Source organism: Zingiber officinale, chromosome 7A (genome assembly GCF_018446385.1).
Source record: "Zingiber officinale cultivar Zhangliang chromosome 7A, Zo_v1.1, whole genome shotgun sequence".
NCBI lineage: Eukaryota > Viridiplantae > Streptophyta > Magnoliopsida > Zingiberales > Zingiberaceae > Zingiber > Zingiber officinale.
Window position 1 is genome coordinate 2,103,525 of NC_055998.1, and position 143,873 is coordinate 2,247,397.

General features: G+C 39.5%; 10 protein-coding genes and 1 pseudogene across 15 annotated transcripts; 6 read left to right on the forward strand and 5 right to left on the reverse strand.

Annotated features, from left to right (window-relative positions):
- Nucleotides 1–51,587: 51,587 nt before the first annotated feature.
- On the forward strand, nt 51,588–54,198 carry LOC121999843 (bifunctional purine biosynthesis protein PurH-like). The gene is made up of 7 exons (XM_042554478.1): nt 51,588–51,703; nt 52,111–52,323; nt 52,407–52,485; nt 53,240–53,336; nt 53,440–53,491; nt 53,648–53,754; nt 53,833–54,198. The coding sequence occupies exons 2-7, from the start codon at nt 52,116–52,118 to the stop codon at nt 54,001–54,003; spliced, it is 714 nt and encodes a 237-aa protein (XP_042410412.1). The 5' UTR covers nt 51,588–51,703; nt 52,111–52,115; the 3' UTR covers nt 54,004–54,198.
- Nucleotides 54,199–62,848: 8,650 nt separating this feature from the next.
- LOC122000723 lies at nt 62,849–64,407 on the forward strand. Its single transcript, XM_042555159.1, has 2 exons — nt 62,849–63,610; nt 63,945–64,407. Exons 1-2 carry the CDS (start codon nt 63,031–63,033, stop codon nt 64,022–64,024), a joined length of 660 nt encoding a protein of 219 aa, XP_042411093.1. The 5' UTR covers nt 62,849–63,030; the 3' UTR covers nt 64,025–64,407.
- A 291-nt stretch (nt 64,408–64,698) lies between these two features.
- LOC122000722 (biotin synthase, mitochondrial-like) lies at nt 64,699–71,618 on the reverse strand. The gene is made up of 6 exons (XM_042555158.1): nt 71,306–71,618; nt 70,709–70,888; nt 69,268–69,374; nt 65,957–66,162; nt 65,650–65,789; nt 64,699–65,395 (listed from the first exon to the last, which is right to left on the reverse strand). The coding sequence occupies exons 1-6, from the start codon at nt 71,501–71,503 to the stop codon at nt 65,090–65,092; spliced, it is 1,137 nt and encodes a 378-aa protein (XP_042411092.1). The 5' UTR covers nt 71,504–71,618; the 3' UTR covers nt 64,699–65,089.
- Nucleotides 71,619–71,847: 229 nt separating this feature from the next.
- Nucleotides 71,848–78,478, forward strand: LOC122000725 (2,3-dimethylmalate lyase-like). 2 transcript variants are annotated; one of them, XM_042555160.1, is made up of 8 exons: nt 71,848–72,265; nt 73,268–73,479; nt 73,849–74,130; nt 75,475–75,597; nt 77,186–77,336; nt 77,403–77,647; nt 77,986–78,022; nt 78,108–78,478. In XM_042555160.1, the coding sequence occupies exons 1-8, from the start codon at nt 71,902–71,904 to the stop codon at nt 78,233–78,235; spliced, it is 1,542 nt and encodes a 513-aa protein (XP_042411094.1). In that variant the 5' UTR covers nt 71,848–71,901; the 3' UTR covers nt 78,236–78,478. The 2 variants fall into 2 exon arrangements, with proteins under 2 accessions (XP_042411094.1, XP_042411095.1); XM_042555161.1 differs by having other exon boundaries at nt 71,849–72,265; nt 77,409–77,647.
- Nucleotides 78,479–79,101: 623 nt separating this feature from the next.
- On the forward strand, nt 79,102–81,921 carry LOC122000726 (probable adenylate kinase 7, mitochondrial). Its single transcript, XM_042555162.1, has 4 exons — nt 79,102–79,532; nt 80,059–80,199; nt 80,605–80,856; nt 81,488–81,921. The coding sequence occupies exons 1-4, from the start codon at nt 79,188–79,190 to the stop codon at nt 81,638–81,640; spliced, it is 891 nt and encodes a 296-aa protein (XP_042411096.1). The 5' UTR covers nt 79,102–79,187; the 3' UTR covers nt 81,641–81,921.
- A 1,373-nt stretch (nt 81,922–83,294) lies between these two features.
- LOC122001963 (protein ELF4-LIKE 3-like) lies at nt 83,295–83,609 on the forward strand. The gene has a single exon (XM_042556957.1). It carries the CDS (start codon nt 83,295–83,297, stop codon nt 83,607–83,609), a length of 315 nt encoding a protein of 104 aa, XP_042412891.1.
- A 439-nt stretch (nt 83,610–84,048) lies between these two features.
- On the reverse strand, nt 84,049–87,125 carry LOC122000727 (annotated as a pseudogene).
- Nucleotides 87,126–89,669: 2,544 nt separating this feature from the next.
- Nucleotides 89,670–92,038, forward strand: LOC122000728 (polygalacturonase QRT3-like). The gene is made up of 3 exons (XM_042555163.1): nt 89,670–89,924; nt 90,062–90,292; nt 90,356–92,038. Exons 1-3 carry the CDS (start codon nt 89,688–89,690, stop codon nt 91,379–91,381), a joined length of 1,494 nt encoding a protein of 497 aa, XP_042411097.1. The 5' UTR covers nt 89,670–89,687; the 3' UTR covers nt 91,382–92,038.
- A 1,039-nt stretch (nt 92,039–93,077) lies between these two features.
- Nucleotides 93,078–102,155, reverse strand: LOC122000729 (choline-phosphate cytidylyltransferase 2-like). Its single transcript, XM_042555164.1, has 8 exons — nt 101,856–102,155; nt 101,491–101,604; nt 100,587–100,682; nt 95,174–95,216; nt 94,931–95,086; nt 94,680–94,760; nt 93,493–93,582; nt 93,078–93,395 (listed from the first exon to the last, which is right to left on the reverse strand). Exons 1-8 carry the CDS (start codon nt 102,080–102,082, stop codon nt 93,306–93,308), a joined length of 897 nt encoding a protein of 298 aa, XP_042411098.1. The 5' UTR covers nt 102,083–102,155; the 3' UTR covers nt 93,078–93,305.
- A 796-nt stretch (nt 102,156–102,951) lies between these two features.
- LOC122000730 (translation initiation factor eIF-2B subunit gamma-like) lies at nt 102,952–110,398 on the reverse strand. Of its 5 annotated transcripts, XM_042555166.1 has the most exons (13): nt 110,212–110,398; nt 110,047–110,142; nt 109,675–109,752; nt 108,559–108,639; nt 108,204–108,482; nt 106,062–106,111; nt 105,888–105,975; nt 105,557–105,811; nt 105,370–105,462; nt 104,192–104,296; nt 103,930–104,046; nt 103,295–103,422; nt 102,952–103,200 (listed from the first exon to the last, which is right to left on the reverse strand). In XM_042555166.1, the coding sequence occupies exons 1-12, from the start codon at nt 110,284–110,286 to the stop codon at nt 103,357–103,359; spliced, it is 1,383 nt and encodes a 460-aa protein (XP_042411100.1). In that variant the 5' UTR covers nt 110,287–110,398; the 3' UTR covers nt 102,952–103,200; nt 103,295–103,356. The 5 variants fall into 5 exon arrangements, with proteins under 5 accessions (XP_042411100.1, XP_042411099.1, XP_042411101.1 ...); XM_042555165.1 differs by having other exon boundaries at nt 103,295–104,046; XM_042555167.1 differs by lacking the exon at nt 102,952–103,200 and having other exon boundaries at nt 104,179–104,296.
- Nucleotides 110,399–112,060: 1,662 nt separating this feature from the next.
- LOC122001964 (VQ motif-containing protein 22-like) lies at nt 112,061–112,588 on the reverse strand. Its single transcript, XM_042556958.1, has one exon. It carries the CDS (start codon nt 112,586–112,588, stop codon nt 112,061–112,063), a length of 528 nt encoding a protein of 175 aa, XP_042412892.1.
- Nucleotides 112,589–143,873: the final 31,285 nt, after the last annotated feature.

Sequence of the window (143,873 nt, forward strand, 5' to 3'; positions counted from 1 at the left end):
GTCACAGACAGAGTACTGACAGATCCCGCCCACTCGGTCACTCATCAGAGAAGTGACGGCAGAGTGCACGGTTGTCATAGCCCTACCCACTCTGGTCTCGCCATTTGTGTGTGAGAGGATCGACCGCAGGGGTGACCAGGACGCATCATTAGCATCATATGCATTGATGCATTTATATTCTTATGATTGTGTTTGCTGCATTTGGCTGCTGCATTTTGGTTGGATGCATACTTTTGACCTGCATACAGGATTATTGACACTTTCAGTTTGACGACCCTTTTGTCTGGATAGGAGTTCCTGGTGAGTACAGCTTCCTCAGTTACCTTTCAGTTTTGCATATTCCCTATATATGATTAGGAAGCTGTATTCCATGTTTGTTGCTGTTAGATATATCTTACTACTCATGTCCATTGGTATTCGCTGAGTTGTTGAACTCACCCCCATTGACACTATCTTTTTCAGGTACCAGGTTATTTATGGGGTCGCTTGGAGCATCCTGTCCCGGTCCCCACGTCACATCGGAAGACTTATCGGTTTCACGTATGTTTTGTTTGTTTTATGTATCGGTTTGTTTAGCTACTCTGGTTTTATTTTTGGAGTGTTGACGTTGTTATGTGGTATTTTGTATTTATGTTATTGGTTGTGTAAGTCTAGCCGGCTAGCAGTTTTGTGTTTTGGTTTTGGTACAGCCGAGTGGGCTGCTTTATTTTTAACTGCGTGGTTGTGTCAGCCAGAGGCTGAATTTGATATTAACTGCGTGGTGTTTGTTTCCTTTTATTGTTATTATTCCAGCCGCATGTGGCTGAGGTATATAGTGCTTGTAGAAAAGTTTCAGATTGTCCGCCGTACAGGGGAGATGCTGCCGAAATTTCTTCGGACGGAGACTCTCCGGGCGTGACAATTTAGTGGTATCAGAGCAGGTATACGATACTTGCTATGTGTTTTGGATTTTTGAGGTTTATCTGATACCAATTTATTTGGTATCAGAGATCGGCTTACGAGTTTTATTTCTCGTGTTTCGGATTTCATGTTTTAGTCTTCTCGATGTGACTTTTTGGATTTTGGGACTTGACAGAAGCAGGACATCTCCAAGCTATAGGAGGTATGTTTGTATATGTTATCCTACCTTTTTGATTAGTTTATGCCCTGTTCATTATTACAGTCTATGACATGGATTAGCACTCTTTACTAGTACCTGTCTAGTTGAGATAGTAGATGTTTTATGTATTAGGTAAAACCCTGATGATGATCGACCTTGATAGAGATTAAGGGTTACAGTTTCTGGTGATTTATCATATCATACATCAGTAGTTTTTAGCTTATGTTATTACTAGTTGGTTAGCAGATTGAGGCACATACCAGCCTCTGCTTTTTTAGCTATGTAGTGGATAGTATTTACCTATTTATGTTGACCTAGCCAGTAGTATATCATGTTATCTTAGTTAATTTCATCAGTAAATATTGATTTACTCTTGTTAGATCAGTCAGTAGGAGTCTAATTTACACTTATTGATTTGGGTAGTCGTATATTGATATACCTTAGTTGCTTGTGGAGAATTAAGGTATTCTTGATTAGTTAGAAGATGATTGATTTAGTTTTGTTGGTTTGATCAGTAGAGGATAATCATACTCTATTTTTTTTTTTAGAGGTCCGAATCTTTTGATTTTTCGTGCTTAGTTGGATTTTATGAGCACATTGGAGTACATGACTGTTACTAACGTGGGAAAAGACTGAATTAGCCATATGTCGTTGTTGGTTTGGTCAGTCTTTAGATGATTGATTTATCCTATTCCGTGGGTACTTTAAATTTAGACTGTAAGTACCTTGTAGGATAACTTAGAAGGTGGCATAGGGTTTATGTGGTAGATTGGATTAAATATGCTGATTTTGCATATCTATGAAGTGTGTATATGATTGATATGAGTTGAAGAAGTTCTATGATGGATAGTTCATTTGTGGATAGTGAGATATTCCCATCTAGATATGGTTATTGTAGATTTCTTGTGGATTATAGCTATTTAGTTAGCTGTACGTGCATGATTGACATATTGGAGGTATCTTATCGATTAAAATCGGTGTTGTGGTATGTACATATTGGAAGTATTATGTTGATCATACTCAAGGTGTATGTATATATGGGGTGAGTATTATTGGAGGTATATTGTCGATTATACCTACGTTGATTTAAGCACACGTGTTCGGTATGTATTGTTGGTGATATCACGATGGTTTATACCTTTGTTATGAGTATGTTTGGTGTAAACAAAATGGAGGATTATGTCGATCATACATTTGTTGTGTGTGCACGTGTGCCGGGTGTATGGTGGGTAGCATCATGATGATTCTACCTATGTTAAATGTAGAATATTAAATGTCTACATTATGATATTGGTTGTTTTACCCTGTCAACTAATTCTCCCATTAGTGGGTGACCGACCCACTAGAAGAATGATAGAGTTGACTATGGATTTGATATTGCTTACTGGGTGGTTATACCCTAGGATACCCACAGTGATCTGTGGTAGAGAGATCTTGTGCAGTCTCTAGCTAGTTAGTTAGGTGCTATGGGCACTTATGTATTGCCCACATGTTATGGATCGTTTGTGGTAGAGCGTAGTTTCCACCTATTCTGGATTCCCACATATTTAGGGATTGTTTTGTAGTGGAGCGTTGCTCCTACATATTGCGGATTGTTTGTAGCGGAGCATTGCTCCCATATTTATTGTGGATACATGTTTTGGATTATTTGTGGTGGAGCGTTGCTCCCACATATGGAGGATTTCTTGTGGTAGAGCGTTGCTCCCACATATGTGGTATTTCGTGTGATAGAGCATTGCTCTCACACTGGAGGAGCTATTCTTTGGTGATTATATATCGTTGGTGATTAGATCTGTTTATTGTTGTGGATCTTATGGTTAGGAATGTCTGTGATACGAACATTATGTGTCTTGGTTTTACCATTCGTGCTTGCGGTGCCCTAGATGTTATCATGGACTCGATGATATGGGTATTCCTAGGATGTTTAGATTGGTTTCCATTGTCTTTGTTGACGATGTGGTGATCTATTTTGGATCCGAGGTGAGTCACGTGCACCACCTTTGCATAGATCTAGAGATGATTCGACGAGAATATCTATATGTGATTATCAGTAGTGCTGATTTGGATTGTCTTATGTGATGATGTTTGGGACACACGGTCACCAGTAGGAGTGTACCGTGGTTCCACAGGAGATAGAGGTTGTTACCGTTGGGAGCAGCTGAAATCAGTGCAGGAGATCCGCAGTCCTTGGGACTGGCAGGATATTACAGACCTTTCGTCGAGGGTTTCTTTCGCATAGTTATGCTACTTACACGCCTGACCAGGAAAGGCGTGAAGTTCACTTGGACTGAGGATTGCAAGACCAGCTTCTAGGAGCTGAAGCGGAGACCAGTGTCGGCTCCGATTTTTGGTTGTACCTTCTGGAGAGGACGAATTTGTGCTCTATACCGACGCATCTCTACTGGGTTTGGACGCTGTTTTGATGCAGCACGATAGAGTAGTCTCCTATGCTTCTCGTCGGTTGAAGAAGCATGAGAAGAACTACCCTGTACATGATCTGGAGCTAGTCGCCATTATTTTTGTCATGAAGATTTAGCGACATTAATTATATGACGTTACATTTGAGATTCTCACTAACCCTAAGAGTCTCAAATATCTGTTTTACTTAGAAGGAACCTAATCTCCGACAAAGGAGATGGATGGAGTTCCTGAAGGATTTTGATTGTACCATTAGCTATCATTTGGGGAAAAGCTAATGTGGTTGTCGTTGTACTTAGACGGAAGTCTAAAGGGACTTTAACTTGCCACCGAGTTGTGGTCACAGACTTGATTCAAGGTTTCTCCGATTTGGGCCTTTAGGGGTAAGGACAGATAAAGCAGGGTATTCTAGTTACCATGGTTGCTCAATCGTTGATCAGGACAAGGATACGAGAGCCCTAGGCTGCTGATCAGTATTTGCAGTTTATTTGCAGCCAGATAGCTTCCGGGTAGCAGACCGAGTTCACACGAGACGAGGAGGGTGTTATACACTTCCGAGGCAGATTATGCGTATTTCAGTCTCATCCGGTCTTATAGAAGTTGCTTCCGGAGGCTCATCGCTCATGATTTGCTGTCCACCCTGGCGGTACCCGTATGTACCCAGAATTTGAGGTGTTTCTATTGGTGGAACGACATGAAGGGAGACATCGCGGATTTTGTAACTAGATGTCTTGTCTGTCAACAAGTGAAGGCCGAGCACCAGAGACCTGTCGGTTTATTTCAGCGGATTCCTATTCCCGAGTGGAAATGGGAACATATTACCATAGACTTTGTGGTGAGTCTATCTAGGACACGACGAGGCCATGACGCGATTTGGGTAATCGGTGATCGATTAACCAAATCCACGCATTTCTTAGCGATCCGGAAGACTGATTCTCTGGATCGATTGACAGATCTGTATTGCCAGGAGATCATCAGATTTCATGGTGTCCCTTGACTATTATTGCGGATAGAGACCCCCGATTCACGTCTCGTTTTTGACAGAGTCTGCAGTAGACCTTGGGCACGCAGCTCTGTTTCAATACAGTTTTCCATCTTCAGACAGATGGATAGTCACAGCGGACCATTCAGACTCTAGAGGACTTGCTAAAGTCTTGTGTATTGGATTTTCGGAGGCAGTTGGGAGGACCATTTGCCATTGGTAAAGTTCGCCTACAACAACGGTTTGCATTCGACTATCCAAATGCCACCGTTGAAGTGTTGTATGGTAGGCCTTGTCGGACACCCACCCTCTGGATGAGGTTGGGAAGGCCTAGTTGTTTGGACCTCATAGAGCCTAGCATGAGGCAGAGTTGGTCCGTACTATTAGACAAAGGATGTCAGAGGTATAAGACTGCCAAAAGAGTTAGGTAGACCAGAGTCGGAGACTCTAAGAGTTCTTTATTTGCGACCATGTATTTCTGCGAGTTTCACCCACGAAAGGGGTGAAGAGATTGGCCTCAGAGGTAAGTTAACTCTGCGATACATTGGACCTTTCCAGATCTTGGAAAGGGTTGGAGTGGTAGCTTACCGGTTGGCACTACCACCGTCCCTGGCAGGAGTCCACGATGTATTCCACGTATCTATGCTGAGGAGATACGTACCTGACCCGACGCATGTGCTGAAAGATATCTCAGTTCCAGTTCAGCCTGACGTTACTTATGAGGAGGTTCCGGTACAGATTCTAGACCGGGAAGAGCGTCAGTTGCGGAACAAGACTATCCGACTGGTTAAAGTCGGATGACAGTATCGTTTGGACGAGGAGGTTACTGGGGAGCTCGAGGATACTATCCGAGCTTGATACCCCATTTTTCATTAGAGATATGTGGTTTAATTTACCGTTCAGCATTTATACGCTTTACCTGTTGTTAGTAGTTGTTGATGGTAGATACCGAAATTTGGGGACCAAATTTTTATTAGAGGGGGAGAATGTAAAATACCGAAAATAGGCGAATATTAATAAGGGAATTTTCCGGGATTTTTGGAGATTTTTCGGGAATTTTTCGAAGCTCGTACGGACGAGTTAACGGGGATAAAAATGGAGTCCGGGAAAGCCTGTTTAGGCTACCCTGTTTTAATGAGGAAAAGTTTTATTTTCTTTTCCTTTTTCTTTTCTTTTTCTTTTTCTTTATTTTCTCTCCTCACCCGCCCGATTCTTTCCCCAAACCTGCGCCCCTTTTCCTCACTGATCTATGCCCTACGGCGCCGCCGTCGCCCAACCGGCGCTGCAAACCCACTGCCACCCTCTCCTCTGCCAACGCCGACGACGCCACTGCCGCTGCCCTCTCCGGCCACTCTTTCCGTGTGCCCTAGAGCCACCGTTGGCCGAGTCGCCCATTGCCGATCTCTCTCCCCTGCGCCCGATCCGCCGACATCCGAGCCCTAGCCCTGGCCGATCCCTCTTCCTCCTCCCTCACGACACCTCTGCCCTAGATCGGCGCCGCACGGAGCAGCCCCGACCCCTCTCCCCTCCAGCGACGCCAACCTCTTCGCTGTGCCCTAGCACCTGCAGCCGACTTCACCGTGCCCTAGCACTGTCGACGGATTCTTGATCACCTCCGACCAGTGGGGAGGAAGAAGGTTACGAGTTGGTGAGGAAGTGGTGATCTTTGGTGATTTTGGGATTCGACAGTCCATTTCTGCCACCCGGGTCCAGCAGCCACGAACTTGGCAGAGGATCAGTGATCTTCACCTTTGATTTTCTTTCCTGTTGTGTTTCTTTGCTGTGTATGTTCTTCCTCCTGGTTGTGGATCAAGGGTACGAGATTTGGAGAGGAAGAGTCAAGAAGTCTTTGCCGAGAGGTTGTTATTCTTGTCCAGCGACACCTGGTTTCCAACAGCAACCCTTCCATCCAGCACAGCTGTGATTTGAGGTAAGGATTATATGTATTTAAATATTGGTTGTAGATCATGTTCGAATTGGAGGATTTGGTTAGATGATCATGTGAATTTAGGTAAGGAACATGATTATGGTACATATTGATTTAGGTAGGAATTGGTACATACTGTTGGTTGCTACTCGGAAAACCTATAGGTTCCACTGTACAAAATTTTTGTACAAAGGTCTGAACCTTTTCCTAGCTACCATGTGTTCTTTTAAATTAAATTTTGGATCGCCTGCGGAACTTTACACGTTTGATCCAAAACTTAATCTATTTGTTCTTTTAGGTTTTGACTTGGATCTCCTGCGGAACTTAACACGTTTGACCCAAGTCTCCTTAAGTTATTAATTCCATTAAATATTAATTTCCATAAAAGGTTCTCAGTACTGACGTGGCGAGGCACATGGCCTTCTTGGATATGGGAGCAACCACCACCGACTAGACAAAACCTTTAATAGAAAGCTAATATTTAATTTCCTAAAATAACTTTAGGTTAACCAAAGAGAACAATCAAATCACAAGGAAAAGAAAGAAACAAAAGAACACAACTTCGAAAAACCATATTCGAAACACTAGAACGTAAGCCTCTTGTATTTAGTATTATTTCCAAAAATAACTAGTATGATGCGGAAAGAAAAATTACTAGTTATACCTTTTAGAAAAACCTCTTGATCACCACCAATACTCCAAGGGATCTTCAAGATGAGGCTTCCTCCTCTTCTTCTTCTCCTTCCTAGGTCCGGCCACCAACAAGAGCTCCAAGAGATGTATGGTTCGGCCACCAAAAGAGAAGAAAGGAGAAAGGCTAGGGCCGGCCACAAGAAGAAGAAAAGAGGGAGAGAAAAATAGAATAGATTCGTTAGCCATGAAGCCTCCTCTACCCCCTCTTTTATAATCCTTGATCTTGGCAAATAAGGAAATTTTAATAAAAACTTCCTTAATTCTTTTGCCATTGAAAAGGAAAATTTATTTAATTAAAAATAATTTCCTTTCTCAATTTTATAATGGCCGGCCACAAGAAAAAAACTCCAAGCAAATAAAATTTTAAACACCAATTAAAACTTCCTTATTTGCTTCCGGAATTTTATAAAAATTTCTCAATAATTTTTATCCCTTCATGATTGGTTTATAAAAAGGAAATTTAACAAATTAAAATTTTTCTTTTAAACATGTGGATAAAAAGAAAGTTATCTCTAAAAATTAAAATCTCTTTTAATCTACAAATAAGGAAAGATATCAAATCTTTTCTTAATCTCTTGTAGAAACTTATAAAAGAGAATATTTAATTTTTTAAACTTTCTTTTAAATCATGAACATGTTTAAAAAGGAAAGTTTTCTTAAAATTTAAAATCCTCCTTTAATCAACAAATAAGGAAAGATTTCAAATTTTAAACTCTCTTTTAAACATATAGATGATTTACAAATAAGGAAAGTTTTTACCAAAAATTAAAACCATCCTTTTAAACTACAAATAAGGAAAGAGATTAATCTCTTCTCTTAATCTTTTGTAGAAAGCTATAAAAGGAAATTTTTAATTTTTAAACTCTCTTTTAAAAACATGATATCCACATAAGAAATAATTTTAATAAAAATCCTTTTTAATATTCTAGTGGCCGGCCACCTAAGCTTGGGACCCAAGCTTTGGCCGGCCACCAACTTGACTCATCCACTTGGTCTTGGCCGGCCCTAGCTTGGGTTCCAAGCTAGCTTGGCCGGCCCCATTGGATGGGTAAGAAGGTGGGTATGCGGTGGGTATAAATCTCTGTATACTAGAGGCTACGATAGGGACCGAGAGGAGGAATTGGTTTTGGTCTCCCGATAAAATTAAGCATCCCGTGTTCGCCCCGAACACACAACTTAATTTTATCAATAATAATTCATTCCACTAGAGAACTATTATTGAACTACCGCACCAATCCCAAATTACATTTTGGGCTCCTTCTTATTATGAGTGTGTTAGTCTCCCTGTGTTTAAGATAACAAATGTCCACTAATTAAGTAAGTTACTGACAACTCACTTAATTAATATCTAGCTCCAAGAGTAGTATCACTCAACTTCATCGTCATGTCGGACTAAGTCCACCTGCAGGGTTTAACATAACAATCCTTATGAGCTCCTCTTGGGGACATTCTCAACCTAGATTACTAGGACACAGTTTCCTTCTATAATCAACAACACACACTATAAGTGATATCATTTCCCAATTTATCGGGCTTATTGATTCATCGAACTAAATCTCACCCATTGATAAATTAAAGAAATAAATATCAAATATATGTGCTTGTTATTATATTAGGATTAAGAGCACACACTTCCATAATAACTGAGATCTTTGTTCCTTTATAAAGTCAGTATAAAAAGAACGACCTCAAATGGTCCTACTCAATACACTCTAAGTGTACTAGTGTAATTATATAGTTAAGATATACTAATACCTAATTACACTACGACCTTCCAATGGTTTGTTCCTTTCCATCTTGGTCATGAGCTACTGTTTATAATTTATAAGGAACCAATAACATGATCTTCTGTGTGTGACACCACACACCATGTTATCTACAATATAAATTAATTGAGCAACTACATTTATCATAAATGTAGACTTTTGACCAATGTGATTCTTATTTCTAGATAAATATTTATACCAAAAGCTAGGCTTTTAGTATACACTCTAACACATACATAATTGCTTATGTGTTGGAATTGGTGAGGTGTGGTGAATTGTGAAGGGGATGTGGATCTATTGGATTGATTCACTATGATTTAATCCTAATAGGTTTAGGATTTGGTCATTTTGATTTAATGATATAATTAATTGTAAAATGTGTTGTTACAGGACTGTGATTCGAGACGGGCGTCTCGACATCGGATTGGTTCGATTCAATCTATATCGGAGGCGGGTACCTCTTGACTTATCTTTTATGATATTGTCATTGGATATGCATAGTATTTTATAACTACAAGCAATGAACATGTTTGCCTTTGGTATGTCACTGTTTGATATCCATAGCATGTTAGGTTTATTGCCTATGACGTATCCGTGCTTATATCATTTGATTTATTGCCATGGGTACTGTATTACCATGAGTATCTTAGTTTCTAGAATAAGTGACATACCATGTTTTACTGAGGTTAGGACTGGGTTCTGGACTTTTGGTTTCAGTCATGTGTATCGGGACTGTCTGATACTTAGGTTTTATGTCATGATTGACTTGTGTACCTCTATTTGTATATCATATATGATTCGTGTACCTAGACCTTGATTCTTGATATCTGCATATTGTTGGTACATATGTTATGGAGGGAGATATGTTTAGGATCTAGGTTGCTATACCATAGAGGACCTGTATGCCCTAGATCCGTGGATTGACCTACTGATACTGTGGTACCCATATTATGTATATATGGATATGGTTATGTTGATCAGTTTTTGTTATGCATAGTGACATGCATATGATTGCATGCTGTGCGATTGTCGGCTCCACTATGGTTGAGCCCATCGCCAGTTACATGTACTGCACACACCCCCACTCATGGTTTAGTGGTATATCAGGCAGGTTGCTGTTTGGCTCCGTTGGTCACATGACCCGTGGTAGCCGGCGATCGCCTGCTTGGCTCCACGGCATTTAGTGTAGCAACAGTAGCCGCAGACGGTGGACTCGTTTGGCTCGTTGGTCGGTGACTCAGTGGTAGCAGAGATACCTCCCGTCATCGTGTACCGGAGTTGAGAGCATTGAGCCCCCATTTATGATTTGGGGTCACGGGACAGACTCCGACAGCATCCCGTCCACTCGGTCACTCATCAGGAGCAGTGACGACAGAGTGCACGGTTGTCATAGCCCTACCCACTCGGTCTCGTCATTTGTGTGTGAGAGGACTGACTGGCATCAGGGGTGACCAAGACGCATCATTAGCATCATATGCATTGATGCATTTATATTCTTATGATTGTGTTTGCTGCATTTGGTTGCTGCATTTTGGTTGGATGCATACTTTTGACCTGCATACAGGATTATTGACACTTTCGGTTTGACGACCCTTTTGTCTGGATAGGAGTTCCTGGTGAGTACAGCTTCCTCAGTTACCTTTCAGTTTTGCATATTCCCTATATATGATTAGGAAGCTGTATTCCATGTTTGTTGCTGTTAGATATATCTTACTACTCATGTCCATTGGTATTCGCTGAGTTGTTGAACTCACCCCCGTTGACACTATCTTTTTCAGGTACCAGGTTATTTATGGTGTCGCTTGGAGCATCCTGTCTGCTGGTCCCCACGTCACATCAGAAGACTTATCGGTTTCACGTATGTTTTGTTTGTTTTATGTATCAGTTTATTTAGCTCTGTACTCTGGTTTTATTTTTGGAGTGTTGACGTTGTTATGTGGTATTTTGTATTTATGTTATAGGTTGTGTAAGTCTAGCCGGCTAGCAGTTTTGTGTTTTGGTTTTGGTACAGCCGAGTGGGCTGCTTTATTTTTAACTGCGTGGTTGTGAATTTGATATTAACTGCGTGGTGTTTGTTTTCTTTTATTGTTATTATTCCAGCCGCATGTGGCTGAGGTATATAGTGCTTGTAGAAAAGTTTCAGATTGTCCGCCGTACAGGGGAGATGCTGCCGAAATTTCTTCGGACAGAGACTCCTCCGGGGCGTGACACATCCGCTCGGGAGATGAGTCCGCTCGGGGAGCTTTCCCCTTTCTGTCGTCTCGCCTAGGCATTTCGTCGGAAGAAGATCCTCTATCTCTTCGAGTCGGTACGGCTTCAGGGGTGCGAAATAAGGCCCGATGGAATGCGACGGTGGCTGGAGGTGCTTCCGCTCGGCCACCCGACGCAGATGTTGCTTGTTGCTCCGGCCGTTCGGCCGTTGCTTTCTGTTTTTGCTCCACAAGTTTGGCGGCCCTTATCTCGACCAGAGCTTCGAGTTCTTCCGTCGAAAGCGCCACCGTGTGTTGTCGTCCAGCCTCATCCATTGTTTCCAGTCGGATGCAGGAGCGTTCCCACAGACGGCGCCAAATTGATCCTGTCCGAATCGCTGAACCAACGGACGCTGGGCACGTAGCGCTCCCCTACTGCTGCTGTGGATCTCCGACTAAATGCACGACGCTCCGACGATCCTGCACAGAAGTCGGGCCGGGGAGGTTCCCGGCGACGACCCTCCGACGCTCAAGTCAGGCAAAGCTCACAGCAAGAAAATTGGCTCCAAGAATTATAGAATGCGTAAAAAAAACCCCTCCGGCGAAGGTCTGCGAGCTCTTATATAGAGCTGGGAAGGAGTGTGTGCACACTGATCGAGGCACACACGTGTCCTCAGCCCATACCCCGGTATGGGCTTGTCAGTGAGCTTACCTGACCCATACTGCTACAGTACCAGCATATCCCTGATGGGACAACGGAACCTCCTGACATAAGATTCGGAGTATGGCCTGAACATGTTCGCTGTCAGAGAGACGTCCCTTGTCTTTCTCCCTTGCTCCCGACATGGAGTCCGAGCGGCTGTATACGGTGATTTACTTGGGGGATTCTTAATAGCGTGTTCTGTGGAGACCAGTAGCAGTATGTTTCCTTGTCTTTGGCCGAGTGTGCCGTCCGCTCGACCCTGCAATCTGTCCACTGAGCGCCGGAACCCTGACTTCCGTCAGGGCGCCTTTGACACCCGGCCCGACACCGGCTGGCCGGCCGGTCAGACCTACCCTTCTCCGGCCGGACACCGCCCCTTTGACTTCCACGTGGCGTTGACTCCACCGGATGGGGGTCCCCTGTTCTTACAACCGGATCAATTATGAAATTAATTGACTAACATTTTAAAAGAATTTAAATGATTTTTCAAGGATAATTTTAAAATGATTTTGAAATGATTTTTCAAAGACTTGAAATAATTTTTTAAAGATTTTGAAATATTTTTTTAAACGATTTTGAAATACTTTTGAAAAGATTTTGAAATAATTTTTTTAAAAAGATTTTGAAATATATTTTTTTAAAGATTTTGAAATTAATTTTTAAAAGATGTTGAAATAATTTTTAAAAGATTTTTAAAATATTTTGAACTAATTTTTAAAAGATTTTCAAATAATTTTTTTAAAAGATTTCGAAAATAATTTTTTAAAAGATTTTGGAAATAATTTTTAAAAGATTTTGAAAATAATTTTGAAAAGATTTTGAAATAATTTTTAAAAGATTTTTAAATAATTTTTAAAAGATTTTTAAATAAATTTTAAAAAGATTTTGAAATAATTTTTAAAAGATTTTGAAATAATTTTTTAAAGATTTTTAAAATAATTTTTAAAAGATTTTCAAATAATTTTTAAAAGATTTTTAAAATAATTTTTAAAAGATTTTGAAATAATTTTTTAAAAGATTTTGAAAATAATTTTTTAAAAGAGTTTGAAAATAATTTTTAAAATATTTTTAAAATAATTTTTAAAAGATTTTTAAATAATTTTTAAAAGATTTTTAAATAATTTTTAAAAGAATTTTAAATAATGTTTAAAAGATTTTGAAAATAATTTTTAAAAGATTTTTAAAATAATTTTTAAAATATTTTGAAAATAATTTTTAAAAGATTTTAAAATAATTTTCAAAATATTTTTAAAATAATTTTTAAAAGATTTTGAAATAATTTTTAAAAGATTTTGAAAATAATTTTTAAAAGATTTTTTACATAATTTTTAAAAGATTTTGAAATAATTTTTAAAAGATTTTGAAAATAATTTTTAAAAGATTTTGAAAATAATTTTTAAAAGATTTTGAAAATAATTTTGAAAGTTTTTTAAATAATTTTTAAAATATTTTGAAAATAATTTTTGAAAAGATTTTTGAATAATTTTTGAAAATATTTTTAAAAATAATTTTTAAAAGATTTTGAAATAATTTTGAAAAGATTTTGAAATAATTTTTAAACGATTTTTAAATAATTTTTAAAGATTTTGAAAATAATTCTTAAAATATTTTTAAATAATTTTTTAAAGATTTTGAAAATAATTTTTGAAAAGATTTTCAAATAATTTTTGAAAAGATTTTCAAATAATTTTTGAAAAGATTTTTAAAAATAATTTTTAAAAGATTTTGAAATAATTTTGAAAAGATTTTGAAATAATTTTTAAAAGATTTTTAAATAATTTATAAAGATTTTGAAAATAATTTTTAAAAGATTTTTCAATAATTTTTAAAAGATTTTGAAAATAATTTTTTAAAAGATTTTAAAATAATTTTTAAAAGATTTTGAAAATAATTTTTAAAATATTTTTAAATAATTTTTGAAAGATTTTGAAATAATTTTTAAAAGATTTTTGAAAATAATTTTTAAAAGATTTTGAAATAATTTTTTTTAAAAGATTTTGAAATAATTTTTCAAAAGATTTTGAAATAATTTTTAAAAGATTTTGAAATAATTTTTTTTTAAAGATTTTGAAATAAGTTTTTAAAAGATTTTGAAATACTTTTGATAAGATTTTGAAATAATTTTTAAAAGATTTTGAAATAATTTTTAAAATATTTTTAAATAATTTTTAAAAGGTTTTTAAATAATATTTAAAAAGATTTTGAAATAATTTTTAAAAGATTTTGAAAATAATTTTTAAAAGATTTTTAAAATAATTTTTAAAAGATTTTTAAATAATTTTTAAAAAGATTTTGAAATAATTTTTAAAAGATTTTGAAATAATTTTTAAAGATTTTTAAAAGTAATATTTGAAAATATGTTTTAAATCAATTTTAATTTCTTGGTCATCTCACCCGATCTAAATTTTCAATCAGGGAACCCTATAATTGTTGTGAGATGACTTATGGTTGAATTTTAGGATAAGATTTAACTTTGTGTTAGATTCAAGTTTAGCTTTGGGTTCAAAAAGTAAGCAATCTTTGGATAAACTTCTGGGCTATGGTGAGTCACAAGGAACTCATTAAAGTAACCATACCTTCGAGGTTTTCCAAATAGTCTTACCCATTAAGCTTAATACTAAACTTTGGTTTAACTCGTTAGGATCCATTTAAGGGTAGCTTTGGTCTGTTCCACTTGGCCAAATGCACCAGGTCGAAGCCATATCTTCCTAGACATGCGATGCCCAAGCTTCCCTAACGTACTATCATCCAAAAACTTCACCAGTACCGTGGGTCAAGTTAAACCTAGTCCGTTTTAATCTAGCCTTAATTACCCTGCCGGGTAGTCTACTCTTGTTTTACCCATTTCGGGTAGATTAAGTTCAGTTACCCTGTCGGGTAGTTCAGTTGGGGGTGCCAGCTATTCTGGATGCTCTATCTATCTTTTGAGTTCGAATATTTTAATTTCAAATTTTTTAATTGATTTTGAATTTTGATTTAAATATTAATTTGAATTATGTTCTTAATATTGTTTTTTTATTAGCTCCCCCTGGATCATAGCCTCGATATGGTCTATCAAGGTAATAGACTTGATCCTTGGGGACCCAATAGTGACCAATTCCAACTTGATTAACCAAGTTGGATTTTGGCACCCATGCTTGGACAATTTTTCTATTATTTCTATTAACTAGTGATAAATATGATTTGTATTTTATTTTAGTTTTAAATCCAAGTCCAGTCTTGTTGTAAACGGCTCGCTGTTTTCCAAGAATCAAATCCAGATTCTTAGAGCCCAAGGTGAACCGTTCCAACGTGTCCTTGAGTTCTTTAATTTGAGCTTTCAAATTGGAATTTTCTTCCTCAAGTTGTTGGACTTGAGTTGAACTTCCAATTTGAACTGACTCAGTTAAAGAGCTCGAGTTAGTCGCTTCCTTAAGGGTTGTTACCTCCTTTTGGAGCGACTTAACCCGGACGTTGGATTTAGCCAACTTTTTTACTAAGTAAGGTAATAATTCATGCAAGTTATCTGATTGAAATTCTGCGAGTAGTGAACTTACAGTGGATTTTGGTCCTTCGGAAACGAATGTGGATTCGTGGCTTCGATCAAACTCAGTCTCGGATTCGCTCTCAGTTTCTGACTCATACTTGGACTCAGTTTCTGCCACGGTTGCTAGTACTGGTAGAGCGAGGAAGCTCGTCGGTTCTTCTACGTCGGACCCGGATTCATCTGAAGACTCGGACCATATCTTTTCCTCTGTCTTACTTGTACCTGCAACCATCGTAATACCTTCCTCGGCCGAAGTAGTATTATTCTGCTCATCTAATTCAAATAAATCATTTATTAAATTATGCTTACTTACTTGAGCGTCGGAAGTGCCCTCGTGTAGTTCCATCAACTTTTGCCACAACTCTTTTGCACTTGTGAAGGGGCCGATGCGGTTCAGTTCTTCATTGGTTAGGCCACATTATAGCATGCAGGTTGCTTTGGCATCGGCTTCAACTTTTTTCATTGTGCTAGAATCCCAGTTGATGCATGAGATAAGTTCTCCAGTGTCGTCACGTGGAAGTTCGAGTCCGGTCTGGATGATGATCCACATCTCGACTTGCGTCTTGAGGTGGTATTCCATCCGGTTCTTCCAATATCCAAAGTCCTCGCCAGAAAAGAGCGGCGGTCGGACGGTGCAGAATCCTTCTTGGAATGTCATTTTAAAAGAACCTTGCACACAAAAAATAGCAAAAAAATGTACCAGGACTTGATCCTGGATTAGCAGTGCGGTATGGAAGGATAGAAATAGAAGTTCACGAATTTAAAAAAAAAATAATAAAATATTTTTAAAAAAAATATTTCAAATTTCTGAAATTGTGATATTTCGCTAATGCTGACTTATGGTGAAAAGATGAGAATGAGTTTTTCGAAAATAATTTTGGAAGGAAAAAACGAAAGGCGTAAGGTTTTATTTTTAACCTATACAGACGAAAAAGTCACAAAAGAAATGCTCGAATGGTGGTTTCACCAATTCAGAGCGACCCCGCTCTGATACCAATTGTTGGATCGAGAAGCGCTAGATGGGGTGAATAGCGCTCGCGGCTAATTCGTTCGATTATCGGAATCATAAAACTATCGGAGTTAAAACACGCAGCGGAATAAAGAACGAACACACACAGAAAGACACGAGAGATTTTACTTCGTTCGGAGCCTAAGGCAACTCCTACTCGAAGGCCCGCGATCCTTGATCGCTTTCCGTGGGCAACAACTATAAGCTCGTAAAATGTACAATAAGATATTACAATAGAAAGAACTAAAACAAATTATACCGACAACAATAAAGTAGCAGAATCTGGAGCTCCGGGTTGTCGAGGACTTGTAACAGCACTTCTGGGCGTTTCTAGAGCAGCTTGTAGCGTAAGTATTTCTTGGAGTTCGTTGTTGAGAGCTGCTGGTCGAAACCCCTTATAAAGGGTGTTCAAGGTGCCTTCTACTGTTCACCAAGGCGCCTTGAATGAGCCGAGTCAGCCGCGGAGATAAAGGCTGAACTGGTCGAACCTTATCAGGTTCAAGGCGCCTTCCACTGTTCACCAAGGCGCCTTCATCAAGCTGTCCAAGGCGCCTTGGCTTCCTTCAAGGCACCTCCAAGCTTGCTTCACAGCCAGCTCAGGTTTTGCACTCGAGGCGCCTCCAAGCTCCATGGAGGCACCTCGGTACTGTTCATCCGAGGCCAATTTTGCACTTTGGTCCCTGCAAGATATGTTAATCCCAAAAATACCCTGCAGCACAAAGTTAGCATAAAACAACAATATGAATATGATAAATATGAAGTTTGACAGTCATCGGACTGTCCGAGTCTGACTTCGGGTTTCCGTCCGGAAACCCTAGGTCGACCCGACGCCTACTGTTCCCTCTACGGGGAGCGTGTCCTCACCTACTCCACTCAGGAGATTTACCTGTTGCCAGTGCGATCCTCCAGATCGACTGGACTTTTGCTCAGCACTCGACGCTTCCGGACTTTCTGCTAGACATCCGCTTCCCGGCTAGTCCAGTCTTTCACCTGGTTCGCGACACCAAGACTTTCCACCTAGGGTTACCACCCCCTAGGACTTTTGCCTGAAGCCATCGACCTGCCAAGACTTTCCGCATAGGGTTACCACCCCCTATGACCTAGGGTTACCACCCCCTAGGGTTTTCACCTTGCCTAACCGCAGTTAGGACTTTTCCCCGCCTAGGGTTACCACCCCCTAGGACCTAGGTTTACCACCCCCTAGGGTTTTCACCTACCTAACCGCAGTTAGGACTTTCCTGAAACACTTAGTCAAGCACGTTAGATCACAAACAGCTTAACTTTGAATCCTTTGCCATTATCAAAACTCAGGTTCGATCGTCGGATGCTTCCCGCACCAACACTTAACTTCATCAATAATAATTCATACCACTAAAGAATTATTATTGAACTACCGCACCAATCCCAAATTACATTTTTGGGCTCCTTCTTATTATGAGTGTGTTAGTCTCCCTGTGTTTAAGATGTCGAATGTCCACTAATTAAGTATGTTACTGACAACTCATTTAATTAATATCTTAGTCCAAGAGTAATATCACTCAACCGTATTGTCATGTCGGACTAAGTCCACCTGCAAGGTTTAACATGACAATCTTTATGAGCTCCTCTTGGAGACATTATCAACCTAGATTACTATGACACAGTTTCTTTCTATAATCAACAAGTCACACTATAAGTAACATCATTTCCAACTTATCGGGCATTTTGATTTATCGAGCTAAATCTCACCCTTTGATAAGTCAAATAAATAAATATTAAATATATGTGCTTGTTATTATATTAGGATTAAGAGCACACACTTCCATAATAACTAAGGTCTAGTTCTTTTATTAAATCAGTATAAAAAGAACTTACCTTAAATGGTCCTGCTCAATACACTTAGAGTGTACTAGTGTAATCTATTAGTCAAGATAAACCAATACCTAATTACACTATGACTATTCCAATGGTTTGTTCCTTTCCGTCTTAGTCGTGAGCTACTATTTATAATTTATAAAGAACCGATAACACGATCTTCTGTATGTAACACCACACACTATGTTATCTACAATATAAATTAATTGAACATCTACATTTGGTATATATAAATGTAGACACTTGACCAATATGATTCTTATAAATGTTTATACAAAAGATAGGCTTTTAGTATACACTCCAACAAGTCTGAGGCGCCTCAAGCAGTGAGGCGCCTCAGACTTGCTTTGAGGCGCCTTCAGCCTGGTTAAATTTGACCGTTCGTAACGGATATAGTTCTATCCGCTACACCGAGTTGGAGGCGCCTTGAACCTTGTTGGAGGCGCCTTGGACCCTCGGGATAGAATTTCCAAAGGCTATTTAAAGGCCCCTAGAGCTAGGAATTAAACATCAACTCAGTATTCAACTCTATAAGTAATTCCTAGCAATAGTTCTGAGCTGTTAGAGTGTAAAAGGCTTCTCCGCCTTCAATAAAGGAGATCTTTTCTAGTGCGTTTTTCATCGCCCTGGATTAACAACCTCCTTAGTTGTAACCAGGTTAACTACTGAGTCTCTTTTCGTTTCTGTTGTTTTAATTGTTATTATTTTTACTATTACATTTTGAGTTGAAATTCGAGGAGGGTATAATTTTTATTTTTTCAAGCAATTCACCCCCCTCTTACCGGCCTCCGCTGCACCAACACTTTTTCCTTATATTTGTCGGCTTTTTACCAAAATGAGTGGCTACGTTTCTTTATTTACCAATGTTAGGGTCGAAATATGTTTGGGGGGGTGAAGGGGTGAATAGCTCGTCGTAGCTTGCTTCTTGATGATAATGTGAAGCGGAATGAACAAGAAATAAAAATACAACGCTAACATAAGGATTTACTTGGTATCCATCTTGAGAAGAGGTGACTAATCCAAGAATCCACATGTGACACACACTCCACTAGTAAAACACTCCTTCTCGGTCGCAGCCTGAGGCGGAGAAGCCTTGTACAAACTCACACAACAAACAAGAAGAAAAGAGGAAGCAAATACAAGTAAATCTTATAAAATTTTATACAATGAACCCTAGCTAGCTTCTCTTTCTTGTTTATAATGTCTCTTGACCTTGGAAGTGCAATAACACTTTGTTCCAAGAAGCTTCAAGAACTGGCCGTGAGTGGTGGAGAAGTGCAAGAAATCATACGCCAAAGGATATAACCTGTGCAACGGTCGGATCCCAAACGATTGTGTAACGACCCGGCCCTCTTGGCCCATTTGGCGGCCCATTTGGCGACCCTCGGGTCGTCGACCGTCGACCGTATCACAAGAGACTGGCGTTACTCACTAGGACTTTCATCCCAGGATTCGAACTCTAAACCTCCGGGTTTAAGTATTAGAGTTTATGAATCTGGCAACCAAGTGAGTTGGTTACCGTGATTCATAAACTCTAATACTTAAACCCGGAGGTTTAGAGTTCGAATCCTGGAGGCAAATAAGCCAGGTGGAAAGTCCTAGTGAGTAACGACAGGTCGTCGGTCGATGATATGAGAGGTCGCCAAATGGGCCGACGACATAGGTCGACGGCCGACCACCCGAGGGTCGCCAAATGGGCCGCCAATGGGCCAAGAGGGCCGGTCGTTACAATAAAAGGCGCCTTTTTATTGTAACGACCCGGCCGACCTCATCATCGACGAGTTACATCAGACTTTCCACCCCTGGCAGTGGATTTTTGCCTCCCCCGGGATTCGAACTCTAGACCTCCAGGCTTAAGTATTAGAGTTTATGAATCCTGGTAACCAAGTGAGATCATCTCACTTGGTTACCAGGATTCATAAACTCTAATACTTAAGCCTGGAGGTCTAGAGTTCGAATCACGGGGGAGGCAAAAGTCCACTGCCAGAGGTGGAAAGTCCTAGTGAGTAACGGCACGGCCAAAGGGTCGTCGGTCGATGACATGAGAGGTCGCCAAATGGGCCGACGACATAAGGGCCGCCAGTTGGGCCGCCACAAGGGCCGCCCAGAGGCCAAAGGGTCGGGTCGTTACAGATTGAATGACTCTCAATCGATTGGGGAGGCTTTGAATCGATCGGTTGATCAATTTAGAGTGCCTGTGTGCTCTCTGGAAATCACCTGAATCGATTTCCCGATCGATTCAAAACTCTCGCGCGATTTTCCAGCCTCCCAATCGATCTCCCAATCGATCGACTGATCGATTGGGAGGGCTTTTGTGCGAACGACGACTCTTCCTAATAGATCCACTGATCGATTGGGAAGTGTTTTTATCACGGCACCCATCCAATCGATCAACCGATCGATTGGACTATGGTTCAATCAATCGGTTGATCGATTGAGCCACTTTGATTTGCCTTAATCAAGTCCAAAGACTCTAAAACCCAATATCCGGTTAACCATGACCTGTTAGGACATCATGCCTAGCATCCGGTCACCCTCAACCTACTAGGACTTCCTCACCAAGTGTACGATCAATCCCTTTGACCCACTTAGACTTTTTCTTCTCGTGCCAAGTGTCCGGTCAACCTTGACCCACTTGGACTTACCAACACTAGGTGTCCGATTAGCCTTGACCCACCTGGATTTTCCTATGCCTGGCTTCACTCACCGGGACTTTCACTTCTACCTAGCTTTACTCACTAGGTCTTTCACCTAGCTTCACTCACCAGGATTTCCCAACTGCCTGGCTTCACTTACCAGGTCTTTCACATGGCTTCACTCACCAGGATTTCTCTTCTGCCTAACTTCACTCACTAGGTCTTTCACCTGGCTTCACTTACTAGGACTTTCAACTGCCTAACCTCCAGTTAGGACTTTCCCAGTCAAGTATCTAGTTAACCCTTTGACCAACTTGATTTTTTTTCACATCTACCTGGTCAACCTTAACCAGAGAGGAATTGTATCAACAACCTCCCCATACGGATGATTTCACCTGCAATCTCCATGTATTGTCAGACATTGAAACTCGAACATCAAGACTCAAGCTTGAGCCAACTCAAGAGTGCAGTCAACCTAGTCAACCTGACCCAGGGGATATTGCACCAACAATCTCCCCCTTTTATGTTTGACAATACCTCTAAGTTAGGCTAATCCCGTAGCCTCGACTTTCTTCATGCCAATTATATGAATGAGGGTTTTCTTCATTCTCCCCATTTTCTAGAGGGCAAAATCCCTCTTTAGGTAATGAAGGTCTAACTTAAACCACACATTCTCCTCCTATTGGCACACATCAAAAACTTTCCCCCTGAAGAATTACCCAACATTGTTCACAACTTCACTTGTTGTGTACAACACAATAATGAAGGTCTCATACCTTTCATTTATCTTTAATGCTCACTCTTGAGCATTAACCAATTTAACAATAAAGGTCTCATACCCTTCATTATCTTTTAATGCTCACCTTGAGCACAAGCAACTGAACAATGAAGATATTCACTCCCCATTATGTTTAAAATGCTCAACCTTGAGCATTTACACTAAGGAAGGTTGACCACCTTCTAAGGTGTATGAAAAATAAATTTTCATGTCCTTAAAGAGTAACTCCCCCTAAAGACATGCTCGTAACTTCTGTCATTGCACCAATAATGACTTGGAATCCCTAAATCTTTAGGAGACCTAAATTTTGAAGTTTTGAGGTTTAAAAATTCAAAATTGAAGTCAAACCTCAACGTAAACTTCTACTTAGTCTCCTTTAACCAATCCATCCATATTTTCATTATGAAAACTCCCCCTAAATGTATATAAAGATGTTTCAAGGGATTAGGAATGGTTACATGGACTAAAAATGATTTAAAATGCTGAAATTAAGCTTTCCCAGCCAAAATCAGCATTCCCAATTGATTGAAGTTGGGTCTCAATCAATTGAAATCATTTCAATCGATCCATGGATCGATTCAGGCTGTTTGAATTGATAGGAGAATCGATCCAACAAGCTTCTGCTAGCGATAACAACCTTCTCAATCGATCACCCAATCGATTGAGGCACTCCAATCGATCGGGTGATCGATTGAAGTCCTGTTTTTATGAAATTTTATTTCAGTGAATTTCAGAAACTCCCAAAAATTCTACAAAATTCTAAAAATTATGAAAATTATTGTAGACATTATGTAGGGTATATACTATCATAGAAAAATATTTTCTATGAAAATACTTTCTATTTTCAAAGATTGATACAAACTTGAAAACTTATAAAAACTTCAATGTTTTCTTTTAGTTTTTGTTTAACTTTTCAATGATTATTACTATCAAAAGATAGCCTTCATCAAGGTTTTCCAAAGTATATTTAAAATCATTTTTAAAGCCAATATCCAACCATGTTCTTTGGACTCAATGCACATGACTTGTACATTAGTTTTCTCAATGATTGGAAAACACATAACTATGTGCTTTTGATGAACTTAAACTCAAAAAAATGCATCAAGTCAACATCTTGAGTCTCATTCATTATCCTAACATCTCAATTGTATCTAATGTATATTAAAATACATACAAGTCACCTTATAGTTCTTGTGAGATGTAAAATTTAGTTTTACCCTAAACTAGGGATCATGCATGTCTATCTAGGCATTTTGAATTATAAACATCCACCTAGGATGTTACTTGTTAGTAAATGTTATTATCCTTAATTGCAAGGAATTAAAAATAATACATGATGTGTTATGGTATACATCAAAATAAATGATTTTCAAAAGAATATTTTCTATAACTACATGATGTATGTATGAGATGACATGGTATTTTTATATTTTTCATAATAAAGCATGAATACAAAATATGATGTCATGACGTATGATGGACAAACAAGATATGGTAATTTGGCTTAAAAGAAATACCTTGACTAGCTATCTAAGTATCCTTAAATCTTAGCTAATTTAAAATTAAATCCTAGCTTACCCTCACTTTCTCAAGAAAATGTCAAAACCCAACTTGGCATTTCTTTAACCCATGATTAAATTGTGCCAATATAAAAATTAAGCATAACTTCTCAAATTTTTGGCATATTTTACTTGTCCAAAGAGTAAACAATTAAGTTAAGGCCTAGATTTACCTTTAATTCCCTAAGAACATACCAAGATCCCAACTTGGTGGTTCTTATATTTTTTCCCAATTGTGCCAATTAACATTGCATCAAATTGCTCACTTTATGCCACACTTTTCTCTTCCAAGAGTAAATTATTAATCCTTTTCATTTTCAAAGGTTCATCTTTAGTGGAGAGCTAGCCTCATAAGGCAGTTTCTTCGGCCGACTGGCTCTTCCGCTCGGCGACCAAGAAGCCTTCAGTCTTCTTGAGTTTCTTGGTGATAGCCTGGGCGTCCTGGTTCTTTAGGTCCAAGTTTTCAATGGCTCGGAGCTTCCTCGCATTGGCTGACTCAATCTTCTTGTCGAAGGTACTGACCAGCTTGTTCAGCCGAGCTAACAGAGTGGCCTGCTCTACACTTTCTCCCCATTTGGCCTCGAGCATATCAGTGCTCTTGGCCAGATCAACGCGTAGCTTGGCCACCTTGAGCAGCTCAGTGGGAGATTGGCCGCTCGAAGCCTTCAACTTTTTCGCCTCCTCCTCCAAAAATGCGAGCCTCTAGCACATGGTCAGGTTCTCTACCTAATACTGCAAATGATCGAAAAATGTAAGCGTTGATCAGAGGTAATGTATGAAAGTATAATAAAGAAAACACTTACGCCAGTTGACATCTGGATGTGGCTGTTCGCGAGCACACCCGGAGGCGTCATCGCCGCACGGGCTCGGGCGTCCTCCCAGATCTTGGCGAGCGGCCCTTGGATGATAATCTGGTGCTTGAGGGATCGAGACTCGGCGCTCGACTCTCTATATTCTTCAGTTGGCAGATGGAAGATTGTCGTTATATGTTGTTGGCCGCTCGGGGCCGATTGTGCCGAGGTCGCCCGACTGGATGGGCGAGATGCGGATGCCGGACTTCTGAACCTTCGAGGGCTTCGAAGGTGGTGGCATAAAGGCCACTGGCGGTGTGGCAACGGTCCCCTTGCGGTAGCTCAACTAGCGAGGGTGTCCGATCAGACGATGAAGCCGCCACCATTTCGGGTATAGGATTAGGGGTCGAAGTCTCGACCCACTCGGCATACCTCACCGCCGAGGAAGCGGAGCGTGAGGACTCCGCTTGGCGCCTCTTGCACCTTGAAAGTGGCTCTCTTGAGGAGGTCGAACCCTCAGCCTGAGTGACAGGGAGCCACTCGGATGGAGGGAGTGATCCACCAGCCGCTCCAACTCTAGGCGTTCGGCTAGCCGCCCCTCCGCTTATCAAGACAGGAGCCGCTTCGCTCTCATCTTGTGGATCTTCCTGAGAGCCGACCGGCGGAAGGCCGCGGCTCTCCAGCTCCTTGGCAGCCGCCGCATTGATAGTGGCATCCGCGAGCTTCTCCTTGCTGAACAAACGTGTGCGTAGCATGACTTCGACTGCATAGTTAGAATCAAAGAAAAAGGTGAAGTGGTTTCATACCTCGGCTGGTCGGGAGCCGGGTGCGGATCGGACTTAAGCAGAAGATGTAGATGACACCCTCAAGTAGTAACTTGTGGATGTCGGACTTTTGACTAGCCAATATCGAAGTGGTGTTCAGATAGTCTGATCGGCTCTTGTATCATTTCAAGGGAGGATGAGGCGCCACTTCAAACTGCCAGCTGGTCAGGAAGTCTGGTTGCTCGGGAAGGCACATGAAGAAGAAATATTCCCTCCGGTGCTTGTTAGAGGTCGGTATCTTGTCGAAGAAAACTAAATCGACCCGCGATTGGAAAAGGAATGTCCCTGGCTCAGACTGCTTAGGGTAATAAAAATAGTGGAAGACCCGGGGAGTGAGAGGGATGTCGTACAGACAAAACAAAACAATGACTCCACACAGCAGTTGGAAGGAGTTCAGCAAATGTTGCGGAAGGGAAATGCGAAAATATTTACAAACAGCAGGAATGAAGGGGTGAATAGGAAACTGTAGACCAGCGGTGACATAATCCCTAAACAGACAGATGCAACTGGTCGACGGAGAATTTGACCGATCGAAAGGAGAAGGAAGAACAATTTGATGATCAGAAGGAATTTAAAAAACATCTCTCAAGCTCTCAGCATCGCCTCCATCGAACCTAGATTCCATGGATGTGTATCAGAGCCCAGGGATGGAGGTCGACGGCTGTGAAGAACTTGTCATTATAACAAATAAATAAAACAATGAAAAAAGGTGGCTGGAACAAAAGGAAATGCCGAAAAGCTCGAAGGCAGGTGTGATTGGAAGGAAACTTACTGGAGAGAGGTCGCCAGAGAAGCAGGAAAGGAGGAATAACACCAAAGCACAGAGGGAGCGTCACCGGAGAATAGAGGAAGTGCAAGAGTAGAAAGAGAAGGTCGCTGTAAGCACTAGAGGAAGACAAAGCGTAGAGGCGGAAGGCGACGCGGCGGGCTTTAAGCCTCGGGGTCGGCCGACCGGAGCTGTCCAATCTAGGTCACGGAAACCTAGGAGAAGATCAGACAATTGAATTTGAACCGCCAAACATCACGTCACCAGCGGATATCCACCTGCCACATCAGGCGTGCGGCAGTAGAGGGCGAGACACGTGGCACTTCACCACGGGTCGACATTTAATGAGGGCAATTAAGAGGCATGGTGGCATGCTCAGCCTTAATGCGCAGAGATTTACACGGTTTCCCAGAAATCTGGGTGACATCATCTCTGATCGCATTCACCCAGGGGAGCCCGAGAAAAGATTTCCAAGTGCAGATGTCAGTTGCACCGATAGCTTAAGGGAGCAGACCTACGGTCGATCGACAATCTTCAACAGACCGACTGGCAAGGAGCGGTCATATAACAAGCCGCCAGGCCACGTATTCCTATCAGAGTCCAGGGAAGGTCAATAGTCGATCGGGAGAAAAGCTTCATAGACAATTTTGTCCAATCAGTTGGACTTGCAGCCTCCTTCGACTAGACTTGAGAGAGAGGCATGTGATGTAGTGATAAGGAGGGGCCCACCCTGTGGAGGACCGTTGCCACGGTGGAGGTCAAAGTCAAGGTGGTCAATGCTTCGATATCATCGGGCGATCAGGCGAGTGGGTCGCCTGACCGGGAGGAGAAAGGCCTGATCCGATATCACCTCTGACTCGGCAACGCGCCAAGCAGCCAATGCTCAATAAGAGAGAAGTCACCAAGGTTATGCGGAAGGCATGCCGAGCGGCTACCCCGTTCAGATTTACAATAGTACTCGGAACGGAACAGTGGAGCAGAGTTATAGCCGAGCGGACTACATACAGAAACAACAATGTACGGCTGAGGGGCAGTGGAGTAACGGCCGAGCGGCTATCCCACTCTGCCAAGCAGCAGACTCATCAGCCGAATGGATAGTGGATTAACGGCCGAGCGGCTATCCCGCTCGACTGGGTAGCAGACTCATCAACCGAGTAGACAGTGGAGTACCGGCCAAGCGGCTATCCCGCTCGGCCAAGCAACAAACACAACACACTATCTTTCAACATCCTTTTGGGAGCTAGTGTCGTTGATAGGCAACATGGTCAACCGGAAGATCATACGGCAGAAGCTTCCACTGTCACTTCATAGATATGCTCGGCTTGTTAAGGTACTCTTGTTGGTGCGGGAAGCATCCGACGATTGAACCCGAGTTTTGATAATGGTAAAGGATTCAAAGTTAAGGGGTTTTGTGATATGACAGCTTTGTTGAGTGTTTCAGGAAAGTCCTAACTGCGGTTAGGCAGGTGAAAACCCTAGGGGGTGGTAACCCTAGGTGGAGAAAGGTCCTAACTGCGGTTAGGCAAGGGAAAACCCTAGGAGGTGGTAACCCTAGGTCATAGGGGGTGGTAACCCTATGCGGAAAGTCTTGGCAGGTCGAGGTCTTCAGGCAAAAGTCCTAGGGGATGGTAACCCTAGGTGGAAAGTCCTGGTGTCGCGAACCAGGTGAAAGACTGGACTAGCCGGGAAGCGGATGTCCAGCAGAAAGTCCGGGAGCTTCGAATGCTGAGCAAAAGTCCAGTCGATCTGGAGGATCGAACTGGCAACAGGTAATCTCTCCTGAGGGGAGTAGGTGAGGACGCGTTCCCCGCTGAGGGAACAGTAGGCGTCGGGTCGACCTAGGTTTCCGGGCGGAAACCCGAAGTCAGACTCGGACAGTCCAGAGACTGTCTATACTTCATTTATCATATTTATTGTGCTAACTTTGTGTTGCAGGATAGTGTTTGGGACTAACGTATCTTGCAGGTGCAAAGGAGCAACCTAAAGCCTCGGATGAACAGTGTCCGAGGCGCCTTCATGGAGCTTGGAGGCGCCTCGGGTGCAAGGCTGGAGCTGGCTGCGAGAAGCTGTTCAAGGCGCCTTGATGAATAGTGGAAGGCGCCTTGAACAGATGAAGGCGCCCTGTGAACAGTGGAAGGCGCCTTGAATCTGTGATAAGATTCGACCAATTCGCTCCTTATCTCCGCGGCTGACTCGGCCTATTCAAGGCGCCTTGGGTAGCATTCAAGGCGCCTTGAACACTATTTATAAAGGGGGTTCGACCAGCAGCTTGGATTATTTCGAATTCCAAGCAATCCTTCTGATACAAGCTGCCTACGAGACGATCCCGAAGTGCTGCAACTTGACACCGACAACCCGGAGCTCTGCATCTACTATTTCTCTTGTTGTTGGTAAATTTAACAGCTTTTATTGTAATTAGTTTGTAACACATTTCCGAAATATAGTTGTTGCCCACGGAAAGTGATCAAGGATCGCGGGCCTTCGAGTAGGAGTCGCCTTAGGCTCCGAACGAAGTAAAATCTGTTAGATCGAAAAGAATTTAGATATCTCCACAATTGCATGATATTGTCCACTTTGGGCCTAAGCCCTCATGGTTTTGCTCTTGGGCTCTCCCCAAAAGGCCTCACGCCACTGGAGATATCTTTTCTCTTATAAACCCATGATCTTTCCCATGTGTTTCCAATATGGAACTATGTTTGCAACCTTGCAACCCCAACAATCCCCCCCTCAAACAAAGGACCATAGGCTTCCCACGTCCGATCCTCGACCCACCAGGTCTTCCTGCCCCTCGGTCTACCCGACCTACTAGGACTTCCTGCCCCTCGGTCCACCCGACCTACTAGGACTTCCTTGCCTAGCCGCAACTAGGACTTCCTGCCCCTCGGTCCACCCGACCTACTAGGACTTTCCTTGCCTAGCCGCAACTAGAACTTCCTGCCTGGTGTCTGGTCCTCTTGATCCGAACATAGGAGCCCCCACTTTCTTTGTTCGAGGTTAATATTGTACTCACATGGTTCAATCAGACCATAGCTCTTGTGCACAGTCGGTGGTTAAACCTTCTGGCAGTCCGGGCTCTGATACCACTTGTTAGATAGAAAAGAATTTAGATATCTCCACAATTGCATGATATTGTCCACTTTGGGCCTAAGCCCTCATGGTTTTGCTCTTGGGCTCTCCCCAAAAGGCCTCATGCCAATGGAGATATCTTTTCTCTTATAAACCCATGATCTTTCCCATGTGTTTCCAATATGGGACTATGTTTGCAACCTTGCAACCCCAACAAAATCGACCTGTGTCTTTGTGTTGTTTCTTTTATCTATTCCGCTGCGTGTTTTACAACTCCGATAGTTTTACGATTTGAAAAACAAAATAGCCACGAGCGCTATTCACCCCCCCCCCTCTAGCGCTTCTCGATCCAACAATTGGTATCAGAGCGGGGTCGCTTTGAACTGGTGCAACCACCATTCAAGCATTTTTCATGGCTTTGTCGTTTGCATAGGGTAAAAATAAAACCTTACGCCTTTCGTTTTTTCCCTCCAAAATTATTTTCAAAAAATTCATTTTCATCCTTTCACGGTTTATTAGTATTGTTAAAATATTGATTTTGGCAAAATTTGAAATAATATTTTTTAAATATTTTTTAATAATATTTTATTAGTATTTTATTATTTTTTCTCGAAACGGGTGAACTTCTATTTCTATCCTTCCATACCGCACTGCTAATCCAGGATTAAGTCCTGGTACATTTTTTTTGCTATTTTTTGTGTGCAAGGTTCTTTTAAAATGGCATTCCAAGAAGGATTCTGCACCGTCCGACCGCCGCTCTTTTCTGGCGAGGACTTTGGATACTGGAAGAACCGAATGGAATACCACCTCAAGACGCAAGTCGAGATGTGGATCATCATCCAGACCGGACTCGAACTTCCACGTGACGACACCGGAGAACTTATCTCATGCATCAACTGGGATTCTAGCACAATGAAAAAAGTTGAAGCCGATGCCAAAGCAACCTGCATGCAACAGTGTGGCCTAACCAATGAAGAACTGAACCGCATCGGCCCCTTCGCAAGTGCAAAAGAGTTGTGGCAAAAGTTGATGGAACTACACGAGGGCACTTCCGACGCTCAAGTAAGTAAGCATAATTTAATAAATGATTTATTTGAATTAGATGAGCAGAATAATACTACTTCGGCCGAGGAAGATATTACGATGGTTGCAGGTACAAGTAAGACAGAGGAAAAGATATGGTCCGAGTCTTCAGATGAATCCGGGTCCGACGAAGAAGAATCGACGAGCTTCCTCGCTCTACCAGTACCAGCAACCGTGGCAGAAACTGAGTCCGAGTATGAGTCAGAAACCGAGAGCGAATCCGAGACTGAGTCTGATCGAAGCCACGAATCCGCATTCGTTTCCGAAGGACTAAAACCCACTGTAAGTTCACTACTCACAGAATTTCAATTAGATAACTTGCATGAATTATTACCTTACTTAGTAAAAAGGTTGGCTAAATCCAACGTCCGAGTTAAGTCGCTCCAAAAGGAGGTAACAGCCCTTAAGGAAGCGACTGACTCGAGCTCTTTAACTGAGTCAGTTCAAATTAGAAGTTCAACTCAAGTCCAACAACTTGAGGAAGAAAATTCCAATTTGAAAGCTCAAATTAAAGAACTCAAGGACACGTTGGAACGGTTTACCATGGGTTCCAAGAATCTGGATCTGATTCTTGGAAAACAGCGAGCCGTTTACAACAAAACTGGACTTGGATTTAAAACTAAAATAAAATACAAATCATATTTATCGCTAGTTAATAGAAATAATAGAAAAATTGTTCAAGCATGGGTGCCAAAATCTAACTTGGTTAATCAAGTTGGAACTGGTCACTATTGGGTCCCCAAGGATCAAGTCTATTACCTTGATAGACCATATCGAGGCTATGATCCAGGGGGAGCTAATAGAAAAATAATATTAAGAACATAATTTAAATTAAAATTCAAAAAAAGTCAAAATTCAAATTACAAATTCAAAATTCAAAATTAAATTAAAATTCAAAAAATATAATTCAAAATTTAAAATCAAATTAATAATTCGAATTCAAATTAAATTAAAATCCAAAGGAAGGCTCCAGAATAGCTGGCACCGCCGAACTTAATCTACCCAAAATGGGTAAACAAGAGTAGACTACCCGGCAGGGTAATTAAGGTTAGATAAGATGGGCTAGGTTTAACTTGACCCATGGTACTGGTGAAGTTTTTGGATGATAGTACGTTAGGGAAGCTTGGGCATCGCATGTCTAGAAGATATGGCTTCGACCTGGTGCATTTGGCTAAGTGGAACTGACCGAAGCTACCCTTAAATGGATCCTAACTAGTTAGACCAAGGTTTAGTATTAAGTTCAATGGGTAGGACTATTTGGAAAACCTCGAAGGCATGGTTACTTTAATGAGTTCCTTGTGACTCACCATAACCCAGAAGTTTATCCAAAGAATGCTTACTTGTTGAACCCAAAGCTAAACCTGAATCTAACACAAAGTTAAACCAAACCCTTAAATTGAACCTCAATTCATCTCACAACAATTATAGGATTACCTGATTGAAAACTTAGATCGGGTGAGATGAATTTTGAAATTTAAAATTTCAAAATTAAATTCGTTACTCTTATTCTTTTAAAAAAAAATTAAAATCATTTTAAAATCTTTTCAAAAACTAAATTTCAAAATCATTTTAAAATCTTTTCAAAACTAACTTTCAAAATCATTTCAAACTTAATTTCAAAATTTTTTAAAAACTTATTTCAAAATCTTTTAAAAATTAATTTCAAAATCTTTTAAAAATTATTAAAAATTATTTTAAAATCTTTTAAACTTTATTTCAAAATCTTTGAAAAATCATTTCAAACTTAATTTCAAAATCTTTTAAAAAATAATTTCAAAATATTTTAAAAATTAATTTCAAAATCTTTTAAAAATTATTAAAAATTATTTAAAAATCTTTTAAAAATTATTTCAAAATCTTTTAAAAATCATTTCAAAATCATTTCAAACTTTATTTCAAAATCTTTTAAAAAATTATTTCAAAATCTTTTAAAAATTAATTTCAAAACCTTTTAAAAAAAATTTATTTCAAAATCTTTTAAAAATCATTTCAAAATCAATTTCAAAATCTTTTAAAAATTATTTCAAAATCTTTTAAAAATTATTTCAAAATTATTAAAAATTATTTCAAAATCTTTTAAACTTTATTTCAAAATCTTTGAAAAATCATTTCAAAATCATTTCAAACTTAATTTCAAAATCTTTTAAAAATTATTTCAAAATTATTAAAAATTATTTCAAAATCTTTTAAAAATTATTTCAAAATCTTTTAAAAATCATTTCAAAATTATTTCAAAATCTTTTAAAAATTATTTCAAAATCTTTTAAAAATCATTTCAAAATCATTTCAAACTTAATTTCAAAATCTTTTAAAAAATTATTTCAAAATCTTTTAAAAATTATTAAAAATTATTTTAAAATTATTAAAAATTATTTTAAAATTATTAAAAATTATTTCAAAATATTTTAAAAATTATTTCAAAATCTTTTAAAAATTATTTCAAAATCTTTTAAAAATTATTTCAAAATCATTTCAAAATTATTTCAAAATATTTTAAAAATCATTTCAAAATCATTTCAAACTTAATTTCAAAATCTTTTAAAAAATTATTTCAAAATCTTTTAAAAATCATTTCAAACTTAATTTCAAAATCTTTTAAAAATTATTTCAAAATCTTTGAAAAATCATTTCAAAATCATTTTAAACTTAATCTCAAAATCTTTGAAAAATCATTTCAAAATCATTTTAAACTTAATCTCTAAATCTTTTGAAAATTCATTCCAAAATCATTTTAACTTTTTAAAAATATTAGTCAATTAATTACAGAATATTATTCAATTAATTTCAAAATATTAAAAGGGTTTAAAAAAATTTTCTTCTCAAATCATATTATGACTGCAAATGTTAACTCCAATTAATTTTCACTATAGTCTCCAAGCTTAATATTCGCTAATTTGAAATTCAAACTTATATTTTCAATAATTTTATTGACAAATTTATTTTATCTGACACTCACTCATGAGCCAAACATGCCTGAAAACCTAGAATGGGTGAGATAAAAAAAAATTAAACAAAATATAAAAGACCCATTATATTTTTGGACTCTAGGACTCTAGGGATTCATGTTTGCATTAGTTAAGGGGGAGTGAACGGAGTCAAACTAATTATCAAGTTACTATTGAAGAGTTTTTCAAATTTAATTAAATATCTTTTGAAAAAAAAAACTTTCAAATAGAAATATTTAGATTAAGCATGCTTGTAATTTAGGGCTCTAATACCTGATCAAATCAAATTAGGGCTCTGATACCTAATCTAATTAAATTAGATAATTTAATTTGACTCATGCTTGGACTTAAGGACAATCTGAACTAAACATTTAGCTACTCCCTCTTTGCTAATAAAACCTTTTAACCTAAATATTTTTAAATATACGAATGTTTTTCTATTACTTTAAAAACTTTAGCTATACCTTCAAACTCTTACATCTTTTCAAACTTAGTATTTGCAAAGTATTTTAGCAAAAAGTATTTGCAAAATTCACCTAAAGTATGAGTCAAAAAGCTTAGTCAAGTGATTTCTATGATTGAAAATTCAAATATTTTAGCAAATACTCTCAAACTTAGTCAATTTTAAGAATATTTTATTCAAAAAGCTAAGTACTTTTTAAAGTTGTTTTTCAGTGACTTAATTTTTTTTATGAACTAAGTCGATTTTTTTTTAAAAAATTTATTTCACTTAGCTAAAAGATCAAAACAATGAAAATTAGTATAACAAAGCTAAGTGTTATAAACGCTCTTTAAAAATCTTTCTAAGTACAAAATCTCAGTTTTTGTTAAGTGATGAATTTTCAAAACTTGTCTACTTTTATCCCTCTTTAAAAAGTTAAGTATCAAACTAACTTGCTTTTCTGAAAAATTCAGACTTCTTTCACACTGGTATATTTTGATATATGGCAAAGGGGGAGTGTAACGACCCGCCTTCTACTGGCTAGGCTGTGAGGCCGATCGTTACATTATGCTGTGCTAAGCTATATCCCTGACCATCACTAAGTCTAGGTGCGGAAGTTGTACTAATTAAAACTGGGCTAAACTACTATCATATCTTTATTCTATATGTGCTAAGGGGTGTAATCAAACTATTCATGTCATATATTACCTTCCCCATGGTCAAGGAACTGGAATAAGGGTTTCCCGCTGCTATCAGGCTTCCCAATCGATCGGTGGATCGATTGGAAGGGTCTGATCAATCCAGTGATCGACCCAGCATGCTACTGTATGCGGAACTTAGGTTGGATCGATCCAGTGATCGATTCAGCACGCTACTGTGCTCGGGCAATATTCTGGATCGATCGGCTGATCGATCCAGACTGGTCAATCGATCCAGTGATCGATCCCAGGGCTTTCTGTTCGCGACCGAAGGCATCCGGATCGATCGGCTGATCGATCCAGGAGCTTACTGTTCGCGGTACGAACTTCTCAATCGATCGGCTGATCGATTGAGAAGCCTCCAATCGATCGGTCGATCGATTGGAGTTTCTAATTTCGCTGCTGAACTCTGATTTCAGCATTGTTTCGTGCCAAATTCACACACACACAAGTTCTAACATGACCATAGACATCCCAATAACACTAACCGACATTCTAAGCAGGAATACTAACAACCTAACCAGGTCTTTCATGATTCATAGCATTAAGATAACTGAAATAAGGAAAGTGACAACTTAATAAAATGCTAAAGTTTCAGATTTATTTCTAGTTTCTCCAAGGTCTTTATTCCAAGTTTCATCCACACACATCTTCATCGCATTGCCCTCCAACCTCCGCTAGTCCATCTTTCCTTTACCTTTATCTGCAGTATAAGGAAAGAGTATCTGTAAACTTTATGCTTAGTAAGAAACCATCTACCTCACAAAACATGCATACGATGCAATTTATGCTTTGAAAACATGCTATTTGAAATACATGTATACTGAATATGCTAAGCATGGCATGGCATAGAACACATAGAAATCGAACTAATCATGGCAATAAAGCTAATCATAACTATCACATTGTATCAATAGGAAAACTAATCTGATACAGAAAGCTGAGCTAAGCTAATACTAATCTGATACTAAAGCTATACTGATTCACATAACTATTTTGTGATGTTTGAAAACTATATTCATAATAGATAAAAATACATACTAATGTGCTGATGGGCCCGGCATCTGTACATGCTATGCGCGCATCCCTAACTAGACCCGGATTTGCAAGTCCCGAGTTTAGTAGGGTTACTAGGTTATCTGAACCTATGGACGACTATGGGAGCCCAACCCAGTGGATATCTAATCCAGTACAGTGCCACTGAGAAAGTAAAATACTAAACATAGCTAATTATTTCTTGTCTTGCGCTTTCTAGGTTATCTGAACCTAGAGCTAGGTTGTTTGAACCTAGAGGTGACTGTGGGAGCCCACCCATTGGACGTCTAGTCCCATAATAGCTCTAGCAAGACTAATAAGCTGTAAAATGCTTCTATTGCATTTATCTAAACTAGTAAAATGCTTAAGTTGCATTTTAACTGTGCTAATAATTTAATCGAACACTTGGTATGCGCTAATTCGCATCCTTTGTGCCGAAAATCTACATACTACTAAACTGAAACATGCAATTCATACGGAAGCTACTTATACTGCAGGTGAGGGGTTTCTTACCTCCTGTTCGTAGTTTCTTACGATTCTAATCGCTAAATTCCCGGTGGAGACGATCTTCTCGACGATTTTCCCGCGTCCACGTGTTCTTCTCGCGAAGGGAAGCGTCCTCGTGTAGGGGTCGTCGCCGGAAGGTGCTCCTAGAGCCTAGGGCGGAACCCTAGCCTTTGCTTGGTGCGCCGAGAGAGGAAGAGGAGGGAGGGGGTGGCGTGAGGTTAGGGTGAGGAGGAGGAAAGTCACGAATAAAATCTAATAACTCCTCTTTTAATTTCCTATTTATATTAAGTGGTTAAATTCACCCAACTCAAATATAAATATAATTGTTTCCCTTCCCTTTCAGCATGGCCCTGCTGGGTTCACTTGGTTACTAGTGTCCGCTATAAGTCATAGGACCCAATAGGTCTCGGGTTCAATTCCCGCGTAGGCTATTTTACGGTTCTATTTGTTTTTGCTACTTCCGCTATTCTAAAATTTCCATAAAAATATCCTAAAATTCCAGAAAAATACTAGGATATTTCTAATAATTATTTTGAGAATTTTTGGGCATTACAATCCCTTATACCTTATAAAAAGTTCATCCTCGAACTTAGAATAACTCTGGGTACTTCTGTCTCATACTGGCTTCTGTCTCCCAAGTTGCCTTTTCTGTTGTGTGATTTTGCCAAATGACTTTTACTAATGGTACCTCCTTATTCTGCAATTTCTTAACTGCTCGATCTACTATCTGAGTAGGCCGACTGTCATAGCTGAGGTCTTCGCGGACTTGTACCAGCTGGGGCTCAATCACCTGGGTGGCATCTAGGATATGCTTCTTCAGCATAGAGACATGAAATACATTATGAATAGCTGACATTTCCTGGGGTAGCTCTAGCTCATATGCCACCTTGCCAACTCTCCTGCTGATAAGGTATGGTCCCACATATCTGGGACTTAGTTTGCCCTTCTTCCCAAAACGCATTACTCCATTCATGGGAGCTACTCTGAGGAATACTGAATCCCCAACTAAAAACTCTAAGAGTCTGCGCCGTGTATCAGCATAGCTTTTCTGGCGGCTCTGAGCTGTCTCTATCCTCTGGCGGATCTGCTGTATAGCTGCTATGGTATCTGCTACTAGATCTGTCTGAAGTTCTAGTTCTTTCTGTTCACCACTCTCATACCAGCATATTGGAGATCTACACCTCCGCCCATAGAGAGCCTCGTAAGGTGCCATACCGATAGTGGCTTGATAGCTGTTGTTGTATGTAAATTCTGCTAAACTCAGATATTTGCACCAACTTCCTTTGAAATCTAGGGCACATGCTCGGAGCATATCTTCGAATACCTGATTAACTCACTCCGTCTGTCCATCTGTCTGAGGATGGAAAGCTGTGCTAAACTTTAACTTCGTGCCCAAAGCTGACTGTACACACTCCCAGAAGTGTGATGTGAATCTACTGTCCCTGTCTGAAATAATGGTTCGTGGGACTCCATGTAATCTGACGATCTCCTTGAGATACAACTGAGCTAGCTGCTCCATGGAGTAGGATATCCTGATAGCTAAAAAGTGAGCTGATTTAGTCAATCTGTCGACTATTACCCAGATGGTATCGAAACCATTCGTGGTTCTGGGTAGTCCCACTATGAAATCCATAGAAATGTCTTCTCACTTCCATTCTGGGATCTGGATAGGCTGCAGAACTCCTCCTGGTCTCTGATGTTCTGCCTTGACTCTCTGGCAAGTCAGACAGGTGCTGACATATCGAGCGATGTCTCTCTTCATCCCAGGCCACCAAAAATGTTTCTTCAAGTCCTGATACATCTTGGTGGAACCAGGATGCATCGCATAGGGAGTCCTGTGAGCCTCGTCTAAAATCTTCCTCTGTAGCTCCTCCTGATCTGGAACACAAAGTCTGTCGCCAAAATACAACACCCCGCTAGTGGACACTCTAAACTCTCTATCTTCTGATTCTGCTATCCCTTGCTTGATTTTCTGAGTTTCAGGATCCTGTTCCTGAGCTGTCTGGATGTCACCAAGCAAGGTAGACTCTAATGTCATCGTAGAGAGCTGTCCAATTATGAGTTCAAGACCAAAATCTGCGATCTCCCTCTGTAGGGGTGGTGACATGGCTGCTAGTGATAATAAGGTAGCACTGGACTTTCTGCTAAGTGCGTCTGCCACCTTATTGGCTTTGCCTGGGTGGTAGAGGATGTCTATGTCGTAGTCTTTGACCAGCTCTAGCCATCTGCGCTGTCGCATATTCAGATCCTTCTGAGTGAAGAAGTACTTCAGACTCTGATGATCTGTATACACTCTGCACTGAGCTCCATACAAGTAATGTCTCCAAATTTTGAGAGCGAACACTACTGCTGCAAGCTCAAGGTCATGAGTGGGGTAATTCCTCTCATACTCCTTGAGTTGTCTGGAGGCGTAGGCGATTACCTTGCCATCTTGCATCAGCACTGCTCCTAGTCCCAACTTAGAGGCATCACTATATATATCAAAGCTATCTGTGTTCTCTGGTAGAGTCAGAATAGGTGCACTGGTCAATCTCCTCTTTAGCTCGCTAAAGCTGTTCTCACAGTCCTCTGTCCACTGAAATTTTCTATTCTTTCTGGTAAGAGCTGTCAGTGGGGAGGCTATCCTGGAGAAGTCCTCTACGAATTTTCTGTAATAACCTACTAATCCCAGAAAGCTTCTGATCTCACTGGCGTTCCTGGGTCTTTTCCAGTTACTCATGGCTTCTATCTTACTGGGGTCTACCATGATACCATCCTTTGAGATGATGTGACCCAGGAAGGACACCTAATCCAACTAAAATTCACATTTAGTGAACTTGGCGTACAACTGGTTCTGCTGGAGGGTCTGTAGTACTATTCTCAGGTGCTCTGCGTGTTCTTCCTGAGTTCCTGAATAGATAAGGATGTCGTCGATGAATACGATAACGAACTTATCTAAGTATTCTCTGAATACTCTGTTCATGAGGTCCATGAAAGTAGCTGGAGCATTTGTCACGCCAAAGGGCATGACTACGAACTCGTAATGTCCGTATCTAGTCCTGAATGATGTCTTGGGTATATCCCCTTCTTTAACTTTCACCTGATGATAACCTGATCTGAGGTCTATTTTAGAGAACACTGCTGTTGTTGGATCGAGACGCGCTAGAGGGGGGGTGAATAGCGCTCGTGGCTATTCCGTTCGATTATCAGAATCGTAAAACTATCAAAGTAACTATACGCAGCGGAAATAACAAATACAATCACAGAGGGACACAAGAAGTTTTACTTCGTTCGGAGCCTAAGGCGACTCCTACTCGAAGGCCCGCGATCCTTGATCGCTTCCGGTGGGCAACAACTATAATCTCGATAAGAATTACAAGTTGAAGTACAATAAACAACAATAAATAATTATACCGACGACAAAGAAATGAAGATCCGGAGCTCCTGGTCGTCGGGCACAAGTAGCAGCACTTCGAAACGTTGTTTTAAGCAGCACGTAGCACTGGAATCACTTGAAACTTGATGTTATTCAATGCTGCTCGAAGTCCCCTTATAAAGGGCATCCAAGGCGCCTTGAAGGCCTCTCAAGGCGCCTCCATAGCTCCGAGTCCACCGTGCAGATGAGCGCTGACCATTTTGCGCCTTATCACCTTGAAGGCGCCTTCAAGGGCCTTCAAGGCGCCTCCAGAGCCAGCTAAGGCGCCTTCAACCCTGTTTCGCGGCCAGGTCAGCTTTTGTACCCGAGGCGCCTCCAAGCTCCATGGAGGCGCCTCGGACACTGTTCATCCGAGGAATTAGGTTGCTCCTTTGCACCTGCAAGTTATGTTAGTCCCAAACACAATCCTGCAACACAAAGTTAGCACAATACATATGATAAATAAAGTATAGACAGTCTCCGGACTGTCCGAGTCTGACTTCGGGTTTCCGACCGGAAACCCTAGGTCGACCCGACGCCTACTGTTCCCTCTACGGGGAACGCGTCCTCACCTACTCCACTCAGGAGATTTACCTGTTGCCAGTGCGATCCTCCAGATCGACTGGACTTTTGCTCAGCACTCGACGCTTCCGGACTTTCTGCTGGACATCCGCTTCCCCGGCTAGTCGAGTCTTTCACCTGGTTCGCGACACCAGGACTTTCCACCTAGGGTTACCACCCCTAGGACTTTTGCCTGAAGCCATCGACCTGTCAAGACTTTCCGCATAGGGTTACCACCCCCTATGACCTAGGGTTACCGCCCCCTAGGGCTTTCCCTTTGCCTAACCGCAGCTAGGACTTTCCTCCATCTAGGGTTACCACCCCCTAGGGTTTCACCTGCCTAACCGCAATTAGGACTTTCCTGAAACACTCATTCAACATGTTAGATAACAGAGAATCTTAACTTTGAATCCCTTTGCCATTATCAAAACTTAGGTTCGATCGTCGGATGCTTCCTGCACCAATTCTAGGATCGAAAAGAATTTAGATATCTCCACAATAGCATGATATTGTCCACTTTGGGCCTAAGCCCTCATGGTTTTGCTCTTGGGCTCTCCCCAAAAGGCCTCATGCCAATGGAGATATCTTTTCTCTTATAAACCCATGATCTTTCCCATGTGTTTTCAATATGGGACTATGTTTGCAACCTTGCAACCCCAACAATCCCCCCCTCAAACAAAGGACCATAGGCTTCCCACGTCCAATCCTCGACCCACCAGGTCTTCCTGCCCCTCGGTCCACCCGGCCTACTAGGACTTCATTGCCTAGTCGCAACTAGGACTTCCTGCCTGGTGTCTGGTCCTCTTGATTCGAACATAGGAGCCCCCACTTTCTTTGTTCGATGTCAATATTGTACCCACATGACTCAATCAGACCATAGCTCTTATGCACAGTCGGCGGTTAAACCTTCTGACAGTCCAAGCTCTGATACTAATTCTAGGATCGAAAAGAATTTAGATATCTCCACAATAGCATGATATTGTCCACTTTGGGCCTAAGCCCTCATGGTTTTGCTCTTGGGCTCTCCCCAAAAGGCCTCATGCCAATGGAGATATCTTTTCTCTTATAAACCCATGATCTTTCTCATGTGTTTTCAATATGGGACTATGTTTGCAACCTTGCAACCCCAACAGCTGCTCCCTTTAGCTGGTCGAACAGGTCATTTATTCTGGGAAGAGGATAACTGTTCTTGATCGTGACTTGGTTTAACGCTCTGTAATCTATACACAGGCGCATGCTCCCGTCCTTCTTCTTCACGAACAACACAGGCGCTCCCCATGGTGAGTGACTAGGGCGTATGAAGCCTTTGTCAAGCAGCTCCTGTAGTTGTTCATGAAGTTCCTTCAGTTTTGCTGGAGCCATGCGGTAGGGTGCTTTGGAGATAGGATTTGTACCGGGAATGAGTTCTATCTCAAATTCAATCTCCCTGTCTGGTGCTAGGCCTGGTAACTCCTCAGGGAAGACTGCTGGGTAGTCACATATGACTCGGACCTCTGCTAGCTATCGGTCCTTGTCCTGACTGGTACTGACTACGTGTGCTAAAAATCTCGTACATCCTGAATCCATTAATCTCTGTGCTTTCATAACTGAGAGAAACTTTTTGGCCTTTCTCTTGGGTTCTCCGATGAACTCGAACTGTGCTTCTGCTTCAGGTTGGAATACGACTTTCTGTTTACGGCACTCGATGGAGGCACCGTATCTGCTCAAGAAGTCCATTCCGAAGATGACATCGTAGTCAGTCATATTTAGCACTATCAGATCACAAAAGAGTTCTCTATCTGCTATAATGACTGGCACTGCTCTGAGCCAGTGCATGGATGTCATAATTTCTCCTGAAGGTAACGTTGTCAAGAACTGACTACTGAGTACCTCTGGGGGTATCACTAACTTCTCGACAATTGCCCTGGATACATAAGAATGGGTTGCCCCAGTATCGAATAAGACAGTTGTACTTTGCTGTAAAATACTAATCTGACCTGAAACAACTGTCGAGGCATTTGCTACGTCCTCTCTGGTCAGTAAGTAGATCCGTGCATTTGTCGTAGCTGGAGGGGCTTCTAGTCTGCCCTGGCTGATCTGTGGACCATCTAGAGCGGCATGCATCTGATGCAACTGTGCTGGCTTGGCTTCGTGCTGAATCGGCTGTGGTGGAGGAAAGCTGGCCTTGTTCGGACACTGCTTGGCCATGTGCCCTTCTTGTCCGCATTCAAAGCATCCTCGTGTGCCCTTACAATAAATTCCTAGGTGAAATTTCCCACAAGTAGCACATTTGGGATAACTAGGCTGTTTGTTGGCTGGTCCTCCTTTTGGGTAACTCCCTGGTTTGCGCTTGTTGCTGGAGTTCCCTTTCCAGTTAGAGTTGTGGCCCTGTTGTTTCTGAGTACCTGAACCTCCTTGCCCTTTGGACTCTGAGAGGACTTGCTTCTGCTGCTTGATATTGTTCTGGTAGTGCTCGGTGATCAGAGCACTGCTGACTAGTTCTTCGGTGGTTTACGGCCTATGAACGCCGCCAGCCACGTTCATTGCTATTTCTGGCCTCAGCATCTTGAGCATCAACCGGACTCGTTCTTTCTCTGTGCTGACTAGTTCAGGGCATAGGCGAGCCAATCTGTTGAATTTCTTCACGGCTTCCTCAACTGATAAGTTGCCCTGACGAAACTCAGTGAACTCGTCGTAGTGGCAGTTTGTGACCTGCATGTGAAAGAACTCCTCGAAGAATTCTTTCTCGAAGTCAGCCCATGTCATCTGGTTCACTGGGCGCTTCGCTCTAATTCTCTCCCACCACATGTGTGCATCTCCTGTCAGACAGAAGGAGACATACTTCACCTTCTCATGTTCTGGCCAGTCCAGAAGCTCCATCGTACTCTCCAGTGTTTTGAACCAGGCTTGAGCATCCCATGGTTCACTGGTGCCTGAGAAATTCTCTGGCTTGACTCTCTGCCACTGGATCAGATAGTCTTCTCTTCTTGCCTCTGTTGCTGGGGCTACTGGTGCTGTAGGCTGGACTGGTGGAACCTCTAAGACTACTGGCGTTGCTAAGTTTGGTTCCGGGGTGACTGTGGGAGTATTCTGCTGATTAGCCTTTAAGGTGGCTATCTCTTGTTGTTGTTCAGCTAACTACTGCTGTAACTGAGCCACTAATGCTGTCAGGTCTGGGGGAGGCACTGAACTGTCTGCCTCATGTTGGGGCTCAGTGGCTGGTGCCCTCCTAGCTGGGCGTCCTCGTGCCATCTCTAGAGACATGAAGGACATACATGACTAACACAATCATAAGGGTGTAACTATTGTTATCATGTTAACTACTATCATAAACAAGCATGCTTTAGTTATATCTAAACATGAAAACAAGAAACATAAAGAAAGTGAGAGATGTTCTTACTTGGAAGCTACAGGTTCAATGCTGATGTGTGTGTAGGAAGTATGGAAGCTGCTCTGATACCACTCTGTAACGACCCGCCTTCTACTAGCTAGGCTGTGACGCCGATCGTTACATTATGCTGTGCTAAGCTATATCCCTGACCATCACTAAGTCTAGGTGCAGAAGCTGTACGAATTAAAACTGAGCTAAACTACTATCATTTCTTTATTCTATATATGCTAAGGGGTGTAATCAAACTATTCATGTCATATATTACCTTCCCCATGGTCAAGGAACTGGAATAAGGGGTTTCCCGTTGCTATCAGGCTTCCCAATCGATCGGTGGATCGATTGGAAGGGTCTGATCGATCCAGTGATCGACCCAGCATGCTACTGTATGCGGAACTTAGGTTGGATCGATCCAGTGATCGATTCAGCACGCTACTGTGCTCGGGCAATATTCTAGATCGATCGGCTGATCGATCCAGACTGGCCAATCGATCCAGTAATCGATCCCAGGGCTTTCTGTTCGCGACCGAAGGCATCCGGATCGATCGGCTGATCGATCCAAGAGCTTACTGTTCGCGGTACGAACTTCTCAATCGATCGGCTGATCGATTGAGAAGCCTCCAATCGATCGGTCGATCGATTGGAGTTTCTAATTTCGCTGCTAAACTCTGATTTCAGCACTGTTTCGTGCCAAATTCACACACACAAGTTCTAACATGACCATAGACATCCCAATAACACTAACCGACATTCTAAGCAGGAATACTAACAACCTAACCAGGTCTTTCATGATTCATAGCATTAAGATAACTGAAATAAGGAAAGTGACAACTTAATAAAATGCTAAAGTTTCAGATTTATTTCTAGTTTCTCCAAGGTCTTTATTCCAAGTTCTATCCACACACATCTTCATCGCATTGCCCTCCAGCCTCCGCTAGTCCATCTTTCCTTTACCTTTATCTGCAGTATAAGGAAAGAGTATCTGTAAACTTTATGCTTAGTAAGAAATCATCTACCTCACAAAACATGCATATGATGCAATTTATGCTTTGAAAACATGCTATTTGAAATATATGTATACTGAATATGCTAAGCATGGCATGGCATAGAACACATAGAAATCGAACTAATCATTGCAATAAAGCTAATCATAACTATCACATTGTATCAATAGGAAAACTAATCTGATACAGAAAGCTGAGCTAAGCTAATACTAATCTGATACTAAAGCTATACTGATTCACATAACTATTTTGTGATGTTTGAAAATTATATTCATAATAGATAAAAATACATACTCATGTGCTGATGGGCCCGGCATCTGTACGTGCTATGCGCGCATCCCTAACTAGACCCGGGTTTGCAAGTCCCGAGTTTAGTAGGGTTACTAGGTTATCTGAACCTAGGGACGACTATGGGAGCCCAATCCAGTGGATATCTAATCCAGTACAGTGCCACTGAGAAAGTAAAATACTAAACATAGCTAATTATTTCTTGTCTTGCGCTTTCTAAGTTATCTGAACCTAGAGCTAGGTTGTCTGAACCTAGAGGCGACTGTGGGAGCCCACCCATTGGACGTCTAGTCCCATAATAGCTATAGCAAGACTAATATGATGTAAAATGCTTCTATTGCATTTATCTAAACTAGTAAAATGCTTAAGTTGCATTTTAACTGTGCTAATAATTTAATCGAACACTTGGTATGCGCTAATTCGCAACCTTTGTGCCGAAAATCTACATACTACTAAACTGAAACATGCAATTCATACGGAAGCTACTTATACTGCAGGTGAGGGGTTTCTTACCTCCTGTTCGTAGTTTTTACGATTCTAATCGCTAAATTCCCGGTGGAGACGATCTTCTCGACGATTTTCCCGCGTCCACGTGTTCTTCTCGCGAAGGGAAGCGTCCTCGTGCCGGGGTCATCGCCGGAAGGTGCTCCTAGAGCCTAGGGCGGAACCCTAGCCTTTGCTTGGTGCGCCGAGAGAGGAAGAGGAGGGAGGGGGCGGCGTGAGGTTAGGGTGAGGAGGAGGAAAGTCACGAATAAAATCTAATAACTCCTCTTTTAATTTCCTATTTATATTAAGTGGTTAAATTCACCCAACTTAAATATAAATATAATTGTTTCCCTTCCCTTTCAACACGGCCCTGCTGGGTTCACTTGGTTACTAGAGTCCGCTATAAGTCGTACCCAATAGGTCTCGGGTTCAATTCCTGTGTAGGCTATTTTACGATTCTATTTGTTTTTTCTACTTTCGCTATTCTAAAAATTCCATAAAAATATCCTAAAATTCCATAAAAATACTAGGATATTTCTAATAATTATTTTGAGAATTTTCGGGCGTTACAGGGAGAGTAGGAAAATTCAAAACAAAAAGGAGGGCTTTTATTAAGGGGGAGTTTAGTATTACAAAGTTAAAAGTTTCCAGCTTAACTGTGCTTGCATTTAAAGTTAACTTACTTAAGCTTGGTTAAAACTTAATGCATCTATTTGTTATCGCATGTTTTTTCTTAACTTTGAATTTCTTGTTGCCATAATCAAAAAGGGGGAGATTGTTGGTGCGGGAAGCATCCGTCGATCGAACCCGAGTTTTGATAATGGCAAATGATTCAAAGTTAATGGGTTTTGTGATCTGACTGCTTTGTTGAGTGTTTCAGGAAAGTCCTAACTGCGGTTAGGCAGGTGAAAACCCTAGGGGGTGGTAACCCTAGGTCCTAGGGGGTGGTAACCCTAGGTGGAGAAAAGTCCTAACTGCGGTTAGGCAAGGGAAAACCCTAGGAGGTGGTAACCCTAAGTCATAGGCGGTGGTAACCCTATGCGGAAAGTCTTGGCAGGTCGAGGTCTTCAGGCAAAAGTCCTAGGGGGTGGTAACCCTAGGTGGAAAGTCCTGGTGTCGCGAACCAGGTGAAAGACTGGACTAGCCGGGAAGCGGATGTCCAGCAGAAAGTCCAGGAGCTTCGAGTGCTGAGCAAAAGTCCAGTCAATCTGGAGGATCGAACTGACAACAGGTAATCTCTCCTGAGGGGAGTAGGTGAGGACGCGTTCCCCGCTGAGGGAACAGTAGGCGTCGGGTCGACCTAGGGTTTCCGGGCGGAAACCCGAAGTCAGACTCGGACAGTCCAGAGACTGTCTATACTTCATTTATCATATTTATTGTGCTAACTTTGTGTTGCAGGATAGTGTTTGGGACTAACGTATCTTGCAGGTGCAAAGGAGCAACCTAAAGCCTCGGATGAACAGTGTCCGAGGCGCCTTCATGAAGCTTGGAGGCGCCTCGGGTGCAAGGCTGGAGCTGGCTGCGAGAAGCTGTTCAAGGCGCCTTGAACAGATGAAGGCGCCCTGTGAACAGGGGAAGGCGCCTTGAATCTGTGAAAAGATTCGACCAGTTCGCTCCTTATCTCCGTGGCTGACTCGGCCTATTCAAGGCGCCTTGGGTAGCATTCAAGGCGCCTTGAACACTATTTATAAAGGGGGTTCGACCAACAGCTTGGATTATTTCGAATTCCAAGCAATCCTTCTGATACAAGCTGCCTACGAGACGATCCCGAGTGCTGCAACTTGACACCGACAACCCGGAGCTCTGCATCTACTATTTCTCTTGTTGTTGGTAAATTTAACAGCTTTTATTGTAATTAGTTTGTAACACATTTCCGAAATATAGTTGTTGCCCACGGAAAGCGATCAAGGATCGCGGACCTTCGAGTAGGAGTCGCCTTAGGCTCCGAACGAAGTAAAATCGACCTGTGTCTTTGTGTTGTTTCTTTTATCTATTCCGCTGCGTGTTTTACAACTCCGATAGTTTTACGATTCGAAAAACAAAATAGCCACGAGCGCTATTCACCCCCCCCCCCCTCTAGCGCTTCTCGATCCAACAACTATTTCAGGGATACTTTACTGATATATCTTTTCAAGAAAAACTTGGGGGCACGTGCTCACCTTGGGAAGCGTGCACACGCGCTACAGGAGCTCTATATAAAGGGGGTCTAAGCTTCAGTGAAGGTATGTGCAATACTATTGCTGTTACTATTCATTATTCTAGTTGCTCCGCTTTCATCTTCATCGTCGGTGACTGACTTGAGCATCGGAGGGCCAACGCCGGGGACCCCTTCCCTGGCTCAGCACTGACATAGTCTGTGTTGCAGATCGGAGCGGAGTCTACGCGTAGTCAGCAGAAGCACCACATTCCCACATCTGTCTCTTCAACTTTCGGACGGGATCAATATGAAACCAAGAAATTTCTCACCAAGAATTTTGAAATGAAATATATAGGTGAAGCAACCTACGTGACTAGAATAGAAATATTTTGGGATAGATCACGAGAAATGCTAGGGTTGTCTCAGAAAGCATACATAACAAAGTTCTTGAGAGATTTAAGATGGAAAAATGCTCACAAAGTATAATTCCAATTCAGAAAAGAGATAAATTTGGTCTTATGAAATGTCCAAAGAATGAATTGGAACGCAAACAAATGAATGACATTCCTTATGCATCAACTGTTGGGAGCTTGATGTATGCATAAACTGTTGGGAGCTTGATGTATGCATAAACTTGCACAAGGCCGGGCATTAGTTTTACTATTGGAATGCTTTGCCAATATCAGAGTAATCCAAGTTTAGAACATTGGAAAGCAACAAAGAAAGTACTAAGGTACTTGTAGGGAACCAAAGATCATATGCTTACTTATCAGAAATCAGATTATCTAGAAGTGATTGGATATTCATATTCAGATTTTGCTGGATGTATTGATACAAGAAAGTCCACATCTAGCTATTTGTTCCTTTTAGCTAGAGGAGCAATCTCGTGGAAAAGTGCAAAACGGTTTGTAATTGCTACATCCACTATGGAAGCTGAATTTGTAGCATGTTTTGAAGTCACAATTCAAGGGAATTGGCTGCGAAACTTTATTTCAAGACTTGGAATAATTGACAGTATTGCCAAGCCGTTGAAAATTTATTGTGATAATTCAACAGTAGACTTCTTTTCAAGAAATGACAAGTATTCTAAAGGTGCAAATCACATGGAATTAAAGTATCTTGCTATTAAAGAGGAAGTTTAGAAATAGAAGATGTCAATTGAGCATATTAGTACAAATCTCATAATTGCATATCCATTGACAAAAAGGTTGCCCCCAAAGATATTTATTCAACATGTCGAACGAATGAACATTATTAAAAAAACTCTAAATGAATATTTTATATTTGACATCTTAATGTAAACTCATTAATGTATTATTTCTGATATCAAATGACATGATACTTGTTATTAGTATATACATGAAGTTGACTGAATTTTAATCTTAACACAAACACTAATGTGGATCATCATTGACCTTTTTCATTTATAAGTCATATTAAGTAGAACAGTAATATTGTAGTACATAGAAGGAACTATGTCAAATTGATGAGGTAGAACTGCCATGACTCATATTTGTTGGTGCAACCTTAGGTCAAGGTTGACCTGGTTGACCAGACTCGAGTTGACTTGACTCGAGTTGTGTTTTGATGTTTGACGAGTTATGTTTGACAATGTTTGACGTGAACAGAAAAGTTGTATCTTGATGTTTTACAAGGATACAAGCTTGGGAAATTGTGGGTGCAACCCGTGGTCAAGGTTGACCTGGTTGACCCGAGGTGAGTTGACCTGGCTGGGAAAAGTCCAAGCAGGGAGTTTGGCATGGTGAAAAGTCCAAGCAGGGAGCTTGGCACGGGAAAAGTCCAAGTATGGAGACTTGGCACGGAGAAGTCCAAGTATGGAAGCTTGGCACATGGGAAGTCGGAGAGGGCTCGGTAGCTCGTTCTCCGGACTGTGGTCAGAGAGGGCTCGGGAGCTCGTTCTCTGGACCGGATGGAAGTCGGAGAGGGCTCGGTAGCTCGTTCTCCGAACTGTGGTCAGAGAGGGCTCGGTAGCTCATTCTCTGGACCGGATGTGGAAAGTCCTGGTGAGTGAAGCCAGGCAGTGGGAAAGTCTTGGTGAGTGAAGCCAGGCAATTGGAAAGTCCTGGTGAGTGAAGCCGGGCAGATTGGAAATCCTGGTGAGTGAAGCCAGGTGAAAACCCTGGTGAGTGAAGCCAGGTAAAAGTCCTGGTGAGTGAAGCCGGGCAAGGGAAAAATCCAGATGGATCAAGGGTGATCGGACATCTGGTGTTGGAAAGACCAAGTGGGTCAAAGGGATTGACCGGACACTTGTTGGGGAGTCTTAGCAGGTCAAGGGAGTGACCGGATGCTAAGCATGATGTACCAACAGGTCAAGGTTGACCAGATGTTGGTTTGGAAGGTTTGGGACTTGGTTTGGGCAAAAACCAAGCTCTAGATCGATCAGTGGATCGATCCAGTGATACGGCTGATCGGTCTGGTGACCGATCAGTAACCAAACAGTAGCCTACTGAGTGTTATCTGATCGGTCTGCAGACCGATCAGGAAACAACGATCAGAAGGCAAGAAGTTCGGGAGAAAAGCATGCTGATCGGTCCCTAGGACCGATCAGGGTCTTCCTGGACCGATCAGGAGATGCTCTGATCGGTCCAGCCCTAGCCGTTGGCTCACAACGGCTAGTCTTCTGTCTTCTCTTCTTCGCAGGTGGATGCAGGTATAAAAGAGGGCTGAGGGCTTCTACAGTGAACGCTCCGAAGCTTCTGCTTCTTCTAGATCTTCTTCTTGCTTCTGCAAGTGCTGTTCTAGAGCTTTGTTAAGCTCGCTTCCGAAGCTTCGCGTGAGCTTCCTCGACTTCTTCGACTGGTTTCAGCTGCTGCTGTGATTCTGTGAAGTTGGTGCTTCATCTACAGATTTTAGTCGACGACGAGAAGGCAAGTAAGCGAAGGTGTTTCATACATTTGTATTGTATTTTGCTTCTTGCTGCTTTCTACTCCTGTATTGCTTTTGCAAAACATTGTGGCGAGGTTTCTCCACCCAGAAGGAGTGTTACATTAGCCGGTTTTCCGGGGACTCATCCACCGACAGATTGATAGGCTTCGTCCACCTTACGGACACGCCGAGGAGTACGAGTTTTATCTCCGAACCTCGTTACATCGACGAGTTTGAGGTTTGCTATTCTCCGTTGTCGTTTCTATTGTTTATTTCCGCTGCGCTAACCTTGATTTGTAGAAAGAAACGAGCGATTTGGGGCGGCTATTCACACCCCCCCTCTCTAGCCGCGATCATCGATCCTAACAATATTAGTGTACATACTTAACTATGACATTATGATATAATCAATGATTGAATATATTTATATTTATGCTCTGAGCATTAAATTATTATTTAACCATAGTGTTTTTCACATGGGCCAAGTGGGAGAATGTAAGTTTTGTAACTCACGTGCCACAATATAATTAGATATTTAATTACAGTTTTAATATCTAATTTATGGTTTAAATATATCATATTTATCCGATAAGGCTGACCCATTTGAAAAGGTATCTCCATTTGAAAAGGTGTCTACACACACGTTGATAGATTATGTAATTATCTGAAGATTAGTTATCAAAAACAACCCTCTCTCTCCATATAATAGGAGAACACAGAATTCATTATCTATCGATTAAGAAAACAACTCTATGAATTAAGATAAAGGCAAAAGAGGGAAATCATTTCTTCATTCTTCTATGAATAGAAATCTTTGGCTACTTAAGGTTAGTACTTTAATTATATCATATATGAATTGGAGTGTGATTATCATGAAGTTCTAAGATTCATGTCTAAATTCATTAAGTTTTTGTTATGAATTTTATAAAGTTTACACTGCTTTCATGCCTGACCTTTTAGTTTGCCCCACCGCTTATCCTCTCGAGCTTTGCCCACTCGGCCTTTGCCCGCTCGGCCTTTACTCTGCCCGACCGTTCTGCTCCACTCATTCACTGAAACTTAGTGTTCGGCAGTCTCCACTGCTCAACCTCTCAGCCGCCCTGGACGTTAGATCACTCGGCTTATTCGTCCACTTGCCCGCTCGACACTCATCGGTTCGTACTCGCTCGCTTGGCTTCTCATCCGTCTGGACTCAATCCCTCGGACTTTGTTGTTCGGACTCCGTGCTCGGTCTGCACTCAGCACTTAATAAAAACCGGCTCCCGCTAGCGACATGAGATTATCAGTTCATATTATCTCGATAAATAAATTGAATTGAATTTAATATAATTTAAATTCGACCATTTCCTCAAAATCTCCAGCACGTCAGATTGTCCAACGCTCCGAACAGCCCATATATTCACTACAGTGCTTGGTGCTCAGGAAGACTGATATAATTTCTTATAATATTTGGGAAGAACGATATATTTCATTGTAGTACTAAAGAGATAGACTACGTCACCATGCTCGGGAATACTGCTAAACCACCTCGTGGTGCTCGGGAACTCCCTGAGAATGCATAGTAAGACCAAGAAAGTATAATGGAGTGCTCAGGAAAGCTGATGGCCTACCCTATCAAAAATATTTAATATAATGTATACATAGGATTTTAATATTTTATCCATTTATAATTCTTATATAATCACCTTATTTCTATAAATAATATTAAATTACAATCATAAATATAATCCTTTAATTCTATTTAGAAATTTGTAATTCCCATTAATATTAATATCAGTGATATATTAATTTCATTAATACTTATTAATTTAATTGCACAGTAATCCGTTGTTTAGCTTCTGATATATTATATTAATGTCTATTCATCCAATTAATATTTATTAATCTCGTCATAATTAATGACTGTCTTAGCTAATAATCTGTTGTACTAAGGGCATGCCAGTTTGCCTTAAATATATGACCAATCCTTCATTCGCACGATGCCTTGGGCGAGAAGTTAAACACATCCTTTTCAGGTGAGGCGATGGTTATTTAGTGGCACGTGTCGCTCATCAAGCGTTAAGCAGCATATCAGAGAAGCGGGTGGTTATTTAGTGGCACGTGTCGCTCATCAAGCGTTAAGGGTTGCCCTGGAGTATCATCTCCCTTTCTTTGCCGTCTATAAATAAGCTAGCACGCCAAGTGAGGGACCATCTTTTCGCTACTTCCTCAATCTGCTATCACGGTCATCGGCGATTGTTTCCCCTGCCTTGCATCGGCGATCCTGGATCAACATTCAATCCTGGTTCGATTATCTTCCTTACTTTTTCCAGTGATCCTTGAACTTTTACATTCATTTTTTATACTCCTTTTTTCTATGCTTCTTACATTCGCGCAGACCTCTTTTTCTTTATTTCTTATTTGATTTCTTGGTTCCTTGTGTTTCATGATTCTACCTTTTCTTTGTTTGTTTACATTCTCATATCTCTTTTGCTTGGTTCTGTTAATGATTTTATTGTTATTTTCGTAGTTTTTTAGGGGATTTCTTTTTTCTGTTTTTCCTAATCGTGGTTCGGCATGATATTGTTTATTCATATTTTGGACTTCTTTTTTCTATCGTTTGGTTCGGCATCCAGATCCGGCGACTATATGTTGTAATTACTGATTCAGCTATTTTTAAACATCTTGTTCTTGTCTGTTCGAATTTTTCAGGTAGAATGTTTTCTCTTTGCCATACTTTTGGAGTAGGTACTGCCCCAACCACCTTAGCTGTACGTCAATTCACGAATTCTCACCGTCATAAGCTCGTATGTGGAATTCCCTCTCTTCCGTTGTTCTCCAAGTGCCCACCGGTCCAAACGGTCACACACTTTAATGCACGACTGGCAACGAAAGCCTCTTTGTCTTCTTTGTCTTTGTCCCATGGTATGTCTCTATTTTATTTGTTTTCTTGTATTAATGATTTAACTGTTTCATTTTATATCAGCTATTGTTTCTTGCATTTTTAGGAAAGCAAAAGCAAGCAGTGATTGTATTGTCAGATATGCGAGATTTACTTTTCCTTGGATATGCACTCCAAAATTTAGGGTGAGTTAATTGTTTCCTACAGTTTAATTTTTCTCTTTAATGTTAGAATTTAATTGTTTTATAAATGTTCTTCAGTTAAATAATATTGAGAAATATAAGAATCATAGATGCTAGTTGCAGTCGAACCATTTGAAAATTCTCATATCACTTGTTTAATTGGTAGCTAGTTTCAAAAACCACTAGAAGTTATTTAAATGATGTCAAAGAACCAAATTCTAGTAAAAATTAAATGGGGGTCACTTGCCTTAAGATTTAAGGTTAATTGACAATTTATTTATTAGGCAATTTCTTCTGGTTGATTTATTTGCTAAGACAGACTAGTGATACATTAAAAACCCCTTCTCCATGTTAGCAAACAAAGCCTTAGTGCCACTCTGCCAAATCAGCATCTTGGGGGCCACAAACATTCCATCCCAGTGTAAGGAAGCTCCTCTGTATATAGAGCTCCCCTCTATACAACAGTCACCTTCATCTCAAGTTCCAGCCATCATCACACCGATCAGCACTCAGACTATTTTAGTATCAACAACTAGGTTCATAGTGCATATTATCTAGGAATTTTCCCCTTTTATTGAAATTTTATATCTGATTATATTTACCTAGGCATCTAATGTGGAAAGCCCCTGAGATGTAAATCATTTATATTTCTGAACGGTTGAAAGCCAGGCGGCTGATAAAATAACCGTTAACATTTGGCATAGCTTCTATTTGCCTAATTTTGGGTTTTTTTTTTTTTTTTTTTTTATTAATGTAGGTATACTATATTCTCTACTGGTGGAACAGCTGATGCTTTAGAAGAAGCTGGTATAACTGTTACTAAAGTTAAAGAGATTTCCCATTTCGTAGCAATGGTATTTTCATTCACCTAAACTTATCTTTCTCATTGTCGGCTGGATATATGATAATCTCTTCAGAACTCTGAATATTTGTTTTGGCTTATCCTAATTTCTGCAGTTAGACAGAAATCATCGAGGTCATATGGAAGCCTTGAGAAGTCATGACGGTGGTATGTTATATTTAATTATTTGTTTAGATAATTATTTTATTCAAATAATTCTTAGTGGTTATTTTATTGAGTATTTTTTATTAGTGGGACCGAAATAATTTTTAAAATTTAAAATTAATAAATTTCTTATATAGATCTTTGTTGATATTTTCTTAGGTATATTGGAAATAGTGGCGGTGAACTTGGACTATAGCGATGATGGATCTCCAAACGTCGACCTTGTAGACTTCGATGCTGAAGCCTTGTTAAAAGCTGCAGCTCTGGTCAGTTTAAAATAATTGTTTGATTTATAACTATTTATCTTCGTACAATTACAATGATTTTTTTTATTATTTTTGTAGAATTCTAAGGATGTCTTGGCTGTGGTTAGCCCTTGTGACTATCCAGCGGTGATACAATTTTTAAAAAGACAACAAGATGATCAGAAGTTTCTCGAAGAGTTAGGTTCGAAGGCTATGGAGCATATATATGATAACAGAGCGTGGTTGCATATTCGAACGGGGGAATGGTAGAAAGAAGGAAGTCTCGCTGAATATTGTCTATCGATTTCTTACCTTCTCACACGGTACAATTGGATTTACAAATTGATTTGCTTTCTGGAGTCAGAAACTCTTACACTTGTCCACTATGGTACAAGTTGATTTGTAAATAGATTTACTTTCTGAAGCCACAAACTCTTATGCGTGTGGAGATTCCTAAATAGTAGTTCAAAAACTGTTTTCATCTTCTTAGTTCTTTAATTGCTTTTAAAAAAAAAATTCGTCCTTTAACAAAGGTTTGTGAGGTCATACGATTTGTCAAACTTAGATAGGATATTGTCTATGATAAATTCCCGGATTCAATTTCCCATGTTAAACAGAATTAGTTAATTTAAAATTAATCTAATCAACCTGACTACTGAATGAAGAGTAGAGTTGTCGACGGATCGACCCATGACAAGATGGACTGATTCGTGGTGGGCTAATCATTTAATGGGATAAATTGATCCGTTAATTTGATGGGTTGAAAAATTTTCAATCTAATTGAAGGTGGATTGTTGGTTAGACAGATCAACTTGTGGGCATGTAAATTTCTTTTAAAATAATTTATATTTTTATTATTTTATTTCGAAAGAATTTTTTCAATCAAATATATTTAGAAATAGATATTTTAAATATAAGGACACAAATAAATATGAGATGAAAAAGTAATTTTTTATTTTAAAATTATAATAAAAAATATAAAATTAATATAAAATTTAATTTATATGGATTTCTCAATTAGCTGGTCAATCCAAGGCTGTTACAGATTAATCGCAGACCTAGTGGATTAGCCATTGATAAAATTTTAACTCAATTTATTTAAATTATTAGATAAGATAGATCAATTTGACGGATCAATTCAAACTAACGGTCTAATGAAAAAGTTGAGAAACAGGAATTTAATTCATTTCAAGTGCCCAGCTCTCCCGAGGGTTAAACCGGGAACTTCGGGTAGAACCACATCGACCTCCTCTGCACCACCTCAATTCTCTGTGATCCCATCTCTCCCTTAATCTCTTCTTTTGCGGACAGTGGACCGAAGAGACACACGGCCTGCTACTGATAAGCTGATAAGGAAGTGAGAAAAATAGGGTGGCCGAGGTCGGGATTAGTGATGAAACAAATCAAGTGACGCATCAAGGCGAGTAACTGAAACAAAGTAAGGAAAAGATGTGTGGCTTTCTATCCAAACCAATTAACAAACTGAGCAGATGGGAGCGACGAGTGAGCCACTATTGGAGGCGGTAGGGGAAGACTAAAACGAAGGCATTGGTAAGAGATGCAATATCACGAGGAGAGAGATGCTGTGAATGGGGTCAGGTCAGGCGACGCAGAACAGGGAGTTAGGAAGAGTGCATTCGGATTGTGAATGGGATTGTGTGAGATGGCATAAACCTTTTAAACGTCTAATTCTTCTTCCGCAGTCTATATTGCTTAATTAGCCACATTTTTATAATACCCATAGGTATTCAACTTTTATATTTATTAAAATATATAATTATTTTTTATTATATTTTTGTATCAGCGATAGACTATTTATTGATCATTAAACAATCGAATATCATAATATATTGATAAATTTACATTTGTAATCATTAATTGACTATCTCACTCTACTATTAATTTCTTTGAATTGTCACAAATTTAAATCATTAGCCATTAGATTCTAACGTATCAATGGACTATTATAAATTTAATATTCAATTTTAATTTGAGGATATGATTACATTCAAAGTGATACAAAGAATGCAATAAGTAAATTTTGATCCAAATTTATTCATAGTTCTGTAATGTTCGGAACTTCAAAATCTTAATATGGTATGATCAAGAGATTATATTATTGAGTAAACATGACAGACCTAAATTCTCTAATGCCTTTGTGATAAAATATTTTAAAATTATGTCAACTTTAAAAAGTTACAACTCTTTGTATAGTGGCAAAAAAAATAATGAAGCGATTACTTTGGCACCTCCACCAACTCATCATAGGATCAACATGGAGGAAATAAATTATAGTGTCTTAAAAGACAAGTGGATATGGCACAACTCTCTATATAGATTGTATATTTGATGACATGATTACCCTAACAAAATTCTCAAAAATTTAATAATCTGATTTAAAATGATTCTGAAGTACTTAGGACCATTAAAAAATTTTGGTCAAAACTCATTGATAGTCCTGTAGTATTTATAATTTTAAAATTTTGATATGGTTTGAATTAGGAAAGTTCTAAAAATCCTTCGGTGATGTTGGTGAGTGAATGACAAACGTAGATCCTTTTAATGAGCTTGTGATAAAACATATCAACATTATACTAATTTTAAAAATCCACAATTCTTTAGTTAGATTGTGAAATTCATGTCCAAGGGCATGACTATTCTTTTAGATGTATAATATCTTGAATATATGTGAATGAAGAAGAGATGGAAGAGGATAGAAGCTCCATTGTGAATAAGATTTCAGTCCCACATTAAGAGTTTTTTGATATATTGATTCATTTATATTGATACACATGCATTGAGGATGTCAACAAATGTATTGGGAGAGGCTCACTCTCATACGTGAGTGTGCAAGGAGGGTGTAAATCTAGGGTCTGGATTGCACTTAACCATGTTGACTCGTGTACGGGCATGTAAATCTTTTATGAAACGGAGGGCGTTTTAGCTCGACGAATAATGATCATTAATTGACCATTAACGTTGTCGTTGATCTGAGCAGCTATATAATTAAGGAGGCTGCGATCGACCATTAACGCTGTCGTTGATCTGAGCTCCTATATAAGGAGGCTCAACCATTGAATCCTGGGAAACAAATAACCCGAGTAAACCTCGAAGTACTACTGAAAGTGGGACGAAACTGTTTCAAGAAAACTGCGTCAATCGCAAACCTAGCTCGCCCAATCTCTTCGTCTGCCCGGTTGGCCTCTCCACTCGCTCAGTGTGTTTCTTCAACCGCCCGACCAGCCTCTCTGACCGCTCGCCCTGTCTGCTTCGCCCGGCCGACCTCTCGCTCAGCTTGTCTACTTTCTGGAGTCATAAACTCTTATGCTTGCCCACTATGATACAAGTTGATTTGTAAATCGATTTACTTTTTAGAGCCACAAACTCTTATACTTGCGAAGATTCCTAAATAGTAGTTCAAAAACTATTTTCATCTTCTTAGTTCTTTAATTGCTTTTAAAATAAATTCATCCTTTAACAAAGGTTTGTCAGGTCATATGATATGTCAAACTTAGATAGAATATTGTCTATGATAAATTCCCGAATTTAATTTCTCATGTTAAACAAAATTAGTTAACTTAAAATTAGTCTAATCAACCTGACTACTGAATGAAGAGTAGAGCTGTCGACGGTTGATCCGTGACGGGGCGAATCGGTCTGTGGCAGGCCAATCATTTGACGAGGCGGAACAGGTTGATCTATTAACTTGATGGGTTGGGAAATCTCTAATCTAATCAAAGGTTCCTCCTCCTAGCGACAGACCAAAAAAACCCCCCGTTCCTGGTGGCGACAAGCCTAAGGAACGAAGCCCCTTTTCCTTCGTTCAGACCCTTCAACCTAAAAGGGGGCTCTGTGGAATCCCCGAAATGCACTGCCTCCTTTTCCTTATTCCTAATGGGTCCCCCTCAATACTTCCGTATCATCATCCTAATAAATATTTTAAATGGAGGGAAGAATATGCAGCGAGAAGAAAAAGTTTGTCACCTCTTCAGAAATACACAGCGACTATCCGTCAACTGGCTTATGGAGGTTCCGTCGACCAATTTGACAAGCACCTGCAAATGGGTGAAGCAACTGTCCCTCAAATGCTTGTCCAACTTTTGTCAATGTGTGATACAAATATATGGAGGTGAGTACTTAAGAAAACGTAATGCAATTGACATCACTCGTTTGCTTGAAATGCATGAATAAAATTATGGTTTCCTTGAGATGTTAGGAAGTCTTGATTGCATGCATTGTGTATAGAAAAATTGTCCAGTCGTGTGGAGGGCACAATACACACGAGTTGATCATGACTATCTAACAATTGTGCTTGAGACGATTGCATCTGTTGATTTATCTATATGGCATGGATTTTTTGGAGTTGCTGGATCTCGCAATGACATCAATGTGCTTAATGAATTACCTATTTTTAATAACGTCTTGAAAGGAAATGCATCGGAAATTAACTTTATTGTGAACGGTACACAATATACAAAAAGGGTATTATCTAACATATGATATATATTCGGAATAGGTTACTTTCGTCAGGAGTTTTTCCTGCCCTCAAGATCCGAAAAGAATGAAATTCAAGGAAAGACAAGAGGTTGTAAGAAAATATGTTGAGCGGGCATTTGGGGTACTTCCAGCTCGTTGGACAATTATAAGAGGTCCAGGGCAACATTGGTTTATAGATAAATGCAAAGAAATCATGTATATGTGCATTATTTTATACAACATGATTGTGGAGGACGAAGGTCATGCAATATCGATTTGGGATCGCGAAGAACGAGATACTATCACAGCGAATCATGGCTCAACTAGTGAATTTGCTGAATACATTCGAAAAAATTCTGAGTTATATGATATTCAGGTGCATCATCAGTTTCGTTATGATTTGGTTGAACACATCTGGGAAATATGTCATCGTGAGAGTAAATAACTAATTTATCATATATGAAATATTTAGTTATTTAATTTCGAAGTTGTGAAATATTTGAACTTGTATGTTATAGTTTTTTTTAAGTGTGTATATCCGATGTTATATTGTTTCTGTTTAACTAAAATATTAATATTAAAATAATTATATTGAATAATTATCTAAATATATAGATAAATATTAAGTAAAAAATATTATTAGATATAAGTTAATAAAATAGTCCTGGGATCTATAAATAGATATTTAATTGTGAAGGTTAAGATATTTGAGAGTAAGATATTTGATGGGTGATATCCATAAATATTTGATTTATGAGATATTTAATGGTGATATTTCAGATATTTGAATTGTAAAATATTGGAAGAGTGATGTAAAAGTGAGGACCATAAATATTTAGTAAAAATATTCTCAACCATTATGGATACTCTAAAATATATGCATCTTTTGTATAATCATAAAATTAGGTGGATCTTTTTGGACCATGTTAAATATTAAATACATCTTTTTAAAAATGTCAATAAAATTAAATATATTAGAGAAATGATAAATCTTACTGATGAGAATTTGGCCAATTAGAAAATAAATTTATCTAATTAAAAAATTAATTAAGCTAGTTAAAAATTAATTAAATATTATTAATAAAAATTAATTTGGTATTATTTTAAAAAATTAACTATAAAAATAGGTGATAAAAAAATATAATTAAATTATAAAATATGATATTAATTAGATATATTTAATAATGATTTAAAAATTAAAAAAAATATTCTAGCGGATCAGATTTAATTGTCCTTAGAGAAATAACGGCTTGGCCTCATGTTCTTCGCGGCGCGAGTCGCGACGCGATCCGTAACAGGCTAATCCGTAGCAAGTGCCAGGCCGCGTCATATAAACAAATGAATAAATGATTAAATGAAAAATATATATATATATACGTGGTTGTGGCCTGTTCGCATCGATCGAACGCAAGTCCGTTCGCAATTATTGGGAGAAAACGACCCGCCACGTGGGTAGGTGGCCAGTGCTTGTCCCGTTGTCGACTACCCACCATCTCTAGATGTGGCCCCCGCAAGCCATGGCATGCCATGGCCATGCTGTCTCCTTCATACACCATCATCCATCTCCAGCCACGTATACATATAAAGGCGTCTTCATTGAAGGTATTTTGAGATTTTTTTTAATATTATTAAGATATTTTGATAAATTCAGACGTCTTAATTCTTTATTCCTTTATATAATTTTTTTTCTTAAATATATTATATACATTTCGAATTTAAAATTTTAAAATTTTAAAATTTAAGAATTAGAAATTTAAATCAATAAAATTTTTCCTATAGACTTCTAACAAATTAAGCTCCACTCATCAATAATTTATTCTGATTCCTCAACACATAAAATACAAAGGTAGGCCTTAATGATCTGACCCCAAACTCAATCATGGCTCAGTAATTTCTTAAAAGAAGCTTAAAAAAACGAATGATAAATCAAATTTGAAAAATTAACTTTAGGTTTAATAAAGAGAGTGTTTTGAAAGAGATTTAATTTTCTTGTTCTTATTTTAAATAAACATTAATTTCACGTGTGAAAAGACATCATCATCGAACACACAAAAAAAAAAAAATCTAGAATCCTACTAGTCAAAATCATTGGAAGAATGAACAACGGCCCAAGGAATTGTTAATTATTCGGTTGACCATGAAACCGTGAATTCGTTCATTAGCATTCGTTTCTAGCTCGTGGTAGCATTTTAATGTGCCTTTTGTTATAAATCAGTTCACTTTTATTGAGTAGGCACGCAATCTTAATCTTAATGCATCTAATAAATGCTACTTTGTCCCCGACAAAGTTACAAACTGGTTTGAGTTTCTTTTACAATAAAAATTCATCTTTAAGAGCATAGAAAGTCCAATAGACATCATCGGTAGAACTACCGGGCGGACAAGCAATCGCATGAATTCAATGATAAAGGAGGTGGAGTCTAAAAATGTGATCATGTACCAAGATCCTTAGAGGATGATCTATCGGTGACTTGATAAATGTGCTGATTGTTATTGTTGGAACCACAAGGGGAGAGATTGAGAGGGGAAATCATCATCACCTAGAGCAAAGATGAACAAAGGCAGAAGACGAAGGTTAGAATGATGTCAGGGTGTCCCGACATTGCTACTTTGATACTCAAGTTTGCTACTTTGATACTCAAGTAAAATGAGAAGATGGAGAAATATTCAAAGAAGATGAACAATGGATAGCTCTAAAATTAAAAAAAAAAAAACCATACATCCTTTTGTGTATGAAGTACCTTTTATACTACTCTCATTGAATCTCTCTCTTCCCAATGTATTAATGGCGTATTAATTATGGATGATATGTATATCGTACTATAGTAAAGGGAGTGTCGTTGAATCTCTCTCTTCCCAATGTATTAATGACGTATTAATTATTGATGAGACGCATATCATACTATAGTAGGAGTGTCTCATCGTATCTATAGGTATCACGAAGATATAGATACGGAAGTAGTGTCCCACATGTCCTAACAGTCCATGCGCCCCGACAATCCAAGTGGTGTGTCAGTATGGACACTGCTCAAGATAGCACGGCCCACGAGGCCTTGATATAATGAGGCTTTGGGGCTTTGGGCTAGAGGGCCGATGCAGATTGGGGGTCTGTCCAAGAAAATGAGGTTGTCAGTTCACTGAGACAAAATGGATCAGACCCACACAATCGGTATAATGGGCATATCTTTGGTTGATGAAATCCAATTGAGGTGATGGACACACTTCCGGTCGGCTTGGTCCGATTTTCCGAGGTAGGCTTTCGGTCGGCTTGACCAATTGGGGCCAGAGCATGTTGAGAGGCATCTTATAACCGGCCTGGGCATCATATAGCCTATATGGGTGGCGTATAATCGATCTGGGCATAGTATAGTTAATTTGGGCATCATATAGTCGATCGGAAGGTTGCCTCCGATTGGTCAATGCCCGGTCGGGAAGACCAATGGATATCCACCCTGCAAAAGCGAGAAGAATCCGACCTAGCAACGCCCGATTGGGAGTGGTGTCTCCGGTCGGGCAACGCCCGATCAGGTAGTCAATCGAGCAATGTCCCAAGGTCAAGTCATACGTTGACTGGTTAGGAGTTTGCTTTTCCTATCACAATTAGTCAGGCTAGGTCATCTTTATCTTTACCTCCATCTAGACACATATTTTAACCTTTGGGTACACGAAGAGACCCCCCTATTTGACACATCAAGATAGTTGGAGCGCCGGCGAAAAAAAAATCTTTCCCTTAACACATCCACAGTAGCTCAAACATTTCTTCTACTCTCAAGCATTCCTCGAAACATCTTACAACTAGCTATAAATAATTATATTCTTATCCTCTTATGTGTTTTTTTTTAAATTTAAAAAAAGGAATTAATTATGAAGGCAATTTAGTCACAAAAAAACCACACCACTGCTTTTGCAACATGGATGTCCAAATCACTTAGCCCAATGGTTGAGTGCTGTAACGTGGTTGGTAGAAGTAGAACAAGATTGGCAGGAAAAGAAGAACACAAGATGCCTTTTTGTTCGATTCTCAGACCAGGAAAAGACGATCTCTCACTGCTATACATGTAATTTCAAAACTAACTTGTAAAACACGTTATCTGAGAATAAACAAGTGGGAGATGAAGGAACGCAGCGACGACGTCTGAGCGACTACGTGACAAAAAAACAGCCCACGCCACAATCCGCAACGGCGCGGCGCGGCGCGTGTATGGTCCAGCTTTGCCTCACCACGTGGCAGGGCCGCGCCGCACTTTAGTCCTCATCGCGTTCGCCACGCGTCGGTGTATGAATGGACAACGGAAGCCGGCATCGGTGTCGCTCCCTTCCGAGGTTACCCGATCTCGAGGAGGACCCCACGCGGTTGTTTGTTTCGCGAGAGAGGTGTAAGCAGAACGAGTAGAAAATTACGCAACGTCGTACCCGTTCCGTGGCTACATCTTTAGTCAATTATGAAACGGGTAGTGGGAGTGGTATAGGACTCGCCCATTGGTTGTGTCTTGGGAATTCTCGAACCCCGATCAATCCCGTGCCATATCGTAAAAACAACTTCGCGCCGAACGAGATAGCGTGAGCGAACTACCTGCCTTTTAGTGAAGGGTTCGGCGGGTTTGCTTTTGTACTTTTCCAATAATACAACAGGTAAGCGGATGGGTAGGAAAATGGAAACGGTTTCTTTTGGTGATTCCAGGTTCCAACACGATCACATGCATCGCTTCTCATAGCCATCATCATGCATCCCAGCATTCATCATCATCATCATCATGATAACTACAAGAAAGCGCAATAACATCGCCATTAGAGGAAGAGCCCAACGAGAGAGAGAGAGGGATGGGAAGCTTCTCATTCGAAGGAGCGACGGATCGGAACCCCTTTTGGATCGCGTCGAGCGCGAGTTCTGAGGAAACGAGAATGGAGGAGGTGGAACCGCCGTCGGTGGCGGAGCCAGAAGAAGACGAGGAGGAGGAGGAGGTGGAGCAGCCGTCGGCGGCGGCGCCGGAAGAAGACGAGGAGGAGGATATCCGATGGAAGTGCGGTTGTAGTACTTGGAGGGAGGAGGAGTGGCCGCGGAAGTCCAGCGGTGGGGTGACGCTTGAGGGTTACGTGGAGACCGGGGACGGTGGCGAGGGGGCCGACGGCGTTTCGAGGACGAAGAGCCTGACGGACGAGGACTTGGAGGAGCTCAAGGGGTGCCTCGATCTGGGGTTTGGCTTCAACTACGAGGAAATTCCCGAGCTCTGCAACACACTCCCGGCGTTGGAGCTCTGCTATTCCATGAGCCAGAGGTTCTTGGACGAGCAGCAGCAGCAGCAGAACCGCTCGCTGGATCGTTCGTCCTCCGGCGAGTCCATGGATCTGTGTGCATCACCGACGCCTCCTCCCGTGGCCAACTGGAAGATATCCAGTCCAGGTAAAAACTTTGTCCTTGTTCTACTTCATCACGTAAAAGATCCAAAAACTCTGTTATGACATGGAACAGTCCTTGCTTGTGATGGCTACTGTCTATAATATAAAACTAGATCTTTAACCTACGGCAGTTCCATCTTGCTCCGGGTAGAGAGAAATGACAACAGAACAAAAACAATTCTAATTCTTTTGGCTTGGCACTGTTCTTATACACTTGGAAACTGTTCTGTATCTTAAAAAGTCGATTTATTCCATATTAATGGAACAATACTCGCGAATTCGATTCGTTAACCATTGCTCGAGCTCATTTGATTCATCAGTTTTTATTTCTCTACCAGGAGATGATCCCGATGAAGTTAAAGCTAGACTGAAGTATTGGGCCCAAGCAGTGGCATGCACTATCAGATTATGCAAGTGAGGAAGATTCCATCTTTTTTTCCCGTACTTCTGGTCATCAGAAGAACTAATCTTCGAATTGAAGCCGATTCCGGAGCCTTCTATGCTAAAATGAGTCCTGTGCCGCCATTTTCCAACTCGGCGCCATAAGATTTCCTGAAAACTTACGGACATAGAGAGAAGGAAACTGATACGAGTGTTGCGAGGCTTGCCCCCAGTTGACAACATATCGGACTGCATTGTTCCTTGAAAAGGGTTAATGAGAATGATAATGTATTAGATGGCAATAACGTCTCACTGTTCACATTTCAACTTCAGCGGATTGCTTCTTTTTTTAAGGAAGAGCAAGAGTGTCGACATCTTATTCCTTTAAACTACTCATAATGAATGCATGCTTGCAAGATACAGGGAAAAAGAGCCTGGATTGCTCTAGTAGCGTTTTGTGTGGTCTTCTTTAATTTGGGCATTGATTAGATGTATATTCGTTCCACATGGGTGTCTCTCTCCAGTTAGGATTTTCACATGGTGTTGGTGTCTGTAACATTGATGATCCCATCCCAATCCTCGTAATGAATGTTAAGGACCGCTACAATTAATGCATTCTCCAATTGAGGTCGATGCAACCCTACGCGGTGTGGCTTCGTATGGCAATCTGATGCCAATTTTGATGATGCTGCTGGCATCATGTACAGCATATGCAGGGAAATCATTAAATAATGCTTCGTATTACCTATTGTGTTATGTATACCACAATCGTCTCACCGACTAGAAATAATAAAAATTTGGCATGGGAAGTCCTGAACATACATCAGATCCTATAAAACACAACTACCAAGACAGGACGGTAAGTACAAATAAAACACTCAGTTTCACGAAATAGAGTTGCAATGTGATTTAATGTAGCATTAAGCAGTTCGTAGGGAAGCAGACCAGACCATCCTTAGTTTATTCAATCTCCAAAATCTGTTTGCTGGCTTCATAAGAATCAGTGGAACCAGAAGACCAAGCCTCCACATTGGCCGGACTGAATTTTTTTAAAATTTATTTCTCGTCTATTTTTGCGCCATTCGCACCCTTTAAAAAGGAACTAGAGAGAGACTGCTGCCTCCCATCTCTCTGGTTCAACTGATGTTCCTGTTCCTGCTTCAGAAAAGCTTGGTGCTTTTGGAGTCAATCCCAGGATTTTAAACATTAATTGGTCGGCATCGTAATCGTTGTTTGCAGTGGTCAATAGTTTCTCTCCGGTGAAGATGGAATTGGCACCAGCCATAAAACACAGTGCTTGCTCAGGCATGGAGAATCGAATCCTACCCGCTGATAGTCTCACCATGGCTTTTGGCATTATGATGCGAGAACTGGCGATCATCCTAATCATCTCCCATATCTCAACAGGCTGAAGAAAAAGTAGAGTCAGTAGGTCTGTAGGTATCAAATATTTCAGGATGAAGTGTAGCAAAATTTATTAGTCATCATTTCAACTCTTCTTTAATGGGTTGTAGCAAGAGAATGTTATACATTAGCGGATATTTAACTGGAAAGAGAAGTTGAGCAATGATCTATCCAGTATAATGATGCATCAAACAAGGCAGCAAGACAACAACATGGAGAAAAGAAAAGACATAACTGACATGGCGAATTATATTGCACCTTTTGATCCTGAAGAGGTGTACCCTTGACAGCAACCAAAGCATTGATAGGAACACTCTCGGGATGCACAGGGAGCGTTGCAAGGGTGTGTAACAGTCCTACACGATCTGCCTCTGCTTCTCCAAGGCCAATTATCCCTCCTATTTTGATAAAAGATACACATATTACTTGGTCAAAAACAACGTAACAAAATCACCAAATTAAAGGAGTGCATGTTTCAATATATGACAAGTAGCTCCACCAATATGTTAATAAAGGAGTCCCAGACAGTGCAATATTGCTGAATGGAAAAAAAAAAATGCATTACCTGAACATACACTAATTCCTGCCTCACGAACATGTTGAAGAGTCTCCAATCTTTCATCATAAGATCTGGTTGTTATGATGTTGGGATAATACTCTCTTGAAGTATCTAGATTGTGATTGTAGGCTGTCAGCCCTGCTTTCTTAAGTTCCTCTGCTTGCTGCTTCTCTATCATGCCCAACGTGCAACAAACTTCCATACCCATAGTCCTACAAGCATTAATATTTCAAATTTATATCATCTGATCTTTATAAGAGAAGAAATCAAATGAACATGAATTCAACCAATTTATAAGAATCTATTCTAAACATTAAACAAAGTCAATGAATATCTTAAGCAAATCTATGAATGCATAAAAGTGTTCAACGTACTTATCAGTTATCACCCTGTACTGAACACGCTACTGGATAAAACTTTCAATAATGCCAGGCATTTCTAGCCAAACTATTTATACTTTAAATGAGGGCTTCAAGATACTACAACAACAATAACTAAACTTTATCCCACTAAGTGAGATCAGTTATATGGATCTTTTTCCGCCATTGAACTCTATCTGTTACTATACCATCATATATAATAACAATAACAATCAAGTTTTATCCCACCAAATAGGATCGGCTATATGGATCCTTTTACGCCATGGACTCTACCCCCATCATCTATACTTAAATAAATTTTATCTTATTTTATTGTTGCTAATCAAGTCTATTTTGATTTTCCTCTTCCTTGTTTGATGTGTGTATTTGTCATAATTTCACATCTTCTAACCAAAACATTTATTGACAGTCTAAATACATGTCCATATCATTTTAAACGTGCTCTCGGAGTTTTCTCTTAATAGATGCAACTTCGACTTTCTCTCTAATGCGCTCCTTTCTTATTCTGTCCATTCTTGTATATCTATACATCCACTTTAATATCCTTAACTCTGCAACTCTCATTTTCTGCTCATGTATTCGAGACATAGCCCAACATTCAATGTCATGTAACATAACAGGTCTAACTGCCGTTTTATAGAACTTCCCTTTAAATTTTAGAAGTACTTTACAATCACATAAAATACATGACCATCCTTCTTATATTCTATGTAAGACATTGCTCTCAATCGTTCCATCGTTTTGTAAAAATGATCTTAAATACTTAAAGCTTAGTTCCAAACAGCTCGTCATCTCCTATCTTAACAATTGTCTTATTACGTCTAATATTGCTAAACTTAAATTCCACGTATTATGTTTTTACTCTACTAAACCTAAATCTTTCACTTTTAGTGTTTTCCATCGAGATTCTAGTTCAACCTTTCACTTCTAGTGTTTTTCACTGAGATTCTAGTTCCCTCACATGTCTCATCTATCAAAATAATATTATTTGCAAATAACATATACCACGGTACTGTATTTTGAATTGGATCTAGTGAGTTCATCCATTATTCTATGTTATTGGAAATACTTCAGTTAATTAGTTTCAAGCATAAACCCAAATTGATTTTCAGTCACCTATAGTTTGCATAATTGTGTACATCTCTCTTGTTCTTATATAAGGAAACTAAAATACTTACCCTCCATTGATCAAACATTTTTTTTTTCATTTTCAATATCATGTTAAATAATTTTGTAAGTCATTCAATACCTTGTTTCCCTAGACAATTTCATACCTCTATCGAGAATATTATCAAGTCCAATGGCTTTTCCATTTTACATCCCATTTAAAGCTTATTCTACTTCTGAAGTTTGAATTCCTATACTTATTTGACCTACTTAAATTACCTAAGTTAAGTTGATCACTTAAGCTTTCATTAAAAAGTTGATAAAAATACGTCTTCCACCGCTTTTCTATTTCTCCATCATTTACTAATATCTTATTACATTCATCTTTAATATATCTTGTTTGGATAAGATCTGTCTTTCTCTCTCTCACTTTAGCTATTCTATAAATGTTTCATTCCCTTTCTTTTGTATCTAATTTTCGATATAACAGTTAAAAAAGTTTCATTCTTTGCTTTATTCACTGCTTTCTTAGTCTCTTTATGGGCTATTGTATATTTTTTAAAATTTTCCTCATTCTTACAAATATATAATTCCGTATAAGTTGTTCACTTTTTTTTCACTTTCTCCAGTAATTTCTCGTTCTACTGCCAAGATTTCTTATTTGATTGTGCATGTTCATTTGACTCACCGATTACACTCTTGACTATTATTTTTAAATTTGATACTATCTTATCTCATGTCGTATTAGAGTCACCATATATTTCACCTAATGCTTGTACTCCTATCTTATCCTTAAATATGTTTTGCTTTCCATTTTTTAACATCCACCACTTAATTCTAAAAGTTGTGTATATTTTTCTTCTATTGTTAATATGATTGAGACGTATATCCAACACTGTTAATTGGGTAGTTAAGTTTTCTCCATAGATAACTTGCAATCTTTACAAATATTTTATTGGGGATACAATCAAAATCCCACATTGGAAATATATGGAAAAGATCATGAGTTTAAAAGAATGTAAGATATCTTTATTGGAATGCAACCTTTTGGATAGAGCCCACAAATAAAGTCATGAAGGCTTAGCCCCAAAATGGACAATATCATATTATTATGGAGATATGTACATTTCTTTGGACAACAAATTGGTATCAGAGTCATAGTCCAGACCATATGTCATGTGGGATGGCCTTGAACGAAGTCGCGGGGAGGCCTGGAGTAGGTCAGGATGACAGGATGTTCGTGGGAAGGTCCGAAGCAGGTCAGGGTGATCGGATGCTTACGAAAAGGCCCGAAGCAGGTCAAAGTGACCGGATGCTCATGGGGAGACCCAAAGTAGGTCAAGAGTAACTAGATGCTCGCGGGAGGCTAGAGCAGGTCAAGAGTGACCGAACGCGGATGCTTGCGAGGAGGTCCGAAGCAAGTCAGGACTAGATGCTTGCGGGGAGGCCTGGTCCTTCGTTTGACCATATGTTATGTACATTCCTTTGGACACAACATCTTTCTATCCCTCTTCCTAACTATAAGAAAATCAATTTGCAATTTATTATTCCCACTTTTGAACATGACCATGTGTTATCTTTTCTTACAAAAACATATTAGCTAATATAAGGTCATATGCTATTACAAAATCCAATATAGTTTTCCCTTCTTCATTTATTGTTCTTCCAAACTCATAAACTCAATGCACCCTCTCATATAAAGTAATCAAATTGTCCAGCAATCCTAGTAAAATCAATCACCACTGCAAGATAAAGCTGTGCGACATACAAATATCTATTTATTGGGAAAACACAAATATCAGGAAGTCTAACAAAGTCTTCTACACATACCTTATCTCCTTCACATATTCAAGGATCTGGTTGAAGTTGGTCTTTCTACCAATTGTATCCCTCCAAGCAGCCCCCATGCAAAAACGTGTGCTTCCAGCATCTTTTGCCTGTAAATAGGGACAGGGATAACAATCTTTAATAATAAATAGCAAGAGCTCTTGTGATGAGGAATTGGAAGCTCAAATAGCACATACTGATAAGCACCAACATAATAGCTCTAAGCTTAATGAATATAAGATTTCATTTGGTCTTGAAATTCCATGTCAAGGTAACTGATTTCTTCAATATTATGCACTGACTACTGAAAACTGTTTTATCATTTATCAATCACCATGTAAACATTGAAGGCTGCAGACAGAAAGAGAACATAGGAATCTGGTTCTATTGTGTCTACTGCCAAACTATAGTATTTACTACCATTATGATAACCATATAACCCAACTGACAGAGATATCAAGGAAAGTTTAAAACTGTTCATGTCAGTAACTAATCCTTGGGTCTATACTTTGTGTTTGGCATGTAATCCTTTCACAAGTCACTAAATGGAGAAAATAAAAGATACTTTTCTTTCATCTGTCATCTTAAAAAACTATTGACCTCAGAGATTGGGTACTTTGGAGCTGCTTTCAAAGTTCCAATATACAATCATATATATTTCCATCTATGTGTAACATAGTGTTTCCAATGCATGAGTAGTAAGCAAGAAATTTCTTTGCTCATATGCATGCATCTGCTAAAAAAATCTAAAATAGTGATTACTGCTACTTTTAGATGCTTGTTCAGTTGTTCATGCCAAAGATAGAGACAGGCACGAATCAAGTCATACTAGCTATGATGTCATAACTATCCAGTAAACCCAGACCTTAGCTATCAATGTGTCTGAAAAGGTAAAATTGTTCTATTTACATTTTTCCAACATGGTCCAATTTATTTTAAAATAACTGTTGTGCTAGACACTGCTTATAGACTGTGGTTGAAGAGCAACAACTGTACACATTAAACCTCTTCTAATCAAATATTTTGTTAGGCTTAAATAGTGTCACTTCCCAAGAAGCTACCCACAGGATCCTAAAACTTGAAGGACAGAGAATCTGGTTGTTACATCATCCAAAACAAATAATTTATAAAGTAAAAAAAAAAGACGGCAAATGGGAACTCATTGATTAAGGTTACTACCAAATAGCAATATATGGGTCCAGGGAGGGTGAAATACTGATACTCAAACTCTTTATTGAATAAGTCACAAATCATGTTTTTTTGTAGACCAAATGCTTTATGTTTCTTCTAACCAGATGACAAATAGAAAATTACGAATAACAGTAGTAATGACCAGAATGTAGCAATTAACAAAAAAATTGTGAAAGAGGAGGCTTTTTAATCAAATAATCTAAAGCACACTTTAAGTGTCTCGATAAATTATGCAAATGCCCAAAAGCTATACCTTCCTTGCCGCTTCCATGACAGGGTCCTTGCCCATCAACTTTTGAGCTTTCAAACCAGTATCATACCTCGATGATTGGGGGCAATATGAGCAATCCTCACTACATCCACCAGTCTTTATAGATAGAAGAGTGCATTGCTGAACTTCCCGAAATTTATGATAATGCCTATGAACTTGAGCCTGAAAGTGATAAACAACGCATTTGGAATAATGGCAGAAACGAAAGCTCAGGAGAAATACTCGTTAAAGATATATGCATATTCAAGATAAAATCGGTATTGATAATTGTCAAAGAGAGTAGGGGATGATATAGAGCAAGTTCCTAAATTTATTCTATCTATGCTATTGATTTCACTTAATTTATTGCCGTATTCATCATCCTTCTAAATAAATCACTTTCGCAAGTAACGAAAACATAACTGTTAAAATAACTTACAAAAAAGAGTAAACAATCGACGAATTCAAGTAAAGCTAAGACTTAACACGCTGAGAAATTGCACATAGACGGCTCAAGAGGGTACCATCGCATCGTTCCACGAACGGTACAAGGATAAGAGAAAAAAAAATGGCAAGAGAGACGAAGCTAAGAGAGCGTACACCGTGAAAGAGGAGGTCAAGGATGGGAGAATCGTAGATAGACTTGATCTCGTCCCTGCTCCAGTCGTTCCTGGGACCGTCACGGGTGGTCCTCTCGGCCTCCACGGCGGCCGCGGAGGTGGTGAGGGTGGAGAAGGAGGAGTGACCCAAAGCCACCAGCGGGCGAAGGCCCGAGCGGAGGGCTGGGATAAGGAGCATCTTTGCTGCCGTCACCGCCGTGGTCTCGAGTCTCGACTCTTTCCTCGCGCGTCGGCCGGAGCGGGTGAAGGACTGATCGATGAAACCGAGGCCAATGAATTTGACCACAACAATGTCGCATGAATCACGATTTTATTTCACCATTCAGGTTTACTTGATTTTTAAAAAATTCTTAAAACTTTTAAGATTCACAAAACGCGCCCATATATATCCCTAACATTAATAGCCTTAACTAGCAACTTGAAAAAATGTAAAGATAAAGGATAATAATAAAAACCAATAGGGTAAAATTATAAAAGGGTTCGTTGCCTGGTTCGTGACTTAGCCCCGTGGGATTTCAAGTTCCAGGTCGATGACTCGCGTCTCGTGTATCAAAATTGGTCGGTGGCACTAAGCGCATGAGCTCGCTTATGGGTCTCCCGTCCCTTCTCCTCCCTTCCCAGCCGCCTCCACCCACCCTGCTTTGTTCTTCGATCCAGTCTCGCCATTCCTCTCCCTGGCTCCTTTCTCCATGGCTGAGCTCGAGGGCTCCAACTCCACAGCAGGCATTGCCCTTTGCGTCGCCTCCACGCCGAGGGCCCTCCGTTCGCAGCCGCACGACGCGCGCCGCGGTGGTCGTCCGCGCCTCCGCCGGAGATTCCGCGGCGAGGGAGCTCCGGAGGATCCTTGAGACTCCCGGAATCCACCAGGGCCCAGCTTGCTTCGATGCCCTCAGCGCCAGGCTTGTGCATCGGGCAGGGTTCCAATTCTGTTTTATGAGCGGTATGTGTCTGTTCCGGGGCTTCCTTGATCTTTTTCCAGATTGATCGTCCCGTTTAACTTCTCTGTTTTGATGTTTTAGATTCATTGTTGCAGCTCTAGATCGTTGAGCATGTATTGTTCTAAAAACTCGTTTTCTTGGATGAACTTCTTAAAAATATTAGACCTCGCCACCTCCTGCTAGCTCAAGTTCTAAAGCATCCTTTTTATGTTGCCCTGTCATCGTTCCGTGTATCGGTAAATCATAAATCCATTTCGTGTTTATTTGATAGAGGTGCTTGATTCCTGTCAGTGTTATCATATTTGTATTTTATTCTGTCTCCTTCACGTCATATATAGATATCATGTACGGGTTTTATTATCAAGTTGTATCCAAGCTTGGTAGCCCAATGCACTATAAGATCTTAGCAGTGGTGTTTTATATTGCTTTATCATACTGATTTCTGAATACTAATCTCAATTTTATTTTGAGGAAATTTTTATAACACATAATGTAATATGGTTTTGAGCCTTTTGTTCTAGGCTCATGCATTACGTTTTTAATTGTTCATCTGCTTAGAAGTGAAGCAATTTATTCTCATTGCTCCTTATAGTACAACCATTTACTGATTTTCTGCTCCAAGAATCCTTTTCTTAGCATTTTCAAGCCAATCAGAAAATTGAGTCTTGATTATTAAGTCTATGTTAAGCAAGCTTTAGTATAGTAGTTGTAAATATGCCTTCCTTGCTTGGTTAATCTAACTAATGATGACCTTTTCTGTTTTTCTTAAATACTTTTATTCTATGAGACTATGATACAATTCTTCCCAAATATTTCTGGAATGCTATAGTTGTTTCATCTGTTTGATTACCATGGTCTATTTGTATACATCTTACGCATAGCATCATTTATTTGTTAAGTTATATTTTCTCGAAGGACAGTGTAGTTATTTGTGGAATTCGATTTGAACAAGAACATCATTAGTGTTAACTACACTGTTTCATTGTGTGTTGTGCATTTGTTAGGTTTTTCAGTTTCAGCTGCTCGTTTGGGATTGCCTGATGTTGGTCTTATATCTTATGGGGAAATGGTTGATCAAGGACGTCAAATCACTGAAGCTGTATCTATTCCTGTGATTGGCGATGGAGACAATGGTTATGGCAATGCTATGAATGTTAAAAGAACGGTGAAAGGATTTATTCAAGCTGGCTTTGCAGGAATAATTATTGAAGACCAGGTATATTTTCAGCTTCATACTTCCAAGACATAATAGTGATTCAAGACAATTTCTTTTTATTTTTCTAGGAATCACCCATGAAAATGATAATTTTGTTAGTTATTTTGATGACAGTAGCAGTCCAAGTAATTCAAACGTAAAACATACTATGTCATTGTTGATTATACAAGACACCTTTATATCTCCAAATATCAGTTCAGTTTTGATAGCTCTCTAATCCATTTTCCTTTAGGGTGTTATAATCCCAGAAATATTGTTTCTATCATCAGTTACTTCTTTTTCACTTCAGGAAAATGATAATTTTTATAGTTAAGTAGTTAAATTCATATATTATTGTCTTGCCATCTCTTGATATATGATAATTTTAAGGTATCACCAAAAGCCTGTGGCCATACTCGTGGAAGGAAAGTAGTCTCTAGAGAGGAAGCAGTTATGCGCATAAAAGCAGCTATTGATGCACGAAGAGAGAGCGGATCTGATATTGTTATAGTAGCACGGACTGATTCTCGCCAAGCTGTATCTTTAGAGGAATCACTAAGGAGATCAAGAGCCTTTGCTGATATTGGAGCTGATGTATTGTTTATTGATGCACTGGCTTCTAGGGAGGAGATGAAGGCTTTGTGTGACATATCTCCTTTACTTCCAAAAATGGTAATACTATGTGCAATGCCTGCAATACTATCTGAGTATGAGAAACTTGTGGTTGTTTGTGAAGAAAAATGGGCATGTTTGTAGTATAAGTTGCATGTGCATGTAGGCTTATTTATGAGAGAGCACTATGCTATGTTTCCCACATGTCGTTAGATTATATCTTCATCTAATTGTCCACTCATTTGCAGAATGTTAAAATCCTTTTACCCTAGCATGAAGACTTCAAATTATTAGGATTTATTTTTGATGGCTATGATATCACTTGATTTGTTTTTATCACATTTAGATGGTGGTTTTTTACTTGTAGCTTGTCCTTTTTTTCTTTACTATAGATTCTCTTTGCTTGTCTAAAAAAACCTGATGCTTTCTCAGCCTAAGAGTCAAAGCTAAATCCATCTTGTGAACATAATAGATGTGGTTTCTGTTTTATAACTTAATTTGTCTGTTTTCAAACACCTCTGATCGTTTAAATTTGTATCAGCCTTGCATACAGTAAGTGTATATTATTTTCTAAATCTAAATGACTAGGAGTAAAACAAGCCAAAATAAACTTTTACTTATGTAGGCACCACTTAGAGACAACTATTGAATTCTGAAGTATCTGGGAAATCCTTTCTATATTGTAGGAGAATGAAACTTCTCAAAGAATAACTTCTCAAAGAAACCCCATATACCGTAGCAGTGAATTGAAGTTTAATCATTCAGTTAGATTCTTTTTATGTAACCTTGACAACAATGGTTCGCAGGTCTGAAGTTGATGGCGGCCTTTGTGAATATGGTATCTTTTAATGTTATATTGTTAATTAAAATCTACCACTAATCTTCACTTCTAATGAAATCTCTCCTTAAGGATATTCTTTATGCTGTTGTGAACTGATTGTTAAAATTGAATTTTTTTTGCACCGTGTTTTCTTAATATACTTGTGAAAATGTCATTCCTTGCTGTTACATTTTCTAAACATTTATTTGCCCCTAAATGTCTTGAACACATTGAAATGTAAAAAAGGTAAATGGAACAACATCATCCTCACACCCTCATGTGATTTCTTGTACCTATATCTATGATTTCATTTGAAACTGAATTTAGTTTTCTAAATAACATTACTATATTCATGATAGAATTTTCAGGACAATTCTGCTCATTTTTATTCCTCCTGTTTGGTTTACAGGATCTCTGCTGAATTTTCTATAGAAGAAATCGTTAATTTAATTTTACGCTACTAGTTTCTAGTAATCTTCAAGCCTTCTTAAGAAGCACATGAATTGCTACTAGTTTCTAATAATCTTGAATCTTTTTTAGGAGGGCTTGAATGGCTAGCTAAAATAATCTTCATTGGTTTTCAGGCCAACATGCTTGAAGGTGGAGGGAAAACTCCTATATTGAATCCTATTGAACTTGAGCAGCTCGGTTTCAAAATTGTGAGCTACCCATTATCTTTGATTGGCGTTTCAATCCGAGCAATGGAGGTACTTTTTTGAGATGCAAATAGTCTGGTGTTTAATTCTTTCTGGTATTTCAAAATATGCTAACAATAAGCATCTTTTTTCTTAACATCGTGCTTTTCATCATAATAGAAATGTGCTGTATAGTTTAATTAGAGGTGTCAAATGGCATGGGCTGTGGCAACTATGAGCTAATCACAACACGGACACATGTTGGACTTCAATTTAGGCCATTGGCTGGGTTGGGTACAGCCCACTAGCTGAGGCAGACCAAATGCCGGGCACAAATCAAATTCAGCCCAAACCACTCGTAACTACAAATCCCCATGACGCTCTGCCCTGCTTTTACACAAAATATCAACATGCTTGTCTTTTATTATTAAAATAATTTGGAACAGATATTAAACAATTCTAAAGATCTTTTATAGGTACCCTACCCTCCTCATTCTCTCATCTTTTTGTCATTCTCTTAATCTGCACTCATTTTTGATCTCTACTATTCAACTAGCGCTAAGTAAGCCCCGACGAGGATATGAATGCATCATCTACTATGTGAGGACGTTGAAGAATCATATGGTGGCTGTTGACCTACAATTGCAACGGAGCCTTTGATTGCATCAGGCTACATCTCATGATCCTTAAATCTCATCAGCATTGTGGGTATTATATCCAAGCTTTCGATCTGCAGCATGTTGTTTTACCACCCCCTGGAGTTGAATTGAAGATAACCATATTGTGGCCATGAAAGGCAGTTTATGTCTTTGTTGATGGCATGTTCCTTTGCTTGCTGCCTGATGAGGTTAAACCCTTTAAAGTATGTCAAATGCTAGCTATTTCCCATGATTATAACATCCAATTCCATAGATCATGCACATCCACAACAATATTTATTAATTTAACACTGGACAATGTGGAGCACATACTAGTGTTAGACAGGTAGAGATTAGATTGCATACTTATTAATTAATGTGTTTGTGTTCATATGTATTTTTTTTGGATCATGTGACTTTTAAATTGTGTAAATCATTAAAGATTCTAAAATATTTTTCCCACTCGTTAAGTCAACTTAGGTCGTCGGGCATATGCCTATGTTGGGCTGAGGTCAGCACTAACCCGAGTCGTGCCACCTTGAGCTTGGGTATAACACATTGGCACCTCTAACTTTAATCCTAGTTTCACGGTGGTTATTTTAAATTCTTTTTGATATAAAAACAGTGAATATGTTTAAACCACAATAAACTACCCAAATCTAATTACTACCCTTTTATAGCTCATTGTACCCAAACATTGAAACATCAAATTACTCTCACAAGAGGGATACTTAACTACAAATATACTTTTGCTATTTTCAGCCAGTTATATGTTTTTATCTCCATCAAGCTCTCTTAATTTAGAACCACCTATTTTGATCCCAAACCCAGATGAATATGATTGAGGTTGCATGAGGCATACACAACCAATGTCAGAACTTGTCTAAATTTATGAATATGAGTCTTAAACCGTATTCTTCAGAAGATTCATTTAGTTTGGCCTTGATAGTTGGAACAAACACGACTTGGCAACTTAATGTGCTGTTTTCTATTCTTTAACCATTGAGCAAATTAATGTGAAGGATGCACTTGCTGCTATAAAAAGTGGGCGTGTTCCTCCTCCTGGAAGCTTGCCATCATTTGATGAAATTAAAGATACACTGGGATTCAACAACTACTATGAAGAAGAAAAGAGATATAGTATAAATCCTGTTCATCCATCCTATCAAAGCGGTCAGCACTGAACTTCAAATTCATATATCCTATTTTTCGTAAGAACCATCTGATTCTGTTTCTTAGGTACAGAATATTCGCCTCGAACTACCACTGCTTATAGCACTGAGCTGACAGCTCAAGTAACACCTGAACAAAGCCAAAGAACAGACAATTTGAATGAACCAGTTGTTGAAGTGGTAACTCCATATGTCTATGATAATTACAGTTCAGATGATTCAAGGAATCGTCAGTCCAGAATATTGTCCCGTACACTTAGATTGAAGATTACTGGGAGAGATGGACTCGAGAAGCTTGATGTCAGAATACCGGTAATTTCTTCTTTTATCATTAATGATATCTAACTTCCACTCCATGCAAATTGTTTGTGTCATTTCTAGTTGGCTAAAGCATGTATTGGCAGATATTTATTCAAGTGGATGATTCTTACTCATTTTTGTCTCACTAGGTATTGCCCCTAGAAGTTAGTCTGCTTAATTGCAAGCATAGCATGCTGAAATTGCAAATGCGCATTTACATGTCCATTTCCACTTCCAAATCATTGTGTTCAACGTCTATGGAAAAGTTTAGATGAAATTATAAGAGAAAGATGCATCAAATATATTTTACAAGACTAATTCTGATCGAATACTTTGCCATTTGGTTACAGGCTGGTTTCTTGGAAGGTTTGACAAGAGTTATACCAGGTATTTAAATCTTGACAACTAGTTACGTAGGAAAGGTTATCAGATTTACTGAAATTAATAATGAAGTTTGTGTTCCATTCGGTAGGCTTGGGAGGTGTCGATATCATGCAAAAGTTGGAGGATGCTTCTGTTGATGACGGCGCCGATAGCGGTAAAATATTGCTCGATCTCAATGATGCCATGGGAGAGAGGATTCAAGTGTTGGTGGAATGAACACGTGTCTGCGTTTTAGCGCTACTTTCCCATAGCCTCAAATCACTTTAGGAAGTTTTTTAACGTCAATCGTTTAATAGACAGTATGTTCCTTAAATTAACAGTGGATTTTGATCCATTTCATAGTCGTGAAGAATGGTGAGAACGGTAAAGACATATTATTCAGTAAATTTTACTTTATGAATTCTGGTGTAATGGGAAAATTAGTAGCTTCCTAATTGAAGTTGCAAAGCATTCTTTATATATATATATATAAAAACCTGTTTAAAAGGTTTTCTCGACCAAATTGATGTTAATATAAAGAATACAAGCAATCCATCAGCTGAGAGGTAATATTTTCTTATTTTTTAACTATTTTTTTAATTTAGTTTTTAATTTTTTAAATTGATTAATTTTAGAGATCATTAATTTAGTCTCATTCATTCATCAGATAAATTAAAAAAATATTTAGTCGAGTTTTGATTTAAAATTTTATGCGATAATATTTAATAATCCACTTATAATTGACTAATGAGAGATCAATTTGTAACATGTTGGCAAATGTCATCGATCGACGTTCAACTTTGTGTATTATATACAAGTTATTTATATAAAGTTATTGTGTATAATATTATAAATATGATAATCATAATTATAATAATTAATAAGAATTATGATAATTAAATTGTAGTCAAATTCATTTTTCAGCGTTACTTTCGTTGTCACTGGAACTAGCGAAGGTGTAGGGGCCCACCCGGCCATAAGGACCCCGTGTAATAGGTTATGGGTATAATGGCATTTTTGTGGTTTTCTAATGAGTCAAGGGCTCTAAGGTAAAATCGCTCTTACCTTCCACACGTCCTGGAAGAACCCTTCCGCCTCCGTTTAAAGCTGCTCCCCTTTCGGAGAAGAGAGCGTGGTAAAACCCTTCCTTCCACTTCGCTTGACCCAATCGACGATCATCTCGGCCTCCATGGCAGGAATTAGTCGCTTGGGTGATGCCGCCGGATCCCTCGCCCGTAGGATCTTCCCGACCCCGTCTCATCGCCGGTCCTTCGCCGCCGCGGCGTTGGCGGAGATGGACTACTGGACGGAGTGGGAGGAGGAGGAGGAGCTTGGTCGGCACGCTTCCATGGTGGCAGCGGAGACGTGTAGGGAAAGGCGCACTAGGGGGTTGCAGTGGGTGTTCATGGGGATCCCCGGGGTGCAGAGGAGCGGGTACGCGACGCGCGTGGCGAAGCTACTCGACGTGCCTTATATCTCCATGGGTTCACTCGTCCGCCAGGAGCTGCATCCTAATTCCTCCCTCTACAAGATGGTATCACTTCATCTAATTCGTTCATTGTATGTTAATTTCGCTCAAAATCTTCAATTTTTTTTTTTTTCGATTCTTGATTCCATTTTTTCCAATTATCTTTTAAAAATTATATTTTATGTCTTCAACCTTTAACAAAACTTTGTTGGACTCGATTACCCCATTTGCTGGTATTCTTGTTGGTGGCTTCATTTTTTTTTGTCATTGAACTGGGAAAGGTGTACCCATGGTAGCGCTCCTGAGTCGTTTCGTTGCTTGTCTTTTAGCCACATGGAGTAATTTCGGCATCTTGTCTACATTACTGCCACTATTCCGCTCTATGGTTTGCGCAATGAAGATTTATCTATATTTGAGTAAATGATCCTAATATTCCTTTGAGGTCAGGGTCCATGAATTATAATAACATAAGTTACTGAATCTGTAGTTTGATGACGAGAGTGTTCGAACAGATTACTTGTTGTATTGTTACAATTGTTTTTCCCCTCATCTTGAAGATTTTATCTTAATTACTCAAAATGGTGTTCTGAAGATTGTGAATGCCATGAATGATGGAAAACTAGTGCCAGAAGAGATTATATTCGGGATATTATCAAAAAGACTTGAGGACGGATACCAGAGGGGTGATTCTGGATTCATTCTCGATGGAATCCCTCGAACAAGGACGCAAGCTGTAAGTGAAAGTTGCTTTGGTCTTACATTTCCTTGAATTTTTTGTTTGATTGCCTTGGATTGTGTCTCTTTTTGTTTATGTATAATCTGCTACATTTTGCCACTTTATGGGGTTTTATACATGGACGTATGGAAATATACACTTGATTTATTATCCAATGTGTTAATGTGAAAAGGTATATTTTCATTCTTGTTTTAGTAATTTTTTAAATTTCTTGATTTTAAGTTGCCTGCACTATGATTTTTTAATTCATTCCAAATTGTTGTCTTCCAAGTTTAGTTATGGTATGTGTTTATACATGGTATGTGTTTTTATTTCTGGCAGAACTCAAGACTGACAGCTTATGTATTTATGTGGCATTTTCTTGTAATACATCATTACAGTATTTCTTTTGTTTTTTTGCAGGAGATCCTTGATCAAATAGCTGATATTGATCTGGTAGTAAACTTAAAATGTGTTCAAGACTGCTTTGTGAAGAAACACTTCGGTGCTGATATTTGTTCACACTGTGGGAAGACATCTGATGCTATCAAATTGGAATCAACACGCAAAAATCCATGCTTGGATACATGTACATGCCATGTTCAACTTAACTCATCTTCTGCAGTAGATATGAAAAATCACAGAATAGAGAAATCTCTTGTCTACACCCAGCAGGTATTTCCAAATTTCCCTATGTCACTTTTGTTTATTTATTTATTTGTGTTAATCTGTGTGTGAACTTTGATGCTTGGGGATGAGTTGGCAATTTGTTTAATATCCCCTCAAATTTCTTTTGTCTCAAGGCATCCCTTTAGGGAGAATTGTCGGACATCCATTCATCAATGATTATAAGATAGAGTTTCACATTAGGACTTTTAAAACTGAACGTGGTCAAAACAGATAATAGTGCAACCATATTTTAATTACTTCCACTTAGGATGAGTTTCTTGATGATGATGCCATATTGTACATCTTTCATGAAAATATCCCTTGTGTTTTCTTCATTAGTCCTATCTGTTTAATGACCAATAGAATATAATGGTAAATTTCACCTCAAACAAATACCATTAATTTTTTATGAAGCTAAATTGGTTTTAATAGATTAGTTTATGACTTTCTTGGAGTTATCTGTTTGACATAGTTGAATAATGTGTGGTTTGTGCATTGTTTTAGTGCTACGGTATGGTCTTTGAATGTGTAATTCTTGACGGTTTCAAAAACTTTTAACTGGATTTTTGTTTTTTGGAATCCCTACCTTCTTGATAGCTTCACACACTATTTTCTGAACATTCATCATCTTAAACAGATCCATCTGTTGGAAGACTACTATAGGAAGCAGAAGAAACTTTTGGATGTCCAAGTGATTGGTAGCCCAGGCCAAACCTGGCAGGGGCTTTTGGCTGCACTAAATCTGCAGCATATGGACACTGCCTCTCCTTCCCAGAAGCTCACAGTATGAACTTACCACCAAAAAGATATAATAACACTAAGATTCATACTAGTGGCATGGTTTTAGCAAGAGTTTGAGTGTCTCTATCGTGTAACGATGCAGTTTTGTAGATGAATGCATTGTAATGTCACCCGAGAAATGTAGTTTCTGTCGAGAAAGCCAGACTTTCTTATTTTCTCTCGTTCGATACGGTATCGTCGGTATCTTTGTAATGCCTACGGCTGTTGCTAACTGAAAATGTGGATGTAACTTTTGTTTGTTCGTTAAGATCTGCCATGGGAGTTACTGGATGTGGTCTTGTTTTTGTTCGAGGCTGAAACAATTCTCGTGCTGTTGGCATCTATCGATTTGTGAAAATATATCGTAAATAATAAATTTACAATTTAATAACAAAATTTTCTCGACTAAATTAATCTCAACAAGCAAACTTCAACTTCATGTTTTCTTGAAGATTTACAATCTTTTTTCCAAGCAAATTGAGGACAAGCTGTACATTTTTCCTGAAGCTGACCAGAGTCACTGGGCTCAAGTACGCTACACTCTCTTTTACTACCCCATGCCATCCAATCCATGCATGACCCTGAAAATAATAGGAAAAGTTAAGAGGCAACTTAAATTTCATAAAGCAACATGAAAAGGGGTTTATATATACGTTGTTATCTTAACCCTAGTGACTTAAACAACAGGATAAGCACAAGTTATGGGATTAACAATATTATTAGCTGAATCCATGTACCTCCTCCACTTCATTATGCCTTTTATGACCTACCTACCTTCTCTTTAAATTAATGGCTATATTTGCTGGCCTTCCTCCTTTTAATTCTATGTACAGATCTAAGCATCAGCAGGGAACCTTAAACTGGAAATTGCGAATCATGCGAGGTGGTATAAAGTGAAGACCAGAACAATTAAACTTTGATATCTTCCCCTCTCAATTGAAATCAGATCATGGAATGCACATGTGCTGCTCTTATATGAGGCGAGTAAGATTTATGATATCCTCAGAATCTTTGGTCTTTATCATCCAAGCCTCAAATGCATAGATATTCATATCCCTCATCTTTAAAGGAATATAATTATATTGTTCTAGTTTGACAGATTTTGCTTAATAATAGAATTTTAGCACTAGATTTCCATGTCTGTGAGGTGGAATGCTTAGGTGTACGAAGGTGACATGACCAACCAAACAAAATCTAAGACTTCTCCGTGGCACAACTGTGCCTTTTCTCCTTTGGTATGAGGACCATCTGCTATATATATAATTACATGAATGTAGATTCTCTCTAACCGATACACACAATCTCCCAGATTTCCTTAATCCCATATCCAATCCTTTTCCCTTCTCTGGTTGCAATTTCCCATTTCCAAGGTATGCTTGATGAAAGAGAAATCGCACCTGCTGATGTCTTTTCTCCTTGAGATTATGAAGAATCTAACGTTAAAACCTCATTATTCGTCTAGTTTTTGATTTGGCTTTCTTGTTTGCTATGTTGCTCTTAAACCTCATTAGGTTGTCTTCATATCTGTGTTTGATTTCTGCAATGGACCAGCTTTTTAATTCTAGGCGACCATGTGAAGATTTTGTTTTCCTTCTGTCCTATCTCTCTCAGTATTAACACGGCATCATGGATTAATTTCTAGTGTCCGACAGGATCAGCATAAAATGGATCGACAACTTCTTGGAAATGGAGAACAAGTGGAAAATAGAGTGGTGCAGAGGTTCCAGAGGAGCTTTGTGCAAGTGCAGAGCCTCTTGGACCAGAACAGGCTGCTCATCAATGAGATCAACCAGAACCATGAGTCGAAGATCCCCGGAAACCTCAGCCGCAATGTGGGATTGATCAGGGAGCTCAACGACAACATCCGCCGTGTCGTTGACGTCTACTCCGAGCTCTCCCTCTCCTTCGCCAGGCCAACGGAGGCTTCTCCTGCAGGCAACTCACAATTCAGCCACAAGAGACTTAGGCCTGGTCAATGATCACCAAGTTGATTGATCATCGCCTGATGAAGAAATCCTCTAATAATTGCTGTTGCTTCTACTCCTTGCTCATGCTATGTATCAATGTCCTAATTCCATTACTGAAGAAGAAAAAAAAAACAATTTCGGCTATTTCTTTTCTTTTTCTTTTGTTTTTTTTTTAATGCAAGAATTGTAGTTGATCAAAACATAAGATGAGGAATCTTAGTTTGTAGCAAAAGCAGCCTACTGGGGGAGACAGAGATCTAAGCAAAGTGGTGTCGCAGAAGAAGACAAGCAACATAAAGCTTCCTTTGGATGGTGGAAGTTACAGCAGAACTTATCATCTCTATCTGAGTTATTTACTCAACTTTAATTGATTTCTTAAAATACGTTTACTTGCAAATTATGTAAGAGAATCATTGAGTTCCTTCAGAAGAAAAAAATAAATATTGGAGTAGAATTTTTCTTTTCAATGCAAGCACACATGCTAGTACAGACTGGAACTGTTATCAGTATCTATATATTTGATATAATTCTAAAGACTTGTACAACAAGTTTAGTGGTCATGTATCAGCAAAGAAATGATAAACCCTGGCATTGTGTACGATCAAGCGCACTGCAGCAGCTGTCGTTACAATCGCCAGAAGCAAAAACAAAATGATGTTGGCCCAATGCCACGCCTTCTCTTCTCTTTTAGCAGATTTTGCTCTGACCTGCGACATGAAAATTTCTTCAGAATTCCCCTTACGAGAAAAGAGCAGCTAAGAATCTGATCATCTATCTACCTTGAGGAAAACCATGCAGGGGAACACGAAAGTAAGCGGGAAAAGTGTAAAAGACCCAAAGAGGTTCACAAAATCCCCCATGAAGGGAAACATAGCAGTGACGAAGGTGTTTAGCCCAAAGACTAATGCTCGCAAAAGGAACCGCAGTTGGAGGTTGGTTCTGGAGAACATCCCTTCATCTAGCTTTTGGAATTTGGTGTCGAGAGCCTCATGAATCGGTGCACAGAACATCTACAATCGTTTGCATTAGCAATTATCACAAACAGTAAGAATTGAGTCATATGGACGAGAACTTACATGCTGAGAAACTATACTTTGCAAAAAGGCTGTTAAATTGATTAGGATATTTGCCCATTTAGGTCCACTCAACTGGTAGGGAAGGTATTCTGAAACAGCAGAGCCATAAGCCCAGTATCCAGCTATGCTGATGCCGTAATAGACGATGAGGCCAATGGTGAATTGCATTGTCAAAGCCTTTCTCATGTTTGAAACTACCGGTTTGCGCAAAGTCGACTGTAGTTGAATGAGAAATTATGAGCTAGAAAAGAAAAGAAAAGAAAAGAGCTACTTTATATGAATTGAATTGTTCCTCACCTGGATCTCAGGCAACAAACCTGAAGTGTTGCAAACTAGAATTGCAGCGACTGCACCAAAGGCATTGAAGACTTTCTCTACTTGATTTCCGGGGATGTTGTAATCCTTAGTTTTGTTTGCTCTTCCTTCATTGGATTGCAAGCAATTAGATCAGTGAGATGTCTGGTATTGGAATAGATGGATGGCATTTGAGAAGAGGAAAATTGTACCATCTTTAACTAGGATGACAATGAGAATCACATCGTAGATTATGGTAAGGATTGCGGATGTTGCCAGCCAGTTTCTCATGGCTGACATTGTAGGGACAAAGTATGCAAAGATGAAGTAAACAATGCCAGTCACTACAATGTAGTATTGAAGCCTCAAGGGCGAGTTGCTGCATTCTGAATTGATCTCCTGGTGAAAAGTTTTATGTTTAGTGGTTTTCTTATCTGAAGATCATGCATACAGATATCATTCAAAGTTCATAAGAAAAACCAATCCTAAGGAATTCAGAAATACCTTCAAAGCTCTTCCTCCTAGAAGAATAAAACCCATGTTCCCAAGAAGCAAGGTTGTGAATTGCAAAAAGTATGTCAGATAATACATTTTATTCCCTACAAAAAGTGAAAAATTAGTCAAAATGGTGAAATTTATTCACTGGGTTAATCCTACTTATTTTTTAACAAAAAAAAAAGATAATGGTGAACAAGAGTCCACACTGCTTTCTATTAACAAACAACTGCAATTTCATTTTTAAAGCAACTTTTGACTTTTCTCCAAAGATGATAAATCCTTTGGTCCTTGGGAAATGCCCAATGGCTAAATTTCATATGTTTCAGAGGTCATGCATCATAAATATGCACCGACTGCCATTTAATGGTTGCGATGAGAATCCATAGGTGTCATGCTTTGGCAAGATTCTTTTCTATGGAACACACTTCTCCATGCTTTGCCCACAAAGATACAACATAGTGGTCATCTTTGGCCAGTTAAAGACAAACGTGAAGCCTTATGACGTTCTCACGTTGACGAGTAGAAAGAACTCTATTGGAGAATTCAAATTAAAAGGAAAAAAAATGTAGTGAATGGCGTTGCATCGAAGAAGAGACAAGCTCTTTTTTATTCTTCACTTGACTTTTCGCCAAGAGAACTGAGAGGCCACTACATGTGAGGCTTCCCCATTTCCAACTTGATGATCCATCTAGAAGATCATAGAAGATTTCCATCAAGATGAATATTAAATTACTCTTTTTGATAAAATATTTAATTCGATAACATGAATCGTAAACGTAAAAGTAATAGCCGTCAGAGAAGCTTATTAAAAAGAGAGTACCGAAGGTGTAGCCCATGAGATCCCTGTATCTGATGAAACGCCGGCCGTCGATGACGTGGAATCCAGCAAGGAGCCAGTTAGCGTAGTGGGTAAAGGATGCAACGACAACGAGCCACATCATCCCCTATGCCCATCCCAGTGGCACCAGCATCGGGTTGGAGAAGCTCAACACGTAGTCGCAGTTGAATGACGTCACCAGCATCACCCCCACTTGCTGCCACGAGTCTGCCACATAATTGTTAGTTAATTAATCCATCATTAATTCAGAAACGATTAATTAATTAAGGTTGACTGCGTTGTTTTAGTTTGTGCAGAGGACAAACATCAGCACGCTTGGAGCATGACCAAAGATTGGGGAAGGAATCCTTTAGTTCAATTCAGAGCTCCAAGTTTGTGATCAGTTAAAAAGGCCAAAAAAAAGAAGAGAAATACAAGAGATTAGAGGAAAAGAAGGTGAATCTTTTGAATTCGATGACCTTTATCGACAGTATGAGCTGAGGTGACGGCATGCTTCGGCTGCTGGCTTTGTTCAGGAGCTTCGCCTGACTCCAGACTGAGTGCTTCCACTCCATTACTCCTCTCCTTCAACTCTGTTGGACCTTCACCTCCTTCCATCTTTACTGCCTGATCTTCCTCTGTCTCTTTGTTTCTCTGGGTCCTGCTGGTGGGAGTATAAATAGGCAGGTCTTGAGCACTCGTTTTAGTCCTCGGAAACTTATGGAAATTGTGTGCTATTTAAATAGAGTTGATTGGTGAGTGGATTGGTTAGAGCACAAGTGCGGGGCATGGTCATGGCATGATCGACCAATCGATAGCAACCTTAATCATTGGGTAGGTTTGCATGTCACCGCTTTGCTTTAAAACAGAGGATCTTGATAAATCCGTTCGTTATAGAAGTGCAGGGGGACGCGGCGATCCTCAAGGCCTACCTTCATACAACATTTTAAGAGTGCAATGGGGTTGGAACTAATACGGTCCGAAATCGATGAAGGTGATGCCCTAGGTGTGTTTTGCTTTGATTGGATGGAGACTTCGTGTTATCTTGTAACATAAGGAGTGTTAGTACCAGGTTAAGAAAGGAGTCCCCGTGTTGGTTCTCTGACGTTTAAATTAGTGATCAGAGAAAATATTGAGAGCGCAAAGGGAGTGTAAAATATGAAGGATCACATATAGATAGAGACCTCTTTTATAATATTATTATTGCATTATGCATGCATCTTAAAGTGTTAGCATGTTTTCCAAAAATTTTTTAAGAAAAGACAGATTATAAAGTGCTTCTGATACATTTCCTTAAAAGAACACATAAATCTTTGTAATTTAACAAGCTGGAAGTTTCTAGAGTATAATTTACCGGTAGGTCCTTTATAGCACAAACTTTTAAAAGAGTACGACATAATAGGTATATGGGTCCCGTTGTAAGCCGACCGGAAGCCACTTGGTCGGTAGATCGTCAGCTCAGTCTTCCAAGATGTAGTTAACAATTTCTTCTTCACTAGGCCCTTTATTTTGTTGAGGAGATGCAATATGTCTGATGGGCCCTTAAGTCCGATCGGATAGAACGATGGGTCGGGTAAATTAGTACTTAGCTTCAAACCTCGTTTGCAAGTTGTGAAGAAAGGTCGCTTGGTTGGTCCGGTTGACCCTTCACGTCCGGGCGGCACTATGAGGCCCACCCGACTTAACTTGGTCAGCAGTTTCAAGTTCGTCTAACCATGTGACTTTGACACCTTGACTTTGATCTCCACATCAATTAATCTTCTCTACTTTGATCGGATTTTTGGAGGACCCATCTTTATCACTATATCAGGAATCATTCTCTACCATGTGACTTTGACACCTTAACTTTGATCTCCACGCCAATTAATCTTCTCTACTTTGATCGGATTTTTGGATGACCATCTTTATCACCGTATCAAGAACCATTCTCTATTCTCTAATCCTTTATCTGGTCGGATGCATCAGAGCTCATGGTCCCCTTTACCAAGTTTGGGATTCATAGTTTGGGGAAAACCAAAAGCCCGGGGCCGAATGCCCGTCAGTTGGCACCAAGTCTTGCTAAGAAGCCAAAGGGGCTCGTCGGGGGGCCTCATGAACAGAACATGGCTGCAGGTCGTAGAGAGAAACAAGAAAATTAGACTCTTCTACAACTGAAGCAAATTACTGGATTGTTTTCTTTCCTAGCAATTTTTCTGGGAATTTAGTTTCTTGATTTGGAACTGGGGAATGATGATCCAACAAATAAAGCTTAATCATAGTAATTTGGCAGAATAGTTAGCTTTCGCTTTTCTTGTATGCCTCATATGGATTATTTGAAGTTGGAAAAGTAGGTTTATCCGATCATAGTCATTCAGATACTAATGTGGAGCTTATCAATTGTTTTCCTTCTTCTAATTATTCTAACTTTGTTTAAAGTACATTTTGGCTTAGCAAGAAAGAAGATAAGTTTCAACCATATTGGAAACACAATGGATTGAGACGGCAAGAGCAGATTGATTCACTTTGGAGCCAGAGGTAGCATTTCACTTGATTTTTCTTTTTAGTATTATTCAATGACTTTCCAAGGAATCATAGGACTTGATTGATAAGGTAAACCATCCCAGAAGATAATGAAGTGAAGGTAAATTCCACCAAGACATTCTGTGTCTCATCCTGATACTGAATGAAGAACGTTTCACTCAGGCCCGTTGGGACTTTACTCATCTCCTTGAGAAAGGATTCTAAGTTTGAACAAATTACAAGAGCCTTAACATTGTGTTCTCTTTTAAGTAGAAAAGAAGAATAAAGGGAAGGTTCGGGAGGGAGAAGAAAGGAAAGGAAAGGAGGGCAATTTGAATTGGACACTAAAGGAAATTATAAGAGATTATACATATAAAGAAAATTATAAGAGATTAAACGTTACTTGAGACCAAAGGAATGGATACTAAAGGATCAAATAAAAAAAAGATCAATAAAATTATACATATAAAGAAAATTATGAGAGATTAACACTTACTTATGATGGCAATAATAGACACCAAAAGATCAGTAAACTGGATGAGATACAAGTTTTGTCATTTCTTTGAGGAATGATTCTAAGTTTGAGCTACCATACAAGAATAAAAATAGCAGAGCCTTAAAAGAAAGGTTAGATGAGAATACTGAATACCACAACCAAAAGCAACTTTGTGTAGCAGCAGTGATCGTTAAAGCAGAGAAAGGAGGAAGCCACTATGGCCCACTTATGGGCCACCTCCCCTAATCAATCCAAAAGCTCCACTTTTTTATTATTATTTTTATTTTATGGCTTATTCAAATTAGTTTCTTCATCGGAGATTTAGTGTATATTTAATTCAACTATTTTGTCTGCTCCTGTATAAATATGACCAATAGGTCTGGAAGCAGAGGAGACATGGTGTTTCTGTGATGATCAGATCAGGCTTCGCGGCGAGTTTAGCCTTATGGTCCGTGGTCCATGTCGTCGTCTTCACGGAGGGGCTTCCGATGGCGGCTGCTGCCGGCCGGATTGACTCCGGTGATGATGCTTCCATCGAACATTACTACACCCAGCACCAAAGGACAGTGGATGCCATTGCTCGCCGCCACGCAGCAGAGTTCAGTCCTTCGCCTTCGCCGTCGCCTTCGTCTTCTCTACTTCCTTCGGTGAGTCATTGCTTTAATTTCTACTTTTTATCCGTCTTTCTGCTTTCGTTTCTGGTGCACCAACTCTTTCGATAGGACCTTTTTCGTTATTTTATTTGCAAAAGAACCTATTAGAAAAATAAAATAAAATATTGTAGAAATCTACATCCCGTATCTTCCATGTGACTGAGTACGGCGCGGATCCGACCGGAAAAGCGGATTCTACAGCCGCCATCGGGAAAGCCATCGCCGAAGCTTGCGCCGCCGCAACAGATCAATGGCTTATCCCCGGAGTGAATAATCTCGGTGGTGCCGAGGTGCAGTTGGACGGCGGCTTGTACTTGATCGACGAGCCCATTACTTTACCCGTCGGTAGTGGAAATATCAAGGTATATACCTACACTGATCGTGAGAATTTAATTCGAGGTGTTTTGAGTGATTGAACGAAGCAGATCCATGGCGGCAGCCTCCGGGCGTCTGACGAATTCCCGACGGACCATTACCTGATCGAACTATCGGCATCTCAAAACGGCAACAGCCAAACCACCTCCTCCGGTTACAACTACGAGTACGTCACGCTGCGCGGCCTCATGCTCGACGCCAACTACAGAGGCGGCGGCATCACCATCGTCGACGCCCTCCGCACCGTCATCGACGACTGCTACATCGTCCACTTTGCCTCCGAGGGCGTTTCCGTCCACTCCGGCCATGAGACCCTCATCCGTGCCTCCTTCATCGGCCAGCACATCACCGCCGGCGCTGACCCAGGCGAGAGGAACTTCTCCGGCACGGGGATCAACCTCGCCGGAAACGACAACATCGTCACAGACGTGGTCATATTCTCCGCCTCCGTCGGTGTCCTCGTGTCCGGCCAGGCCAACGTCCTCACCGGCGTCCACTGTTACAACAAGGCCAACGGGTTCGGTGGGACCGGGATTTATTTGAAATTGCCCGGTCTAACCCAGACCCGGATCACCAATTGCTACTTGGATTACACGAGTATCGTGGCCGAGGATCCGGTCCAATTGCTCATCTCCGGTTCGTTCTTCCTGGGCAACGCCAACGTGGTGCTCAAGTCAGTGAACGGCGTGGCGAAGGGCGTGGACATCGTCGACAACATGTTCGCCGGCGGAGGTAGCGGAGTCGACATCGTGACACTGGACGGGAACTTCACCAGCGTCGACCAGGTGAATGTGGACCGGAACACGGCCAGGGGGATGACGGTTCGGGCGACGGCGGCGCAGGCGGCGGTGGCCGGGAACGGGACGAAGTGGACGGTCGACTTCTCGACCGTGCTGCTGTTCCCCGATCGGATCGGGCACGTGCAGTACTCGCTGCAGTCGGACACCGCGTTCTTCAGGCACGCCTTGCGGAACGTGTCGGGGAACACCGTGGTGATCGAGAGCGACGTGGCGATACAGGCTACGGTCCACGTGGACGTGAATCAGGCTCCGGCCAATGGCGTGATCCGAGTCTGAAGCCGGTCGGGCGGACGTTGGATTCGCCCTATGAAACATTCTTATTTTAGTTCTTTACAGGCATAAATTAATCAATTCACACGAAAATTGCACATCACCTGCTTATGACAAAGACAAACTCTTTTTTTCCTTGTAAATTGTAATTTATCTGCAATTTCAGTAGAAGTATATTTACCATAGTCATAAAGAAGCATGAACTCCAGATGATGAAGGTGGGTCGGGTGATTTAAGCACCTGCATAAAAGGCAGAAAAAGGTAGGAATTCTGATGGAAGCAGTAGCTGAAATTGATTGGGAGCAGCTACCAAACTCCACCGACTCTGCCATGAATGAGATCGGCAATGATGTTCTTTCTTTGAATTAGTAGTTCCTGCCATCATGTCCTGCATTTGGTCTTTACAAGGCAAGCAAAACACCTACAATTGAATTGTGGCATACACTACATTTTTCTCAACCCAAAGCTTTTTGACGCAGGACTATGAGTTTTGAATGTAATGGTCAAAAACTTAATGGAGAAAAGGAAAAAAAAAATCTTGCCAGAATTCAAGGAGTTGGTAATCTATCTCAGGTTTGAAACTTTCAATCAGGAAAAGATGTGCTCGCAGTTGGAGGAGTTGAACTTGCTCACATCCTTCATATGAGAAATTTAAAAAGAAGTTGTGATATATGTTTTTTAATTAAAAATATATATATATCTGATAGTTACCTGTGTTAATTTTTTTGTTTTTGGATCAAACACATGCCTGCTCTTTTCGTGTTTTACCTATTATGCAGAATTAAATAATTTTAGAAAATCGGAGAAGAGCCTAATCGACTTTAAATCTAGATGCAACTTGCTAGGTTCCAAGGTCAAGGTAAAATTTTGTATAAAACTAAAAATTGAACAGTTCAAAAGCATTTGGAATTAAATGTTTCTGCTGATCGCATGGACAATAAATCTGTAGTATTTGGCCAATTTAAAGTTGGTTAGTCAATCTACTTGAAAATTAATCTTGTACACAAAAACATAAGATAAGAAGGATGTCATTTAATGAAAATTCAAACTGCAACTTGTCTGTAATGGTTTGGAAATAAAATTATAGACTGAAGAATATATGAACCGGAAAGAGGACCTTTTTTTACTACAGAATGTGGCAATGACACAGAAAGCTGCAATTTTTTTTTTTTTTGAAAAAAATAATATTAGTGTCTCGTACCATAATATCTTACCTAAAAACGCCAGCAGAAGTTGGCAGAAAAAATGTGATAGTTTAAAAGAAAAGTATAACCTATGTCACTTCATCACTTTCATGGGTGGTGAACAAACAAGACAGGATAACAAACTGACAGCCAAACGTTAGATGACTAACATACCTTTTGTTGTTGCAGAGTCAGATGGAGAATTAGTGTCTCTCGCTATCAAACCAAATATATTTTTTCGAGTTGGATAACTTCTGTTAATTGTTTGACAAAGACAGCCAAACAAAAGAATGCATCTGGCAGTAATACTGATAAAATTAATATAAACTAACCAAATAAACTTTTCTTCTGAGCTTAGCTATAAAAAAAAAACAAACGCTTACGATTGTTCTGGACCGGTTGCACCACAGGTTCATGTAGAACAAAGCTTTGTTTGTTCATAGGAGTTGCTTCATTCAACCTAGCATTCTAAGGTTCTGAAAATCTCCCAGGAATTGTTTCCATTAGAGAACCACATAAGATTTTGAAGATTGTGCCTATCGATCAAGAAGATAATAACAAGTGTCTTTCATGGTTCTAGTGGACATTGGTAAAAAAAACAACGAAGCAGAGAATGAGATTCAGCGTACATTACATGAACGCAGGAAAAGAAGATGATGGTTACAAACCACATTGTAAAGATAACAATGAACCTATCGTTCTGTTTTGACAATGTCATAACTACTCCTAAAATGCTGAAACCTTTGCTAATCCTCCTCCTCATCGTAATACAACAAACTAAATTCTTTTTGCCCCTTCAAAAGGCTCTCCTGAATTCGCTCCTTGATCACAGTTCCCTAATGATTAAAGAAATATTAGTACAACAGAAACAGTTAAAAGAAACATGAAACTTGTGACTATGTAACATCTGGGGTGAAAGTACAAAAAGCTCACCATTTGATGACAACCTTCCTCGAACTTCTCAAGAAAACCAACAACCCAGCGATCTGCATTTTCCACCCACTCATCATGAAGCACGCTCAACTGTGATAGGCCAATGAAAGTCCAATAAATAAATAAACAAACATAAAATAACATTATAAAAATAATAATGAAGAAAGAAAACAATGGTGGCAAGACCCCTCTATGCTACAAGAATTCAACATCATCAATCCCAACTGAGGCCAGACACTCCTGGAATTCAACAATCCCAGAGCATTGCCATGTCACCCTGAATGTAATACGTTAAAACAGGGCTACCGAGATAGGAAAGGGGGTGAGGAAGGGGGAATGAGGATGTTCAGATTAAAGGAGTCTTAACTGAGAAGCTGCATATAAAAATGACAGGACACTAAAAGAAATATAAAGCAGCACCAAAATGAACCCTCAAATCAGCATTCGGCACAGGAAAAGAGATATACCAAGACTGCTCTGCCCTACTATGATTTAAACACTGTACAAGATTTCAAGTTGCAGCTGATCTGGTCAATAGCTGCTCCTTGATATATGTAACCGGGAACTTTTTCCGCGATCCTTATATACTGTTTTTATCCACCAGGCTTATTATTCACCATTATACAGGTGATGTTAGTTTTGTTTCAGACATATTAGGCATCTAGTAGAATAGTTCAGCTAAAATTAATGGATTCTACATTTGCCCAAATATACCACAAGTCATAAAACGATTAGCAACAACAAATAAATAAATAACAATTTCAACAGCAAAATTAATGATCCATTGATCCTCTACTTGTAACTTTTACAGGAAGCATTTTCTGTATTCTCATTCTACCTATCTGCACATATTTAATAAAAAACCATTTCACCTTAGTAGGGCATTCTAAGAATAATCATGAACAAAGGTCACTCTCAGCATAAATTTTTCATCATTCTACTGATTATTGACTAATAAGTTTTTCTAAAAAAAACAGAGATACAAGTTTTCAAGAAACGGAGAACAGGGTTATTTCTACAAAGATCTATTATTCAAGCAAGAAGCACAATTAAAGACTGGTTACAAGGAATTGGTTTTGTTGTCTAACCTTGGTCTGCAGCAAGCATTTCAAGATTACACATCTCAGTGCCTAAAAAGTAAAAAACCTAACTTGGTGATAGCGTATTCAACTTTTTAAACTATATACCTTCTTCCCTACTTTTTCTTGCTTCTCTTTAACTTTGTCATACAACTTCTCAAATTCCATGTTCACCCTCAAACGTTTTTCCTGAAAGACAACAGAAATGGCTAAACATCAGTTCCCAAATATATGAGTCAGAGCTAATGTGTCTAAACCAGCGGCTATCACACATAAAACACCACCATGAAAAATGACTAGCTATTCTGCACAGAAAAAACATTTCATGTAATATATTCTATAAACATCATTCATGCAACCTTCATATAGCTGACACCTAGTTCCTTCCTTGTATATCCCCTTGCCAAGTTACGCATCACATACTGGTTGTAATCTTTAACTATCCTCATTAATAGATCAGATGTAGAAATTCCTTCTGTCCGTTTAGTTTCTTTAAATTTCCCAGCAGCTTTAACCTGGTACAGTTTGTTAATGTGATAAACAAAATATAAAATCATGAATAAAGTTGACAGAGAAGATCAAGCAATCATTTAATGACTCACAAATTCATATACATCTTTGCCAGCTCCACTTGCATCAGCATATCTAACATAGAATTTTGATAAAAAGAGTTACTATTGATCTAATAATAAACAAAAAAAATAGAAATAAAAAACACTTAGGGCCTGCTTGGTTAGAGGGAGTTGACCAAAGGAAAGGGTATGGGAATCAATTGATATGTTTGGTGAGTGAGATTGTTTACTCAACAAAAAATTCCATATACTAGTATATGGGTTTCCTCCAATCCGTGGTAAATTGGGGGGAAAGAAAACAACAACTGTTATTCTCTCGATTTAGCACGTCTTCTTCCTGCTTTCCCTCCATTTATTTTTTCTGCCTTATTTCTTTTCTTCTTCCATCCAAATCAGTTTTTCCTCTCCTTGACGTTGTCCTCGCCGCGACTCTACCCTTTCCGCGACACGCTGGCGGATATCGTTCCTCAGCATGAAGTTAGGATTTTTCCTCAACACCGTCCCCACCGCGACTCTTCCCTTGCCACGAAGTTAGGTTTTTTCCTTGACGTCATCCTCGTCGCAACTCTTCCCTCTATGCGACGTGTTCTCGCCGCAACTCTTCCCTCTCCTCGACGCAGTTCCTTGCCCGGTGAGCTATCTCCTAAATGTTAATATGATTTTGTTCTGCGATCTTGATCTGATTTTTTTCCCCACAAAACTGAGCACAAGTTCTTCTTCCAAGTCATCTTTTAGGTATTTTTATCTGTCTCAATCTTTCTAGTTGCCTTGGCATTTGTTTTCTTTGTAGTCTTCTGTTAGCAAACCAGGTACTGATATAAGCAATCAAAATGCATTGTTTTTCTTTGTAGTCTTCTACAAGCATGCTGCTCATCAAAATGTATTTTTTTCCACTCATTTACTGAGATAAGAAATCAGAATTCATATTTAGAACTGTTAACCAGGTAGAGATAGGAATGGTTCTTCATAAAACTATAGTAGATGCCCAAATAATTCCAGCAAGGAATGTTCTTCCAAGTCATATTTTAGGCATTTGCAACTTTGTCAATTTGCACTGTCATAGCCTTTCTCGTTGCCTTAGCATTTTTTTTTGCGATCTTGATCTTTATCTAATATGAAGAAGAATATTTTTAGTAGCTCTTCATATGAAGAAGAATATGGAAAACAGAACTTGAAACACATGGTTATTTGATTTATATGGAAGATGTATCTTGAGGGATTTGCTTGCAATATATGTTGTCCATGGTTTGTTTCTTGTTTTAAAATGGATAACCAATTTGCTTGTTACTAGTGATGCTTGCACTACCTTCCAATCCTGAAGTTATAATTACATGCTGGATTTTTTTATGTAGATCAAATGGCTCGCCTTCCTATTACCGAACAACAACGAAAACTAAAGAAACTATTATTGCTTCAACAAACAACAAACAATATGTTAGTCTTGTTATTTGCTCTATATTATGTACTCATTTGTTCGTACCTTCGATAATGTACGTCATATTAAAACAAAAGAAGAAAAAAGAGTCAATTGAATGAGATGGATGTGTAGATTGACAATGGATTGTGATTCTGTTTGCATTAGTCAACTTCGCACGGATAGAGCAACCTTTAGGATATTGTGTGATATGGTAGTAGACATTGGAGGACTAAAACCCACTAAGAACACATCCATAGAGGAGGTTGTAGCAATGTTCATATATACCTTGGCTCATCACAAAAAAAGTAGAACAATTAACCTACCTTTTTACCGTAGTATAGAAATAGTGAGTCGGCAATTTCATGAAGTCCTTAATGCAATTTTGAAATTATATCATATTTTGCTCAAGAAGCCAAAACCTATTACTCAAGATTGTCAAGATGAGAAGTGGAAATGTTTTCAGGTACTTTTTACATCTAACAGCAACTTCAATACATATTTTTTTTTTATAATAAGTGATAATCGTATATTTTTTAACTTTGTAGGGATGCTTAGGAGCCTTAGATGGAACATTAATTAAAGTTACACCTCCTACCGAAGATAACCTCGCAATCGCACTAGAAAAAGGTGTATTTCAACAAGCGTATTAGGTGTTTGTTGCCCAAACATGCAATTCATATATGTATTGCCTGGTTGGGAGGGCTCAACACATAATGGTCGTGCGCTTCGAGATGTGATCTCAAGACCACATGGCCTAAGGGTGGGTCCCTCGAGGTACATTTGCGTTGCAATGTATAGCTTGCTATGAATTTTATTTTTATTTCTTAATGTTACTAAACAATTTCATTTATTATTCAACAATGAAGGTTGTTATTACTTGGTTGACTCTGGATATTGCAATGCAAATGGATTTCTTGTCTCATACCAAGGACAACAATATCACCTAAAAGAATTTCAAGGCCATCGATCGGAGACACTGGAGGAATACTTCAACATGAAGCATTCCAAAGCTAGGAATGTTATAGAAAGATGTTTTGGGTTGTTAAAGGGAAGATGGAAGATTCTTACATCACCATCATTTTTCTCCATTCAAACCCAAGTTTGCATTATCATGGCATGTTGTCTTATGCATAATTTGATTCGCAAGTTTATGAGCTTTGAACCACGAGAGTCACTTATAGCAGATGAGGAAGAGGAATCTGATAGGGAAGTGACGATGAAGAAGTAGAGTATATTACGCAAATTAATCCAAGCAATGAGTGGTCATCATTTAGAAATAATATGACAACCAATATGTATAACACATGGTCCACTAGAAATAGTGGCAATGTTAGTGATTGAGTTCTGTTTTGTAAGCTTGTTATAATAATTGCGTGTTTTGATTTTATATATGTATTCAAATGGTACCAATTGTACTTGACATTATAAGATTCATATATTGGTATATTTATGTGGTGTTCTATTTTATATATGTACTCAACATTATATTCATCCATTAGTCATTACTAATGATTAAAAAAGTTCCTTTATGCCAATATGATGTTCCTTTCATACCTCTTACATTGTCATATTTTTTGTTAGGAGGACTACAATTACTCCATCAATTGCACGTGGAAGAGGGAAAAACAAACAATATTGGACAGATGAGGAGGTGGGAGCGTTGGTTGACGCTCTTATAGAACTGGCTTCCAATCCTTTATGGAAGGTAGATACTGGTTTTAAAAATGGTTATATGGTTCAAATACACAAAATGGTATTGGGTAAGATTCCAAGTTTCAATAAAGCAATTATTCCTCGTATTGAATCCAAGATCAAATATCTTAAAACCAAGTACAATCCCCTCTCTGAGATGTGTATGCAAAGTGAGTGTCAGTGGGATGACGTGAAGCACAAGATCAACTGTGCAAAACAATGGTTTGATGCATGGTGTCTAGTAAGAGTTTTGTATGCATTGATCATTTTTTAAGACAACACTGTAGTGATTATTTCTCTTAATAGCAGTACATTTTCTAAAACATTATTTTTTATTTTGTACCTCTATTTGTATTCTTTTGTGTAGACTCACCCCAATGTTGTTGGGTTGTGGGATTTTAAAAATTTCCATATTTGCGCAAACTGGAAATAGCCTATTGCAAAAAGCAGGGTAAGGCTGCGTACAATGGATCCTTCCCGAGGGCCCCGTATGATGGAAGCTTCGTGCACCGGGCTGCCTTTTATATATATATATATATATATATTTGCGCAAAATGGACATTGTGTGGGGAAAGGACAGAGCCGTAAGACTTGGTGCTAAAGATGTGGCTGGCGCAAGCATGGATGCTAATTGGCAAAAGAATTTGAGTGTGAGTTCTTCCTCGGACAACAAAGATGAACCTGTTTTGGACATCCTATCACAAGGCTCACCTTCGAGTTCGTCATGTAACAATGGATCGAAAAAGAGAAAAAAAAAAACTTTTATCAAGAAGGGAAAGTTTTTACAAGAAAAAGAAAGCAACAACACCCCAACAAATCATTGACTCGAGATTGGACAACTTTACTAATAAGTCTGAGTCCATTTGCGATCAAATGGCAACACAGTATGCTACTGTTTTAAATGCTTTGATTGCGGAGTCCAAGCCAGAATCCCTAGGTGGTGAAAAAATACAAGAGGTTATTGCTGAACTACTTAATATTGGCATATCTCCAATGGACGTTGGTAGGGCTGCTGAAATTTGTTAACCCCGCCAAAGTTCAAGTTATGTTTGCATTGCCAAGTCATTTGCGGCAATCCTTTGTGCTTGGATTTATCTATCCATCTTCTATTCCATGAAACATGTGTGGATTCATGTTTGTTTGTTGATGTTGAATAACTAGGTTATTTTGAATTGCATTCGGTATTTTTGAAGTTGTAATATTGTAGTTAGGCGCATGCAATATTGTGTTAACCTAGTTATGTTGTACATTAGTAGAAATATTTTGTAATATTGAGGCATCAGCTGGACAAAAGCTATTACGTTGTAATATTGTTTTAACCTAGTCATGTACTTAATGCATTTATGAGTATTTTAAATTGTACCTTTCTAAAATGTGTATTCACCTTTTCATGTTTAACTTGCCCATTATTTCCAATGTTCCATGATACTTTAGGAACTCGATCAGCTTGTATCAATCCTGCAACTTTAGCAATTGCTGATGCTGGCATTCCTATGCGTGATATTGTCACCTCCTGCAGTGCTGGATATCTTTCTTCCACACCCTTGCTTGGTGCCACAGTTTTCTTTGCTTATGAACAACTTCCTTTTCCTCTTTGAAGTTTTATATTCTAGTCTCACTAATATCTTATTGTTGGCAGATCTAAATTATGTAGACGATAGTGCAGGAGGTCTAGATGTCACAGTAGGGATTATAGTAAAGATGGATAAAGTATCCTCTTCTTCAGGTATCATAGCAAACAGAGCATTTCTAGATAGGAGTTGCTGAACGTGCCATATTATCTATGTTGTTTCTCAATTATATTAATCTTAGGAAATATTTATTTCATCTAATGAACAATTTGTATTAGCATTTCATGTTGAAAATTAAATAAAACCATAGGTAACATATATAAGGTCCCATATGGACATTAGATTTGTGAACAATAGGAATAAAAATAAGATTCTGTCAAAAATGTTTAGGCCTCACTCAACACAGTTGATTTTGTAATAGATATATTTTTTTAAAAAAATGCAATGTAATAAAAATATAATGTGAGGCAGCAATTGTGTAGTGTAGTTAAAAATAAAATGCAGAAGATATATACTGATATTGATTCCTTCATTAACAAACCAAACACCATCTATGGTAATGGTAATGATTCCCCAATACTAACCAAACAACACACTTCTATCAATCAGATCCATTCCCATTCCCCACTTCAATCAATCCCAATGTCATTCCCATTCCATGGTTCTAACCAAACAGGCCCTTAGATTTGATGCTTGGCAATTTTAGCAGTTGAAATAGAGTTCATAAAGATCATAAATATGCATTTAAGTTGTGTAACCTTACGGGAGAGAATCATGAGCTACGTAATCAATCTTGTGTTTGTCAAGGAACTCCTGTGTGATTACCCAAGGTGCATCAGGTATAACTTCATCAACCCATCTGTAAGAAGAATGATTTATGAAAACAAGAAGGAAATACATGAAGTGATGATGGACTCATGAAACTCTAGCCATGATTTTAAAAAGAAAATGAGTCTCTTAGACAATTTGAGCAACACACGAAGGAAAAAGTATCATACAACCCCTTCAGTCCAACCATATCCAGTTCAGTGATGGCTGTCAATCAAAGAAGCTTCTAAATGTTATCACTACATTATATTTGGGGGCAAAAATATAGTGTGAAGATTTTTGAAAATGGATAGCTTAACCTGGAACATCTACCATATATATTTAAGACATATGTCTAGTAGAAAGGAAGTAAGATTATCTTATTAAAATACACAGTCCACAACATCTATCAAGAACTTATTATTTTGTGGTATTTGAACCTGAAAAATAAAGGCATAGATGCAATTGTAAGTTTGTAACTGACTTTACAAAACAAAACACTTACGAGATTAGATATTTAACATTGAAAGGTATCTTCTGATAACTTCATTGCAAGGGAAAAATATTATAACGTTCACTAAAGCAGAAACACTTGTATATTTTTCTTTATTGTTTTTCTTCCCAAACATGAGTCCAAGTTAATGTGGACAAGCGACCAATACATTTGGCATATAAGCAAAGTCAAAAATTAGCTCATTTGTTTCCCAACTAACCTCTAACAAAAGCACATAGAACTATTTGAAAATCAGCTCACTTCATCTCAGGAGGTGATTGAATTTGAAAAACGTAACAATTCTATTTAGAAAAAAAAAATTAAAAACCAAGAATAGGGTGGGTTATTTAAGAACAGTAGACAATACTTGCAGTGACGCAGTGACTCATAACGCTCAGATTCTGTCATGACAGTCTTTCCTTTGTATTTATGCGTTATTTCGTCGTTGCAACAACCCACAAGAAGATATGTGTTTGGAAACCTACAGATAAAAATAAATTAAATTAAATTATCTCCCCCACTCAATTTCACAGAGGAATATTGAAATTTGTAGATATGCACAGACATTTGAAAAGAATCTGCAAGAGAAAAAAGAAAGCAAATTTTAAAACAAAACAGTAGCAACGTATGAGAGATGAAAAATTCAGCAGAGCAAATTAGGCTCGTTCAAGTTAGACCTAACCCATCAGTCAAAACGACTAAGAAGGAAATAAAAGGGGGCAAAAGGCCTACGCTTTCTTCGCCTGTTCGAGGGATCTGGCGTGGCCGAAATGGAAGAGATCGTAGATTCCGTCGGCGTAGACTCGGACGGGCCTATCACCCTCTCCGGCCTCCGCCTGCTTGGCATCCTTCTTGTTCGCCTCAGGCTCAAACTCGGCGTCCACCTTGTGGCCCACTAACTCCGCCTTCGCCGACACCTCGTGATCCTCCGCTGCCGTCTTGCGCTTCGGGTCGGCCATCAAACACCGCGGTCGGTCGATCGATCGTAGTGGCCGAATGCCGTCGCAGTCGCAATGATCGACTAATGAGGTGTCAATTCCGGTCCGGCAACTGTTTTAGACATGCACGTAACGGTCCCACTCGAATTGTGTGGCCCGCTGACTGCGCAAAGCGCGGCTCGCGTGCCAGGTTAGGCTCAGCTCACAAGTCCAAAATGGCCCGTATATTTTTTAATTAAAAAACTACTGACATTAATAGTAATTTTAAGGGAATGAATTACAAAATTCTTTTTATACGAGATCTCAAGAAAAATTCATTGTATATAATCTTATCTAATTAATGTTTATTAGAAGATATTTTTAGAATTCGAATTCATGATCTTTTAATCATAAAATAATAATTTTTATTGTTGCATCAAAATTCCCTTTCAAAGAGAAATGAGAGCGTTTAAATTTAAATCAATATCTTGAATTGATATATTATGTAAAAGGCAATTATTTTTTATAATTTTACAGAAATAAAAAGCAGAATGTAATTATTTGACAAACAGTTAAATCCTTTTAGATTTGCATAATTTTAATTAAAACTGTAAGCGATGGAATTGAATGTTTTTTTAACCCTTGTTTTTTCTCTCCTCAAAATGATAGACCTCAGCACGTTAAATGAATCAGATTAACCTGTCAATGTGCTCTTAGCTCTCTCAAAAGTTCATCTCAGTTAAATTCATCAATACTACCTTTCCAGATTCAAGAAGACATTTTTGCTCAAACCTGAAAAAGATTAGAATGGAAAGATTAGATCCTCTTAACGCTTCAAATTAATTTTTATTAAGAATCTCAAATCATTGGTCATGCAAAGAATTAATTTTGCTGTTAGGAATCTAACGTGATTAATAAATCAAAAAAAGGACTTTTCATAATGCAAAGAATTCTACAGTGCAACCAAAGACAGTGGTCATGCATTTTATCATCGGCGGGAATTAACAATTTAACAACCAATACATTATCATTTCTAGGAATCAGAAAAATTTGTCTTTAGAAAGCCAAATTACACAAATAAACAAAGAACTACACGTTGTCTGTTGTTGACAATAGCTGAAACGGAAAACTGTCTGAGGTCGATGCTATTGCATTTGCACCTGTTATCAGAGTAGAAATGGATGATTTTCATCTGGTGAAAACTGACAAGGCATGAAAAGAATATTAGACAGGAGAAGACTTAGATAGAACCACCTTTCTCTGCTCTGTCAAAGGGAGAATAGGCCGAGCATCACAAAACTTGCTACTTGCTGCAACTATTTTCTTGCGAGTGACTCAGACTTGTGTTCACTGCCAGAAGTCACAATATAACCAGCGCCAACCTGTAGCAAAAGAAATGGCATAAGAGGGAATTATAATCAAACAAAAACGGCAAGCATTCAGTAAATTATTTGGAACTCATTCAATACTTGCAGTCACTGTAAGGAATTGGGCATTCCAACTTGGGAATTAAGTGCCACAGAAAGCAACCAACGCATTGATGTCCATTCTTCACATAAATAAATGGGTTTCATAGACTGCATATGCACATTTCCATCGAGCCTACAGGTTGCGGGCAGAAAATGCATAGTACAAAGGGTGGTGGAGTCAAAGCTACGTAGTCGCTTGAACTTGGCATTCTTTTCAATTCCTAATAATGGCTTTAACAAAATTTGAAGACATTTTTATATAGGGAAACATGGATGTATACTAATGTGGTAGATATTGCTGGCTTTTCTTCAAGAACTGTAATCATTTACTCACCTAGGTAAAGCCCACTAGAGACATTTTTTTCGTCCATACCAACTTGTGGGTAGATTATACAAAACAGAAAAAAAATGACAGATTACCTGACAATCCTTCAAAACAACACGCTCTTGAAGTTGCACATTACTGCATATAACAGAACCTTGAATGGAACATCCATCATCGATGGTGACATGATTCATCACAACTGAATTGACAATCTACGAAAAACAAAGAAAGAATTATTGGTGTAAAGCTGTGGTTGCAGGTTCACACTGTGTCCATCATCTTTTTTCTTCATTTCTGAAGAGCATTTAAACCATAAACAAATAAAATCATTCACGTTTCGTTACAGTGATCAAGAACCTTGACATTTGAACCAATTCGGCAATGGCGTCCAATGACAGATCTTTTCACACTACACTTGTCACCTAATTTTGAGCCTTCTGCAAGCATGCATTGTGGGCCAACCTACATCAATCATTAACATAAGGAGTGTGGAGAATAAAGATATAGAGAAATAAATGCAAGCGTGTACTAGAATATGATGGGCTACCAGCGAGGATGCTGGGAACAGCAGGAGCACTGCAGGGCAGATTGGCAAAGGGCTGCTAGACCATCTGCCCCAGCTGCAGTCCAAAGTCAATAAACCTAGCTTAAGGGTATATTTAAACAGGCTTGTTCATATGGTCTCACTTTGTTGAGCACAGAACTCTACTGTGACAAGCTATGGCTTCGAGTTTTGCACTTGGAAATTCTTTAGAATTTAGAGGATGTTTTAGGGTGCAAGTGCAAGCTGAATACCACAAAGTTTGTAGAAAGGAATAATTTCTTCATGGGAGAACTTTTAATTTTCAAGGAACGTAGTGACGAAGCTTTCGTTGTTTTCTATATCAATATTAAGAGAACAGTTTCAAGTTGATTAAGATATCTGTTGTACAATATGTGGGCAACCAGCTATCTGATTCCTCTCATCGTAGGCTTGTAAAAAACCACAACCATTATTATTAATATTTCTTGTATGTTCATATTATTCTTTCAGATAAAGGTTCCACCAAGCAATCTTATAGTGGAGATGAAATTGACATTTTACACGCACTTCAGAGGGTGGTTTAAAGTGGTGGATTCAAAACCCTACCTTAGAATAGGAGTAGATACTACCTGTGGTTCTTTTAATAGTGTTGGTTCCAGCAAGCAGGGCTAGAACATTCTCCAATGCCAAAATATTGTATTAAAACACTTGTGATGCTAACAACTCATAATTCAAACTTTAACCATGATCTATGCAGGGCTAGGGCAAAAAAATGATCTATGCAGCAAAAATTTATCTATGCCATTGCACTGGCACTATAATTCAAACTTTAACCATTGGATAAATAAGGTGAGCTGATGGTGATGATTTGATAATCTGTCGCTCTGCACCATATGAGAAGTATTAGGCCAGCTATTAGTGTGCCTACAACTAATATGTTGTAAGTTGTAACAATATAAGTATGTGCAATAGATGAAGAGCATGTAAGACTTAAAATCTTGGAAAGCCTTACTGTAGTTTTGGATCCAAGCTCAGCAGAGGGATGAATGATGTTGTTTTGTGCAGAGAAAGAATATCCAGAAAGATGGCTGGCCTCTCCAATCACCTACTCACCATACGACAATTTATTAGTTGTATCAAGCAAACTATTCATCAGCAGACAAGTGTCAATTACAGAATCGTGGTTATCAAATTCTTACATCACGGTTAATGTCACTAAATGCCTGAATGGAGTTTAAACGAGCACAATATTTGCTTTCATTGGCAATATAAACACAGCATTTGTGGGACCTTTGATCATCACGTTGTGACTTAAGGCTAAGAGGTTGCGAATCCTGAAAAGTAGATGGTGCAATTTCTCGGTGTTGAGACAACCATCTTAGCTCATCTTGAACAGCACTCTTATTACTCCCGGATTCAGAACTAACTAATCCATTTCCTGACACTTCTGAACTCTGGTATCAAAGATGTAGTTGTAATGTTAGCTAGGATTAGCAAATGAATAAGAGGTATCAGTATAAATTAGCATACCAATTGGGTCCTTATTAGATATGGTAGAATATCTTGTCTAATGCTTTGAAATTTATCCTTTTGATCCAAAATATCCTGCAAGACAGTCCTAATAAAGGCTGGCTTATCAGAAACATTACATGTGAAAGGAAAAATTATATAATGACTGTTGCCCAATCAAATGATGTTCCTGACCTTTTAAATGCATACAAGTGTGCATCCATGAGGTCAGCTCGAATTTCCATCTAAAAACATACAAAGGAATCTTACCTTAAGCATGACAAGCAAATAAAACAGGAGAAACGTAACTGAAATTCAATTTCATATTACCTCTCAAGATGAAAAGAAAGCAAATAATGCCAGTAACAAAGAATCTTAACAGTTATCCATAGCTTGAAGGGGACCCCACGCCCCCAATAGACTTGTAATTAGTAAGTCATCAGAAGGGAAGCTATACTAGAGGAGAAAAAAGAATCAGCAATTTGATTTGAAGGACAGGTGGCATTGTAGCTTGGAGTGGCACAATAACAGTTATTTAAGGAATCCAGACCAAAGGGTTTTGTACATAACTACACTCTAAGCTATAAAAGGTTAGGCAAAGGTCAATATACCAACTAGTAATCCTCTGTCAAACTGTTATATCTGCCCATGAGATTATTAATCATCAAAATCACTCACCAAAGGTAATAATAGAACAGTTTCGCATCATCTGAAATTTCAGTCCTTGATTCTATTTGTACATCTCTTTCCTTTTCATTATTTGACAGACCAAAACACTATCTGGTGGAGGATCTTCCCAGAAACTGATGTTTTGCTTTTTCTTATTCATTTTTTTTCAAAATGATAAATAGTTACCTCTGATTAACTCATAGTCATATCAAAATTCTTAAATAATCAAGCATAAGCAACTAAGAACCTAATATATATAACAGTTGTCTAAGTAATCCAGGCTTATTGCCAACACCAAAATTTAATATAAAGAATTTTCATCAAAATGAATGTCCAACATCATACTTTTTTTTAAATTTTTGTCCCTGCCCACAATATTTATTTTCCTTTTAAGTACCGTGAGGACCAGAAAGTGGCAATTTCTCACAGAGTTGATTACCTTAGCCTCATTAGTTGCAAGTATATGTGGCAAGGTTTAAACTTTAAAGCATGGTTTGAAACATTGTGTCATGTCAGATTAAAAGATTGAAACCTATATTTTAGTAGATTCATGAAATTTGATATTCATTGGCATGAAAAAACTCTTCAATGTCACCAGTACCAATGAGTATTGTATTGTGCCAACTTTCTGCATGCTTTAGCAAGCCATGTCAAAATGAAATTCAACTAATTACCATAGTGTTATTTTAAAAATAAGGTGAGTGGAAAAAATATATGAATTCATTTCAATACGCATTAAAATAAAAATGAATAAAGCAAATTTTTATCCAACTGCCTAATGATATAGTTTTAATTTTTTGGAGTAAAAATAAAAGAATCAAAGTACAAAAACGATTCAATGAGCAAAAGTCACTTGAGTTAATCTTGGCTCAATTCACTTGAGTTAGCATGGTACAACAAAATTTTACCATAATCAACAATCTAATTGCTAGTCTTATTATCAACTAAGAAGAGTGAGATTGAAGGGCAAAAAATTTTTAAATTCATTTCGGTATGCTTTTATGTGCGTTGAAGCATATGATGAGCATCTAGAAAGGTGCCAAAATTGTAAGAAATCCACTTTGGCATGTGATAAAGCATATGCATAAGTCATTTAATCATCTTCCAATTATTTTTTTTTACTTAAAAAAATATAATTCTATCTATAAGATAGTTAAATTTAAATTGAGGTGTAGTCATGTTTACTTCATAAGTTTTACTATATTATTTTTTCCACTTGGTTTTTACTTTCTAAAATAAGAGTATAGAAATTAGATAATTGAATTAGAATTTTGAGAAAAGAAATTATAAAAAATAGCAAAAAATAGTGGTATTCAGATAAATTCATCTCGACGTGCATAAGTCCATGCCTAAGCATATCGAATTACAACACAATATAATATACATTAGCACAACGACAACACGAGAAATTGCTTATGCCGACTAGTGTCAAGTTTTGGTAATTTACCCACAGTTGGTGTTGTCTAGCAAGAAATGAGATTTTTGACTATCATGTGGTTACATTTGTGGCTTAAGAGAATAACAACAAACCTAAATCTGCACAAAAAGGCTGCCCAAGTAAACCCAAAGAAATAAAATTAGAAGATAGCATATTAAAATCCACCATCATCATCAAGCTATATTATCACAATTGGCCACGACTCCATAAAATCACAAATCAGAACGTACCTGTCCCACTGCCTGAAGAATTCTCTTTTGAAGTCGAATATCCTTCTCCACCTCAGCTCCTGTTGCCATGTGTAATAAGTATTGTCTTGTAGGATCCAACCCAATGATATTGTGACGGACTGGTTTTTTGGCTTTCTCTTTTCCTCCAGAAGTCCCACTATCAGACGGACCACTTACAGGAGAAGAGCACAACAAAGTTGTTACTACTGCACCATGCCTTCGATGAGTTGCAGCAATAGCCCCAGGAGGCACATCAGTAACAAGATCACCACTTACAATCTAAAAATAAACATGATTTAATTCAAAAGAAAAAAAAAGTTTTTCTTGTTTAATGTCAATGAAAATTGAAGAATACCAGAACATCATTGGCAGTAAGGTAAGAAGATATAGATCGCAAAGCTCCTGCAGTTCCAACACCCTCAGGAACAGCAGCTACCTAAGACAATAGAATGAGATCCCATAGAACTTAGTGCACAAACTCACACTGTAGTAGTTAATAAGATTAAGGTAGAAGCAATATTCTAGAAAGTTAATCTGATTTATTAGTTACAGTTCCTTCCAACTTGTAGGTTATCATATATGACCTATAATGCTCCAGTTCCTAACTTTAAAAATTTTCTCAAGTTCATCATTGTCAAGCCTTCTGATCTTTTATTTGGTAAAAGTGATTATCTGTCGAATAGATACCATCCATGACTCAACAAATACGACATATATAGGGCAATTAGTCACACACAATCAATGTACTCACTGTGATCCTTTTGCTATGAATCAACAGGCACAACTAAGTGAACTTCTGATATTCAAAAGTTCACCAATGTGTGAGCAAACTACATCACCAAGATGAATGCTCTTCAAATTACCAAAATAACTACAAAAAAACATATGGCATGATGCAAGATATGACATCCAAAGCCATTTGATTCTAGTGTTATTGAACAGCCAATAATAGATATATAAAATGATTGAAAGTAGAACAGAAATAAAAGCAATCTACAAATTATGCTTGGTCAAACAGCTGGCATTCATCCAAATATGCTAACAGGAAAGACTTGAGTATCACATTAAGCTCTATTTGTCACAATTATTTGAGATTGGCTACAAGAATCATACCTTCTATTAGGCTCCATGCAAGAATATATCAAATCAAACCACTTGACTAGTGTTTTTCTTTTTTAATAGATTAAGCCTATCAACAATAAAGTATGTTGATCGTCTTAGATCATATTTATACCATCTCATCCTATTTGCTCTTATTTTGTTAACTATTAAAGTTGTGCGTAAATTCCAAATGCTTTCTAGTAGCACTAGACATCCATCATAGCATGGACAGCTATAATCACACTATGACCATGGGGTTAATTAACAAAACGCCCACAATAAAACAAAAGTATAGTTATCAGTCCTAGTCCTTGTGAACTATTCAGAATACGAAATGATAAACATTCCAAAACATTCAGATATTACCAACCTCAACATGAAGACGGTCTGCATAAGCTCCTGATATCCAGCCACCAACAAGTTGTGCTGCATCTTCTCCCTCAACCACCTATTTCCATTTGATAGAGCATAGGAACACAGACAAAAGTTCCAAAAATAAAATCATAAACATAAGCGATGTGGGAAATCCGATACAAGTTGCTCCCGGCCGAGGTCAATTTCAGAGAGAAAAAATAATGATTAATCAGGCTGGATAACGTCGGATTTATATTTGGGTTTTTGCGAGAAAGGGAAAGGAATATTCCATCAAGAGCGAAGTAAAATAAGATCGAAATTTAGCAAATTTCTCAAATAAAAAAATTCAAAAGCATGGACAGCATGACTAGTCGGAAACAGCACTAACCACAATGAGATCTTTGAGGTTGCTTCCTTCGAGAAGCTCGAGGACATAAGACAAGACGGGACGGTTGGCGACGGGAAGCAAAGCCTTGGGCAACTCCTGTTGGCCGAAACAAACAAGCCAAGGTCAAGCGCCCGCAATGGACGGAGGTCAGGCTGGAGGATGTACCTGAGAAACAAGAGGAGAGAGATTGCTAGAGGCACCGCCGGCGAGAACGACGACTTCGAAATCCATCCTCGTCATGGGGAAATTGGCGGAGACGAAAGGGCTCAGTCGTTGCAGTGGAACGACAACGAGGTTTCACGGAAATCAAAATTAGGGCTCGCAGAGTCGGGCTGTTGGCTTCGATATCTCAATGGTCGATACGTTTCTTTATTTATATTTATATTAAAATCATAACGTACAGGCCAAAAGTAAAACGGACGCCTTATCAATATTTATATATTTGCCTACCTATCTTTTAATACTATTTCATTTTTTTTTTTCTAAGATCAATTATAATTATAAATTTATAATGGTTACGATTTTATAGTTATAATTGTTATAACATATAGTTAATTAAAATATTTATATTATTACAGGTACAATTTTATAGACTACAATACAGATCAATTTGTTAATCTAATATTTATACTGCAGTCGTTATTATAGAACTACAATTTATTAGTTACTATAACTTGTTTGACCAATTTAGTTTCACAATTAGATGAGAGATTTAGATGCGAGATAATCGTGAGAACGGAGAATGGATGGGTATAGAACAGTAGGAAAGGGTATTTTTCCATTCAAAAGTGAATTGGACGCCTTTTTATTTTTATGCTTATGATTTGTAAAGGAAAAAAAAGGTACTTTTGTATTTTCATGCTAATATTAATCGGTCGTCCAAATTTTTACCATCTAATTGTAATTTGCTCTACTTTTATTATATTAATTATATTATTAGAAAATGATTAATCAGGTCACGTTGAACCTGTGACGATCGATTCGATTTCACAAAAATTTTTCATTGATCATAAAAATAAATCGAGAAGTGCTCATGACAGACGATACAAAGTTTAACATCTCATAATTGCGTGTTTCGCTTGGAGGATTAATTATATTATTAGAGAGTCAATATACATTTTAGTAATAATTATTTAAATTAAACAGTGCCCTCGCTAAGTGCTTAAGAAAATAATGCAGTGGTCGAGGGTAAATTCAAGAGGGTGAACCCTGTGTAGATCCCTGCATTTACCATTTAGATTTTTCCGCTTTATCTCGTCAAGGACGGCCTAGTATTAATGTGACGGTTCTCCATATTTTTTATTTTTTACCTAAATTAAACGGAGTTTAATAAATCTGTTATCTAATTAAGCTACCCTTAATGTTAGATATGAAGAAAGGTAAATACAAATATATAAATCATAGGTATATTATAGGATAAATCTTAGATCATTAGTTTTTAAGAATCAATCCATGATCATCAAAAATATCATATGTTCACCGTCTATGCTACGGGTAAAAACGGAGTCAAATAGTCTCCATATTCCATGAACAACGACTTTGGCACAGTTATTAGGAGAATTCCATTCGAACACACAGTGGCCATGTGAGTTGCTCGTTTGTATATTATACTTATTAATGGACAAATTTGATGATGAAATTTTCAAGCAAACGAGTCATACCAATTTGGATGTTGCAATATTCTTTCACTGGCCTCGCATTCGAACTTAGAAACTATAAGACAAGAAGGAATTAAAGACCTCAATTTGGAAGTAAGAAGAACACATTAGCAATTGACTCCCACAAAATAACTCGGCTGGTAACTAGTCACCCTCACACCCAACAAGATCGAATTTTAAAAGTAGTTCGATCCAATTTCTATAATTTTTTTTTGTTCTTAATTGTGTTTTTGGAACACACGACCTCGCAGCGAAAGCCAGGAGCACGCTTTCGGAACACCATTAATTAATAGGAAGCTTGCGAACATGTAAATCTATAAAATTAATATGTACAAGCGGATCGAAAAGATATCCGACTACATGTGGTCGAGAATACTAGCAACACTGGAATTGGTGGGAGCTTGGCGGAAGAAAACCCCATCAGCCTCACCAAAATTCGTGCCGTAATTAGCGGCCAGGCCCTGTAGAAAGACTGCAGCATCATTATTGTTGGAATAACCACCGCCGGCAGTCATCGCGGTAACGATATTATGATCTGAATTGTAGCTCTGATATTGCTCTTCCTGCGAATGTGACGGCCCGAAGGACATGAAGCTCCTCTGCTGCGCCGGTTGATTATACAGAAACGGCTCGGGGATATAGCTGTTGTAGCCTCCGCCGCCGGTCGCGTACGGGACGGAAGGAAGGCCGGTGAACTGCTGCACCATCGCGCGGAAATTGGCGGCGTCGGTGTCAAACATGGTCGTCGGAGCCCTTCGGGAGGCCCTCGTCCGACGGCGAACTGACCTGCCACCTGCTTGACCATCGGCGGCGCCGCGGCCCTTTGCTAGCTGTCTGTCGGGGTGAGCCGGCCGAGCTTGGCCGGATACAGTGTCACTCATCATGGCCGAGGGGGATCGGGATGTAGGGAGGAAAGACTCATCGAGGCCGGAGGATATTTGTAGGGGAGGAGGAGAAGTCAACAATGGTGGTCAAGAAGAATCCTGTCCGTCCGTTTTTAGCACGTGAGAGATCGATTGTTGACCTTTGCGGTTTCCAGGAAGCTTCACTAGTTTGACTGGTACGAATGCTAATTTGACTTACTCGAACAATCGAATCTTTCGTAGATTTTTCTTTGTTTAAGTGTTCAGTATAATGGCACTTGGCACGATTGTTAAACTCAGATATATTAATTAAATCTGACCAAGAAAATTATTCTAATGTGTTATATAAATTATTGTAATTAAACGTTGCAGTGTCTTTCATTCAGAATGCAACGTTGGCAGGCCCAGAAAACAGTGAATGCAATTGCTTTATGAAAATTGGCTCCTGTGGAGCTGTCTGTAGTACATAATAGAAGAAAATAAAGAATTTTTAAAAGTGAATTAAAAAGAAGAAGATAATTTCTTGTAATATATTCCTGCTCTTCTCAGTCTCACCACCAACCATTAATTTCTGAGCTCGCTTCCTTGAAGTTTCCAAATCGATAAAGGAATTAATTGCACCTCCAATAACAGTAAGTTGGAACCTTATTTTGTACGTTTCCTGAGAAAGAAAGGTGGGTGACGAAATAATGAAGACAAAGTAAGGGTCTGATTAACGACCTATTCGTGCTCGCATGATTTTGTTTCTTCTTTATTTCCTCACCTAGCTAGTCTAGCTACGTGCTTATTTGATGTGACCGTACACTGTCCATGCACGCTGTGCGAGGGCATGTCTATTGAACTCAATCGGCAAGGAGAAGAAAAAAGTTTGGATTTTTTTTTTAAATATACAATGAATTATCTGTACGTCAAAGATAAATTTTCTAAAAAGTTATTGTTCTCTGAGAGAGCACCAGCGCGGAAGCGATTATATATGTCGGGTGACAGTACGGCGATGTGACACCGAGTCGGCGAAGAGCGATTACAAAATGAAAAACTAGTTTACGAATCAAATCTTTCCTATTACTTGGATGTTCTTCCTCTTTCTTTATCTCTTTCATACCCTCTTTGATGAATAACTTGAATATATATTGATCCTATCCGAATGCTGAGTCAATGGACGCTGGGTACAGGATGTTCTTCGACTGTTATCGTGGATCTTCGACTGGTGGCACGAAGCTCCGGCGAACCTGCACAGAAGTCGGGCCGGGAAGGGGTTCCTGGCGACGACCCTCCGACGCTCAAGTCAGGTAAGCAGGTGGTGGAAAAAAGTAGCTTTCAAGGTCTTGAACACGTACCTCCGACGAAGTATGAGCCTTTTTATATAGAGCGGTGAAAGAGATCCTGTGCGTCCACCGAGGCACATACATATCCGAAGCCCATACTTCGGTAAGTGTGTGTCAGAAAGCTTACCTGACGCCATACTGCTACAGTCCAGTCACATCTTCGATGGGACAACAGAACACCTCGTTGTCAGACTTGGAGTATAACCTAACCATAGGACTTGACGGCTGTCAGAAGCTGTTCCTGTCCCCCTTTACCTACCGCCGGCCGGGACGTACGTCCGACCGACTGGACGGAGACCGTCGTCCGGACGACCCTCATCCCCTGCGCCGGCCGGGCGGCACGCCCCTCACGTCTCGCCTGTCGCCTGCATTGATATGCTGGGGAGACTTCCGGGCGAGTGCCTTCCGCTCGGCCCTTAGACATTGGTTCAACTGAGCGTCGGAACCCCGACCCCTGTCAGGGCACCTTTTACTGTTGGATGCTCCTCGGTTAGCCGATCGGTCTATCCTTTTCTTCCGAGTCCGATCGGCTCATCCTCCTCCGGTGGACCCCCCCGGCCCTTTAATCTCCACGTGGCGCTGACCTCTTGCAATGGGGTCCCCTGCCTTGACCACCGGATCACTTGCCTTCCCCTCAAGTCTAGTCGAAGGAGGCGAAGTCCGACTGACTGGACTGCCGATCTGATCGAGTGGCGACCGATACCTTAGTCCGCTCGGACAGGCTAAGGGTTGCTCGGCCGTTCGGCGATATCTTGCCCGTGCCTTGGAAATTATGTCGCGGCGTCTGTCAACCACGTGCGTTAACCCGTAACTTGCTGACACGTGACTACCTTTTTCTTGTCAGGGTATGGCGGTGGCGTCACTTCCGATGGGACAGCCGCCGTTTGAAATGAACGGCTGGATGATGACCTCGTTATCGACGACCTGGATCGGACGGCTGAAATTGATAGCGGCCGCCCTTATAAAGCTCCGACTTCCGTTTTCCGCCGCATTTCGACCTCATCTCCTCCCGACGTCTCGCTGCTCCTTTCTTCTCCGGCGACCTTGCGTTCCGGCTCTCCGGCGACCCTACAGCTTCTTCCGATCATTTCCCTTGCCCGTAAGGCTTCCTTTTCCTTGCTGCTTCTCCTTTCTTCTATCTATTAGCTATTTCTTTTATCATCCCGCACTCTTTCCTGGTTTTATTTCTCCTTCCTTCCATCACGCGTCCATCCCTGGCCTTATACCATGACCAGTACCTCACAGCCGGCCGGCGGTGCTCCTGGTCTTTGGTATTCGACCATGGAAAGTCAGTTCGACGAGGAGGATGCCTTGCACCTCACTCGAACCTATGATCTGCCGACCGACCACCACATCATAGTAGCTGACACCACCGACCGGCCACATGAACCGCCGCCCGACACCGTTCTTTTCTTCCGAGACCAATTTTTGGTCGGGCTGCGTTTTCCACCCCACCAGTTCTTCTTGCAAGTCTGCAATTATTTTCGCATTCCGCTCAGCCAGGTAGTCCCTAACTCCATTAGGCTGTTGAGCGGAGTGATAGTCCTTTTTAAACTGAACAACATCGCCCTCGACCCTAAGATTTTTCACTACTTTTTTTATCCCAAGCAAGCCGAGTGGGGTACCTTTATTTTCCAGTCTAGGATAGGTTTCGTCATTTTTGATAATATGCCGAGCTCCAACAAACATTGGAAGGAGCACTTTTTCTATGTGCGTTTTCCCGAGCCGCCAACTTTCCCTACCAAGTGGCAGACGGCGATGCCGGCGCAACCGGAGCTCGGCAAATTTAGAGGCGATGCGGCATACCTTCATGCGACCGAGCGGTTGGTGGGTCAGCGCTATCACATTGACAAGCTGCTTCTTCTGGGAGTAATGTATATATTCGGCCTGTCTTCTACCCCCGTCGATCTGCCCTGCAGCATGAGTAAGCGATTCTCGTCCCTCCTTTTTCTTTTGTTCTAATTGATTTAATCTTTATTTCTGCAGTTGAAGTTATGTGGCGTGCTAAGGCGACTGAGAAGCTCAAATTGAAGGCCGCTCAGATTGAGGCGGTGAAGAACAGGGAGGTCGCCGAGCGGGGTCTTGATCCAGCTGATCCGACCGGCGACGTAGGTGAGGGGACTCAGGTGTTGGTTGCTACTCGTAAAACCTAGAGGTTCCACTGTACAAAAATTTTGTACAAAGGTCTGAACCTTTTCCTAGCTACCATGTGTTCTTTTAAATTAAATTTTGGATCGCCTGCGGAACTTAACACGTTTGATCCAAAACTTAATCTATTTGTTCTTTTAGGTTTTGACTTGGATCTCCTGCGGAACTTAACACGTTCGACCCAAATCACCTTAAGTTATTAATTTCATTAAATATTAATTTCCATAATTGGTTCCCAGTACTGACGTGGCGAGGCACACGGCCTTCTTGGATATGGGAGCAACCACCACCGACTAGACAAAACCTTTTATAGAAAGCTAATATTTAATTTCCTAAAATAACTTTAGTTAACCGAAAAGAACAATCAAATCACAAGGAAAAGAAAAAAACAAAAAAATACAACATCGAAAAACATATTCGAAATACTAGAATCGTAAGCCTCTTGTATTTGGTATTATTTCCATAAATAACTAGCATGATGCGGAAAGGAAAACTTACTAGTTATACCTTCTAAAAAGACCTCTTGATCTTCTACCGTATTCCTCTTCTAACCTCGGACGTTGTGTGGGCAACGATCTTCCGAGATGAGAACCACCAAGCACCTTCTTCTTCCTTGCAAGTTTCGGCCACCACAATTCTCCAAGAGAAGTAGAGGTCCGGCCACCACCACCAAGCTCCAAGGGATGCAAGAAACAAAACCACCTTTCTCTCCTTCTTCTCCTAGCTAGAACTGGCCACCATCAAGAGCTCCAAGAGAGGTTGTCGCCGGCCATAAGAAGAAGAGAAGAGGAAGAAGCTAGGGCCGGCCACCAAGGAGGAAAAGAGAGGAGAAGAATAATAGAGTTGATCACCCGTGAAGGCACCTCTACCCCCTCTTTTATAATCCTTGGTCTTGACAAATAAGGAAATTTTAATAAAAAATTCCTTAATTCTTTTGTCATAAAAAAGAAAATTTATTTTAATTAAAAAATAATTTTCTTCTTTTAATAATGATGGCCGACCACTTCTAATTCCCCAAAACAAGGAAAATTTAATTCACACAAGAATTAAAACTTCCTAATTTGTTTCTAGAAATTTATAAAAATTTCTCCAATAATTTTATCCTTCATGATTGGTTAATAAAAAGGAAATTTTATAAATTAAAATTCTTCTTTTAAACATGTGGATAATTTCCAAAAGGAAAGTTATCTCTAAAATTAAAATCTCTTTTCAATCTACAAATAAGGAAAGATATCAAATCTTTTCTTAATCTTTTTAGAAACTAATAAAAGAGAATATTAATTTTTAAACTTCTCTTTTAAATTATTATCATGGTTAAAAGGAAAGTTTTTCTTAAAAATAAAATCTCCTTTCAATCTACAAATAAGGAAAGATTTCAAATCTTTTCTTAATCTTTTTAGAAAGCTTTAAAAGGAAAGATTTAATTTTAAACTCTCTTTAAAACTATGATATCCACATAAGAAATAATTTTTAAAAAAATCCTTTTAATATGATGTGGTCGCCACCTAAGCTTGGGCTCCAAGCTATTGGTCACCACCTTAAGGCCAACCTTTAGGCTTGGCCCTAAGCTTGAGCTTCAAGCTTAGCCCTATTGGTTGGGTAAGAAGGTGGTATGTGGTGGGTATAAATCTCTATATACAAGAGGCTACGATAGGGACCGAGAGGAGGAATTGGTTTTGGTCTCCCGATGAAATTAAGCTTCCCGTGTTCGCCCCGAACACACAACTTAATTCCATCAATAATAATTCATTCCACTAAAGAACTATTATTGAACTACCGCACCAATCCCAAATTACATTTTGGGCTCCTACTTATTATGAGTGTGTTAGTCTCCCTGTGTTTAAGATGTCAAATGTCCATTAATTAAGCGAGTTACTGACAACTCATTTAATTAATATCTTAGTCCAAGAGTAGTACCACTCAACCTTATCGTCATGTCGGACTAAGTCCACCTGCAGGGTTTAACATGACAATCCTTATGAGCTCCTCTTGAGGACATTCTCAACCTAGATCACTAGGACACAGTTTCCTTCTATAATCAACGATACACACTATAAGTGATATCATTTCCCAACTTATCGGGCTTATTGATTCATCGAACTAAATCTCACCTATTGATAAATTAAAGAAATAAATATCAAATGTATGTGCTTGTTATTATATTAGGATTAAGAGCACACACTTCCATAATAACTGAGGTCTTTGTTTCTTTATAAAGTCAGTATAAAAGAAACGACCTCTAATGGTCCTACTCAATACACTCTAAGTGTACTAGTGTAATTATATAGTTAAGATAAACTAATACCTAATTACACTACGACCTTCCAATGGTTTGTTCCTTTCCATTATGGTCGTGAGTTACTGTTTATAATTTATAAGGTACTGATAACATGATCCTTTGTGTGTGACACCACACACCATGTTATCTACAATATAAATTAATTGAACAACTACATATATCATAAATGTAGACATTTGACCAATGTGATTCTTATTTATAGATAAATGTTTATACCAAAAGCTAGGCTTTTAGTATACACTCTAACAATCTCCCACTTATACTAAAAGACTAAGCTGCCATACATCTTATTCCCAACCCTTCAACATGTCCATCAAAAGCTTTCGCCTTAAGGACCTTAGTGAAAAGATCTATAGGTCATCATCTGATGCATTCTAGGCGGCAACAACTTCTCCTCGTTTATACGATTTCTCGTATTGGGTGGTACTTGCGCTCTATTGTGTTTACTTGCCTTATAGACTCATGGTTTCTTCGAGTTTGTTACTGCACCATTATTATTACAATAAATTGTAATAATCTTTGGACAAATTAGAAATCATATCTAAGTCTATCTTGAGGTAATTAAGTCATTCAGCTTTTATGGCTTCCTCAGAGGCTTGCCATATACTAAGCTTCTATGGTGGAGTCCAGAAAAACACCTATGCTTATCACTCTTCCATAGTTATGACTTTACCTCCTAAAGTAAACACAAAACCCCGAGGTTGACTTATTATTGTCCCTATCCGATTGGAAGTCAAAATCCGTGTAATCCACAGGGACCAAATTAATTGCCTTGTAAGCTAGCATATAATCTCTAGCGCCTCTAAGGTACTTTAATATATGCTTTACTGCAGTCCAATGTCCTTGTCTAGGGTTACTTTGATATCTGCTAATTATGCCCTTGGCAAAACAGATTTCTGATCTCGTGTATAGCATACATTAGGTTGTCTAACTGCCGAAGCATAAAGAACTGCCTACATGTCCTCAATCTCTTTTGATGTCAATGGAGACATCTCTTTAGATAAAGACACTCCATGCTTAAAAAGTAAGAAACCTTTCGAGGAGTTTTGCATGCTTAAAACGAGCAAGGATTTCCGATGTATCAAGCTTGGGATAAGTAAAATATATTTTTTCTTTCGATCCCTTATTATTTTGATCTCAAAATTATATACATTCTCCCAAGTCCTTTATATCGAATTATTTGGACAACCATACCCTTACTTCTGACAACATTTTGATATTGTTTCCAACTACCAAAAATGTTATCTACGTATAGTACAAGAAATACCACCACACTTCCATCACACCTTTTGTATACACAAGACTTATCCAGTTACTAAATAAATCATAGACTTTGATAAACCGGATGTTCCAAGACCTTGAAGCTTTGCCTCAGTCCATAGACTGATTGAGCTTACACAAGATGCTCTTAGCCCTTTGCAATGAACCCTTCTGGGTGCTTTATATGGATGCTTTCTTCAAGACTTCCATTAAAGAATGCTGTCTTGACATCCTCTTGCCAAATAGATAAAAGAATCCGGATAGACTTAAGCATGACTACCAGTGAAAAAGTTTCCTTTTTCATCAAGCCTTGCTTTGAAAGTTACTACCTTCCTGTCTATCCCTCTTTTCCTATTATAGACCTTTTTACACCCAACGGCTTTTACACCATTTGGTGATTCTACAAGCTTCCAGATTTTATTAGAATACATATATTCTAATTCTTTTATTCATTACTCTTTGCCAAGATGCTGCATCTTTATCTTGGAGTGCTTCATCATATGACCGGAGATCAGGTTCATGTCCTCCAGGGATCGAGTCCAAAAACTCTCCCAAAACATGAACCTATTTAGGTTGCATAACAACCCTCCCACTACAACAAGACACTTTCTGTAATTGTGCATCATTTGTGACACGTGTTGCAGTTACTTGTGGTATCTCATCTTGTACAGTTGGTACTAGGTTAGACATGTCCTTTATTATTTCCTTAAGAACAAATTTACTTATGAGCACGTGGTTTATTATATAGTCCTTTTCTAAAAAATCAGTCATTGATGCTAACAATGACCTTCTGATTTTTAAGACTATAAACCTACTTTTGTTTATCTATGATAACTTACAAACAAGTGAACTCCTATCCAACTTATCATTGTCTCTCTTTAACATATGTGTTGGATTACCCGAATCCGAATATGCTTCAAAATAGGTTTTCACCTATTCAGCAATTCTATATGAGTAGAGAGTTCTAACTTGGAAGGTACTATGTTCACTTTCGTTATCAGAGTTTATCCTTAAAACAAATTTGGTAATTTTCTGAATAACTCATCATCTATCTAATTATTTCATAAGAGTCCTTTACCTTCTTTCTACTACACCATTCTGTTGGGGTGTACCAGGTGCAGTTAGTTGAGGTTGAAATTCAACTACTGATAAGTGACTCCTAAAATCTCTCAAGAGGTACTTGCCACTACGATCTTCCATAGTGACTTTTTACTTTAACATTTCTCCGCATCAACCTTGTACTCTTTGAACTAATCAAAGTACTTAGTCTTGCAGTACATTAAGTAAATTTATTTGTATCTTGAATAGTTGTCTATAAAATAGATAAAATATTCAATACTACCTCTTGTCTGGATAGTCATAGGATCACACAAATCAGAATGAATCGATTTCAACATATCTTTGACTCCATACCCCTTGGACTTAAAAGCTTCTTGGTTATTTTCCTTCCAAGTAAGACTCGCAGGTTGGAAATATTTCCACTACCAATGAACCCAAAAGTTCATTAGCTACCAATGAATCCTACTCAAGTATAACCTAGCTTTTAGATGCCAAAGATATAATTGGTTCATTTCCGAAGGTTGCTTTTTCTTAAAATTAGAAGATGTGTTACTAATTTCCATTTGTTGCATCGTGGGAGTTATTGGATTATAAATTGTCAACCATCATACCAGAATAGATAACTTCCCTATTTTTCTTGATAACAACTTTGTTATCAAAAATCAAAATAGACACAATATCTATAATAGTTTAGAAACTGAAATCAGGTTCTTTCTAAACTTGGTACGTAAAGGCAATTACTTAAAATCCATATTTTATTCTTATCAAAGGATAAACATCTCCCACTGCAATAGCTACCACTTTTACAGTAGTGCCCATGTGGACGGTGATTTACCTTTCATTTAGTTGTCGGGTTTCCTGGAACCCTGCAATGAATTGCAGACATGATTAATGGCATCTTGTATCTACACTCCAGGTTCTGGTAGATAACACCACTAGACATGTTTCAACTAATAAATTAAATACACCTAAATTATTCTTAGTTCTAAGAAGATAGTCTACCTTAATGTCCAAGTCCTATTTTCAATCATTACAATTGGGACTACTAAGTCTTTTTCTATAGTATGACTACTAGGGATTGACAAACATCCTAAGAATCACAAAAATATTTGGTCAAGATCAACTCCTTAAAATCTCCATAAATTTTGCGTATACAAAATCGAAGAGGAGATTTTATTCATTAATTTTATTATCTCGTCAACTTTACTTTATGACGAATAAAATTAATAGTTGATCTGTCTTTGATCAAATATTTGGTCAAAACTCTTTGAATTTAAAATAACATTGATTCCTCAAACAATATTATTTAAATTCACCAACACCTCAAACACCGTGAATTTTGCATGCCACGTTAGTGTGGACATATACAAATTCATCATTTGTAAGAGGAGGGTTTTACCCATTGACTATCTTGTCAATATAACCTTTTGACAAATAAAATTACCTCAAACACCATGAATCTTGTATGCCACGTTAGTGTGGACGTATACAAATTCAAACATTTGTAAGAGGGGTTTATTAATTTTATTATATTGCCAATATAGTTTTATGACAAGTCAATAGTTGGTTTCCCTTTGGTCACACAAGTGATAGTAGTGACTCCGTTGGGGAGGATACTATTAAATGTGTCTAAGTGTATACCATTACTTGACACTAAGTCCATTAATAAGATTATGCCCCTTCCGTTGGGGAAGATCACACGCTCTTAATTAACTTCCTATAGTCATCCAAAATGGAAGTCATTCTAGTGATCCACAAACAAGCTCATCCGTTATGGAGGAAGGCACTCAGAGCCAACGCGCAAGCTTGTTTGCATCACTTACAAACCAGTAATGGAGACCATGGGGTTTACTTAAAAAATCTCTCTCCCACTTAGTTATTTATAAATGAGGAATTTTAACTATGCTAGCCTACTAAATATGTAAATCAACATGCACACACAGCACAATATAAAAGCAATAAATAGAAAATCTAATTTTCAACTATTATGGCTTTTATCTCTAGTTGTCCTCCGTGTGTTGTCATCCCAAGCTGCTGCCATATTTGGCCACCGCCACCGGGACTAGCTGTCGCATCCATCTTGCTCCTAGTTCCGCTGCGCCTTTGGTCCTTAGAAGGTTCCACGCTTTGCAAGATTCGATCCGCGACATAAATAGAATTTTACATTTTTGATCCTATATTCCATAAAAGGAATGTACATGTATCTAGATCAAAAATAAAATCCTAATCAAACTAAATACAGCTCCTGCTGTATTTTATAATACAATCATGCACACACATATAAATGCCCTTGACATGTCCAAGGGTCCAATCACACACATAATAACTAAAAGCCATAATAGTTGGATCCTGCATCCACAAAGTTAGCACATCCTACTATTAACCTGCCTAAATTATGTATGACATGTGCATAATTAAACTAATACCCAATACATAGAGGCAAAACCCTAGCTCTGATACCAATTGTTGGTTGCTACTCGTAAAACCTAGAGGTTCCACTGTACAAAATTTTTGTACAAAGGTCTGAACCTTTTCCTAGCTACCATGTGTTCTTTTAAATTAAATTTTGGATCGCCTGCGGAACTTAACACGTTTGATCCAAAACTTAATCTATTTGTTCTTTTAGGTTTTGACTTGGATCTCCTGCGGAACTTAACACGTTCGACCCAAATCACCTTAAGTTATTAATTTCATTAAATATTAATTTCCATAATTGGTTCCCAGTACTGACACGGCCTTCTTGGATATGGGAGCAACCACCACCGACTAGACAAAACCTTTTATAGAAAGCTAATATTTAATTTCCTAAAATAACTTTAGGTTAACCGAAAAGAACAATCAAATCACAAGGAAAAGAAAAAAACAAAAAAACACAACATCGAAAAACATATTCGAAATACTAGAATCGTAAGCCTCTTGTATTTGGTATTATTTCCATAAATAACTAGCATGATGCGGAAAGGAAAAATTACTAGTTATACCTTCTAAAAAGACCTCTTGATCTTCTACCGTATTCCTCTTCTAACCTCGGACGTTGTGTGGGCAACGATCTTCCGAGATGAGAACCACCAAGCACCTTCTTCTTCCTTGCAAGTTTCGGCCACCACAATTCTCCAAGAGAAGTAGAGGTCCGGCCACCACCACTAAGCTCCAAGGGATGCAAGAAACAAAACCACCTTTCTCTCCTTCTTCTCCTAGCTAGAACTGGCCACCATCAAGAGCTCCAAGAGAGGTTTCCGACATAAGAAGAAGAGAAGAAGAAGCTAGGGCCGGCCACCAAGGAGGAAAAGAGAGGAAGAATAATAGAGTTGATCACACTGAAGGCACCTCTACCCCTCTTTTATAATCCTTGGTCTTGACAAATAAGGAAATTTTAATAAAAATTCCTTAATTCTTTTGTCATAAAAAATAAAAATTATTTTAATTAAAAATAATTTTCTTCTTTTAATAATGATGGCCGGCCACTTCTAATTCCCAAAACAAGGAAAATTTAATTCACACAAGAATTAAAACTTCCTAATTTGTTTCTAGAAATTTATAAAATTTCTCCAATAATTTTATCCCTTCATGATTGGTTAATAAAAGGAAATTTTATAAATTAAAATTCTTCTTTTAAACATGTGGATAATTTCAAAGGAAAGTTATCTCTAAAATTAAAATCTCTTTTCAATCTACAAATAAGGAAAGATATCAAATCTTTTCTTAATCTTTTGTAGAAACTAATAAAAGAGAATATTTAATTTTAAACTTATCTTTTAAATTATTATCATGGTTAAAAAGGAAAGTTTTTCTTAAAAATAAAATCTCCTTTCAATCTACAAATAAGGAAAGATTTCAAATCTTTTCTTAATCTTTTGTAGAAAGCTTTAAAAGGAAAGATTTAATTTTTAAACTCTCTTTTAAAACTATGATATCCACATAAGAAATAATTTTAAAAAATCCTTTTTAATATGATGTGGCCGGCCACCTAAGCTTGGGCTCCAAGCTATTGGCCGGCCACCTTAAGGCCAACCTTTAGGCTTGGCCGACCCTAAGCTTGAGCTTCAAGCTTAGCTTGGTCGGCCCCTATTGGTTGGGTAAGAAGGTGGGTATGTGGTGGGTATAAATCTCTATATACAAGAGGCTACGATAGGGACCGAGAGGAGGAATTGGTTTTGGTCTCCCGATGAAATTAAGCTTCCCGTGTTCGCCCCGAACACACAACTTAATTCCATCAATAATAATTCATTCCACTAAAGAACTATTATTGAACTACCGCACCAATCCCAAATTACATTTTGGGCTCCTACTTATTATGAGTGTGTTAGTCTCCCTGTGTTTAAGATGTCAAATGTCCATTAATTAAGCGAGTTATCGACAACTCATTTAATTAATATCTTAGTCCAAGAGTAGTACCACTCAACCTTATCGTCATGTCGGACTAAGTCCACTGCAGGGTTTAACATGACAATCCTTATGAGCTCCTCTTGAGGACATTCTCAACCTAGATCACTAGGACACAGTTTCCTTCTATAATCAACGATACACACTATAAGTGATATCATTTCCCAACTTATCGGGCTTATTGATTCATCGAACTAAATCTCACCCATTGATAAATTAAAGAAATAAATATCAAATGTATGTGCTTGTTATTATATTAGGATTAAGAGCACACACTTCCATAATAACTGAGGTCTTTGTTTCTTTATAAAGTCAGTATAAAAGAAACGACCTCTAATGGTCCTACTCAATACACTCTAAGTGTACTAGTGTAATTATATAGTTAAGATAAACTAATACCTAATTACACTATGACCTTCCAATGGTTTGTTCCTTTCCATTATGGTCGTGAGTTACTGTTTATAATTTATAAGGTACTGATAACATGATCCTCTGTGTGTGACACCACACACCATGTTATCTACAATATAAATTAATTGAACAACTACATATATCATAAATGTAGACATTTGACCAATGTGATTCTTATTTCTAGATAAATGTTTATACCAAAAGCTAGGCTTTTAGTATACACTCTAACATCAGGATGCCCCCGAAGCCTTAGCAACTACTACCTCTCATGACGAGGCAGCGGGCGGCCCAGAACCTTCTACCCAAGCCGAGGCGGAGGGCCATTCGGCCGATGATGTTCCCTTGCTCACTCGGAAGCGTAGACGACCAGAGCCGGCATCTGCATCAACTGCCTTTGATGAGCCACAACCCGAGCGGGGCGCGGATGCTCCGATGTTATCGGGGACCATTTCTCTAGAGAGTACCCCGACCCCACGTGGCTCTCCAATAGCAAGCTATGAGACGCCGCCGTCCAGCCCTTCAAGAACTCTGCGCCGTATTAGGCGTTTGGGCGTGCTTCCCTCCTCGTCCACCGGTGGGCCGTCCGGTAAGGCCGAAGCTTCTCAGAGCGAGCCGAGCGGCCCGAATTTAATTAAAACCATCCTGGGCCTCCCCTCAGAGGAATACTTGGCTGCTGCTGATCAGCCATTGGTCCCCGAGCAGCAGATCACCTTGACGGGCCCTCTTGCAAAAGCTTGGGAGGATGCTCGGCGCCGAATAACCGCGATGACTCCTGGGCAGCTCGGCGACAACAACCTTCAACAGGCCACCGGGGTATGCTCTTTTTCTTTGTTCGTGTATTTGGATTTAGTTTTTAACCTGTTCACTTTTGCTCGCAGAACTGGGTGGAGTAGATTGCCATTAGCAATCGGTTGGCCGAGCTGGAGGATGAGTTGAAAAAACTTAGAGCCGCAGGGGACAACCGACAACCGACGGCCGCTCTGGAGAAGGCCAAAAGATTACCGGAAGCCGAACGGAAACGAGCTTCCGATCTGGCGAGCGAGGTCGCTCGGCTTGAAGCGGTGGTCAAACAACGAGATAAGGAGATTAAGACGGCGACCACTCGGAAGCGCCAGGCCATCGATGACATGGACCGAATGAAGGTGGAGATCAGAGGGCTGGAGCGACGCATCAAGGATTTGGATGCCCTTCTGGCCACAGAGAAGGAGGGCCGCTCGGCCGATCTACTCAAATTTGAAGGGGATTTAAAGGCTCTCCGTGCTGCCAACGATGCCTCCCAAGCCACGCTCAAAGAGTATCAGGATGGGGAGTCGACTCGTTCTGACGAAGTGAGGAAGGCGTTCGTCCGCTCGGACGATTTCGGAGAGAAGTTCACCGACAAGATTTCCCTCACTTTTGAAGAAGCGATTAAAGCGGCGGTAGATTACTTGAAGACTAAAGGCCACCTTCCTGCCGAGCTGACCATCCCCCCAGAGGATCTGTCTACTGTGATGAGCGCCATTCCCGATGCTCTTTTTGACTTTGATGCGTGAGGAGTGTTTTTTACCAACTTTTTTGTATCTTCGCCTTTCGGCGCAACTTATCTTCGTTGTAACCCTTGCTCGCCCAGCGTTTAGTGTAAATGGATCGTCTTTCCGTTCTTGCAGCTTTTGTTTTGACAAGAAATTTTTCTTTCGTCACATTTAAGTGTTCTTTAAAACTCCTCCGCTCGGCTTCATACATTAACATGGACTCAAGCCGATTGTCTTCAAAAAGTCTTTCGCCATGCAACTGCGTAGCCGTTCGGCGCGCGAACGTCACTCGTCCACGCGCTTACTTCTTTAATTCTTCTTAACCATCCTTCGATTTAAACCCTACCTCAACGGGATTTTGCTAAGCGAGCAGCTCGGCCGGGTGTTGGCCTTAAAGAACCGTCGAATTGTATTACGTGGATGGATATCCGCTCGGACGTTTATAGACGCCGGCTCGTCTCTCGATATTTAACGTCGGAGCTCGACGGTCTTCTGCTCGGACGTTTATAGACGCCGGCTCGTCTCTCGATATTTAACGTCGGAGCTCGACGGTCGTCCGCTCGGACGTTTTTAGACGCCGGCTATTTAACGTCGGAGCTCGACGGTCTTCTGCTCGGACGTTTATAGACGCCGGCTCGTCTCTCGATATTTAACGTCGAAGCTCGACGGTCTTCCGCTCGGGCGTTTATAGACGCCGGCTCGTCTCTCGATATTTAACGTCGGAGCTCGACGGTCTTCCGCTCGGACGTTTATAGACGCCGGCTCGTCTCTCGATATTTAACGTCGGAGCTCGACGGTCTTCTGCTCGGACGTTTATAGACGCCGACTCGTCTCTTGATATTTAACGTTGGAGCTCGACGGCCTTTTTAAGGCTAACTTCAATACAGCCGCTCGACAACGATATCTTTCTCCCAACTCGGATAACGTACTCCCGGCCGAACGGCTCGGGGTCTTCTTCGTCGAGCGCTTGGCTCGAATATTATACCTCTGGCCGAACGGCTTGGGGCCTTCGTCCTCAAGCGTTTGGCTCGGATACTATACCTCCGGCCGAACGGCTCGGGGCCTTCGTCATCGAGCGCTTGGCTCGGATATTATACCTCCGGCCGAACGGCTCGGGGCCTTCGTTATCGAGCGCTTGGCTCGGATACTATACATTATGTAGATAGGCCGCTCGGTAAACCCATTGGTCATCCTTTGAATTAATTTTACTTCCTGCATTACAAGGGTACGGGCGACCAAAATATATGCAAAAATAAGTTACATTAGTGCACCTTTCACCCAGTCCGATAAGGCTGGAGATGATTCGCGCTCCACGGCCGGTCCAATCGACGCCCGTCTTCATCCTCCAAATAATAAGCGCCCGAGCGGAGCTTTTCAATAACCTTGAAGGGGCCCGCCCATGGTGCGCCGACCGGCTTGACTTTCTTCCAGACGAGATCGCCGACCTGGAATGATCTGGGGATTACGCGGCGGTTGTAGTTTTGCTTCATCCGCTGCCGGTATGCCATCAGCCGAACGGACGCCTTGGCTCTTTCTTCTTCGACCAAATCCAGCTCCATGTTCCTCCGCTCGGCGTTGTCCTCATCGTAATTTTGGATCCGAGCGGACTCGACGCCGACTTCAACAGGAATGACCGCTTCGCCGCCATACACCAAGTGGAAAGGCGTGACACCCGTCCCTTCCTTCGGAGTCATTCGGATGGCCCATAAGACGCCCGACACTTCATCTACCCAACTTCCTCCCAAGTGATCGAGCCGAGCGCGCAGAATGCGAAGAATTTCCCGATTGACTACCTCGGCTTGACCGTTACTCTGGGGATAGGCCACGGACATGAAGTGTTGCTCGATGCCATAGCTTTGGCACCAATCTTCGAGCAACTTTCCTGTGAATTGCCGCCCATTATCGGAGATAAGTCGACGGAGGATGCCGAACCGACAGATGATGTTCTGCCAAATAAATTTCTTGACCATCTGCTCGGTGATCTTGGCTAGCGGCTCGGCCTCCACCCACTTGGAAAAATAGTCAACCGCCACTAATAGAAATTTCCGTTGTCCGGTCGTCATAGGAAACGGACCCACAATATCCATTCCCCATTGATCGAACGGACATGAAACGGTTGATGCCTTCATTTCTTCTGTCGGTCGGTGGTAAAAGTTATGATACTTCTGGCACGAAAGGCACGTCGACACGGTCCGAGCGGCATCCGCTTGTAAAGTCGGCCAAAAGTACCCAGCTAGCAGGATCTTCTTAGCTAGTGATCGTCCGCCCGGATGCCCTCCGCACGATCCTTGATGTACTTCTTGGAGGATGTAGGCCGAGTCCTCCGAGCTCACACATTTCAACAGCGGGCATGAGAAAGCCTTTTTGTAAAGCTGATCTCCGATGAGTGTGAACCGGCCAGCTCTCCTCCTTAGCAGCTGGGCTTCATTTTCATTGGATGGTGTGGCGCCCGAGCGGAGGAACTATATGATGGGTGTCCGTCAGTCGCTTGGAAACGTGAGGTCTTCCATCCGGTCGACGTGCGCAACCAACAATACTTTTTCAATTGGCTGCTGAATGGCGACCGACGTTATTGAGCTCGCGAGTTTGGCTAACTCATCGGCTGCTTGATTTTCTGTTCTGGGTATCTTCTGGACAATAACTTCTCTAAAATTGGCTTTAAGTTTCTCAAACGCTTCAGCATAGAGCCTGAGCCGGGCGCTGTTAATTTCAAAAGTGCCAGAGAGCTGTTGCATAGCCAACTGCGAATCCGAATGAAGTGTTACCCGACCGGGGCCAACATGCCGAGCTGCCTGCAAGCCGGCTATGAGGGCCTCATACTCTGCTTCATTGTTGGTAGCTTTATAATCCAGCCGGACGGATAAGTGCATCTTTTCTTCTTGAGGGGAGAGCAACAATATTCCAATCCCGCTTCCGAGCCGAGTGGACGACTCATCCACATATACTCTCCACATAGCTTCCGGCTCCGGCCTTTGCACCTCAGTCACAAAATTGGCCAAGGATTGCGCTTTGATTGCCTAGCGAGGCTAGTATTGGATGTCAAATTCACTTAACTCCGTCGTCCACTTGATGAGCCGCCCGGACGCTTCTAGATTCAATAATACACGCCCGAGCGGGCTATTGGTTTTGACAATGATGGTATGCGCCAGGAAGTATGGGCGAAGGCGCCGAGTGGCGAGGACCAGAGCAAAAGCCAGCTTCTCGAGTCCAGTGTAGCGAGATTCAGCATCTTTTAAAATGTGACTAAGGAAATACACGGGCTCCTCTCCGCTCGCTCTCACTAACGCCGAGCCGATTGCTTGCTCGGTTGAAGACAAGTAAATACAAAGTGGCTCACCCGCATCCGGCTTGGCTAATACTGGGAGGGAATTCAGATATGCCTTCAAATCTTCGAACGCCCGATCGCATTCTTCGTCACAGTGAAATTTAGTGGCCTTGCGCAAGATTTTGAAGAAAGAGAGGCTCCGGTCGGTAGTTTTGGAGATGAATCGGGACAGGGCGATTATCCGACCGGTCAAACGTTGCACTTCCCTAGTATTTATTGGAGGTGGCATGTCTTGCATAGCTTTCACCTTGCTAGGATTTGCTTCGATTCCCCGCTCGGTCACTATGTATCCCAGAAAACGCCCTCCTTTTGCTCCGAACAGGCACTTCTGGGGATTTAGCTTGACTCCATATTTGCGCAGCGTTCGGAAGGTTTCCTCCATGTTTTTGAAGAGATCGGCCGCTCGGACGGTCTTGATGAGAATGTCGTCCACATACACTTCCAGATTTCGCCCGATCTGTTCTCTGAATACTTTATTCATCAAGCACTGATAGGTGGCTCCCGCATTCTTCAATCCGAACGGGATCACATTATAGCAATATGTGTCGTCGGCCGTCACGAAGCTGACTTTTTCTTGATCTTCACGGGCGAGCAGCACTTGATGATAGCCTTGGTAAGCATCGAGCATACATATTAATTCGCAGCCGGCCGTAGAGTCCACCAGCTGATCAATCCGGGGCAGTGTGTAAAAGTCTTTCGGGCAGGCTTTGTTGAGATCCCGAAAATCTATGCATACTCTCCACTTGTTGCCTGGCTTGGAGACTAATACTACGTTAGCCAGCCAGCTCGGGAACTGCACCTCGCGTATATGGCCGGCTTCCAGAAGCTTCTCCACCTCCGCCCGGATGATGGCGTTCTGCTCGGCGCTGAAATCTCTTTTTCTCTGCTTGACTGGCCGAGCGTCCGTTCGGACTTGGAGCTCATGCTGCGCAATACTTGGTGAAATTCCGGGCAGCTGATGTGTCGACCAGACGAAGACATCATGGTTTCTTCTGAGGCATTGGATCAGCTCCTCTTTCTGCTTCACCTCCAGATCGGACGCGATGAATGTTGTAGCCTCCGATCGGGTTGGGTGTATCTGTACTTCCTCCTTTTCTTCGTAAACTAAAGAGGGAGGTTTTTCAGTTATAGCATTCACCTCGATCCGTGGCGATTTCCGAGCGGAACTTGCTTCTGCTCGGACCATTTCAATGTAGCATCGCCGAGCTGCCAGCTGGTCTCCCCGTACCTCTCCTACTTTATCTTCGACGGGGAACTTGATCTTCTGGTGGAAGGTTGAGACGGCTGCCCGGAACTCGCTGAGCGCCAGTCGTCCCAAAATGACGTTGTAGGACGAGGGAGAGTCCACCACCACGAAGTTCACTGTCCTCGTCCTCCTGAGCGGCTCTTCTCCCAGTGAGATGGCTAGCCGGATTTGCCCGACCGACAGGACTTCGTTGCCCGTGAACCCGTAGAGTGGGGTTGTCATGGGCAGCAGCTCGGCTCGGTCAATTTGTAGTTGATCGAACGTCTTCTTAAATATGATGTTGACCGAGCTTCCTGTGTCAATAAATACACGGTGAATAGTGTAGTTGGCTATTACCGCTTTGATGAGCAGAGCGTCGTCGTGGGGTACTTCAACTCCTTCCAAGTCCCATGGACCGAAACTGATTTCCGGTCCGCTCGCCCGCTCTTGGCTGCAGCCGACTGCATGGATTTGGAGCTGCCGGACGCTCGCCTTTCTGGCTCGGTTAGAATCTCCTCCGGTCGGCCCGCCTGCTATGATATTGATCTCGCCTCGAGAAGCATTGCTTCTATTTTCTTCTTCCCGAGCGGATGGTCGAGACCGTTCTCTAGACGTTCGGCGATTCTCCTGCCTTGGGGAGCGATGCCGATCGGGAGTCTGTTGCTGTCGCCTATCAGCTCGCGTCCGATCGGCTTCATGAGTTCTTTGTCGCCAGTCGACTGAGGGAGACCATCGGCCGCCGTTCCGAGGCACGGGGTGAGCCACGAAGGGAAGACTTCGACAATCCCTTGTGTTGTGCTTATCCGTCCGGTGGAAGGAGCAGAACATCGGGGTCCATTTCTTCTTTGGCTTGGGCCGGGCGGCCGCTACCTCTTGCACGTGGGTCCTCACACGAGGGGAGCGAATTACTTCGGCCCTTGGTCCTCTTGGCGGTTGATGAGCAGTGGGAGGCTTCCGCTCGGCAGGTGGAGCCCGTTTAGTCGGAGCTTCCCTTCGTCGAGCCACTTGGGCCTCCTCCACGTTGATGTACTCGTTGGCTCGGTGCAGCATATGATCATAGTCTCGAGGCGGTTTCCGAACGAGCGAGCGGAAGAAGTCCCCGTCCAAGAGGCCTTGTGTAAAATGCGTTCATCATTGTCTCTGAGGTGGTCGTTGGAATATCCATGGCTACCTGATTAAACCGCTGGATATAAGCTCTGAGCGGCTCTCTCGGCTCCTGTTTAATGGCAAACAGACTAACACTGGTTTTCTGATAGCGCCGACTGCTTGCGAAGTGGTGGAGGAAGGCCGTCCGGAAATCCTTGAAGCTTGTGATGGATCCGTCCGGCAGCCTCCGAAACCACCGTTAAGCCGATCCTGCAAGAGTGGTAAGAAAAACTCGGCATTTTACTTCATCTGTGTATTGATGGAGAGTAGCTGTGTTATCAAACTTACCCAGATGATCATCTGGGTCGGTTGTCCCATTATACTCGCCGATCGTTGGGGGCACGTAGTGCTTCGGCAGAGGATCTCGTAGAATGGCCTCTGAAAATTGGCGATTAATCCTCTCGGGCAATGCGTCCGCTCAGGGGGCTTTCCCTTTTCTGTCATCTCGTCTAGGCATTTCGTCCGAAGAAGATCCACGATCTCTATGAGCTGCTGCGGCTTCAGGGGTGCGAAATAGGGCTCGATGAAATGCAACGGTGGCCGGCGGTGCTTCCGCTCCTGCTCCGGCCGCTCGGCTGTGGCTTTCTGTTTTTGCTCCACAAGCTTGGCGGCCCTTATCTCGATTAGAGCGTCGAGTTCCTCCGTCGAAAGCGTCACCGTGTGTTGTCGTCCAGCCTCGTCCATTGTTTCCGTTCGGATGCAGGAGCGTTCCCACAGACGACACCAATTTGATCCTGTCCGAATGCTGAGTCAACGGACGCTGGGCATGGGGTGCTCTTTGACTGCTGCCGTGGATCTTCGACTGCTGCCGTGGATCTTCGACTGGTGGCACGAAGCTCCGGCGAACCTGCACAGAAGTCGGGCCGGGAAGGGGTTCCCGGCGGCGACCCTCCGACGCTCAAGTCAGGTAAGCAGGTGGTGGAAAAAAGTAGCTCTCAAGGTCTTGAACGCGTACCTCCGGCGAAGTATGAGACTCTTTATATAGAGCGGTGAAAGAGATCCTGTGCGTCCACCGAGGCACATACATATCCGAAGCCCATACTTCGGTAAGTGTGTGTTAGAAAGCTTACCTGACGCCGTACTGTTATATTCCAGTCACGTCTTCGATGGGACAACAGAACACCTCGTAGTCAGACTTGGAGTATGGCCTAGCCATAGGACTTGACGGCTGTCAGAAGCTGTTCCTGTCCCCCTTTACCTACCGCCGGCCGGGACGTACGTCCGGCCGGCTGGACGGAGACCGTCGTCCGAACGGCCCTCATCCCCTGCGCCGGTCGGGCGGCACGCCCCACACGTCTCGCCTGTCGCCTGCATTGATATGCTGGGGAGACTTTCGGGCGAGTGCCTTCCGCTCGGCCCTTAGACATTGGTTCAACCGAGCGTCGGAACCCCGACCCCTGTTAGGGCACCTTTTACTGTTGGATGCTCCTCGGTTAGCCGATCGGTCTATCCTTTTCTTCCGAGTCCGGTCGGCTCATCCTCCTCCGGTGGACCCCCCGACCCTTTAATCTCCACGTGGCGCTGACCTCTTGCAATGGGGTCCCCTGCCTTGACCACCGGATCATATATATATATATATATATATATATATATATACTGATTGAAAGGTGAGGTCCTGAACAGGTGAGGCTCCCTGGAAAACAAACAAGAAAAGAAAGCAGTTTAGTAAAAAAAAAAAAAAAATTGGTATCAGAGCCTCAAGACCCTTTAGGACCCTATAATTTATGAACAAACTACAATTTAGAAACACTCATTACGAAGAAGCTATTGAGTTTTCCCAGCAATTTGCCAAAAGTAAAGAAACAGGTTATAGTAACGTCTCACTAGTAAATCAAGGCGACCAAGTACTAGTACAACAAAATAACACCATACTAGCACTACTTACTTCTTTACATTATAGGCTTACGGTATTGGAAACTCAACTACTTACTCTAGAAAATCATATCTATAAAGATACTCACACAAGTAATCTAAAAGAAACTCTTGAAAGTATTAACAAAGACCTTAGTAAATTGTCTTTAGGAAAAACAGTTGCCCGACAACAACCCACTACTTATAAATTTCTTACTTATAAGACTCAAGATATCATTTCAAATGGATCTACAAACAAAGAAACAAACTGAAAGTTTTTCTGGTTTATCACAAACTTTAAGACAACCAAATAAAAACTTATCCATAATACCCAGGAGGTCCTCAACAAATATTGCCACTTATCAATTAGAAGAACTTATAGACATAGAACATAATTTAGACACTTTTTCTAACGAACAATTAAATACCTTAAACCCAAAAAGAATATATAATCAAGGACTATTATCCTTCTCGACATCACTTTATAGACATCACAGAACACAACCACTTCATCTACCAGATGGAGGTGAAGAAAGATTTACACTCATGACAGAAGAATCAGCAAGAACACTTTTACAAAGAAAACATCACTACATACATCTAGGATTAATAGTGTTTGGACTAAGAGGACTTACTAGAAAAAGTATAGGAGCTAAAGTATTTTTAGTCCTTTATGATTCAAGATTTTCTGACAATGATAAGATAATTATTGGACTCATTGAAGTAGATATGAATAGCAATTTAGGAATTACCTATTTCTGTCCAAATTTCAATATGACAATCCCGGACTTTATAGAACATATTAAAATTTCAGTACAAGCCAGAGGGTATGGAGACTTTCAAAGACATAATATTCAAATAGACATAATCTTTCTAGGAAAAACTATGACAAATATTAACAATAGTTTTAAAGTTCAAATTACTAATGTTATTGAAACCCTTACGACAAAAGGTATTTATTTCCACAAACCTAAGGACTTCTCATCAACATTACTTGCAGGATTGGATTGGACTCTTAATTTAGAATTAAACAATAAACCACAAACCTTACAACCAACAGAATCCATCATTTATAAAGATAGACATGGAAGCTCTATAGTAAGATTTCATAATTATAAACCTTCAACATCACAGGAAGAAGAAAATGAAGAAACTCAAACTAATATGAATTTAATGAACATTGAATATAGCATACTGGACACTCCTATAAGCAATAATACGGAAAGTAATTATTTATTTTATGACGATCTAAATGAATATGTTTACATTCCATTTGAAATAGCCAACTATTTCACTAAAGAAGATTTAAAATAATTAGAAACTTTTGACCTTTTACACCATAAATTAGAACCTGACTGGATGTTATATTTCGACGAAGAGCATAACATAATTGCTAAAAAACAAGATTACTTCTCAACAGTAAATCTAATGAATCCAGCCGAATCTAGTAGCACTAGTAACTTCAGACCACAACCGCTACAAGTAAGATACCCTGAAAGTTCTATGAGAACTATGGATTATGGGGAAGGACATCCCCCAAGAACAAAGATTACCCCATATACTAATAATAATCCTTTATTAAGAACAATAGGAAAAAGAAGACCACCTGAAATTACTTACTTTGGCAAGAATTCGGTCTTGTTAAATATTGGAGAATGCGATGATCCGCAACTTTATGATACTATTCTAGAACAATGGATAGTCTCTGTTAAAAGAGATTATCAAGCTAGACATGAACTAGACATAGAAACAGGAGAAGCCATGATAAGAGTAGGAGAAAATTACCTAGGTGATGTTGCCAGAGCAGCATGGGAAGCCTATAAAACTACATATCCCGAGGAAGTAGCCAGGATGGCATCACAAGGAAATAACATACTCAATTTTTGCTATACAATTCATAGGTTGTTTAATGCCAGAGATGCTAATATTGGATTAGATATAAGACAAAGAGAAGCTATGAGAAACTTAGAACAATTACAACTCTTTAGTTGGAACTGGATTAAACCTTTTTGTAATGACTTTCTAGCATTAACAGCAGTCTCGGGAAACTATTGTAACCCGGAACTAGGGGAAAGACTTTTTAGCAAACTTCCAGGAGACTTAGGAAAGGAAATACATAAAGCCTGGACAGACATGAATGTAGCACCACAATACGATAATATTGGAGTAAGAATTCAACACATTATTTCCATACTTAAAGAAAAATGTACTTATATCCATATACAAAAGCAATTAAAAAATCAACAATATGGATTTTGTAGTCAGATATATACCCCTCAACAATATGGCCTCACCCAACCTAGAACAAGACCAAATCATTCATCAAGAACACCCAGAAAATTGGTAACAAGGCCAAAGGCAATAAAACCTAAAAAGACTTATTATCTTAGAAAAAGTAGAGAAAAGAAACCCTACTTAAATAAAGAAAAACATGTACGGAAGTTCAAACCAAAGAAGACATATGCCAATACTATCACATGTTTTGCCTGTAATGAACCAGGTCATTTATCCTCTGCTTGCCCAAATAAAAAGAATTTATATACCCGAGAAGCAAAACTAGTTACCTGTACAAATCTAGATTTAATAGAAGTACAATCAGATGTTTCTGATACATCCTCCATCTACTCTATAGTTTCTGTAGATGACATAGAAGAAGTTGTTCCTTCTTCTGATTACAGTCTTGTAAACTCTTTCTTGCAACCCTCGCATCAACAGTATAACCTATATCCTGAAAATTACATACCCTATGATACATTAGACAATCTAGATGAATTATGGGAAGACTCTCCATTTCCAGATACAAATCTAATGTTTAAACAACTTAACAATAAGACTACAGAAGAACTTAACTGCATACATGAGTGGATACTCAAAACAGGAACTGATAACATTCCTTGTTTCTTTTGTAGTTATTATCCATCTTTAGACAAAAGAGGAACCTGCAAAATATGTAAAAAACAAGCTTGTAATCTTTGTCTTCAACAACTATTCTCTATTACGATACCTATAAGCCAGCTCTCTAAAGGAGGCACTAGAAATTTTTTATTATAAACAAGAGTTTCTGTATTAGAAACACGTATTAATAAATTAGAAACAGAAATTGAGATCCTAGATAAACAAATAAAAGAAAATCTTCCTCCACATTCTTCTTCTCAGTCTACCCTTGATAAAGGAAAAGGTTTACAACTTACACCAACAGATGTAATAGATCGAGATCTAGTCTTTATAAAAGCCTCTAGTATATGTAATACAGGAAAAACTCTAGACATTAGAGTCAAATGTCTGGTAAATATCCATGGCCATGAATTCACACTACATGCCTTTTTAGATAGTGGAGCTACCAACTCCACCATAGATGAAAATACACTTCTTTCTGTCTTACCGAAAACTTTTATAAAAACAGCATCACAACCATTACTAAGTACACAATTTGATGGCCAACAGTTAGCTTGCATGCAATTTGTTACTAACACCCATCTAAGGTTTTATGACAACTGTGGTAAATACGGCACACCACTCTCACTTCCTAAGCTATGGATTAAGCCACTCTTACATCCTAATATTCATTTAATCCTAGGTTTAAATTTTCTGGTAGCATCAGATAGAGCTTGTCTTCTAACTAAGGATTATGCTCTTTTCTTTTCCTCACCCATAATATCTCCAATAGTATCATACTATCCCTCTATTGTCCATCCCTTAACTATAAAATCTCACATAGAACTCCTACCTTCAGACAACACATCTTGTCAATGTTCTCCTAAAAATGCCTGTAAACAACCCAGTAAGAAAACACAACCGGATAACCAGACCTGTGCCCTAGCTTTTTCTGACTACCAAGACTCGGAAAACTAGCCTCACTTGGTTGGTCAAGCCCTATAACTGATGACACCTATATCCCACATGATCTTATACTCCCACAACAGTTACTTCAATTAATAAACACACATAAACCTGATTTAGACTCTCTCATTTCTAGATTAGAAAAATTAAAAATAATTGGAGAAAATCCTACTAAATATTGGGACAGAGATAAAGTATACTGCAAGCTATCAATCATTAATCCAGACCTTACAATTAAGGCCCAAGACTTAAAATATACAAATTGGGAAACTGAAGAATGTAAAATGCATATTAACCAACTCTTAACTTTAGGAGCCATTCAAAGGTCTACATCTAGGCACCGAAGTCCAGCTTTTATAGTTAATAAAGGATCAGAACAAAAACGTGGCCAATCTAGAATGGTATTTAATTACAAGAGACTAAATGATAATTGTCAAGAAGACGGTTATAAAATTTCCGACAAAGACCAACTCTTAAATAAAATTCAAAACTCAAAATGGTACTCAAAATTTGACATGAAATCAGGATTTTGGCAAGTTAAAATGCATCCTGAGTCATCGAAACAGATGGATGTGAAACAGGATGGGGAGGAATTTTATTTAGAAAAACATCCAAGTATGACCCTAAAACTACAGAAACCTTATGTAGATATGCCTCTGGAAAATTTCAAGAAAAAGGACATCTTACCTCGTTAGATTTTGAAATATTAGCAGTTATTTATTGTCTAGAAGCCTTCCGATTATTCATTTGTAATAAGCAAGAAATTACCATTCGAACCGACTGCGAAGCTATAGTCAAGTATAGTCAACAAACTAAAGGATTAAGAAAATGATTAAGTACTAAGAGATGGCTAAAATTCACAGATACTATTATTAATAAAGGTTTACGTATTCACTGGGAACATATAAAAGGAATTAACAATTTCTTAGCTGATACTTTATCTCGTTTACTTCACTAACAATCTTTGTTTAGGTAATGGATCGGTCAAGGAAAGTTCGCACCTCGTTTACTACTAAAACATTAAGATTTGGAACACAAGAACTACAACAGTTTACACAGCAAGAAGATCAGTTTCGCTCTTTATTCAGAGACAAACTAGATCACATTCAACACTGCTTGATAGATAACATTTGGCACATTCCTACCATCCCTGGTAGCTCAGGACACAAGATAGCAGTCATAAATGCTTTAACAAACTACTTTCTAACAACCATACAAAAGCCAGCAGGCAAGAAATTCTCTTGCTATGTAGTCTTTTCTGGGCCACAAGCTGGGGTATATGCTACTTGGGAGGAAACAAATATGGCCATACAAGGCTTAGAACATCCTTTCTTCAAAGGGTATTATTCACTTGAAGAAGCTTTTAATGCTGCCAGAACTCAACGTGGTGCTAATTTCTTTATTAGCACTTTATTAAAAACAATAACTATGGTGCCAACTAGCTCACAATCAGAAGAAACTCCTACATATGCACAACTTACTGAAGGAACTCATGGATCTCCTTCCTCTTCCACAACATTAGAAGAAAAGAAACCACAACGGGCCAATTATCTAACACTGGCCCAGTTAAAAGAACAAGCTGCTACAACATTTGCTCAAAGAACATCTGCAGCCCATATATTGGGACTGCCCAACACTATACCCGAGGATATCAACTCCTATGTTCGGAACCTAGTAGAACAATCTACACTACAGACATTTTTTGAATTATGTGAAGCATTAAAGGCCTTCCACAAAAATTCCCCTCCTGGGCTAACTATTACCTATGAAGCAGAATTTGGCCCCAAACTTAAATGTCAGAAAATTGGGTCAACTTGTGAAGACTCTGCTAAATATGGATGTCCATGCCAGTTGCTATATTCCTTCCGAAAAGCCAACTTAGACTATGAAAGGTATAAAGCAATTTCATACAAAGGAAGGCTTATTACTCCTTTTCTTCTGATGGACTATGGACTACTATACAAAGTCTGGATACATGATCCAGATTCTGTTAAAGATTTTCCTAAAAAGCTTGGTACTATTATTTCTCTGGCTCTCGAAGAAGAGGAAACGTTTGTTGTATGTACTTTTGACAGCTCTCCACCGGAATGGCTTAACCTTAATATTGAACCAGCCAAACATCTGGTTAAGCTGGATATCAATGAAGTCGGGGGTATCCAAACAGAACTTGAAGATTACCCATCTGACCCCGATCTCCATTGGGAAGCTCTCCCTACTATTGAAGATCAATTAAAGCATTGGAGAGCATCAGTACAAGGAACTAATTGGGCTTGGGATCGCTTGATAGATCCAGATAATTACTTCCTAATAGGAGAAACTTACACTGAGAAGATCTATTGGCCAAAAGTATGGGGACTAGATTCCTCCCTTTCTCCTTCAAAACACAGCATACGACATTGCTTCAATATTATAAAAGAAAAACTGAAAGATACTGTCAGAAGAGACTAGCCAGCTCTGTTCTCTCTGCTAGAGCATATAGAGCAGCACTCAACAGAAGTATGCAGTCAGACTTAGCCGGAAGTTCACAAACTCCCTCTCTGGATCTTACCAGTGACAATAACCTCGACAACTTAATGGAGACTTAATAACGTCATCCATGACGTCCTCTCCCATAAACACACCACTACAGTAACATCTACCAAAAACATCATTCATGACGTTTTTCTGCCACCTAGCCACTATGTCCACCCACCTAAAAAGAAGTCATCTGTCCCCTCAACTAAACCCTTCTTTTGCCAGGCCCCCTTTCCATTTCTTAGAGCTTTCCACTTGTCCTTCGCCAAGCCTTCTCTTTCCAGGCCCCTCTCTTTCTCTGCTTTCCTTCTCCTCCAAGAAAAGCTCTCTCCTCCTCCTATAAAAGGACCCCAAAACTCTCTTGCTGAAGCATCCACTTCCCCCACTGCACTCACTACTGTCCATACTCTTCCGCTGTTCTTCAAGTTTGCGCAAGTGTGTTTGTAAGTTCTCTCTGTTAAGTTATGTAAAAAATTCTGTACCTTTATGTAATATATGTTGTCTTCTATGTAAGCTATCTTTATGTAACTCTCTGTAAAAACTTCTCTACTAAATAAGATCTATGCTTGTTGCCTGTTTTATAATGATAATCTAAGTTTAGACTCAAAAACATTCTGTCTCTCTCGTCTTGGATCTTTTCCTCAGTCCTTGTCTTAGTAACCAACAGGTGAACAGTAACTGTATCAGGAATAACCAAAATCATATAAGACCTGTGCGGGCTAAGTAAGAAGGGTAGCAACCCAAAAACTTACGCATAAGCCGGGGCACTGATTGAAAGGTGAGGTCCTGAACAGGTGAGGCTCCCTGGAAAACAAACAAGAAAAGAAAGCAGTTTACTATTTACTGTTTACTATTACTATTTACTATTTACTGTTTACTATTTACTATTTACTGTTAACTATTACTGTTTTACAATTACTGTTTACTGTCAAGTTATTTTTGTTTACTGTTAATCTACTTTTGTTACTTTATTTCTGTTAATCTACTTTTGTTTACTAATTAATAAAAAAAAATTTGGTATATATATATATATATATATATATATATATATATATATATATATATATATATATATATATATATATATATATATATATATATATATATATATATATATATATATAATGAGAATCAGAGTATAATGATAATTTCCCCCTATTTTATGTGAGTAATGTGCATATCATGGGTAACCTCATGTTTACACGTTTCCAATACTTCCCATTACCAATATTTCTTACTCGTCTAGGTCAAGTCACTAAGACTAATTAGTTATAAAAATTAAATAGAATTAAGTCACATAAACAAGTCACAAAGATTATACAAGTGTCAAGTCATAAAGATTAAATAAGAGTCAAGTTACAAAGACAATACATGAACATCCATTTCATACATTAGGAAAAATGATTCGTGCATTAGTAAACATACCGAGCGATTGGTGCTAAAAAGATTGTTACACATTATATAGCTGCTCTCTTAGCAATCAATGCTAATAAAGTTGTTATAGTTTACTTAGCCGCTCTTCCAAATGAATTAGAGACATCCATATCTTTTCTTTGCCCTAGATTAAATCATTTACATCAATATGAACATTTCTAATCCCTCATAAAGACAATTATGTCGAGAGCATATTCCATATCTCTAATTAATATAATTATTCACAATCACATTTTATATACTTGACAAAAATATACTTGGTCGACCAGTGAATAAATGTTAAAGATTTAAATTTATCTTAATCTTCCTTTACAGCTAGAATATATTCATTCTAATCAGTTACTTTTCTAGTTATGCTTCATCGACCGATTCATCCATAGTCAATAGGTCACATGTTAAAATAGCATTAAGTGATTAGAACTTCAAGTAAATAGTTAAACAATCACTTAGGGTAAAATTGATATTAACTTATAATCCCAAAAGTCCCATATAGTATAAAAGTAGAGATTCATTCTCCTACTATTTTTATCATCGTAATAACACATATGGTATAAATTACATGCTACGATGTTATTCTCTTTATTAAAAAGAGTGCATGCTTGTCTCAAATTAATATTGTACAGATTTTAATCTAGACATATATAATGTTAATCCTGAATTTAATATATGAATTCAAAATCTAGTCTCCAATAGGTTCAATAAATGGTAAGTTTATTTACTTCGATCATTATTAACACATAAATGATCTCATCTTGATATAATTATTAAAGCGACCTTAACTTATGGGTATGTTTCAGTTTATAGCTACATAAGATGTCCTATAAGTAAAGGTCTTACCTCTATTTATACTTAACAAACAGAGATGATTGTCCATATCATGTGAGTGGATCAATCTAAATCCGCTAACATGATCACCAAGACATTATCCAAATGTAACCAATACATTTACATTTACATTTACACTAACTGATCATGACATTTTATATATTCAATTGTCTTTATAAAGTGTTACATTTTTCAAAGTCCCAAAGACTTCACATATCCTTAAAATGACTTTTTAGTCAATAATTTAGTAAAAGGATCTGTAAGCATAACACGCGTATGAACATATTCAAAAATTATCTTTTTTCTTATCAATAATATTCTTAATAAAATTATACTTAATTTATATATGTTTGCCTTTGCTGTGCGCACTACAACAAACTTGTCCTTTTGCTGCTCGCAATTATACTATCCGCAGCGCGTATCGCATGCTGCATAACTGCAAACTGTTGAAAGTCATAAGGCATCGACAGCGCGCACTGCATGTTGCAGTTAAGAGCATTTGCAGTGCACGACGCACGTTACGGTTAAGAGCATTCATAGCACGCACTACACACTGTGATTAAGGGCATTCATAGCGCGCGCGCTACATGCTGCAGTTAAGAGCATTCATACGTGCATCGCAATATGCGGTTAAGAGCATTCGTAGCACGCAAAGTGCGCTGCCGTTACATATAATTATCAACATCGTACAATTATTTTTTAAAAATATACAAACCAAATTTAAAATTTAGAAATCATCACAATTCATTC

Coding starts and splice junctions, on each gene's coding strand:
- LOC121999843 (XM_042554478.1), top strand. CDS start 52,116: ATGTTTTCTCTTTGCCATACTTTTGGAGTAGGTACTGCCCCAACCACC. Junction 52,486..53,239: donor TATGCACTCCAAAATTTAGG/GTGAGTTAATTG, acceptor TTATTAATGTAG/GTATACTATATTCTCTACTG. Junction 53,492..53,647: donor CTTGAGAAGTCATGACGGTG/GTATGTTATATT, acceptor ATATTTTCTTAG/GTATATTGGAAATAGTGGCG.
- LOC122000723 (XM_042555159.1), top strand. CDS start 63,031: ATGGGAAGCTTCTCATTCGAAGGAGCGACGGATCGGAACCCCTTTTGG. Junction 63,611..63,944: donor CTGGAAGATATCCAGTCCAG/GTAAAAACTTTG, acceptor TTTCTCTACCAG/GAGATGATCCCGATGAAGTT.
- LOC122000722 (XM_042555158.1), bottom strand. CDS start 71,503: ATGCTCCTTATCCCAGCCCTCCGCTCGGGCCTTCGCCCGCTGGTGGCT. Junction 69,375..70,708: donor TCATGGAAGCGGCAAGGAAG/GTATAGCTTTTG, acceptor CCCTATTTACAG/GCAAAAGATGCTGGAAGCAC. Junction 65,396..65,649: donor CACCTCTTCAGGATCAAAAG/GTGCAATATAAT, acceptor CTTTTTCTTCAG/CCTGTTGAGATATGGGAGAT.
- LOC122000725 (XM_042555160.1), top strand. CDS start 71,902: ATGAGCTCGCTTATGGGTCTCCCGTCCCTTCTCCTCCCTTCCCAGCCG. Junction 72,266..73,267: donor CCAATTCTGTTTTATGAGCG/GTATGTGTCTGT, acceptor TGCATTTGTTAG/GTTTTTCAGTTTCAGCTGCT. Junction 77,648..77,985: donor AGCTTGATGTCAGAATACCG/GTAATTTCTTCT, acceptor ATTTGGTTACAG/GCTGGTTTCTTGGAAGGTTT.
- LOC122000726 (XM_042555162.1), top strand. CDS start 79,188: ATGGCAGGAATTAGTCGCTTGGGTGATGCCGCCGGATCCCTCGCCCGT. Junction 79,533..80,058: donor ATTCCTCCCTCTACAAGATG/GTATCACTTCAT, acceptor GGTGTTCTGAAG/ATTGTGAATGCCATGAATGA. Junction 80,200..80,604: donor CTCGAACAAGGACGCAAGCT/GTAAGTGAAAGT, acceptor GTTTTTTTGCAG/GAGATCCTTGATCAAATAGC.
- LOC122001963 (XM_042556957.1), top strand. CDS start 83,295: ATGGATCGACAACTTCTTGGAAATGGAGAACAAGTGGAAAATAGAGTG.
- LOC122000728 (XM_042555163.1), top strand. CDS start 89,688: ATGATCAGATCAGGCTTCGCGGCGAGTTTAGCCTTATGGTCCGTGGTC. Junction 89,925..90,061: donor CGTCTTCTCTACTTCCTTCG/GTGAGTCATTGC, acceptor AAAATATTGTAG/AAATCTACATCCCGTATCTT. Junction 90,293..90,355: donor TCGGTAGTGGAAATATCAAG/GTATATACCTAC, acceptor TGAACGAAGCAG/ATCCATGGCGGCAGCCTCCG.
- LOC122000729 (XM_042555164.1), bottom strand. CDS start 102,082: ATGGCCGACCCGAAGCGCAAGACGGCAGCGGAGGATCACGAGGTGTCG. Junction 95,087..95,173: donor GCAAAGATGTATATGAATTT/GTGAGTCATTAA, acceptor AAACTGTACCAG/GTTAAAGCTGCTGGGAAATT. Junction 93,583..94,679: donor AAGAAAAAGTAGGGAAGAAG/GTATATAGTTTA, acceptor GGCCTATCACAG/TTGAGCGTGCTTCATGATGA.
- LOC122000730 (XM_042555165.1), bottom strand. CDS start 110,286: ATGACGAGGATGGATTTCGAAGTCGTCGTTCTCGCCGGCGGTGCCTCT. Junction 109,753..110,046: donor ACCTCAAAGATCTCATTGTG/GTTAGTGCTGTT, acceptor AAATGGAAATAG/GTGGTTGAGGGAGAAGATGC. Junction 104,047..104,191: donor GAATTGGTTCAAATGTCAAG/GTTCTTGATCAC, acceptor TGTTTTTCGTAG/ATTGTCAATTCAGTTGTGAT.
- LOC122001964 (XM_042556958.1), bottom strand. CDS start 112,588: ATGATGAGTGACACTGTATCCGGCCAAGCTCGGCCGGCTCACCCCGAC.